Here is a 119,362-nt window from a genome sequence, read left to right on the forward strand (position 1 = left end):
TTTTATACACACTTCAGTTCGCGGATGATCAGGTGTAAATAGTCAATGATACGGACGATATGTCATATATGACTAGAAAACTGCGAGCCGAGTACCAAAAATGGTGACACGTTCTAAATGCAGATAAAACCGAATACCTACAGATAGGCGCAGAACCATCTGACATCGAACTAGAAGATAAAAGTGTCATAAGCTCTTGTCAAGAATATACTTATCTGCAAGACAGAATTGAACTTCAAAGAAATCAGAACACGAGTAAGCCAGGCAAGGAAGAAGAAAATACAATATCTAGAAGTCACTGGTGAAGAGGCCTCTTATATGAGTCAGAAGCATGGTGATTGACGAAAGATAAATGCACAGAGACAGACGAGTAAATGCAGTTGTACGTGTTTAGTAGATGGTTAAGAACATCTCGATTAGAAAGAAAAACAAACGAAGAAGTAAGAGAAAGAATGGAGATACACGAACCTCTGACAGATAAAATTAACATCAAACACCTGATTTGGTATGGACACGTCACGGATGGACCATACAAGACTTCCAAAGATGGCTATGAAATGGACGCCACCATACAGACGAAAGAAAGGAAGACTTTAAGGAAGCTAGTGCCACTTTAAGACTTTAGCTTCGTTTCGGGGGTTTAAAAGCGATGGGATATTTTCACACATTTCAAACAGTATTCATCATGATGAGATAGTCAAGAATCGTAATTGTAAAATATAAATTGTAAACCACAATAAATACAAAACGAGGGGGGCAAATAATGTATTCTAATAAAACTAACAAAACTTATCTCTCTTCTCTTACAAGAACTCCTCATTTAAGGATTTAATTAATAATATTTTTTTAGCAGTTCTTGAAATTGATAATAATAACCAAAATTATATTTTTGAAGGCCCTTTTGGTATTTTATTCGCATGCCCGAATTCTTGTATTCCATTGAAAAAACTTTATTACATTTAATGGAAGAAATTTGTGGTTAACCTGTGTGTCTTACAGATCTACAGATGTATGAGGTGGAGAGCGAGAAAGAGAAACTGCCTCTAGAATTTTGAGTTTTGTGAAAACTTTAAGTTAATATATAATGTTTTTTATTATTAAACCGAAATTTTCGTTCGTTTTATCTGCATGTGTCTATTCTTTGCATACTCGAAAATATGATCTGAGTCATTTAAAGCAGCAGGAGATAATGAAATTGTTTGCGCTTACAAATTATAGTTTTACAATTTTTAATCTTCGTGGAACTGCCAGAACTGTACCAAAGTCAAAATAATTATGGATCAAAAGCTTTGCTTAAATAAAAGAATAGTAAAAAAAACGCGGGCGCAAAATGCAATATTCTTTTGAAGAAAAGTTTCAACGGTAAGACATTACCATATGCGACTTATAAAAAAATCTAAATGACAACAAAGACCTATATAAAAGGACGTATTAACAGATCGTGCCACAAATTAACGCGCACCGCACAAATTTCTCATCGACAAACCTAAAAAAGATTATTTATTACCCTTTTCCCCTAGTCCTAATAAATTCGAAACCGCACGCACCGTGCCCCACCACGAGCCTTCCCTTTAACTAAAACTGCTGCACAAAAATATAACAGCTCCCTACTAGCAAACGATATCTTTTAACTGGAGCTGTCGCCAAGCCCGTGTCAGCTATTGTTTTCCGCGTTGTCTTTGCCGAGACCTACATTCCCGTACCACTCGAACCCTGAAACCTAAATGTGAAACGATGAAAAACATCTAAAAAGTGGAAAAAACACGGACCAGCCCTCCGCAATCATTTTTTGAGGGTTTTGGGTATAAAAAATAGCATGTGCCGAGTGCGAGCATTGTACCCCGCACAAAGCTGCGTGTCACCTGCCTTAAGGGTGCGCGTTCTGTGTTTCAGTTTTAACGAACGGTATTTTTCGAGATCGCGGCAAATATGTATGTTACTCCATTTGTAGAATCGCTTACTTACTGGATTGAAGTTTTTAAAACAGTTTGAAGAGTGAAGAACATTTATAAAGTGTGGAATACGATTCCAAATTAAGCTTTAAAAAATTCAATTTAAATTACTTTAATAGGGAGGTATCTTTAAAGTTTTTTATTATTTTTATGTATCGTATTTACTGATATGTTAAATTTAAGTTCTAGCGGCTTTTCCCTTTCAAACCAATAAGAAGACAATAAAATAAAATTAATTTGGAACATTGAAGAGTTTAAACACTTTGTTGTGTGATTTTTCGCAACTACAATTATTGATAGTTATAGTTTACAATTAACTTCCCTTTCCAAATTTTCTGATACGATTTTTTTATGGTCTACATCCACGCTAGTTACTTTTCGGTTAACGAAGAATTGTGGATTAGTTTTGATACACTTTGTAACAAGATTTTGCAAATTAACGCTCCGACTTGCCGCCTTCCTAGTACTCGCCGAAATTCTAAACAAAAAAGAAGGTTGTTGTGACCATCCTCTAAAAAATAACTTCTCAAGTTTATAAAATACGAAGAGATTAACTTACATTTATATAATTCAGAAAAATAGTATTTTTAAGTACAATTTCAAATACGTCCAAATACTGCCAACATAAATTTTCAGTTGGCAACAAAAAATCTATTACAAAAATTCGGTACAACTTCTCTCAAGTTCTCACTTTCCATTTCCAGTAATAGCAAATAAAATTAATTCACTGAGTGACGTGTGACGTAATCATTAAAATTGACAACTGTCAAAATACTATCTGGCTAAACCACTAACGCAGCAATGCAAGCTGACGTCGAAAGTGCTTTTGCGCAATGCACAATTGGTATGAGACACAGGTCTATAGTGATTTTGATGTTTGAAAGCAGGTTGCTTATTTGTATATTTTCCTGTTCCGTTTTCCAAAAAACGCCCTATCTTTGCTCTCTCTATGGCGTCATTGTGTGAACCATCCCAATAACTTTTGTTATATCTGTGGTAGTTATGCCGTAGTAAAGCAAAGGCGAACTATAATTTATTTGGAAAAAAATTTATACCACGCTTATTTTGGTGTAAAAATTGGCGACTGATACTGGGCTCCTCATTCTGTTTGTTCCGTTTGCGTTGAAACATTAAAAAACTGGCAAAAAGTAGGTGTTCCTGTAGTATAGCATAGCATGGTAACAAACTGGCTTAGGTTCCCGTTGCACATCCGGTACATTTAAAACAAACGTATGAAAATTTTGGAATTCTTTTGAAGAAAATAAACTCCCAAGAACATCAGCGGATGCTTTGTGGTGCATTAAAGTACTGTGCATGCACCTAGGACAACAGGGGTTATACAAAATTTCCATGTTTTATTTAAGTGGGATAGTCGGGCAAGAGATAGACATTGGACTCAAACAGGATTGCCCTCTAGAATAAGCCTGGTAGCAAAAATGTATTAAGAGATAGCTTGACCTCAAAAAAAGTTTTACTGCCTCCTCTTCATATCAAACTTGGCTCGTGGAAGCAGTTAAAGCCTTAGACAAAAATGGACAGTGTTTCAAATATTTGTGCCCCGAAAAAAGTATAAGTAAAGTTTTTTTAAACTGGGATTACACGTTTTTACTGAATAAAAAAAATAAATTATTTTAGAAATATCGTTTTTTTTTTTCCTTTAATATTTTGCATAAAACCTTAAGTAATACAAATAAATGGATATAATTTTTGAAATCAGCTTACCAAAATTATATAAAATCAGTTTTCGAAATAAAAAAATCTGCCAAAAAGATTAATTTTGTAAACCTGTGTAATTGTTCACTTTTTTATGTATTGTTTCAAAGTATGTATATTGTATATTTTATAATTATCTTATTTTTGACAGGATTCAAACTTTCAGCGATATGAGTAGAAGTATGTGTTTATTATTTCATTATAAAATATGTATCTTGTATATAACTAAATAAAATGGAAATATGTATACTCTGTCATGTCATGCATCAATAAAAGAAAATAGTATATTATGCAACAAGTGTGGTAAACGGCATTTGACTCACGAGTTTATTTGACACGAGCGGAGCAACTGTTTAATAAACGAGTGACTTAAAAAAATTAGCGGAACGTGTTGCATACTATACTTTTTCTACGACCGTTAGTTTTTGGGTACATTTTGGCAAAACAACACGATTACATTCACTGACATGACCGTCAGAATTGACAAACGTCAAAATTCCAACATCTGCCAAAAAAAAATTGCTTAATAATAATAACAACTTATTTTTTTGTGAAAAGATTCAGTCTGTCGCTAAAAGAAACATTTAATTAATTTTTATTTAAAAACTGAAAACTAGCAGCAAAAAATTTAATCGCGCCACTGGATTCTCCTTAAAATAAACTTTTTTAGATTTGCAATATGTTGAAAGTTAACTCAGTATATCTATGAACTATGTACGTCAAAATTGCAGTGGAGAATGCAATGTTTTTTGTTGTTTTTCTTGATTTTGTGTGACGACATTCAGCAATGATAAAACATCCGCGTTTGAAACTCGCACAATAAATTACTATTTTATTAAAAAATAAGCAACAAAAACAAAAAAAGGTTTAATGAAAGAAAGAAATGAATATTAAATTGGCCGTTAATGCCCTCCGTGCCCGGAGCAACGTAATTGCTTCCCGGACCCGCCGAAGTAAGCACCGCGACGCCGTGGGGGCGGGTAGAGAAGCGAAGAAAAGCGTTGCGCGGTAAAAAAAGGGCTGCGCCTATCCCGAGTAGCGTCTTACGCGCAATTTAGCATTTTTAATTAGTGCGGTTGCGAGGGCGAAGATTTATATTTGAAGTCGGCCGCCCCGACGATAGGGGGAAACAATGAAAACGTGTCACGGAGCGGCGCGGGACATAAATTATGTTTGCGATTCCGATTAACAATGGGGCGCCGTTTCTACCCCGCAAACGATTCCATTCCCCCACCCCGACTTAAAGTCATTGCATCCCAGGAAGTTGTTTCGTAATTTGTTGCTTTAATCTCTTCTTGCAGTAAGGAGTATTGGGGGCGATTAAATATTTGATCCACCGAAGTTTTGTTTTACAGTTTGTTGGGTTTGTCATTGATGCATTTTGCATTGCATTTCGAATTTTTTTTGTTGGATAGACCTCCCAAAAACGCACTAAAATCTTATGTTTCTCACTGCATCAACCTGAAGTCATTGCCAACTGGGACTCATTTTTGATGTGAAATATCGAGTAGGGTTATTAGGGATTTCTTTAAAAATAAAGTGTAAACGAATTCTTATTCAGTACTACATAAAACCTAACTATACTAATTTCCGTAAAGCTCGAATACAGGGTGCTCGAAATATCGCGATATCGCGGGTGCCTGGCTTAAGCATTACCCCCGTAGAATGTTTGTTTATGACTCAATTTTAATAATTATTTAATCAAAGATTGTACTACGATGTACAACTTTAAGCTGACCGCAAATTGATATAGTTGAGTTCTAAGTACTGATGAATCAGAATTCGTTGCCAATTTATTTTTTCATAAATCCTTAGTAGTACTTCCTTCTTCTCTCTCTTTTGTTAAATAGTCTCAGTGGGCCATGACTTTAAGTTGAAGCAATAAGCAAAACAATGTTTCAGTGTATTTTTCCATTTTAAAAAAATATCTTCTAGATTTTGCTTTCAAACTTAAAGCATCCATGAGAGTGTTTTAATTAATTTATAGAATATAAAAGTCGTAAGGCAACGGTTAAACGAGATTTTGGTAATAAATTAAGATAATCTGATTAATATTAGACGAAAATGGTATGTTTATTTTCTTTTGTTAAAAAGGACCCTTTTCGAAAAAAAAATAGTTGTTTGCATGTGCAACTAATTGACGTGCCACTTTTTTAATTTTTTAAATTAATTAAAGCGTACGCCACTGGTTAAACAAAAATAAGTTGATCTATATGCTATAAATTTCTTTTTCAATAATGCCTCCCAAGTTTGAATGAAAATCTAGAAGAGATTTTTTTTTAATTTTTTAGAAATGAAACATTTTAGGACATAAATGTATATGTATATGTACTTTTACTACTATAATATACTATATATAACTAAGTACTATAAAGTATCGCAGTACCTCAAAATTTCGACTTTTTAAAGATAATTTTAAATATAACTAAGGAAACTAACATAAGTTTCCTTAATTGGTCCTAATATGTATTTTTGAAAAGTTAGGACGATTTTTCCTAGTTATAGAACAAGTTTTATATTTATTTTGTCTTATTTTTATTAAAGGATAACTTAAAAGTTAAACCATTTTCCATTTTCAGTTGCACTTTCCAAGACGAATCACGAAAACCACTATTGTGTTGTCCGCATTGAAAATGACCCTGCTTCCCACGTCTAAGTTTTCTTATTCATGTATCCTAGCACAGTCTCTTGTTGTATACCCAACATGACAAAGCTTTCAGTTAGGTAATTTCGAAACTCATTGGCAACATCGCAACGGATTCCATACGTTACTAGTATATAAGCCAGTTGTGCGCGTGACACTGTAAGGAAGAGCTTTTATAGTTTCGGTTAGTTAGTGAAAGACAACAGCACACTTATTGTCTCCGTGGGAATGGTGAGCGCGACCGTTGTTTCATTAGTACTCATACACTGCGCAAAATCAAATTGGTGACTATACAATAAATCATTACTACGAAGTGAAGCAAAGAGACCGAGAGAAGAAAATGGTCTTCTGAGTTTCACGCCCTAACCTGCACTATGCGCCATTTTATTTTTAAACAGCAGCTAATTTGTTTCACTAAATAATTAAGAGATTTAGAAATATCTTGAGAAAATACTCCACTAAAAAGGCCACATATGAATTGAAAACTGTCAGCGGCCATATTGGTAGTTGAACGCCGCATGCGCGTATTGAATGGCCTTCCAAACATATTTTTCATTTTAGCGTAGTACCTCGACTATATATCTTGTAGTCATATGGTTTGGTGTAATGTTTTTCAATCTAATTTTAAAAAGAAGAAATAGTTTTGTTGGAAAAGAGACATGAAAGAGTTTTTGATGGATTATGTTTTTTTTTTAAACTAGCTACATGCTTACCAACATTTCTCTTTAAAATTATGTATAAATTCGCAATTGACAATTAAACCTTCGAAAAAAATGTTATACTTATCCGATCCGAACTTGATAGACAACGCAATCTTTGTTGTTATACTTCTGGGATGGTCATTATTTTTTCTATGACGCCATTATTTTTGAATTATTTCTTGGAATCTACATCTTCTTCTAAACACTTATCTGTTTTTCCTTCTGACCATTGAAAACGAAGACAATGCAATGTGTCAGAAATTACTTTCAAATTACGTATAAACGGATTGTTATGTTGCCCAGTGAACTGGGTTCCAACTGGAATGGGATCGGTAATGGATTTTGTCAGACAAATTCTATTTAAACGGAAGAGAGTCGTAACAAGCATTATTTTTTTTGTCGTACACGTTAATACTAATGGCAGATAAGTGTAATAAGAGATTATGATTTCTCTACGTGTTTTCAATAATAGTTGTATTATATTTTGACTAATTTTGACGGTGAAAATTTTCTGGATGTAGAATACCTAGTGTTGTGGAATTGACCGGTATTTTTTTTGTGTCAATTGACCAGTCGAAATAATTTAAAATATACAATGAAATTTATATTTACTTATTTATGTTGTGCTTTACGTCGCCATCGCGTCGTTCTAGGAACCTAATGGAGTTGATATTACTATTGGGATTCCCCGAATCGTATCGTATCGTGTCGTATTCGGGTATTCCTTGAAGAGGGCTATTGGTAAATTGGACATCACAAACGCATAATAATTTAATTTCAAATACATATTATTATTAAATAATGATATATAACACATTTTTTAACTACTCAATTAAGAAGTGGTCATTTGACTGGTCTCAACACTAAGAATACCAATTGATAATTTTATTGTGGTTTTAATTAAAAAATGTCTAAAAGGGGTATAAAACTCAGAGAGTTATTATATAAATAAAGTATGTAGTTATCACATAAATTTATAAAGACAATGTTTTTCATTTTCATTTTCATTTCATGTATATAAACGTTTATGCGCTTGTTTGATAACCAAATAATATTGTGTAAGTGACTTCGGTAAGAAATGTATCGATAACTAAGCTAATAATCAAACAACATTCTCCTATTTATATAAATGAGCAATAGAAATATAGACTTCTTTTTCTATAGCAAAACTTGCCTCAGTTTTCTATCAAGTTTATTGAGATCAAATCGTGATATTCCACTCACCTATTTAAAGCGTCATACGGTCATTTCTTAAACTCGGACACCCTGTATATAGGTTGATATATTTGCTCCGATATCGCTTTGCTATCAATTTTCAAGGTATTAATGAACTTCCTTATCACCAATTTAAATTCTTAATGCTGTTATTTTAGCTCCAATTTATCAGTATCCTGAGTACTAGCTTTGTGCAAGAACGGACTACTTCAAAAATCATGATTTTATGAAATAGAATTAGTATATTATGCAACAAGTGCGGTAAACGGCATTTGACTCGCTAGTTTATTTGGCACGAGCGGAGCGCAACGGAGCGAGTGCTTAATGAACGAGTGAGAAAAAGATTTTTCTACTACCGTCACGAAAAAATCACAATTTAACAAAATGAAAATAATAACAGATTGTCGGATTACTAAATTTCGTACCATTGAAACAAAATATTTGCTAGTTGCCATTAAACCTATTCGTTTATCGTTTCGATCGGTTCGGCTATTGTCTCTTTTTAACTGTGTACGTTAGACAGAGAAAAAGATATATTATTGGATATATCATATGAACAACGGAATAAACACAAGTTTAAAACGTTATGTTGTTTATTTAAATTTTAAAATTGATTATTAAGTAGTTTATTTAAAGAAAGAGACCGTAATTGGAAGAAAAATCATCCAAGGATAGAGCTTTTAAGATAGAATAAGCAAGAAAAAGCAGGTCCTAATCTTAAATTTTGTTTTGTTTGTACTGATGAGACATAGATATTTGAAAATGGTACAATTAGTCCTGGCATGTGAGCGGTATGCAAAATGTCTGTGGGAAACTTAAATTATAAATGTCACTTTACTTACCGTCTAGTCCGCTAGATTTTAATTGTAGCTCTAAAGCAGGTAGTATTTAAATTGTCTGATATATTGCATAACATTTTTCTGTGTTAGTTTTTGGGTACATTTTTACAAAACAACAACAATACATGCACTGACGTGAAAGTCAGAATTGATAAAGGTGAAAATTCAAATTGTGAGGTAATATCTCCGAAAACATCCGATGGCTCCCAAACCCGTGCTGTAAAATCCCGGAAATGTCCGAAGTGGCTCGGATCCGTGGGAAACGAAAGTGACGCGTCCCGCACGCTAGATCGGTGTGTAATTAAGCATTTTACAGAAGCAGCAACAAGTGCGGTAAACACAATTTTACCCACGAATGACTTATAGTATATTATGCAACAAGTCCAGTAAACGGCATTTGACTCATGAGTTTATTTGACACTAGCGGAGCGAATGTTTAATAAACGAGTGACTTAAAAAGTTTACCGAACGTGTTGCATACTATACTTTTTCTACGACCGTTAGTTTGTAGATACATTTTCGCAAGACAACACAAATACATTCACTGACATGGCCGTCAGAATTGACAAACTTCAAATTCAAGGCATGGGAAATATCTTCGAAATCATCCGATTGCTCCCAAAGCCGTGCGGTAAAATCCCGGAAATGTCCGAAGTGGCTCGGATCCGTGGGAAATAAAACTGAAGTGGTAAAGTGACGCTTCACGTACGCTAGATCGGTGTGTAATTAGGTATGTTACAGACGGGAGTAGAAAAATTTATATTTCAGATAAGATTCAACTGACAACAAACGTCATGCAAGACAATAATTAATAAACATTTATTTTTCTCACTTACTGATTTACGATTGGTTGTTTGTATCATTTGTGTTTAAAATAGAAAAAATATTGAAACGTTTTTCATCGTGAGCTAGCAAGGGTTGGAGGTCGCTTTACAAATTACGTAATGTATCCACTTTTCAATAAGTATTTTTTTTAGATTTTCGGCCTGACAGATCAATAGCTCCCGAAAAATCTGTTCCTGCGACGTTCATTTAAAACCTTTTTAAGCAATTTTAAGACTTTCAAAGAGCGTAGACGTGGAAAGCAATTAATTAGAGGGACATTAAGCAATCCATCAGGGTCTTTAATTCATTCGGTAGCCCTGAAAGCTTTCTGCTTTTAAAATTAATTCCGGGGCATTACAAAAATGGAGTAACGCCATGGCGCGGGGCTTGACGACGTAATCCCGTACATTTTTTCCCTCTTAAGTTTCGCGCTTATTTGGTTCTTTTATTTTTTTTAGTGCAAAAACGACCAAGAATTTGAAATATTAAATTTAAATATATTTTAATCTTCATTATCTTGTTTTTTCTTGATTATATATATATATATATATATATATATATATATATATATATATATATATATATATATATATATATATATATATACATATACTAACACTTGGAATTTCTTCTTATATCGACCGTACTAAACTTATTTGAATTCAAAGGATATCGGGTAGCGGTCCGTGGTTAAAATAGAAAGCTCCTTTTTTCTTTAACACTCAATATTTCGTCAATTTATTTGTTGACTTCTTCAGGAGTGAAAAAATTAGAGTCTACCACATAGTTCCTCAAAAACCATACTTTACAGTTAAGAAGCGACATAATGAAACAAACGGATAAACACTTAGTATACAATTCTTCTTAGAATCTTGACTAACAATACTAAAAAGTTTTCAAAAACTGTAACCTTATACATATTATATACTTGCGTTTTGTCAAGAGAAAGCTCTATGCTATAATCTGCTAAAAAGTGGCCCACGCTTATGATGATCAACCAAATAGTAGGGTATACTCAGAAACTTGTTGATTTCTGACAGAATGCTTTTTTTGGGAATCGATCTTTAACGAAGAATTTGCCTAAACAAAATTCAGTAAACAAACTCCAGTTAATGGACAAGCTACCAAATTTTTCGGCCAATTGAACGCCAGTTACACCAGTATATACCTTGTCCAGATTAAAATACCTCTATTTCTACTCCCGTCTGTAAAATGCCTAATTAGACACCGATCTAAAGTGCGGGAAGTGCCACTTTACTACTTCGGACTTTTACCGCACACGTTCGGGAGCAATCGGATATTTTCGGAGATATTTCCCACGCCTTGAATTGTGCCGTCTGTCAATTCTAGCGGTCATGTCAGTGAATGTATTCGTGCTGTTTTGCGAAAATGTACCGAGAATCTAACGGTCGTAGAAAAAGTATACCATGCAATACGTTTGGCAACTTTTAAGTCACTGCTTTATTAAATACTCGCTCCGCTCTTGTCAAATTTACTAGTGAGTCAAATGCCGTTTGCCGCATTTGTCGCATAATATACTATTTTCAGTCTTATATAGAATATACATACTTTACTCACATACTTACTAACTAATCAAATGATATGCTTCTAACAATAATTCCCACCAAATTAAATAATTACTTAGTGTTTCATTAAAAGCAAAAAACATTAAATCTGAAGGTTCAGTTTTATAACAACGCATCAATTTTGATGATTTCTAATCATTAGTAGATTAGAAGACCTTCTGTCTGAAATTAAAGACGATTAAAATGTGAACAATTTTACTTATTAATCGCAAGCAGTGTGATATGTTTTTTATTGTTTATGTTATGTTTTGTTCAAATAACATTAACAACAAAATAAAAAACTGGAAATACGGCAGATACGAATAAGCACATCAACACAATCACGAAATGTCTAATCGATCAATCGATGACTTAATGTAACTTGTTATTGACAAAATACCATCAACGAAATCTTGCGTAGTATCTTCGTCAGAACTTCCAAATTTTGGAGGTGTCTTAGTGTGTAGAGTGCAATAAGTAAATTTAGATACTGATAAATCTTAGACAATCTTTAAGCTAATTGATAAATTAAATAATATTGAACTGAGGTGGCTTTTACTTGATGAAAATCCATTTATCAAAATAAATAAGACCTAAAAGTTCAGATTTTCACGAAATTATATATTTTGATATGACAATTATTTCATTGATAAAAGGCACGGTGTTGTCGAAACAATTGTCATGTCAAAATATATAATTTCGTGAAAATCTGAACTTTTAGCTCTTCTTTATTTTAATCAAATAATAGGAAACTGATTTTCTTTTTATGGAATGCCTTCAGAATGCCTACTTTCGCCCAGATTATTAATAAAACAGTGATTTTGGTTTGCCTTTTCTCTATGCGCTAATGGTAAGTAAATGAGGATTACTGCTACTGCAAAAGTATCGTCGCAAATTAAAGAACACGTCAGCAAAATACAAGTCAGTGACAAAGAAACACAAAAGGCTCCAAACGTAATCCAGTGATATATTTTACCTTTTTTTTATACCGCAGGTAGAAATGTGAGCACGAGTACACATCCGCGAAATACCAGCGCAGCAACAGGTGGAGGTAATTGGTTTCCGCGCAATAAATTAGATGTACGTGCCCTAATCCCGTGCCGATGACACAGTTTCTCGGTTTTGATAATGCCTGCTCGGTTCTCTTATTGGCAGGTAGTTTTTTTTATACTTTTTTATTGTCGCCGGATTAGTAGACTGAATATCAAAATGTGCCCTGTGTGTCAATTTGTTTGCTGAAGGCATTTGTCAACGTAAATTAAAAAATAAAATAAAACTTTCAACCACTTTCAACAAAAATAATTTTCAATCATTTCTAGTTGCTGACAAAAATTTTATCACTCTTTTGACAAAAGCGATCAAAAAAATTAACATGTGACCCCAGTAAAGTAGCGTTTATTAACTGTTTCTGAACTGTCCGCGTTTCCATAACGTTGTATGTTGTCGGATGCAAATAAAATTATTCAAATTCGTCCTCTTTTTCTTCTTTGAGTACCTTGACTCAAAGAAGCTATCATATAAGCGACTACTACTTTATACAGAGCAAAACAAAAAAATAAATTGGCTGCTTCCAGATCCTCTCTTATTGTTTATCTTGGCCTGTATTATAACCTTATAATATTATAATAATTTTCTTATTCTCGTCCTAAGTGATCTTCCATAAACCTACATTTCAGACGCTTGTATGCATCTAAGAACCCATTGAGTTTTGAAGTAATGAGAAGCTATTTGCGCTAATTATTCGCATTGGTGAGCCCATTTTTTTAATAGTGGCCACACAAGGTCTTCTACCGTTGACATAAATTAATAAAATAAATTAAATCGTTACTGAGCATGATCACCATTTTATTTTGAATGTATTGGGTGCCAAACCGAATTCTTCACTAGTTTTAGCAATACCGTTATTATAACTAGTACCATCTTGACATCTGGGCAACCTACCTTTATTATTTACACTCCTTTCATTTATCACAACTCTATCGCATCAGTTATACAGAAGCGAGGTTAGGAAACATCCACTACATGTGTCAGTTTTGTCCTATTCCAACTAACTGTCTTTGTTTGATGGCAGTATAACTTAGTTACGATATTTTTATAGACTAATCCATTTTAGAAGTCAGGTAAGGACAATCAATGGCAAAGTTGATGAATTTGTGGATAACTTCAAGGTCCTTTTGCATTATTTTACAGGAGAGGATTGATCAGGCGAGCGTCTCACAAAGTGGTTCATAGTTCAGATATCTGCGAAATTTACCCTCTAGGTACTTTTTGCAGGCGACGAATACGACGGGCATAACGTGAAATGCATGTTGATACCTCATACTCAAAATGTGTGTGGACATTTGAAAAATACTAAGTTTTAATTCAGTTGAGGCTAGCAAATTGTGTTACTTTCTACAAATCCGCTTTTGCTAATTATAGAATCAGTATGGGGCAAAAATCACAGAAGCAACCTGTCAAAGTTCTCCGGCAGTCCGAGACAATCGACAGATGAAATATAAAATAGAATGAAGAAATAAAATGTAAGAAGCATACCTTTAACTGATATTTCTCCCACAGTGAATATAGTTCTTTAATGTGGCGACTTGTATTTGCACTGAAAATATATACTAAGTAAATAAGTTACTTACTCACTATATTTAAGGTTCGCTAAAAAATATTTAATCTCATCAGGTGGAGACTCCCTAATTAATTCATTAAAACCAATTTTAAAAAGGCCAAATTGTCACTGTCTACAGCGAATGTTAAGTTCGACTTTCTATGTAGGAATTTGTATCGTTTTGGTTAGTGCGTAGTCCAATGGAAATTTTGCGACAAAAGCTTCGTTTGCGACCCGCTGTTTTATTTGTTCTTTACGTTCCCAGCAAACGGATCAAAACGAGTTTGATAAAAAAAAATTGTTTTCGGAACCCATACACAAAACCATTAAAGGTAAAAAATGAAAATTCCGTTACACGCATGCTTTCAAAAGCAATCATTGTTAACCGCAATTAGCCGCGTGACGCGTTAAGAAGTTATGACAGCTTGACAGGTCCCGTGTAACCGATACTCCAATTAAGCATTTCGCGATTCTCTTCCCGTTTTCCCTAATTTTATATAAAATTGTGTGCCTTCATTGCTCGTTATTGTCAACGTTGTGTTCCTGTTCGCTTCCATTCTTCTTAATTTTATAGAATTCCCGTTGTTGAGTGTGTATCGCAGAACGAGGGCTTCTAGTTTCCAACTACAAAACAATGTTTTCGATTCGGAAATGGATTGACAAGTCTTTTGGGTATTCACAATTGTATAGGTTAACGAATTTGTGTCCCATTTTTTAAAACTAAATAGATGCGAATAAAGTCGAAAATAGGTACAATAGAGATTTTTTTGAGCCCTTTTATAGACAAATAATAATAAACGTATAGAAAACCTCTGTAGCTTCAAAATAAAGTTTTTAATTGAATTTCACTGATTTCGAATATACAACACATATTTTTTTAGAGTGTGTTTGTTTTGAGTCCAGAAAAATATTTTTATGTACACAGTATTTCTTTGTTATTTCTTGATATAGATATTATCAATTTATTACTTTCTTCGACGTCTTCTGATTTTTATTCTCCATGTGTCTCGGCCCTCCCATTCTCCCATAAATCTTCATGGAACCCTCTTTCTCTGATGTTTCTTCCTATAACTTCTCTCCAGCTCAGTCTGAGTCTTCCTCTTTTTAACCAGTTTTCCTTCATTCTCTGGCTTCATATCCTCCGTTAATTACTGGTCTGCTCTGATATTTCTTTCATTTCTCCAGTATTGATTCTATTCAAAAGCAGAGCAAGTTAAATTAAAGCGATATATATTTTAGAAGTCAAAATTTACTGCCCAGCAGATTTAAATTCCAGCAGTAAAAAAAAATGCCACTTTGGCACTTATATCATAAATAACTGTTATTAAATAAACGATAAATACAAACAGATACATGAAATATATTATCTTATTATCCCCTATCATCGTTATTTGATCCCAGAGTGTAAGAGATTTACAAGTTAGAAAGTTACAAGAAGAAAGGAAGATACCGAAGTACACAACCAAACAGTGCCTAGCATCAAGAATCGGGTAATCAGGTAAAAGATATTATCTTCTGTTGGTATTCCTCTACAATGCTCCAGAATAAAGATTTTATTTTGATTTAAAATTTTTAAATAGCAATTTTGTGACTTGATTTGGAATTAAGTTGTATAAACTTAGCTCAAGAGAATTTTTCATGGTTTTAGTGTATTTAAACTTCCTAGTTCGTAGCAAATTTGAGGAGGATCCATAATGGAACTCTTTGGAACTCCGTGTATTACATTTCGTAAACTTGACATTTTATTACTGCAAATAACTGCTTGCTTTCTATTAGGGAGATAAGAGGATAATACTTCCAGCGCAATGGGTTCCAAACCCTAAAATTCCAGTTTTTCCATTAAAATTGAATGACTGACTTGGAGAGGTCACACGGCGTAAAAGCTTCTATGCTCACCCCCCTCAAAACCCTCAACTATGCCAGTGCTTTGGTGATGCAACGCGCATTTCTAAATCTAAACCAGTTTGGAAGATAATTGAGAATTCATATTTTTATTCTATCCAATTATTCAGGGTTTAGATGCAGTGAAAATGATGATTATTAGTTATTGTTCTATCTATTTTTTTTATTAAATGAATGCAGTACATCGATTCTCTTCAGTATTCTATACATTAAAGAAGATCCACCAATAAAAGTGAATTGTTCGCTTTTGTTAGTTATTATTACTTTGTAGTAAATGCACGCAGCACGCTTTTTTTTCCAGCTTTTTATACATTACGGAAAATCTAACAATTAAACAAAATTTAGATAGAATTTGACAATCTCGTTTTCGAAAATTCTTCGATAAATCCTCTGTTGTCATCTCTTCCAATGACGGGAGGTATTGTACATTGTTGTGAAGACGTTTTTCAACATATTTTTAAATAATCATTTTTTTTATCAATTTTCATACAATCTATTCATAAAAATATCAAAAATATAATTCAATTATTTCAAATCATCGAAAAACTTTAGTATTCCGTGATACAAAAAAAGCGACCTCTCTTGGATTTTTTTAATCAGCAACGGACGTTGATACCCAACATCTAGAACTTCTCTTGTTCCGATTGAAAAAAAAAAACGTTTATGTAACGCCATTGTCGTATATTTTCGCCGTTGCATTTACAACTGTTTATACATTCAGGCGCCAAAAAAAAACTGACTGAATGAAATTTAGTTTAACGGTCGTCATTTTCCCCGATTATTCCGCAAAAAAAAATTACATATCTCGACTTGAAATCGTTTTAGACATGCAAATCCGGGTAAAAGCTCTCGATCGGCATAATGAGGCGAGAATGTCAATCTTTGTCAAATTTCCGCCAATTGACTTCCCGTTAAATTCCGAACATAATAGGAAACGGAATATTATAATGGGCACTTTCGAGTTTACCTATTTTTACTAAAACGTCACAATATGCCCATGTCAATGTGGCTGCATGCGTCCTCGAGAGCACCGCTAACAATCGCAGCTTCCCTTTGCATTCATGTGCCGGATATTTCCGTTTTATTTGATTTCTATCGCGCAAAAACCGCATCAAGCCGCTGCTCACATCCAATGCATATCAAGTGGTTCGGTGTATATTTTTTTATGACTTCGTGTAATTGTTACAGTTGTTCAGGGTTCCCAACGGCAATGCTTGGAGCCAGGACGATCTTGGCTAAGCGGTTTTGGACTTTTAATTTACATTTTGGGTACATATATATATATATATATATATATATATATATATATATATATATATATATATATATATATATATATATATATATATATATATATATATATATATATATATAGCTAGCGACAAAAAACGTCTATTCAGTTTTACGACACGCCAGCATGTCAATAGTTTCGGTTAATTTGGATTCGATTTGCAATTCGTTGGCAAAGAGTGTGCAGAAAAGTTTAAAAAAGCGCCGTATATGGGCGCATTTATTCACACAAAAAGCTACAGGGGTAGAAAATTTCACTAATAACGATTCTTTTTTATATATAATCCGATAACATAACCTATCCATTTTCTTGCTGGACATCCTCTTCTTCTACTTGTTGGCTCATATTCCATCACTATCTTTCGCCAACTTTCAGGGTAATCCTCCTTTCGTGGTCAAACCACAATAGTTGTTATGTATCTACTGTATCTATAAACATTTTTTTGGTTTAAAGGACTTCTTTTGACTGTTCAAAACGTTGATTCGATGCCAGATGTGCATACACACATGCGTTTTCTAGGCGTATCTCTATTTTTTAGGCCACTGAATTCAAACAAGACGACACCGGCTGCTATAGCGCCGCAAAAGCAGCTTGTGTATGAACTGCATTGGACTGAAAATCTATTTCAAAAATAGCCCGAAAATTTAAAAAATGCCTATGGAGTCTCATGTTTTCTTATTATTCAATTATTGCTCGATTGATTTTCACTATAAAAAGGCGTGACCATATTTATCATAAGATTTAACTCTCAGATATGTATATATACACATGAAACCCAGTCTAAACTTGTAGACTTGTCTGCGTTATTTCTAAATTCTAGAAAACTATTTGTAAACTTCATACTACTATTTCCATATAACTACTAGTTGGTAGCTGATTTCCAATGCGTCAAAATCTTGACGATTCTTTTTAATGAAAACGTGAAAATTTGATGATGAGGTTGATTCATTAATCTTTGACAGCTGCCATCGAAAAATTCAATTGAAACGTTTTTGAATTCGTGCGTTATATTACACCCTCTCTGTAGTGAACTCGTACCTATCCTGATAAGAGGTAGACAGGTTTGAAACGAAGAGCAAAACATACGCGTATGCGTATACAAACCTTTAAACCAATAAGATTTTGCGACGTTCAACATGGCCGCTGACAGTTACAAAACAGAAAAATGAACATCGCTTTCAGGCATATAAGAATACACAAGCCGATTCACCCACAAAGAAAGAGAGACACGATATCCACGTGTGAAAGAAACTCTGGGGTTAAGAGATTAAGAGATTGCACAAACAGACTTACCTATTTGAATCGAATTTATAGTCATACAAGAAGCAGTGTTTAATGGAAGGTATTTTCACAAATATCGCTCAAATTTAAAATAGCTAAAAGAAACCCAAACACAAAAGAAAACAAAACAAAAATGGCCATGGCGCATAACTTCCGGCTGACAGTAATGTTAACAACAGTTACAACATAAAAATATAAAAACTTCACGTCAAAACTGTTATCCCAAATAATAAACAATAAAACACATAAAACACAAAAAACATAAAACTGTGATTTCTGATGTGAACGGTTGCTCAAATAAGTCTGTTTTGCCTTGCTCTTATGTATTTAACATTTACATAAAATGGAATATTTTCCTTCATTTTTCACAGTGAACTATATAGCTATCTGAAAATATACAATTCCGCCCAGACCCATATCGACCAAACCCACATTGCTTTCTCCCTTTCTTCGTGATGCTATGCTTTCAGGTATGATTTTATAGTAAAAATTTTGTCTTAAGTACAATTTCAACCCAGTAGTTCATTTAGTTCCTACCATATAGCTATTAGAGATGTAGAGGCCCTGTCTATGCGGATAATATAGGAACTTAGGAAGGAATTATGCAAAAAAAAAGTCCATTCAACATGATTTAAAATCTCATTTTTAATCAATGATCTTGAGGCATTTAACAACCAACATGACCGCTGACAGATCGTCAATAAGTTTGGATGCGGCATTTTTCCGGAAGTATTTTCTCAAAATATGTCTAGATCTCATTAAATGTTTAAGGAAAACGCGAGAATTTTATAATGTTTTGCACAAATATTTACCATTTACAAATTTAAAATATAACTGAAAGTAAGATAGTAAAGTGTTCTAAATAAAAATCAACTTTTCTATGACACACCTCGCTTCGCCTTAATTAAAATATTGAATTTGAGACCATGTGAACATGGATGCTTTGAAATAACCATCAAGTGAGATATTATTCGGACTATGTTGTTAACGAATGACAAAGTGACCAGATGGAAATTTGTAAGACGTAAACTTAAAATGAGAATAAATTTTACGTGAATTAGGTCGGTGTGTGCTAAAATTAAATTTGAATTTTGTGCCATACTAAGCTAATGGTTATGAAATTCTATTAAAGCCTAAACATAATTATCTCCGAGCGGTGTACAAAGGTTATTATATCGACATCTAATATGCGCGCCACGAATATTAAACCAATAATTTTAATTAAATTCAACTGATACTTTGTCCACCCCAATTTTTTAAACAAAAATATCACCCCGGCCTACTCCGAACTCCCACGATGCCGCCTTTTAATATAAGGCATTGCCTCGGGGAAATTAAAGGAAGCGAAATTAGCATTTTTTTTTGCAAGAATACTCGTTACGAACTTTGGCTCATCTGATGGAAAATATAGCACTTTTGTAGCAGATTTCCGTTTATTAATTGCATGTTTTGCTTGGTATTAAGTCGGAAACGCTAAATAAAAAGGTAGCAAATTAAAATATATAATTAGCATACTTTCACTGAAAGTACTTGCGTCTTTAACTCATATTAGTTTTTCAAAGTTTAAATTTCAATTTCACTATTCACATTTGCAAAAAATTAAGTATCCGTACTTTTTAGGATCGTTTTCTTAAATTCTATATTTTTTACGCACTGAGCATTGGATTGTTAAATTTGCCTACCTACCCTTCACCAAAACCCTATAATACCGAACATGCTGTTGGCATTTGAAACAAAATAAGAAAAATAACTATTAAGATGGTGGATTTGTAATTTGGTTAAGTCTATGTCTAAAGTGGGTAATTAAAAAGTTATGGTGATGAATAAAAATGGCGGAGACCTATTAGAGATGCAGGAAGTTATGAAGCAACTATGAAATAAATTCAGGCAAAAAAGAGTTAAGTGTGCGGATATCGATGTATAGAAACAAAATGGCGAACAGTGCAGATTGGTTGGTGAAAATTAGAGGCCACTAGATTATCTAATTGCTATTCGGAAAAATATATATACCTCGATCCAGTTATTTCAAAACAAATATCATCATTTTGATGTTTTGATAATTTATTTAATTCAAAATATTTTTGTTTTTATTCAAACCATTATATGAACCTAATTACCTACAAGACATGATACACATTTAAAGCAGATTGAGAATAATGTGGGCTTCACAAAAATATATATGCTGCTTGGCAGGTAAAACAACAAAATTTAAAGATTATTTTCAAAATACCATATTATAGTAGAAAAACTTCAAAATTTAAGGATTACATTCAAAATTACTTTTAAATGCACATTGACATATTTTCGCGTGCAGATAAAGGAAACACTTTCAATATTTTCCACGTGGGCATTATTTAATAGATATTGTATTAACAAAGTATAAATAAATAACTTAATAAAGTACAAATTAATGCTCAATACAAAACATTGTTTATTTTAATTATTATTTCATTGGTAATAATTAATATGATTCAATTATATTATATATAATTGAAAATGGGATATCAAAAGCTTGTGATTCCCTTTGAAGCATAATAAAACCCAATACTTGAATTATATATGAAATTGCTTTACAGAAATGGATGGTGCTTAAGTTTAGAATCAACAAATATATTAATTAATTAATTAATTAATTAAACTAATTAATTTAGAGATGCTAAATATTCAGAATATTTCTTTTCCTGAGCCTGGTACAATTTTTGAAGCTTTTTCAACTGACCTTTGCTGATTTCCTTGCCTTCAATGTCATGCGTGGGAAAGCCCTGAAAAGTGTATTAAATGATTATAATAACTCATAAATCATACAAATTACGCCGTACTTTATCATCAAACTTAGAATATTTATCTATCTCAGACTTAAATATTTCACTGGGTGGAATTTTCTTTTGAGCCTCTTTAAGTGCTTGAGCAACAGCTAATTCTGCCTTTTTTCGCTCCCTCTCAAGCGCTTTGTTCAATTCCATTTGCTTCTTTGCCTCTTTTTCTTTTAACAATGATTCTTTATCAACCAATTTTACTGCACATCCTCCACCTAGTATTACTCAGCATTACAAAACTGTCTATTGCATTTGTTTTCACTTACCATCTTTATCTTCCAGCCTTACACCAATATTAGGCAAAATCTCATCACGAATTAGATCACATTCTTTAAGTATTTCTTCTGCTTTCAAACTTCTCGCCTGATTGCGCACATTGCCTCTAAAATCGGCTAAAATACTCAAATAGGGCATTATAATACTCTCAGTATCACTAAAAGATTCTGTTGCACTTGGAAAACCTAATTTGGGAGTCTCAAACATTGTACCAAATATGCGCAAAATTTTCATTACATATAAGGCAACATCTTGCAGCAAAACTTTATCTAATGATTTCTGATCTTTCTGGTATACATTGCAAGCAGTGATTAACTCTTTCAAAGCTTCCAATGCCGTTTTTGTATCTATATTGTCACAAAGTGCAGCATGAACATTCTCTTTAGCCTTTATATACTTTGTGTTTAAATTCAACTCTTGATTTGACCATTTAAAGAAGCTTTTAGAGGTTGTTTGCGATATATTTACATTTCTAGTAGCATCTTTTACATTTAGAAAGAATTCCTGAAAAGAAATATTTTGAAAAACTTAACCAATTCACTGTGGCACTTACATTAAACATTTTCTCATACTGAATTGCACATTCCATTGTATTTGGGCTATAGTCAAGTGTGTCACGCCAAGAATGTAGCAAAAAGGCAAATCTTAGCTGCCTTGCAGTGTACTTTGACAAGGCATCTTGAATACTGACAAAGTTCTTCAACGATTTTGACATTTTGCATCCTGCAATAGTCAAATGACCTGAATGCAGAAAGTATTTCACCCATTCTGGATTCCCAAAATGTGCCTGAAATAAATAATTTAGTATTAATTTCCGCACCTGGACAATTGGACATATAACAGATTTCAAATAAATTATACAAAAATATCAACTGACCTCACTTTGAGCAATTTCATTGTCATGGTGTGGGAATTTAAGGTCAACACCACCAGTGTGGATGTCCAAATAAGGACCACAAATAGCTGAAGCCATTGTAGAGCATTCAATATGCCACCCAGGCCTACCGAGGCTCCAAGGAGATTGCCAAGAAGGTTCACCGGGCTTGCTTTTTTTCCAAAGTGCAAAATCATTGGGGCATCGCTTTTCAATCCTTTGGTCAATGGTTGTAAGGTCACCTTCACCCTCTTGTAAGCTATTTGTGTCCCCATAGGCCTCAGGAACCAGTTTGGCATAATAATGCTTTTCATTTTTGTCAAATGCAGTTACATCAAAGTAAACAGAACCATTGGCTTCATATCCAAAGCCATTGTCTATAATTCCCTTAATATAGGTGATAATTTCTGGAATATATTCACTAACACGGGTAAGAACATTAGGTCGAAGAACCTGGAAGCATTCTGTGTAATATTTTCAGACTCTGTTACTATAAGTTAAATTTACATTCAAAGCATCCATATCCCTATGAAATTCTTCTTCCCAATGCCGTGGCAGTGAAGAAAATATAGCATTATCAGTAACAGTTGGACCATACTTTACATCTAACCATTCTGATAAAGGATCTTTATTAACGTTAATAAAATTTATGGAAGCCTCATCTACCTTTACACAATCATTGCTCCGTATTGCCTTTTCCAACTCCCCAACAGAATGTTTTAATCTAAAAGCAAGTAATATTAAAATAAAATTAAAATGCAATATTGAATTTTACCTGGAAAGTGATTTTTCATACATTTCACACTTATCTGAATCAATAGTCTCTTTAAGTTTAGTAGACAAATTTTTAACTACTTCTCCTGCTTCACTTACAAGTGTTTCCAGATTTCTCTTTTCTGATACATATTTTTCAAATAAATAATTTTGCCTAGCCCTTCTAATTATTTTGTCATCAATATCTGTAATATTCATGATATAAAATATATCATAGCCAAAATAATCAGACAAAACTCTTCTCAATATGTCAAATGTAATATAGGATCTGAAAAATATATAAACAATTTTTTGTAACTTAAAAAATAGTTTAAAAAAAATTTATAATATACCTTGCGTGCCCCATATGCGAGGCATCGTAAACGGTCGGCCCGCAGCTGTACCAATTTACAGTTTTTCCGCATATAGGGACAAAAACTTCTTTTTGCCTAGTTAAACTGTTATACAATTTTAAGACAGGCTGGTTTTTGATGGATGGTACAGTCCATGGTGGTTGTACACGTCTAGACATAATCGCGCTATATAAACTCTAAGTTAAATCTGTAAAGAAAAACGTTTGATTGCATCAGCAACTATCAACTAAAACCCATAAGTTCAAAATGTTTAGGTTATATTGTACCAGTGATAAAAAACTCCTGGTTTTTAGTTAATTGGTTGTATGACCTTGATGTAATTAAAATGATCTGCATGCTATATAACTCCAAAAACCCGTAATTTACCGTGCTTTTTAGCGTGGATCTTTTCACAATTTTAACACCAAATTTTTTTTGAAAAGTTGCTGGTGTCATTTTCATCAGTCGAAAATTACCAGTTAAAAATACATACATTTTTAACATCAATTTTTATCCGATAAAAAGAGGTGGCGAGTGCATTATTCTTTCTTTTTTATTTGAATCTTATAATTTTTTCTCCTTTCAAAACTTAATAGTGGCCTTTTGATTCTAGGTCAGTGGCAGTAATATGAAAAGAAGAAACGGATGGTTTCGGAAAATGTCAAACGAAACTGTCGAGTTACGACAGAAGCAGATAGAAGCAATAAAAAAAAGTCAACAATAATTTTATAAACAGCAAATTCTATTGAAAAATTTTGCTTTGATTTTTAATCTCATGAGATGCCTCTTAGATGCTAATCTCGAGAACTTTAGGTGTTATTAATGTTTTGTAAAAGTGAATTTGCATCATTGATTTTTTTAAATTTCTTGCTAAAGTTATTCTATGAACACTGCAAAAAATAATAGAGGTCCAGGAGAAGCTTCGAGGTATGTTTGTAGTGGATAACTAAATTATAACTGCGTTTTGTTAAGGGTTGTTATTGTGGCACGTTGAGGTTAGGTTTGAAAGTCATTTGTTGGTCACGATTTTTGCAATGCCATTTAGGTTTTCTTAATTCTTTAGTCGCTATGTTTTAATCCTTAGCGACTTAGTGGCCTCGACCAGTAACAACAACGAACATAAGATTGACAATATTGAAAACGATATGAAACGGGCAGCTGCTAGAAAACTGATTGAAAGGTATTTTTACCAGTTAACTGAAGGATGCGGTAATCCAACTTGCAGTAATAAAAACTGTGCATCAAGTGGAGAAGTACATCTGTTCTAAAATTTTGTCAATTTGGAATTAAAAGATAATATTGTAGCTTAAACCTATGACACCCAATGATGCTGCAGGCCATGCATTGCAATTGTTTAAAGAGGACGCCCGTTTGTGTGAGAGGCATCCCAGTAAAATTGCAAGGACTCAATCCAATAAATTGGATAATGATTTAATTAAGAATACAAATGGAACTATTAACACTGTGCCTTTGAGTAATTCTGTTTCAGAGGACAGTGAACAACTGAATAAAAGTGTTAAGCCTAACCATGGTATGTATGTTTTTAGACTTCTATTATTTGATTTGGTATAGCTTTAATTATTGTAAAAGATGATATACCACCCATCTCTTCCTCTAATAAATTTAAGATTTGATTAGCTTCAACTTCTTATTTCAAAAGTTCTTAGAGTTAATTAAGCTTTTAATTGTTTTGTTTTTGTTCTAGACATTTAGGGTGCTTTAGTTCTTTATTAACAAAAATCAGTTATTTACCTGAAGCTATATTCTAAGATCAATTACAGGGTTGATGTGTTTTTCTTGCAGTTTGTTAATAATTTCATAAAATATAACAATATCCAACAAAAACATACTTTTTAAACAATTTGCTACAGTAAGATGTAAGTCCTTTACATGAAATTCTCACATTCCTCGGTATAATATTAAAATTACTAATAGGCAAAGAGAATTAAACCACTAACTAATAGAAAGGCATAATTGATGCTTGGGAGAAAAAATTGGCAGTGTGCCATTCTGTAAATACAAATATAACCTTTAAGGTGTCGGCAATGACTGTTGTTATCCTTTGTAACAACAAAGTGATATTATGTCTAGGCCCAGATTTATTTATTTGGGAGGTATAATCATGTTATTTGTTGATTGTAGTGAGTGAAATTTGTCTTTTTAGCATCTGTCCCATCATTTTTAACAGAACAAACACTATATGAAATTATTGATGAGTGTGAAGCTAACGATAGTTATTCGCCACTTATTAGGACTTTAGGCGAAATTTTCAGCAGTATTGAGAACTTATCCAAAAGTTTTTTGGAAGAATCATCAACCGCCTCGAATACTCCAAATCTTGAAAGTACAGGTAAATTATTTGTGCATATTTGCTGTTACTTCAATTTCATTGTTATGTATGTAAATGAAATTTTAAACATTAAATAAGTATATGAGTATTTATTGATATTCTAGAGAGCTTTAAAGGATTAAAAAAAGAGGAAGTAAGATATTTAGAAGGTGAAAAAGATAAAGATGAAGATTCCTCCGCAGATTCAAGTAAAAACAAACTACTTCCTGTAGATTTATCTTCCCTTCGTCGGGCTTATGCAGCTCTTTTTAAATTAAAAGCGACGATTTTTGAAAATGCATTGGTTAACGCCCTCGTTACACTTGCTGGAAATTTGCAGATGGAATTGCCCATGAGAAGAGAAAAGGATAGTTACGATGATATATTAAATGTTTTGCTAATTGTCTTTGAAATACCATCATTGGGCTCAGGTGATTTTCTTGAGACAGCCTTGCCGGCAATATGTCGCGCTTCCCAATCTTTGCCCGTCGAAGTACAAGCAAGTTTAGCAACAGCATGGTCTGGGAGAGGCAGAGGTGCCATAAGAAACATTTTAGAAAATTTGCAACAATTAATTACATTAAGAGTTATAGTCACGCCTTTCCATAGGGATTTTTGTGTCCAAGATGAGAATGTGGTTACATCAGCAACTAAGTTAATGAAAGTGGGTGTTACCTTATTTTATTGTATGTTCAATTGTATTGGTTTTTAACTTATAGATTTTATATTATGCGAATATGTTAGCTGGCGTACTCGAGTCTCCTACTTTAAGGAACATTGATGATATGAATGACTCTATAGATGAGTCTTTTCTAATGGTTAAACTGAATAAAGCCATTACACCTCAAGATCCCCTGGCCACCCATTTAGGGGTTCATATACTAGACTGCAGAAAACCATTTTTGCCTTTTTCAGACTTTTATAATGAGTTACTTAGCGACACTGTGGAGATGGATAGGGATTTTGCGAATTTTAAAAGTGAATTAGGTAAGTACCGCAATTGCTGAATTTGACAACCGTTACCACAAAAATAAACAATTGTGGCTGTGCCACTCTGTTTAAGAAAGTCCTTAATATATATATTTTTAATTATTTTTCACATTCATTCATTAATATTATTTGCCTGATTTTAACCCAAAATTAATTCAATAAATTAGTCATAGTTTTGATTTAACTTTTAAGATCCATTACAAATATTAAAGTGGGGTTTTAAAGGACATTTTGGTTGTGTTTTAGTAACTACTACATTACATCAGGATTATTTCATTAGATTGGCACAGTTTCTTACTAGAATTTTTGTGTAAAAAATATCGTGGTTTATTTAGCTGGAATATGAAAAAATGGTGTGACTTAAATTAATTTTCAACAGGTATATTTTCGGGTAAATTTAGTTTCATGAATTACCCTTTTATTTTAACACCCGCCACAAAAACTATGGGCCTGTATTTCGACAACAGAATACGGATGTATTCAGAACGAAGGATTAGTATCCTGCAAGCAGTTACCGGTCAACCATCCAACCCATATTTGCGATTAAAAGTTCGCAGAGATAATATCATAGATGATGCACTGGTCGAGGTATGTCTAAATGAAGGAATTTTATATTTAATTACTTTCCATTCTTGGTAGCTGGAAATGATATCAATGGAAAATCCTAACGACCTAAAGAAACAGCTGGTAGTGGAATTTGAAGGGGAACAAGGTATCGACGAGGGTGGCGTGTCTAAAGAGTTTTTTCAGCTTGTAGTTGAAGAAATTTTTAACCCCGACTATGCAATGTTTACCCTGCAAAGTGAGACTCAAACCGTTTGGTTTAACCCCACAAGTTTCGAAAGTACCGCCCAGTTTACCTTGATTGGCATAGTTTTAGGACTAGCAATTTACAATAACATTATACTGGCTGTTAATTTTCCCATGGTATTGTACCGGAAATTAATGGGTAGAAGGGGATCCTTTGAAGATTTGCAGGACTGGAATCCGGTACATAATTTTTTTTATTATTTATAAATTAATTCTTGTAAGGTAGGAAACAATCCTTAAAATTTATGAACAGAAACTATACTGCTACATAATTTACAAAAAGGACATTTTCCCTGAAATATTTGGGTGCATTGGTACATTGGAACTACTATTAGAAATAAGCTTATAAAAGGATGACAACTTGGTTTTACAAGGGTTTGTCAATTTTAGGTACTTTATAATAGTTTAAAGCAAATGTTAGAGTACAATGACCCAGACATAGATGATGTATTTACGCAAACATTTAGAATAAGTTACCAAGATGTGTTCGGTAGCGTAATTCATTACGATCTCAAAGAAAGAGGTGATAAAATCATCGTTACTCAAGAGAATAAATACGTAAGTGGTTGCAGAAAATCGGAGTTGGTATTGCTCATGTACGAAATTATTTTAGGAATTTGTGGATTTGTACGCGGATTTTCTGCTAAACAAATCTGTTGAAAAGCAATTTAAAGCTTTTTACAAAGGTTTTCAGATGGTCGTGGACGAGTCGCCTCTAGAACAATTATTCCGTCCAGAAGAAATAGAGCTACTGATATGCGGAAGCAAAGTAAAACAATTTGAATCTCGTTTATTTTTAATTTAATTACAAAACGTCGTTTCTAGAACTTTGATTTCGACGAATTAGAAAATTCCACAGAGTATGATGGTGGTTATACGAGCGAAAGTCAAATAATTAAAGACTTTTGGTCGGTTGTTCATAGTTTTTCGATGGAGGACAAGCAGAAATTGCTCCAATTTACGACAGGGTCAGATAGGGTACCCATCGGTGGATTAAGTCGTCTAAAATTGGTAATAGCGAAAAACGGCCCAGATTCTGACAGATTACCCACAGCGCATACATGTTTTAATGTTCTGCTGTTACCGGAATATTCGTCCAAAGAGAAACTAAAAGATCGACTGATTAAAGCCATCAATTACTCCAAGGGGTTTGGCATGTTGTAATATAAACTGTGTTGCTTTGTGATTTCCTTTAGTTTAGTATTTAAACACAAAAGCTACTAACTGTAATATTGGTTGTTTATTGATTGAATACATTTTGTCAAATAAATGTAATTTTTATGTTTCTGGTTTTGATTTTATACTGCAAGAAAATAGGCCTGAGCAAAACTTTATTTTACATAAAAATTGACTACATGCTAAGGTTGTACATTTAGTTCATTTGTGAGAATATTTGTCTATATTAGCTGTTGGAAATAACAGATTATATCTGAAATTATGGCATCCCTTACCGAATAAACTTAATGTCTCTGACTGAGCCGTTTTAGCCTAACACATAAACATAATCTTGTATTATTTGTACCTGGAAGAAGGATAACATGGATTGTAATCACGTTGAAATAGAAAATTGCTAGTTAGTGCTAAAGTATAAATTTAAAAATCTTGCAGAAGTCCAACCCTCTCTTCCCACAAAAAAGATGTATTCTTTATGAGTTCGACAGCCCCAAAACTAAACTATGGCACATAGAACTAACTTATTTTTTTAAAACCAAATTGCAGTTTAATGTTCCTGAATTGCACCAACCTAAACCAGTTAGAAGTTTTATACAGAATGCTCAATAACAATTTTAATAAGCGATTGCAAAAATAATGGTTACAGGCTTCCAATTCAGTGTTATTTATAGTCATCAATCATGGTATTGGAAGCTTGTTTCTCCTTACAGTCAATATAATAAAATTAACGCAATTCATTTGATGCATTTATTTTTAATAAATTAGTCTCTACAAATCGAGCACCCTGTATCAATATAATTCCTGAGATTTCCAACTTTAATTTTGAAAAGACAAACCAAATTAAACAAATCAAAATTTTGTATATGAAAATATTACTCTGGAAACCACCAGATATCGTTTAAAACAACAAATCATTAATTTTCTGCAAAAAAAAAACTAGTAATATCCCCTTTGAAACATAACTTCTGCTTACACATAACAAAAAGACACTGTAGCTGCTGTGATCACCTCATGGCCTCAAAATTATCAGATCTGCGTACTGAATCTGGGTCTGGGTAGCTCTCCAAAAATACTGTCACCATGAACACTGTTTGCTAGAGCCTTGATGCTAGCTGCTATGTCAATTTGCTGTTCACCAGGGGACTAGACATAGTAAACTTTAATCCTCTACTCAACAAAACTTAGTTAACTTACAAAATCTGAATCTTCTGACGCCTCATATTGCGTTTTGATTCTAGTGTTTAGACCAAAATTTGGTATGTCCACAGGACATGACTTTGCAATTGTCTGCCCTGGCTGTTTCTGTTGGCGAATGCTAATACCTTGTAGGTCACTCCCTTCTACAGTGTTTATGTTACCATCTAAAGACATTATGAATTATAAATGATTTTTCACAAAATCAGCTCACCTTCATCCTCAGATTCATCACTATTTGCTCCATCAAACGACATTCCAGATTTTGAATAATTTGTAAATTCATCAGCTTCAAATTCAAAAATCAAATCATCTTCTGGTCCTTTGGGTTTAATAGCTGGATTGTTCTTTTGTCTCTTAGGCGACAAAGGAGCCACCTTTAACAAAACAATACTAGTAAAAGCCTTTCCAAAAATTGCCATACAATAATTATGGGAGCACCAACTGAAAAAATATAATGTTAAGGTTTGTCCTAAGGCAATTTAGTTGGTGTTATTTTGTGAAAGTTTCATAAGAAAAATAATCAACATCTGCTTTTATAGTTATCTTAAACAATGTAAAATAATGTAAAAAAATAACCTACCGCGGGGCTTGCTGGTCCAGAAAATTTATTACTGGTGGAAGTTTTACTGGAAGATCTCATAATACTTTTGGGAGACATGATTGGTTGCTCATTTTCATTGCCATTTGTGCCTCGAACCGCAGTGACTAAGATGCTGAAAAGAAAAATTGAGTTTCTTTCTGCATTGCAAAATGGTTCTTACTTTACTAAAGCTTCCCGTTCCTTCTCAACTCTCTCCTTAGCAATGTTTAGAGCTTGATACTGTTCACTAGCAAACTTCCTTATTCTCTCTTCCACTGCGCTTTCTTCATTTTTTACATAATTTGTTACCAACTCATTAAGGCTTTTTACAATGTTATCGAGATCTCTATTGCGATCTAAGAAATAGAATATAGGTGAATCAAAGCAAAAAATTCTGAACTAAATCTGTTGCATAGTAGTTTCGGAACAGCACAAAGAATTGTATTAAATACACTAATAACCTTTAATTAGAATCACTCACATGCTTCAAATGGTGGGTTATCTGGTCCTAGCTCTATGGGATTAACAACTATTTGAAAAACTGTTGAGAATGAATCTCCAAGTCTGATATTCTTGACAGCTTCAGCATCCTGGAAAGGACAAATTTATAAAGTAAATTTTGTTAAGTATCTCCAAGAAATTAATTACCTATGAATAATTAGTTTAATAGAATGACTTACCAAAAGTTTGGGATACATCAAAACAAGGCCTGCACCTTTTTCTAGGTGAACAGCGTGAGTGTGAATATCACAATTGAGACAATGGTTTATAATCCAGAATCCAATTTTTCTTGTGTTAACTAATCCTGAATATTTTTTATCCACACTTATTAATCTGCTTTTATAAAAAACATTCTGAAACATTGTTTATTATCCATATATTGATTCTTCAAATTACTCGGTAATAAAAGAAAATGATTAGAAAGCTTATAAACTAGTAATTATTAACTCACTTGCTTAAAAAAAATGTCACCTTTTTCCTCTTCTGAAAGAGCAAGCGATTCTTTTGTGACCTTTTCAATATCGCTACCTAGTTGGATAGATATATTTAAACAGTTACAGGCCAACATTTTTAAAAATTTTCTCCTACTTTATTAATGAACCAAATTATTCATGAATTTTTTGGATCTAAAGTTATTGGCAAACAATTCCAAATAATGCTATTAAAATGTCTAATTACTGTCTTTTCAATTTATCGACGACTAATAGCTCAAAAAGTTTAATTTTAGAGAAGCAATGGTATAATAATTAAGATTTTTTTATTATTGATAACAAAAACACAAAACGAGATAAAACACTGAACTAAACTTTTATGGAGGAGTGGGAGATTATAGCAAGACATAAACTTTAACAGCTGGGACCACAGAAATAAAAGATGATGCTCACCATGGAAAACTTTTTTTAATCTGTTATTTCCATGTTCATGCGCAAAACCAAGGTTAGGTTAGGTTTCACATATCAGACAAAAACTTTGATCTTACTCTAGCTGACGTCATAAATTGTAAACATTGAATACACAATAAAACCTGAAAATAATTCGCTGCTCAGTTAAAACTAATATATTATTAGATCGACAGAAAAAAAAAATGTGTTCATCCGTTCGTTGGTTGACCCTGGAATTAAACTTAATTGCGGACACGTATGAGTGATATGATGATGCCAAGTGATATTTTGGCGAAACGTCAGGCGCATGATCCTACTCCAGGGTCAAACAACGAACTGATGAACACCCGGATTACCACCACATATATATATATATATATATATATATATATATATATATATATATATATATATATATATATATATATATATACTAGCCACAATCACGTTGTAGTTTATAGTTTTGGTTAGCAGTTATTTTATAATTGTTAGCTAATTAGGAAGAAATATTGCAAAATAAGCTTAAATGACTTTATTTAAACAATATTAAGACATTTGACTTAAATATTCCATTTGCGCAGCAGTTACACTTTTCATTCCATCCTGTATGGAAGTTAGGTTGATTTTCCAGGAATGCAGCAAGTCACGAAGTTGCTGCCATTGGGCTCGACCAAAAGTTCGATGCATGGTACTTGAAACAAATACTTTGCGGGCCGATTGGTCCATACGTGCGCTTACCAATTTTGTTTTGAGAACTGAAAAAAATATATGACTGCAATATACAATAATTATGATTGCAAAATACCTTCAATAATAAAGGATTCCACTTCTTCAGGTTTTATTTGAAGTTCCTTTTCAATTATATCAAAAGAAATTTCGGGTGTACTTTCGGCCAACTGCATAAAACTTAGCAGCCTCATTTTTCTCATGTTTTGCTCATGATTCAAACCCTGAGATGTCACAAATTCCTTGTGTTCTTTGTAAAATTTCAAATAAGCAGCCAAATTTTCACTGACAAATATGTTTAGCAAATCGTGAATTAATTCACCCTTGAGAAAGCTCACAGGTTTTAAAGATAACAAAGGATCAAGAAGGAATGTGTTTGGATCAGCTATGGCTGAAGTAATACAACGTATTGCATCTTCTCTAGCGTGAGAAGCATTTTTATCAGTGTAGGTACCCAGCAGCTCTATCATGACTTTTGCAGCTTGCTCACTGTAAAAAAATTACACATATTTCCACAATGAGATAAAACTAGTCTTTGGTAGGCTCTACCTTTGATTGCTCTTCAATAACACTTCGTGCAAAAGTCTATATAACTTCTGAAGTTCTTCCCCTGATAAAGGGCACTGGTTAAACTGTTGCTTTAAATGTTCTATGTCTTGGAAAATAGATCTAACCTGGTCTGTTTGCTTTGCAATCAGAAGCAGGTGGTAATAAACAGGATATCTCATTGGAGATTTCTCATCTAGAGACTGGTATAGCAACCATAAGCTAAAGATACAAATGAAAAAATACAGTTACCAATATTTTAGCCTTACCGATAGACTTACGCTCTTAAACAAACCTCCCCCAATTTTTGACCTGGGGCTTTTGTTAGCTTTTCACAAAATGCAAGAATAATATTTTCTGCGCGGTCAGTTGGAATCTAAATAAAAATGAATTAGATCTTGGAGCACCCAAAACTTGGTTTACATTATACCAAAACCATGATAGAAACAATATCATTCAGAACAATTTCAACTTCTGATTCTTGACCCTCCTTGAAGCACGCCTCGCACACACCGATAATTTTATGTAAATCATCTTCTATTCCCTTGGGAGACTTTTCTTCCGAAATTTCAGCTCCCAAACCTTTTAAATAGGCCCGCAATTCTTGCGCCTGAAAATAGTTGCCATGTTTGGTCAAAATACCTCTTACAACAAATATAAGTATATAGAGTACCTGATCCTCCAAAGATATGTCGATGAAAACCGGCGGCACCTGCATGCTTCAAAAACTGAAAATACAATACAAAATAAATGTGACAAGCACACTCTTCCTAAATAAAAAGTGTGGTTCCTACGAGCGTCATCTTCTTTTATCCATAACTCGAAAGTGAACAAAGTATATGATCATGCTGCGAGTCTTCGTTAATGGATGTAAACAAGAAAAACAGTTTACGTATTGGGAACATTTACTGCCGTGGCTACGAGAAATTAAGGAAAACGAGAATATTTTGGACTGATAATGTTCGTTTAATCAAAAAAATAGACAACAAATATTTATTTTATTTTTCCTAAACTACAATCATTGGCTAATTTCCCAAATTAATGTACAACCACGCAAAACAATTGAAATAATTATATTAACACTCTTAAAATGGGACAATGGTACCCATATATTCCTGTTTTTCCTTATTTGGGTGTATAAACCTACCTAGTATCTACTTAATGTCGTTCAGTTATAACATTTATTAATCGCCAGGCGTTAAACTTGATTGAACTTAATAATTATTTATCAATTAAATCGCTTATATTGCCTATATGTATACTTACCATGTAGGTATATGAGCGAAGGTCAACCCTTCATATCCTGTTTTACATGCAATTTTGATAAGAAATGGGTGCAGGCGTAGATGTATACGCCATTGGTATAAATGGCGCGTTAAAACTTATCACATATTTGTTAACCGGAATATGAAGAATATACATAACGGAGTATGAGACTATTTCAAGATAGTCATCTCGAACAAGCATTGGTATTATATACAGGGTGTTACCATTGCACAAAAATTAAAACTGTTTAAAAGGTTTAAAGGTAGTTTGTTATATAAAAGTTAGGGAGATATCGTGCTACAAATATGGAGGAAAATATTGTTTTTATTTCCTATCGAAAATATTAAGGAAGAATTACTATTATAAAAAAATATATTTCAATTTTTTCAAAATGAGTGAAGGGGATGGAGTTAGGCTATCCATGTCATTCCTTTTAACGAAATTTACACAAAAACTTATGCAATGACAAGGAAAATTAGTAAGCATTTAGTAAAAACTTACAGTTTACAAATAGCTAACAATGCGTAAATCAAATAAAAACACAAGACATCTAAGACAAAACAAAAATACAATTTTTATAGTCAGTGTTGAAAATTTAATTTTTTTTATTTAATATTTTTTATCTTGTTATGCATTGCTATAGATTTATTATTTTTATTTGGAAAAGGTAAATATTATGAAAAAATTGCAAGCAACCCCTCAATCGAAATTTATTTCCCTTCCCCTTCATTCAAGTATAAAAAATAAAAAATATGCAGAAAGTGTATTTTTATAATAGTAATATTTTATCTATGTTCGTTTTCAGGATAAAAATAAAGTCCTTATTTTTCTGCATATCTGTAGGGCGATATCTCCCTCATGGTTGACCGTCGACCTCCCGTTTATATTTAACAAACCATCCTTTATTTTAAATGACGAATCATCCCCTTAAGTTTTCCGCATTTGTTTTGAAACACCCTGTATATAGTTATTATATTATACGTGAATATATATATTGGCCTCATCATACGCAATAATAAGAAGTGTAAGAGTTTCACATTTTTGAAACGCGCTGAATGAAATATTGTTAACAAGTTACATGAAGGTTTTATATGCGCGCATTTTAAACAAAGGTGTTTTTACGTTTTTCCGGCTCACTTACGGATGTAAATATAGAAGTTTAGTTAAGTTTTGCGATTTTCTAAAAGAAAACATTTTTTCCCATATTTTATATGTAAATCATTTCAGTACGAATTATCTCGATAAATGAAGTAATAAAATAACGAGAATAATTCATTTATTTAAATGAGCAAGAGAACAACCAATCTATAAAAATTATTTAATTTAAATTTCATCAAAAAATTTAACGTGGTATTAAACTTTCCAAATCCCTTGACATCACTGTCGCCCTTTGACGTATTAATAAAAGCAACCGTACTGATCAGTCTGTCTCACTGCACCATGGCCTGTTCACAGGCGCCCTCCAAATAATTAGTAGCGATAATAGTCATTTATACCAACGCCTGCCTACCAGTGCACGTTCTTCCATGATAATTGTTAGAGACAATCCGTCTCCCTTAACTACGAACGTTTATCTTTTCACAATAGACCAGACGACGGCCTCAATTATCCGTAAATTTAAAGGCAATCACGCTTTCTTGCCGAGACAAATTAACGGCGATCGGCGCTGTCCTATCAGAGCTTTCTCGGCGAACGTGTCCGCTTCGAATTTCACTGCGCATCTTTATCGCGACCAACGTGCAATAGCGGTTTAACTTGCCCCGTGTTGTTTCTTGTGGCTATGAGATTTACATTCACCATTCACGCTTTGGTTACGCCGCGTTTAGTCTGTGTGTTGTCGTTCGTATCGTATCGTGGCCGCTCACCTGTCTGGTAGCAGCAACAGGTTAACGCGAATACCGGCTCTATCAACGAAACCAGGACGGATGGACTCGCCTCTATAGTAGTTAAATTACGCGGCCCATGACGTGCGTTTAGAATGTTCCGCGCGTGTGGATTTTTTCCATATGGAAAGTCTTCCAGTAGTGTAAAACGCACTTGATAGGAAGACGGTGGTTGTTTTATTGTTTGGGTAGTGGAACAAAGTAAATTTTGATAAACTGAAACTGTACCGGAAGTTCTGTTATTAACTCCGCATCATGGAAACTTGTTTCGAAGTGGACAAGTCGTTATACGACATCGGATCCGCCGACGAACTTAAGGAACTGTGGGAGTCCGATTTGGATCCGGTAAGATCCTCGGAAATAAATCCGTTTTTTCGATTTTTCGGCGAAAATGGTAGCGAAAACTGGTTTCGGATAAAGGTTATTCGGTTAAACCTGTTCGGCATATATAAAGGGCAAAGAAAAATGGAATTATAAATTCATAGGATTAATAATGTCGAGATTATGCGTAAGCCTCGCGATTGATTTAAAAATGATTCGAGTATTTTATGGGCCAAGGCCTGTTATGGCCTTTACCGCTTTTTGCGGCGATTGCAAAAAAAAAATATAGTTTTAGGCCTTTAGAAAAATTTTCCACACAAAAATGGTTCAATACACTAAAACCAAGTTTGGAGAAGAAAATCATCAGGATCCTGCCAATGCAGAAACTTATCTGACTCCCGTAATACTCGTTTTAGAAACGGATTTGACCATACCAGAGTATGGTACCAGAGTATGGAAGATCAACAGAACCGCGAAAAAACAAATTCAACCTAAAATCCATCCCCATGTTTACTGAGGTATTTTAATGCATACAACTTCCTACTACATATTTAGTTGTATTTTTTCCTTAATATTTCCCAAATACTTCTCTGTTCTCTGTTGGTCTCTTTGAGCAGGACCGCTATTAAATTATTCGTTCTTGAAATGCGTTCAAGTGTTTTGTCGTTTTCCAAGCTCTCAGACAGTATGGCACAAGAAAGTGGATATACCCTATAACTATTAAACAGTTTCAAATCGCGACCTTCAATCAATGAACTTCCGGTTTGACCGGAAATGACAGTAACTTTTGAGTTCTAATCTGCACACTCGGTAAAGTAATTTAGGACATTATTTTACTATTTTTGGATTTTATTTGATTTTTAAAATTAAATATGTTGGGTGTTTTTCACTTAACTCCAATGATGACAATCTAGTAAAAAAAATGTACGGGAGTTTCATAAAAATGCTTTATTTTAAAGCTTATTTACACGTATTTTAAATCCAAAATTGAAAAAAAGTACTGGCTGTGTGACTAAATATTGAATCTTCCAAATTTCAAATCGCGAACTTGTACAGTTTTAAGGTTTTCCCATTTCTTATTACTTTGTTTTTTGAAATAGTAAATAAAATAACTGTACATTCAAAAAAGTGCATGGCAAACTTGGATAATAGTCCTACATTTAGTTCTAACTTAAGGTAAGTTGTGGCATAGAAATTGACAATTAAGCTAAACACGCGCTAACAGTAAGCAACATTTGGTTTTATCTCAAGGTAGTCCTGCAGCAGCATCAAATTTTGGAGTACAATTTAAGAAAAATTGATTGAAAATTGTCCGGCGACGCTACGTTTTATGAAGCACGAATTTCTTCAAAATTAAACGAATTAAAAGTAAGATTAGATAGACGAAGGACTTCTCGAGAAAACTTAAAATTTGTGATAATAAATACGAATCACAGGGATTATGTTTTATAGAATGTATCCGCAGGTTGTGCCGTTATCAGTACTTTTATCATATTTTGTAATAACGAAAGTAATCTCGAAGGTTACAATCTGCACCATTGAAATATATCTTTGATATAAGTACTTATTTTCATTATCGATATCTCAGTCATAAAAAGTTCTAGCTTCCTTGTTTTTAAGTCAATTTTCTTCAAGGTTTACACATTTTTATTTTAAAGTATTTGAAAGGTAAATGCAAAATACACAGCAAGCTCTAAAACCAAAGCAGTATATTAGCTTTACAAAATCGTAGTTTTTTTTACTTGCTTTTTACAAACTTGCACTTTCTCTGTTCTTGAAAACGTTCGTTGGATATTCGTCTGTTGGATTGGATTAATTTAAAAAATATTTTAATTTTAAAAGTTTCTAATTGTAATCTTCATATGAAATGAAAAACTCCTGCATTAAAAAACACTTTTTATTGCCCGGTTTTGTTATGTAGAATGATCAATTTTTATATTTTTTATGGCACAATCGACCCGCGAATGGTTTATAGATCCGGAAAATTACTTAAAGCAACTATGCTTAGTTGTAGTATTAATTAATTGAAATTGCATCTGACCGCATTCGAAAGAAACGTCTAAAGCATTTCTACAGAAATGAGGTCGTGCCATGAATAAAAGCGGTTGAACTTTAAAACAGCTCGCGCTATTTACTGTTAATTGTTACAATAGAAGCTATAGCGAATTTGCCGAATGTGGTTGTGCCGTATCGACAAAAAATAACGACCATATGCAATATCAGCTGCAACCAATAAATCAATTGCATGAATATTACCGGGTCAAGGACCCTCATACTGTATAGTATAAAGTATTCTTAGAAAAGAGTACAGTGACGTCATCTGTTGTTGTGTAAAATATTGTCCATCTATCTTAAACCCCGTTAGGGTGATTTGCATTAAACTTGTGAATTCGTTTGTGTTCCAGGATATTAATAAGATTTCAGTTTTGATCAATTTTTAGTTAATATATGAATATATACATTAAAAAATATATTTTTATTAGCTACCTGAATCAATATTATAACAATAAAAATTCAACTCAATTCGCAAGTCTAGTGAGAGGTCAAATCACGCACTCCTTTAATATGTTAATTTGTACTGTACGCTAGATCTACAAAGCAAAAATAGAGGGATGATTTTCGCGCAGGAAGCAATTACTTCCTTGCTTTTTGACTACAATAAAATTGCTCTGATAGATTGAGCCTCAAAACATTATAAGCTGTAAAATGTTTTTTCTTTTTAATGTGGGAAAATGTTTATTGCCATGTATGTACAGGATCTCGAACATATTGTATGTTTACATCACATTTACGTCTGTTTTGAAGAACTTTACCCCTCTAGCAAATTTCCCGTAATTTTGACTAAAAAAGCAACTAAATTTGGCATTTATTTCGAAAACGTTTTATTGGTTTTATGGTCAATTTACAAAAAATCATTTTCGGTATTCGAATCTTTATCATTACAAATAAAATTATTTTGCAAATAGCACCCAGCTTAGCCTTAAATTTAATGTCTTGCGACTTTGGAAATCTCATATAAGTAAAAAATCGAAATTTCACTTAAAATTTAAGGATGCCGTATTCAAACAAGCAACCATTGGCTCTCTACATTTCCTGGTTAACATTTTAGGATGGGGGTCTGGTCTGACCTGGCTGCGGGCTTGTCCTAGGATTCCTTTCTTTTAAAGCTGGCTTCGTGCTCTCAGTCGTTTGGTTTCCGGGTCGCCCTTGTCCTGTGGACCCTCGACTATCCCTTTTTTAAAATGTCAGTCATATCGGTCGAGTGTATAGTATGACCAGCGATGTATCGAACTGGGTTCTTTCGCCAAAAAGTATGAGTTTGATAGGTATCGTCTGTTCATAGATATAAGAAAGTGACCAATTGCTTTTGAATGAGATTAGGCAAGGGTGGTCAATAACATACAATGCAACAAGATTATTACCTAAAGTTTCGGAATTTAAATACAGGTAAAATTGTGGTCCGTAATAGAAAATAATTTTATACCTACCTGTGTTTGATATTCTTTGGTTTGGTATACTACTTAGTTTAAGTTTATTAGTAAGTTTTGAGTTTAAGTTTATTAGTAATCAGCGTGTGTTGAATCGTGTGCGAATTATGCAAAATATGTGCGAGTCTAGTGTATCTCAGGAGATGCTCCCGCCCAAATGTATTGAGACTAAGGAAGTGATAAACAATGTTTATTTGACTCTCATTGAACGTGGTGCCAGCAAGCAAGCATCTTTAGAAGAAACGGCCACATTGACGAAAATTCCAATATCAACTGTATGGAAAATTGTGAATAATCCTATTTCAGCGAAGAAGAAAAGAAGCGATGCTGACATTTTTTCGAGTGTAGATGAAAGTGATCAATATACGGCGTAAAATTTACCAGTTATACGAGGATCAAAGCGTGCCTACATTAGATATCTTAATTAGGAGGCTTAAAAAGATGAAACCTGTGTTAAATATGTCAATATGACCTTATGGGTTTTAGATTTTATAAAATTGACAAAAGGCAAGTTTTAATGGAATCTATTAGAATTCGGAAATGGCGACTGGAATATCTAGAAAAAATTAGGATTTACAGAGAACAACAAAGGCCAATTATTTACTTGGATGAAACCTGGTTCGACACTTATGTTACCCCGGAAAAGGATTGGGTTGACTCAACTGATAAGTGTAAAACAAATAAGTGTAAAAGAATAACTATTTTGCTTGCTGGCTCTAAAGGGTGGTTGGATTCCAAATGGACTTTCTCTGTCTGCGAAAAATATTAAAGATTCTTCTCTGGATTACCATGAAGACACCACCGCTGATTTATTTGAAAGTTGGTTTAAAAACAATCTAGTTCAAAACATTCCTCCTAATAGCGTAATTGTAATGGACAATGCCAGTTATCACAGTAGACAGTTGACTAAAACCCCTTCCTCATGTAACACAAACAATCCAAAACTACATGTATAATAACGACATTTATTTTCACGAAGATTATACCAAAAAGCAATTAATTGAGGTTCTACAAAGCCTGAACCTACAAAAGGAATACGTCTGTGATAATTAAGGCTTTAAGGCTTCCACCTTACCACTGTATATTTAATCCCATTGAACATGTTTGGCACCAACTGCAATCTGCCATTCGTCGTAATAATGTTTTTCGCCGTGTTAACTCCAATGTCCTCAAACTTATAGAAAGCGACGTTTTTAACATCCCTCCACAAAGTTGGGCAAATTCTGTTAAACATATAGAAAAAGCAGAACAATCGTATATCCATATTGCAAATAACATAGAACAAATAATAATTAGAACATGCGATGATAGCGATAGTGATAGTGATATTATGTGAATAATTTTAAGTAATTTAAGAGGTAATAAAAATAATTTGTAATTTTATTTTAGATTTAAACATAAATGCATACATATATAAATAAATATTGTTTAGTATCTTTCCTAACAAAACCCCAAATAATTAAATTATAAGCAAAGTACGGACCTGTTCGGCCATATTTCATTCTTACAGCTTGCCCGGGTCTTTCCTTAATTCGTATCAGTTAGTCACTTTCTTATATCTATGAACAGACTTTATATTATCTTACTTTATATCTACGAGTATGAGTAAGTCGAGTAACCAATAAAGTTCGTTTTTCGTAAAAGCAAATGTTTTTATTGAGAGCTCTAACTCTGAAAGCTACGCACCCCGTTGTTGCCAATAGGCCGTGAAAATCTTGTCAAATTGTCAAATGTAAGATCTCTACTTGTAGCATTTTAGGCTGGAACCTGAAGAACTTCATTCTTCTTCTTATGCCAACGTATCATTTAAATGTTATTGCATATACAAATTTTTGCAACGGGCTTTATTTAAAACATGCCGCGAATTGGAAAGATACGAACCCGGAAGTAAGCAGCGAGTTAAAAAGCGGCCGCAAAATAGGTTCTAATTTAAGTCATCCGACGAGAGAAAGTACGGCGGTAAACAAAAACAGCGTTAAATTTGAATTAAATGTAAAGCACGAAACTATATGGTTTAGACTCGGTTTGGATAATTATTTTTATCAATTCACTGGCCGTTTATTGCCAGTAAAAAACAACCGTAACGACTTTATGACTCGATAAAGTGCATGCGCAATTAAGTGGTGGTACAAAATTCGTCGGTCTCATGAATAAATTGCGATAGTGGAGCTATTTTGGGAACTCCGATAAAGGGCCCTTTGCACGGGCGTCGTAAATACCAAAAACCGCACTTTAATAATATTTAATTTTATAATTACTTTAATAATTCATTTCGAATGAACAGCTTTTACTGTCATGACTTGATAAATTATCATGTTTCACTGCGCTTTGCTGTAGAGCAGTGCAGAGGTCATATTATTTCCAAAAACGCAAACGAACTTGCATCAACTTTTTTCGGAACAAATGAAGGCGTTTGGAGTAATAGTATATGTTGTGTTTTTGTTACGCCCCTGAGTGGTGATAAGTTATATTGATTAACCCGTAATTGTGGGAGTTGTCGTCGCTCGTATATACATATTTATCTATACTTCCATCGTCGGTGACACGAAATCGTATCGTACTATTTGACGCAATGTAGTACATTCTAAACTGTTGCCACATTTATAATATTTTACTCGAAATTTTACACATATAAAAGCTTCAGATATCTTTTTACTTACTAAAAATGGTTTGAGAGTTTATCGTTAACGTAACTTTTCATTTATCTAACCCGTAAAGAATATAAAAAAACCTAACCTGTTTTTTGTCCAAGTAATAACTTTCTGACATATTTGGAATTTTATGACAAAGTATTAAGGGATGATTTCTTTATAGAAGGTCTGTAGTGATATTTAAGGTAAATAAATACAGGAACAAAACTAACGCTACAAATTTAAATGAAAATTTCACACCAGTACTATTTAACCAGTCAAAATTGATTTTTTTTGACAAATATCTCTGGCAACGCATATATTTTCTCCCTACCCTTCCTTCAAATTTGTTGTAATAAAAGTAGTCGTGTTTCTATTTGAAACCGCCGAATTTTCATTGTGCCTAAATTAATTTCCGAAAATTTTTCTTACTCCGCGATTTTTCGTAGAAAATTACGAGTACTCGAAAAAATTTTCAGAAATGATATAAGTGAAAAAATCCTTAAAAATCCCAAGTTTATCGAACGCGTTGCATACTATACCTTTTCTACGACCGTTAGCTTTTGGCTACATTTTTCAAAACAACACAAATACATTTATTGACATTCACATTTTTTCAATATAATGATGATTTTTATATACAAATTGAAGGCTGTGCTATGGGAATGCCAATTTCAAGTGTTGTTGCACCGCTAGTTATGGGGTTTTTGGAGGAAACCGTTATAAAAAGCTTAAGTTTTGACCTACCGTTTTATTACCGTTATGTTGACGACTGTATAACTGCAGTACCAAAAAAAAAATTAAATTACTACAAGAGGCCTTCAATAACTTTAATCAAAAATATATGTTGGTACACCAAAGAAAGTAAGTCTTCAAGATACCTACATTTCGAATCCAACCAACCCATTTCCCAAAAAAAAAATCAGTTATAATGGGACTGCCGGATAGGGCGATAATGCTTTCCGATCCAGAGTACAGAGCAGAAGCATTACAAAAAGTCAGGCTCACATTGCAACAAAACAATTACCCTAAAGGCCTAATAAACAAAATTGTTAAAAAACGTATCCATAAATACTACAATAACCACCAAAACAAAAATCAAAATCAGAACAATAAAACCAAATATATACCACTACCATACATTCCTTTCATATCTGAAAAAATTCGAAGCATTTTAAAAGAAGATGATATTAAAATAGGCCCCAAAGGTAACAATTTACAAAAACAATTTTTAAGTAAAATTAAACATTAACATTAATTCGCCGCTCTGCTTTGCTTGCCAATCTCAGCCCGTACGATAAATTCATGGATGTAGTACTGTAACGTCGAAGTATCTGTTTTAATTAACTAAATGTTTCTTATTTGTGACAACTTTTTCTAACTTAGGGTAAGTTTTAATATTTTTGTGCTTATGTATTCTACAGAAATCCGTTGCTTTTAGATTTTTTGAGAAAGACCGAGTTTACGTTCGAAACGTCAATATATTTCAATGAATGAATGAATTAATACCGGTGCATTTATTTCTTGCTGATATGGACCTAATACCCAAGAAAAAACTTTTCTTAAAATAAATAGATAAATAAATAAACGAATGAATGAATGAATAAATAAATATATAAATACATATATAAATAAATATATAAATATATAAATAAATAAATGTATAAATAATAGTTGTGTCTCAGTGGTATATGTACATAAGCCTCGCCTTAAGCTTCGTACATAGGAGATCAGCGAACTTAACGCGTAATATTCAAGTCTGTACGACGCTTTAGGCTTAAACATAAAAAAAAGGTGAGAATCCAATTTCTACAGTACCTCGTGTAATTTGTATACAATTGGTCCAATAATACGATATCTGTTTTTATTTTGCAATGGCGATATAATTAAAAAATAATCTCTTACGATAAGACACGTGTCGTAACATTGGGCTGACGAATCGAGTTTGCTTCGTTATTTTTTTCATCGGTTTAATCTCGACTTTGTGTAGCTAATAGCTGGTTAAACCAATGTACTTGATCCTGATGAAACCCCAGCTAAGCGAGTTATTAAAACCATGTGCACTTAGACTTTAACCGCGAGAATTTAGAATTTAGAAATAAAATTTCGGTCCCTTTTTGGTCACAAGGAAACCCACATAATAAAACGACTGGAGTGCATAATAACAGTAATTGATGTGTTTTATCCCGCATGTACAAGATCTCTGTTAATTTGTCAATTGAACACATTTCGCGTCCACTTAGTCTGTGGTCCTTCGTTTCATATTACATATATATTCAATTCTTGACTTTGATTGATTGGCTTTATTTTATGTAATTTAAATAATACAAAAGGATTTACGTTGAAAGCGAATGATTTTTATAGAAAATCAACACCGAAACCGGCTAAACAAAAATCACGGAATGTTTTAATAGATACAAAAGCAGGGCATTTCAGGGTGTTCCTTAAGGGTGAGAATCTCTAGGCGGCTTTATGAAGAATATATAAGATAATAACATTAGCTGCTGTTTTCTACTTCTTCTGAGTCTACTTCATGGTAATGTATGATAATCCAACAAGTTTTTGTTGGGTGCTACATCGGAAACAATCCTAATAAAAAAAAGTACTTATAGTATGGATCACACCAGCGGAAAATTAAAGTGGTTGTCAATTTCAACAAAGTTTTATTTGGACTAAACGTATTGAGAATAGCAAAATATACCTTACCTTTTTTGATGCATAGCTCTATAATCCAAACCATAATTTTTTTGTTGTTGTTTATAATTTAATTTTTTTACCAATTTCTAATTTTAAGTAGTCTTTTAATATTACGAAATATCTTTATTTAAATGTTATACTCACTTCTGGCTTATAGTTTACTAATTAATAATTAAAATGAATAAAAAAAAGTAATGCAATGATTAAAGGTACCGTAAGTAAAATTGGCGTGCCTAGAGTAACACTGTTTCCCCAGCTTTTGCTACTATTAATGGTTTATTTATTAATCAAAGTTGCAGGCGTAAACGAAACAGTAGCTTAAATTATGAAAAATTATACCGACTGTCAACGAGATTATTGGCCATTTTATTTTGTCAAAAGATACATTTCGAGTGATGAATTCAGGACGACCCCCCTCCCGTTACCTCTTATAAAAATAAGAACTTAATATCTTTGTGCATCAAAAACTTTTATCTTATAATTGAAAATATATACGAACTAAATTTTAATGCCTAATGATTTTTTAAAACCACCTGTTGTTTAAAAGAATACTTATTTTGACCACCTATTGCTCTTTTTTGAAAAGGAATTTGTAAAACTTCAAACAACAAACAATCATGGCTGATTTCAAAGTGCTCACATGTGAAGTTGACTTTTATCGCTACTTCAAAAGTTGTTTATGATTGAAAACTCTTTCTTTCTCTGCATTAGTACCGGGTAGGCATAGTGTAAACTCAACTATCAAAGATATGTTTTTAAACTCCAGTTGCTTTTCTGTACAATTATTTAAAACTTGAACCCATCGGACACGAACATTGATAGCAACTTTTCTTTGGTTACAAAGTCTTTTATTAAAAATATTTCATCAAATATTCACTTCCGATGAGACCGGAAGTGATATTCGATTTATTTTTCACGAAAATCAGTTTTGGCATATGTAGTCCAAATTACAAAAATATATATTGATGTAAAGAACTGAACTTGACCCATAATTCCATAAAGGTTTTAAAAAGTGTCGATACATTTTTTATTTCTTTGTTTCTACCGATATCAAATGTCATTCAATGTTGTCGCAAAATACCAAAATATAGTTTTGTTTGTTTTGGGCGAGACAAATGTCAAATTCCGTTGAAAATAAAACAATACCGGCCAAACTGATTATTGTTAATGACCAAATTTTCGATGCTTTATATTTCTAGCATTTAGTCGCAGTCCCTTCCCTATCTGTATACAGACTTGATCAGCTTTTTCGTGACAAAATTTAAGAGTTGTGGGAAAACCTTTTTTAAGTAATTTACTGGTGCGAAGTTAGATGTTTTAAAGAATCAGAAAAATCATCGGCATACAGTGAAAACAATATATTGCTCTGCGTAATGTTACAAACATAAAACTGAATCGTATAAAGACACTTTCTGATATCTTCAGTACCAAATAAATATTGTAACGACAATTAGGTAGACGTTGTGCTATAGCAGCATATATAATATGTTTTAAATGTAAGAGGTACTTGTTATGTCAAAAACGATGTAACTTTCACGACAATAACACCCTCATGTAGCGTAATATTATTATATTATCGAAGCGATCGATAGGAAAACTGTCCGCGGAATGTTTGAAGTAAAAAGAAGAGCAAAACTTTTTTACACAAATGGATATATAGAAAGCGATCAAACAAACCAAATTTAACTCAAGCTGGAATTATGCAAGCGAGCGCGATCAGATAATGATTTCTAATAATTTTATACTTATTCGGAACCACGGGTCTCCGGGAAATTCCCAATAGCGTTTTAAAGTAATGTTTATCTTCGTATTTATACTTCTCATTATTATTCTAACATACCAAGTCGCTCGAAAAAAAAAAATTATGCAGAAATGGAAAATTTACGTCGTTTGGAGTTATTTGTGAAACACGGGTATGCCTATTTGGAATAATTTAGGTAGCTACTTGTTTTCGTTTAAATTTACCATTTCACTAGCCGTTTCTAACAATTAAGAAAGTCTTGAAATTGGTCATATAGCACGAATACATGAACAGCAAATTATTTTCTCGAAATTTACGGCGTGTGTGAATTGTCGAAGATAAGATAAGACAGATTGTATCAAATTCAATCGTTGCAGGGCGTTCTATTTTCTTGCCTCCTATTAACATGCTGCTGTAGACACGAAGATGTTTCAAACACAGGGAAAGAATTCTTACACGAAGACTAAAAGGTCACTTTCTTAAGAAATTCCTATTCGAATTTTGCATAGTTTAAGCAGAGGTTATGTGTTTTCTTTATATTTTGATTGCCCATATAAAATTGTGTTATGATGCTACTGATCCAGATATTGCAACGAAAATTTATCCACGGACAAAGGAAATGATGTACTACTCAATCCGTTTGACAGATGCGCATCAGCTTATACAGGGTGTCCCAAATCTCAAGATGTTGTAATGGAGTTTGTAATTTATCTTATATTTAAATTTTACTTACTTTTTGAAATATTCGAGCTTTAAGATAACACCCCTATAAATTCTTGTTGAACTTAAAGCTGCCCACATTAGGGCAGTTGTTGGCAATATTAGATATTTTTTAAGTAGCAAAGAGATAACAATACTCCAGATATACTAATAAAACCTATTACTTACAATACAGGGTGTGTGGAAATTTTGAAAAAAATTCACTCTAGTCTTTTAAAAAATTTAAAAAATACCTAATATTGCCATCAAGTGACCTAATGTCGCCCACATTAGGTCGATAAATTCAACAAGAATTTATCGACGAAAATGTTATCTGAAACCTCGAATTTCTCAACAAATAAGTAAATTTTAAATATAACATCAAAGAAACAAACTTTCCTTATTTTTTGTCCTAGAATTGATATCTGAATAAAAATATAGTGTGTTCCATTTGAAAATCTTGAAATTTTGTTAATTGAATGTGCCAAAACGGCACCACCTTGCATAAGCTGATCTGTCAAACTGATTGAGAAGATGTTGCACTATCTTCTTAGTCTGTGGTTAAATTTTCGTTTGCAATACTTCGATCAGCAGCGGCACAGCATAATTTTATATGGGGCAATCAAAATATGAAAAAAAAACAGAAAGTTGATGTCGGGGGGACACTTTTGGGACACCCTATATCAACAAAATTATAATATTTTAAATCTTCAGGAGAGTGCAAGAACCTTTTGTAAGAAACTTTTTTTTGTATCTCCTATGGGTTTCCAGATCGTATAGTTAATTGTTTTATTTGGCACACAGTGCACTTTGCATTTTAAAAAATCCAAATATCAAAAACAGACAAAAGAAGAGAACACTAAAAACTACTGATTTTTTTAAAGTGACAAATTAGGATAGATATAGATATATCTTAATTTATCAATGTTTTGACTGCCATGTTGATCTCTCATCCGAGACTTCCTCAAGTCTGTTACTTTATCACTGTTAATGTTTCTTTTCCTAGAAAATGCAGAAAAAGCATCAGCGATATTATTAGACCCAAATATAGCAAATTTTTACAGGTTCTGAAAATACTGTTTGTCAATTAATACCAATATATAGTTCTAAATTTAATCGGTTTTAGTGAGGATTTGCGGAATATTCCGTACCCGTTTAATGCCGTTGATGGAGATTGTTCGAGAGTGTCCGCTCATAAAGTTCACAGCAGAATTGTATATATTTCATCTGCACATGCCTTATAGTAATAACAGAAGCCTATAGGTCAATTCAAACGTTAATATAAACGCATGTTCAAGGCTTTCGATGTCGCCAGTAGCAGTGAGTCTGGTCGCGTTACGTAATCTCGGCACGACAAGTTTTCAGGGTGTCTGTCATTTCCGCAGTTTTCTTTCCTTATCTCGACGAACTTTTACTAAATCGTTTTGGCACGAATGTTTTGATAATTATGATCGATACTGGTTTTTCGTTTTGATGTTCTACATTACAGCAGGATTAAATCTGACGCACTTGCAAATTTGTCAATTTTCAGAACCTGTGATATGCAATAATTTCTGAACAATTTCAAAAGTTTGTTTGGTTGCTTTTCCTTTGTATATATATATTGTAATTATCAAAACAAGTCGGCGAAGAAACAAGTTTTCTACATAATCTAGACCGGCCAACAAGGGCAGAAAGGCAACAGGCAATAAAAACATATTTGCTTAGTTCATGTCAAGTATCCTTATACGAACAACTGAAAAACTTATAAATTTCCCGCCTTTTTGGGAAACCGCGTATTCGCGAATACTGTGGACTAGAAAAAATGAAAAATCGCAATGTTGACAAAATGCATCGGAAATTAATCTTGTAATTTAGCTTTTGTGTTCCGAGTCGCCTTATATAATCGATGTAAGTGAGTACTAACTAAACGTATATGCTTTCCTTATGATGGTGAATCTAAGTAGATTATAAACTAATAATTAATTTTGATTCTAGTATAGGTTGGGTATACCAAATACGTTTTCAAAAAGAATACTCTATGAATGTTCTTGCTAAGGGACTTTTTTATCATGCAACCAAGCAAAAAAAAAACAATATTTTAAATATTAGCGACCAATATTCACTATATATGTTTATCGAAACTTGTCAGATTTGCTCCATCTAGATCGAAAGCTTAAAGTAGGGACAGAAATTTTCACACGCGACCTTATGGATGTATTTCCATTGTATCCCCCCCCCCATATCTAAGCATGTTTATTCTATTGACGAAAACATAAATTCCGATTCGCAAAAGCGACATACTCAAGAAAACTTAATATTAAGCATTATATTTTTATTTTTTACATACTAATTTATTAATAAAAAAAGACAGCGACAAAGAAATTAAAATATTGTGAGCATACTACTTACAGTCAAATATTATTTTGATAAAAAGTAAAAAAAAATTATCCAACATTGAACCAATAAATTTTGTCTATGTTTTGGGTCACACAAACGTTAACTAGCTATAGATATAATTATCCGTCAGCAGCAGTGGATAAACCGGTAAATTTTGGAAAACGCCAAACTGAGCTACCCAAGTCAAAGATCGAATTCGCAGCCCATCTTTTGGAAATTCCGATACCGTGCGAACAAAAAATCAGTACGCGACCAGCGTGTCAAGCATTGACGAAACGATGGTCCGACATTAAAAAGGCCATAACCATACGGTTAACAGTAACTTAGTGTAAACGACCTGAGTGTTATTTCAGTGCCTTTCACGAGACGCGGATGAGCTAACCACGCGGGCAAGCGGCCATTCTAATGCCGATTATTCTACGGACAAGCGTATGCGCGATTTTTTACTGTCATGACCATCCTTGTATATTTCCTTGCTGCTGTTTTCCGTTTCCGTTTTGAAAAATATTTGAACTGTAAAAGAAAATATGTACTTGTTCGTTCCCAACTCGGAACCTGACTCGGTAGAAAGAAAATTCGTGCCTACCTTTTCTTAAACTGTATACATTCATATGGGAAACTTTAAAGCGTTTGTCGAACAATATCATCTTTAGGCAATAGTATTTTTGAAAATATCGAGAAGTGTTTTCATAAACTTCTCTGTATAGTATTTATTGATAATTTACGTCTAGCGATAACCCTTTAAGATAGGGTGGCCAAAGAAATTCCCGTATAGTATCAATTTAGGGAATCGAACCATTTTTAATATAGAATGCACTGACGATAAATATCAAATATCAAAGTACATTTAACAAGGTGGCGCAAAAGATACGCAAGTTTTACAAATAACCATTACATATTTTTATATTCAAGATGTTGTTTCAATTATATTGTTACAATTACATCTAAATTAAGCAACAGAATGTGAAAAAGAGATCGGTTAGCAATGTGCGACCACGACGAAGAGCCACACTTGGCTGATATTAAAATCCAACATTGAAAAGTGCAAGGTTATTGCTTCATTTAGATGTAATTCAAACAAAATTATCTTGAAAATAAAAAATGTTATGCTTATTTGAAAAACATGCTCTTGTTCTGCGCGCCACCTTGTATAAGGCAGCCCTAGTACTTTTCATTAATAAAATTTCCATTTTTACACGTTTTCTAAATTACACCAATATCAATCTAGTAATCTGTTAAATATATATGTCTTATTCGTCATTTTCTTTCGATAAAACCCAGCCACTTCCTAGCCACTAATTTTAACGAAGAAGAAGAAGTTTCTTCTTTAAATTTCAAATTTGAAACGATTTTTTTGCGACTGTATTGAAAAGTGTGCGAAAACAGAATTGATTTGTAATTATTATGTATTGTTAAATTTTTACACACTTCAGAGATGACAGATTAAAAATATTCAAAATCGAATTTTTATTTTTATTTTTTGGAGTCATAGAAAAATTATCGTGTGCAACAAGGTTTCTTTGCACACGATTGTGCTTGTTTCAACCATATACTATTACAATCCGAGCTCATGCACTAAAGTTTTTGCACAACTTACTTATTCTTCTATTAACCAAAGTTAGAGTCATTATTCATTTTGTTTCTGTTGGCTTATTGCGGCATGAATACGAACCCTCGTGATGAACCGAGAACCATTATGACCAAGAAAAAAGCTACTTAAAGCTTGTTCCCGCCTTACAAGCACTTGTAATTTTACAATTGGTTTGGTTGGTATTTACATTTTACATATCATACGTACAGACAAGGAATTTAAGTCACAACGAAACGGAAAAGACCTCCACAACGTAATTTAAATAGTTGCAGACGCAAGTTTTTATTTGTTATTAATACATGAACGGAATTTCAATATATTCCCGACGCGGTAGCGTATTAGCGTCAGACGGTGGTGGTTTAGATCGTTGACCAACGGCTCGACATTTCTAAATATGGTTAGTTTCTTTCGATTCATTCATCCAACTAGAAAAACTTACATAATTAGTAGGCTTTAAATTGTTTTATATGGATTGCGACTATCGCGGCATAGTATCCGATAGAAATCGAAATTATGGAAAAAATTTTGGCCGAGTACATTAAATTGAAATAAAACACATTAAAATATTTTTAATCTTCATAATCTGGAACTCTTTCACAAAATTTCTTAAGTACAGCAAGTTCGGTGTCATCAATCACACGCAGATTATTGGCTTTCAATTGCTTAATTTTTTATCGGTGACACGCGCCTTTACTAAGCTTCAAAGAAAATAATTTAATTGCGTCAAAAAGAAATAACGAATTAACACGTTAATAAACCCATTTAGTGAAATTTGCGAAATTAAATAATTTTGAACGATTCTGACCTCAAAACGACGAAAAACTATCACATCGCAACATAAAGAAAATGCTGTAGCCGGGTTTAGTTCACCCCCTCTAAAAAACATCCCTTATATTGATGAATGGTAACTTTGCTATATCATAATGTATGATATGCTGATCGTCATATTATATATAGGGTATAATGTCCTGTGGAGGGTAACAAAGATAGTCATGGAACCACACTGTTTCCTAACCTTTTCTAACAATTTTTTTAAATTACGATATTAGATATTTCAACCTTGCGGTAATAAATAAACATGAAAACGTAAGTTTCATTTGAAACTGATAAAAATGTAATGCGAGAAACCAGAACGTTTCTGAAGTGTTAATTTTTTATTTTGTGATGGTTCAAAGTGTCTCTGTTACGCGACAATCGTTTGAACAATTTATAGAAAGCGTTTAAAAACACGATTCATTTGGAAGCATGTTCTTGTGGTTCATTAATTTTATGCTTCATTGAAATTTATAGTGGGACAAATAATGATTAATTTCTCCATATTTTAAGTATACAGGAAGCGCATAAAAATGTCCCCCACCTTTACCCCCAGCTAACTTCAGAACGAAACAAAATATGACGACGTTCTTTATACTCGAGTCAGATATTTGGGAACGGTATTTTGACGTTTGTCAGTTGTGATGGTCACGTGATACGTCATTCGGTGAATGTATCGTGCTGTTTCGAAAAAATGTACCCAAAAGCTAACGGTCGTAGAAAAAATTATAGTATGTCACACGTTGATAAATCTTTTCCATTTCTTCACATTCGTGCTGGAATAGCATTTATAAAACTATAAACATAAGTGGCGAAAAAGCAGCATCTATTCAATGCCATTTTAAATTTGAATCACTGTTACTTAATTGATGTGTTTTGTGGAAGATATTATGCAACAAGTTTTAAACGTGTTGTACACTACGGTTTTTACGATTACGAATTACGATTCAGTAAGTGATGAATGCAGAACCGTTAGAACAGCATTAAAATGTGTTTTAAAGTGTACGCACAATATCTAACCCGTGCCTAAAGTACGGGAAACGTCGTAGTGACTCGGAACAGTGTCTAACAAAGCTTTTTAAGTAGTAAAGTAGGGAGTAAAAAATATGCTATTATATTTTCATCAGAAATAAACATTAACAACATTAACTAATAATAACCAAAACCACAAATTAAAGATTTAAATAAAAACAATAATAAATTAAACTACATATATAGGGCAATGTTATCAATACCCGCACAATGAAGATATATTAGATAATTTTAGAGTTAGAGTTTTGGTTAGTTTGGCAGTGTGGTTAAATGCCAGTCACAGTGACGTTCTCCATGGGACATTATATCAAATATACTAAATAATTAGAAATGTAAACAAATCTGACATCCGGATGTGTATCAAAAAGACGATCTCTGATCCTGTCTCCTGTAAACATTTAGGTCTTTTGGCGTTTACCTTTTTTGCGTCAAGCTGCCATCGGAATAGCAAAAAATTCAAATAAATGCATGCTCGGTGTTCGTGCTGTTATCAATTCCCGGTAAAACACGTAGTGGGGGAATTGTTTTACGATAGGTATGCCGCCATAAGGTATTTTTATTTAAAATAACTTTGGCTATATAGCGACGATAAAACTGGTTAATTTTTCTCTTTAAATTTTCGAATCAAGATCTCTGTTTCTATTTAAAAATAAAAACCATTGATATCGCTGATAAAAAAAAGTACAGATAAAACCGTGTACCTATTATGAATCACTAGTCGATTAAAAGTAAAGATAAAATAGGAATGAAGTGACGTTATTTCTTGTTCTCTATCGAAACTAGTTCCTGTCTCCGATAAATAACGTATACGTTACGTTATCGATAGCCGACATACTTAATTACTTATGCATATACTGAATTTTGTTGCACTCTAAATGTTCACTATTTGTTTCTCTTTGTCCGAAGTGGGGCGTTAAAAGTGATCGATCACTATCGAAATTTTTGAATTGGATTTTCGGAAACTAACATTATTACGTAACTGTAATTTCTTATGTTATCCTGCGGGGTTACGATAACGATGTTTTGTGAGTGGTTTGTTTGCTCACGCATGTCGCAATTGGGTGGAACGGTAAAATGCCACTTGACACACTTGTTTTGCGGTATGCGGTCCATTTTGCAAATGTGGACGATTTAACTTTCGGCGACAAATTCACCTTAAAAACTCGTAACTTCGGTCAATATTTTTGTACAAGAAATCTTTATTGTGTCGATGGTCCATTGTCTCCCTTTAAAAATGTATAATTTAAGATTACCATGTAATACGTTTTTTCCAGGTAAAGGTTTTTAATTGTCGTTTATTCAAGTGTCTTATTGTTTTTTATGTTGGCAAATAACAGCAGCAGTTTTTTTATTATGCGGTTGATATAAATAACTGATACAAATAATTAAATTTAGAAAAATATCTAACTTGTGTTAGTGTTTTTTTTGAAGTGTAATTGAAATTTTATGATTTGCCAATTAGCAACTAATTAAAATTTACCTCGAAATTTTATAATGACCTTTTCTTCGAGTTATCAATATGTTGCTTTATAATTATATAAGACGTATGAAATAGAAAAAAGTATAAATATCAAAATTTCGCGTTTTTTTAAAGAAATATTACATTTTTTGCCGAGCGGATTAGTTAGTTTAGTATAATCAAAATTTTACATTTACTTTTTTAATATTAAACTTTCGGAATATAAAATTGTAATAATCCAGGCTTTTAGACATATTTAATATCGAGCAAATTATGACATCTGCTATATAGAAAAATAAAAAGTAACACAAAGTAATTTTCACGAAACGAATAAACTCAGTTAATTGTTCCAAAATATGATACTGTCTAACAAATATTGACACTATTTAGTCGGTGTCTAAAATGGAGGATTTTTGGATTTTGTATATGCACCTACTTTATTTATTCGTTATCACATAAGTCAAACAAACAATTTTTTTAAAACTTTATTAGGCGAGGTGCAAAGCAACGTGTGTAAAGCCTGTATTAAGCAAAAATATCAATTTTGGGTTTAGATGGCTCGAACACAGCACATTTAGTTTTAATTTTTTAAATCCTAGAAAAGTTCCGGCCTATTGTGTCAACTTTTTGTTCTCTGTATCCGAAACACAACCATCAAGAGAAATAAACATTTTTTGGCGAAACGTCATCCCTTATGTAAGGCGATGGTGGAAAAAGTAGGTAAGGAATTATCTACTTGATCATTATTATCGTTGCTAGCTCGGTAAATTTAAGAAATTCAGCAATTGGAACATTTAATCTAGCCCTTAATTGCTAAATCTTTTCTTGAAATTTTTTAAAGAGAATGGAAATGAAATGATGGTTTTAAAGGATATGTCAGTTACGACTTTTCCAAGCCTTCAAATTAAAATTTTTTGTACAAATATGAATAGCACAGGACCTTTTTTAAGATATGCCAAAGTATGTTACACCTAGAGTTGTGGAATTGACCGGTCAATTTTTTTTGTGTCAATTGACCGAAATAATTTTAAAGATACCATTAAATTTATATTTATTTATTGATATTTATTTATATTGTGCATCGGATCACTGTCACGTCGTTCTGGAAACCAAATAGAGTTGATATTCTAATTGGGGTTCTGACTAGTCATTTAAGAAGTGGTCAATTGACCGGTGCATTGACCACGGCCAATTGACCAGTCCCAGCGCTAGTTGCAGTTGTCGTCCATTTTCATCTCTATTTGTGTATTCACTTACCATAGACGATTGATATTAATTACCACGTAATTTAAAAAAAAACTATAAAATCACGCTCCAGCTTTGTAACAGAAAATATTTACGAATGTCTCCAATGTTTATTTCAATGGTGATGTGCAATTTTGTCTTCAGCCTGCCTACATATGCATAATTTTAAACTATTTCGATACTTGGTCGTATTTATAGGTATAGTGGCCTCGAAGAGGTCTTCGAGGCCATTATACTTCAGGCAGCTTCACGACACGTACACAATATTTATCCTTTTATTCGTTTGTTATGGAACCTTAAGCAAAATTTTCTAACCTTAGCAAACAATCCTAACCTTTCTGCCGGTTAAAGGCTAAATTTTAAATAGGCATGTTGAAGGAGGGCTGAGGGTTTCTGGGTCTTTAGGTACTTCTCATCGGGCAATATGTGGGGCAACAGAAGGGCCGGCGGGCAGGATAGCAATAACAGCCAGACTATACAATATATGGTAGGTATATCGATAATGCTCTGCTTTGTTTTGACTTTTGTCGTTAGTTTGAATACTTCGGAGGTTATATTAATAATAACCAATACTTGGTCAAATGAGCAGGTTATTGATGTAATTAATCTCCAGAATATGAAAGCTAAAATTAATGTAGAAATGTTAGACAAGTTTTTTTCATCAAGACTTATTCCTAAAAATATTCTAGCTAAAGTTACATGCTTCTTAAAGTAAGGTCGAATTCACAACCTTGTTTTATTTTTTTTATTTTCTTTTCAAAACTGTATTTAGCCCCTGCAACCCGTACGTATGTAGCATCTAGAAATGGTACTGGTCAATTAACCCTCAATTGACCATGTCTTAATTGTATTCTCTACCATTATTTAATAATAATATATATTTTATAATAAATTATTATGGATTCGTAATGTCGAAATACCCATAACCCTCTTCGAGGAATACCCGAATACGATACTTACCCATTCGGGGAATCCCCAATTTAACGTGTCAGTTGCATAACCATAGTAGCATGTCCACGAAACAATATTATTGGCATTGGTAGGAAACATATTGCTAAAATGTATAGCGTCGAGCTATATGTTGTATTAAATGATTCATTAAAAATATGACCCGTTTGGAAACACCTTAAGAAACGACTATAAAATGGACCCTTTGTGACGTGCTAATAAGATACTTTAGTTTGCTTTTGTACTACGTCCAAAAGCGAAATAAAAAAAAAACTTTTTACGATTAAGATATCGCGGAGAGAATTTATTCCGATGAATGTGTTTAAAACCAGGGTTTAAACCTCTTTTGATAGTTCCGTATGTTCATATATACTTAATTACGTTTTAAGGAATATTTCCCGCTTATGACTATAAATAAGACGTCAAACGTCTTTGTTGGTACCGGTCAATTGTAAAATGTCAGCCATAAAACCGACTGTTTTAATCATTTCCTCATTGCTAAAAGTTTAATAGGCACGCGGTCTCAGTTATAGCAAAGTTTACGGGTTACGGTTACTCATCTCTGATGCGAAATGGCCTTACCGGGAGGCAAACTGCCGATGCCGTTCCTTCCCGCCCCACATCCTATGAAAGTCGTCGCGAATCGAGCAGCCTTGTAAAGGTAGGAAAGGAAATTGTGTATGAAACTGCATACCGCAATAGGTTGTATATAGTGTTTTCGCGCCGCTTTTGTTCTACGAGAACAATAGGCTAACCAATCTGCTATTGTGAATTGCAAAAAGTGAAATTTCGATACGGCGTTCTACAAGTAAGTGTTATATATTCTATGTCAGGGTACGATATGTCGTTAGCACAATCGGCAAACTTGCAAAACACTTTTTCACCGCACTACTAGAGTTATTGTCTGGAAATTCCGCCTATTAGATCTAATACGTTTGATTGTCTATTCCATTAAAACATCAGCCTATGATGTCCTTCTCGATGTATACGAAAGCTCATTTGGTCAATTAATTTTCTCTTGTCAATGGGAATTAACCGAATCAATAATTCATATTAATCAATAATCAAGTATTAATTTCTAACCAAAATTATATCTGGTTTTTCTTCGTCTGATAACGCCATCTGCTTTAAGACGTGCGTGGACTGATTAGTCGAGATGCCTGATTAGTAGAGATTTCATTGTCACTTAATGTTTAAAAAATAGAAATTTTTAATAAATTCAAGGCGAACCAACCGATTATTGTTTAGAAAATAGTAACGGTGTCAAGAATAATACCAAAATCCCCTATGTTTAGATTTAAAAATTCAAAATGTGTCATTAGAAGAAATTGATGATGGTTTCCGAATCACAAACCGCCGCCGCATAGCAAATTTGAAAGCGTCATCATGCAGCTGTTAGCCTACAATTAAAAAAATGGTTTGCTTAAAAGATGGTTGCATCAACGGTGGTCAAACAGAATTTGTTCATTCTGTATCCTTTACTAATAGTGACAGGTGATACTATAAATCAGAATATGATTTGTACAATGGTATGAATTGTTTTACTAGACTTAGCCTGTCAATAAAGTGCTGTTGTTAAAAAGAAAAAAAAAACTATTGGAATTTTTGGTGAAGATAATATTAGAATGGATAAAAGTAACAAATTTAAAATTTTCTACGCAGAAAGAATCACTCTTCAAATATGATGTGAATACTGTCTCCGCTTTTCTCACCCTCTAAAACGCTAGCACCTTGATTTTGAATTGCAAGTCTATCTGTTATAAAATAATTGAAAATTAAAGTTTATTTTCAGTCCCGATACTTTCTAAAAATCAAAATGTCATTTGCATGTGGCCTACTATATTGCTACTAGTACCAATAGTGCCGATAAGAAAAATTAAAGGTGATGATGGTCGAATAAAAGCAATACGCTGTAAGGAATTCTTGACTTCAACAAAAGATGAAGCTTAAAAAGTTCCACGAGAATGTATTTGTAGATGTTTTTGCAATTTTAAAATACACAAAATCGTAAAAGATAACTGCAATTTTTTAAACGGAATATTATCAGTGATGCGGAACTTTACACTAATTTGAGCTACCCTGTCCAAGATCCCGATGGTGATAATGGAATTTGAACCATATGTTTTTTATAAATAAAATAATATTTTTACCACAATACTATTAGGTAAGTTATGTTACGCATTAGTCACGCAGAAAAAGTTTAGCACCGAGCCCACAAGGCGAGTGAGGTAATTTTCCTAGTTACTTCTATGTAATAACTCACGTGCCCCATACAACGTTTTATCCAATTACGTTTATATAATACGGTATTAATAATAAATAATAATATCCAAAAAGTTTCATAAACGCCATTTTAGCCACGACTTTAAATTGGCACGAGCGGAGCGAGTGTTTGAATAAACGAATTTCTGAAGAAGTTTATTAACGTGTTCAGGACTTGGATTGAAAATATTCATTATCATCGCTGTGACAATAATTTGTAGATTTTATATTTTGTAGAGTTGGCACCGCGGCTTACGCTATAAAATAACTAGCAAGCCACAACCCTTTAATGCTGTTTTGGTACACAACAATGATTGTATCGCCCATGCCAAAGTCCAAATAAAGCCGCGAGTTTGCAATATAAAAAGTTTTTGTGGTCCAGAGAAAAAAATTACCGTCCACTTACATTATAATAACGTGTTTAGGATAAGGAATAGAAAAAATAATTAAAATTTGAAATTTGTAATGACCTAACTAACCATAACGTTCAATAACTCACCAAATGGAGATTTTGCGATATTCATTTCAAACATGTTTTTGTATTGGTATTTATACATGATGTTAAATTCTAAACTATATGCTTAATGTCTAGAAAAAAGGAACTTAGGAGGCAAATTTAAAAAAAATATGTGAGAAGGTCCATTCAACGCGAGATTTAAAAACTCGTTTTTAACCAATGACCTTTCTGCATTCAACAATCAACAGATGGCCAATAGGTTTGGATGCGGCATTTTTATGGCATTGTTAAGTGTATGGAAATAGCTGTTTATAATGAAAATGGCACAAAGTGCAGGTTAGCATATAGAGGCAAACGGCATGGAAAATTACTACCTTCTCTGCCAAAATATCAATGCCGCGGAGCATCAATTTTTACCGTAGTAAATTGTATAAACTATATTATCTAATAGCTATATGGAACTATCCAAAGCGGTCCCTGTTTCAGAGCAAGTGCTGTTCTGGGATTATTTTTGACGCCCATTTTTAATTATCCTGTTTATGCCTTGAAATTTTTGGACTACATCTTTTGTGCTGTTGTTTCTTGGATTCTGTTGTTTGTTTAATTGCGTCATCAAGGTTCTTCGTCATCATCAGAAAAGAAAGATTTCGTAGAGGCGGTTTTAGTTGTTATTTGAACAGATTTGAACAGTATACTATGCAAAAAGTGCGGTAAACGGAATTTGAGTCACGAGTTGATTTGGCACGATCGTAGCTAGTGTTTAATGGACGAGTGACTTAAAGAGTTTACCAAAACGTGTTGCTTGCTATACTTTTTCTACTGCCATTAGTTTTTGGGTAAATTTTTGCAAAACAATACTAATACAGGCACTGGTAATGTGACTTTTTCCGCACGCTAGATCGGTGGGTATTTGGGTATTATATAGAGGGGAGTAGAAAATAGTATATTATGCAACAAGTGCGGTAAACGGCATTTGAGTCACCAGTTTATTTGGCACAAGCGGAGCGCAGCGGAGCGAGCGTTTAACAAACGAGTGACTAAAAAAGTTTACCAAACCTGTTGCATACTATACTTTTTCTACGAGCTTTAGTTTTTAGATACATTTTGGCAAAACAACCGAATACATTCACTAACATAACCGTTAGAATGGACAAACGTCAAAATTCAAGCCGTACGGTAAAATCTCCGAAAACATCCGACTGCTCCCAAACACGTGCTCAGCTGGTAAAGTGATACTTTCATTTATAATTAGGTATTTTACAGAAGGAAGTAGAAAGAACAGATTTATGAACAACATTTTTTGTCATTATCACTGTCACACAAACTAACTGAAATTCGAAACAAACAGTTATTTTACAAGTTCACGAAATGATTCGTGGGGTTTGGGTTTTTACCCTGACGGTTCGCTGACAGTTCGAAAACAATTCTAGGATCAAACCAAGGTGGGTCTAGTTCTGCACAGTCAGAGGGCGATCCGAGAACTGTTCAAAGATAGTTCAATTTTATACACCCTAATACGCTTGGTAGTATTGTCAGGAGGTGACTTGATTCCAGTCGGTAACGAAAATGAAAATGAGTAAGCTCAAAATATTTGTTTGACTATGGCGTTTTCGGATACATTCACTGTCTCTTTTCATAACGTGGCCGCTATCTACCTGACTTGAATTTTAATTTGCGCTGCGTCCACGCGGTCCACACCTTTATTTGGAATGACCGTGGGGACATCGACTCTCGTATCTTTACAATGCTAATGAGAATATATTTATTTTTTAAGAAATACCGTTACCGCGGTTACTAATCGGTCGGAAATCCACGTGGTCGAGGAAATGTAAGTAATGGTTCGTTAATTCGCCACCTATCGCACGACTTTCGCTGGGTTTAAGCCTTATAATGAAGCTATAATAACGATGACCAATTGAATGTTTACCCAACAAAAACCGCATCCCTTAGCTTCAACAAAAAATCAACCGTCCAATGCAACCTCGTTTGTTTTCCCGCGCCATTAATTATCCAGTGTGAGTCATACGTCTTCGCGTTTTCTTGCCTTACGTCATCCGTGATTGAAATGCGGTAATTGGTTTCAGATAGGGAATCCGTAGAAGTGAGGATTTTTTAGGTTCATCCCGCAAGCAAATAAATTCGCAATTGCATTTGATAGAGAAAGAAAAGAAAAAATAAAGAAAGATAATAGTTGATAACCCAAGCTTTTTCACTAAGTATATTATGCAACAAGTTTGATAAACAACATTTTAGACATAAATTTGTTCAGGCACGAGAGAGTGTTTAATAAACGAGTGTTCGAAAAAGTTTATCATCAACCTGTTTACATACTATACTATTTCTACGACTACTTTGCAAAGCAGCACGGAATACATTCACTGAGTGACGTGGGTCGTAACTAACAGAATTGGCAAACGTCAAATTAACATCAGTGTTTAAAATCTACCCGCTCCCGAGATTCCGCCTAATCATGCCAATTGGGTATTTTAGACTAAGAGATAGAAAAAGTTTCTTTTGGGATACTTTAGATGATTTGACAGGTTTTGAAAAATAACCTCCGATCCTTATAAACATCCAAAATTCGAACAAATTGCTGGTAGAAATCTTGATAATATAATGAATAATTCATGTCCTTTCTTCCGTGAAGACTACATTTTTTTCAATTTTATTCAAAATTCAGAATTTTATTAACGGAATTTACATCTTAACGCATGTACAATAGTAATAAGTTACTAATATAAAAGGACAAAACAATATTTAAAAGGGCCATTGTATTTAAAATGCAAACACAAAATAAAATATAAATTAGAAGAAGCTGTGCAAAAATAATGAAATTATAGTTATTAACTTGTTAATTGTACTAATTTGTTTATTTTACAGAAATGGGAATTCTTACGAAATGATTTAGAAATGACTAGAGAAGACAAGGCAAATTTATATTTCCATTGACTTTTAACAAAGTGTGCTATAATGTCATATACAATGTTAAAATTAAATAGATAATTTATAGCATAAACAGAATTTTTTGTTAAATTATTTTAAGTACACTTAAAGGCACTATTTCACTACTAAAATCATATTGAGCATTTCAGTACTCGCAGTAATCTGATATATTATTTTTTATATGCATAATCGAAGCTAAAACATATAGAGACGGGAACGTTAATACATTTGGTTTAGGAAATAATGTTTTGCAAGAGTATGAATATAGCTTAAATAAAATAGTTCTCAGTATTCCCTGTTGTGCTCTGAATACATCACCGCCCTTGACACAGTTACACCAACACACGATGGCATATGACAAGCAGGATTGTACGTAGCCATAATAGTAAAGTAAGAAAAGCTGAACATCAACCCTATATATCAATTGCCAAAGTACATACGCAGAAACTGACAGTTTCTTCTTAAGTACTGCATCAACCTGATTAGTCCACATAAAGTAAATTCCTAGTTATTTCGCAACTCTGGTTTGCTGAACCGTTTTATTATTTAATTTAATAAGAATACTCTTATTTAAATATGTCAAGCTAAAAACCATCATTTCTGTTTTCGATTCATTTAAAACTAGTCCATTTTCATTGCAAAAAGTTATCATTTTATTTTGGATAAATTATCTAAAGTAGCATTTGAGGTTGTGACGACTGCATCATCCGCATTTGCAGTCATTAGACTAGGAAATTCCTGCATAATGTTATCAAAGAAAATTATGAATAAAAGCGGTCCCAGTATGCTTCCTTGACATACTCCACTGATAACTGGAGCATAAGATGAACTAAACGAGATATCATTTTTTAAATTGGTTTTTGTTCTCTACCAGTGACTATATCCAACAATAACTAATTCTACGCATCCCGCACTTATAGAATTTATCGAGCATTAATTCTATACCTATCACATCAAAAGCTCCCCTTCGAAACGAGATAAAACAAATTTATATAAAGACATTATAGTTTCCTCTGTCGAATGGCCTTTGCGAAAATTAAATTGGTAATCACTTAAAAAAAATTCTTCATTCAAAAATGATTCTAATCTTTTATAAAAGCATTTTTTCAAGATTTTTGAGAAAATCGACAAGATACCCCCGTAATTAGACATCAAATACCCTCTTATGAATTGGGACTATAACTGTCTTTTTTGATGTATTGGGGAATCTGGACTCTCTAAAAGATAAAGTAACTAGATACGTCATGGGTGCTACCCGACTGTTAGTAACAAACTTGCCAGCTGAATGCTTTTTACTAATAAACAAAATAACCTCGAATTGTTAATGCGTTTTTCAATAACCCATTTGCGTTCTCTCATTCGGAAATAGAAGTAAACCCAGGTAGTGATTTGATAGGAGAGTATTTTATTCGATTAAATAAAGCGACACAAAGGGTCAACAATATAAGAACAAGTAAGTAGATACATGTAACTGGCAACAGGAAAGTAGAATGGGAGACATTGTACGTAATCATTATTCATAAAAACGAAAATTGACCGACTTCGCAGAGAAAGACAACTTAAAAATGCTCGCTCTAACAAAAATATATTCTCTGAGAAAATACTTTTCTTTGTATGGAGATGCTTGCGAAACTAATTTGTTTGATGTGTACAAAGTATTAATTAAAATCCAAAACTTGCAATTAGGCTATTTCAGAGATACTGCTATTGCCAGCGGTTGTTCGTTCGTACTCCCTACTTTAAATTACCCAGTAGCGTTTGGGTATGGTTTGTTCATAGATATAAGAAAGTGACCAATTGCTTTTGAATGGGATTATCCAAGGGTGGTCATTAACATACAATGCAACAAGATTATTACCTAAAGTTTCGGAATTTAAATTCAGGTAAAATTGTGGTCCGTAATAGAAAATAATTTTATACCTACCTGTGTTTAATATTCTTTGGTTTAGTATACTACTTAGTTTAGGTTTATTACTAATCATTATAATTTCGTGTGTAATACAGCGTGTGTTAAGTAGTGTGCGAATTATGCAAAATATGTGCGAGTCTAGTGTATCTCAAGAGATGCTCCAGCCCAAATGTAGAAAACACTATTCTATTGAGACTCAGGAAGTTATAAACAATGTTTATTTGACTCTCATGGGGCGTGGTCCCAGCAACCAAGCATCTTTAGATGAAACGGCCACATTGACGAAAATTCCAACATCAACTGTATGGAAAATTGTGAATAATCCCATTTCAGCAAGGAAAAAAAGAAGCGATGCTGACATTTTCTCGAGTGTGATGAAAGTGATCAAGATATAATACGACGTAAAATTTACCAGTTATACGAGGAGCAAAACGTGCCTTAATTAGGAGGCTTGAAAAAGATGAAACCGATGTTAAATGTGGCAGAACTACCTTATGGAAGAGTATTCAACACATGGGTTTTAGATTTAAAAAAATTGATAAAAATTAAGTTTTAATGGAATCTTTTAGAATTCGGAAATGGCGACTGGAATATCTAGAAAAAATTAAGATTTACAGAGAACAACAAAGGCCAATTATTTACTTGGATGAAACCTGGATGGACACTTATGATACCCCGGAAAAGGTTTGGGTTGACTCAACTGATAAGTGTAAAACAAACGCGGCATCAAAAAGAGGTAAAAGAATAACTATTTTGCATGCTGGCTCTAAAGATGGTCGGATTCCAAATGGAGTTTCTCTGTCTGCGAAAAATATTAAAGATTCTTCTCTGGATTACCATGAAGATACCACCGCTGATTTATTTGAAAGTTGGTTTAAAAACAAACTAGTTTCAAACATTCCTCCTAATAGCGTCATTGTAATCGACAATGGAAGTTATCACAGTAGACAGTTGACTAAAACTCCTTCCTCATGTGACACAAAAGCAAAAATCCAAAACGACATTTATTTTCACCAAGATTATACCAAAAAACAATTAATTGAGGTTATACAAAGCTTGAACCTACAAAAGGAATACGTCTGGAATAATTATGCAAAAAATCTAGGGCATACAGTTTAAGGCTTCCACCTTACCACTGTATATTTAATCCCATTGAACATGTTTGCCACCAACTGAAATCTGCCATTCGTCGTAACAATGTTTTCCCCTTGTTAACTCCAATATCCTCAAACTTATAGAAACCGAAGTTATTAACATCCCTCCACAAAGTTGAGCAAATTCTGTTAAACATATAGAAAAAATAGAACAATCGTATATCCATATTGCAAATAATATAGAACAAATAATAACTAAAACAGGCGATGATAGCGATAGTGATACTGATATATTATGTGAATAATTTTAAGTAATTTAAGTAGGTAATAAAAATAATTTGTAATTTTATTTTAGATTTAAACATAAATACATACATAAATAAATAGTGTTTAGTATCTTTCCTAACAAAACCCCAAATAATTAAATTCTAAGCAAAGTACGGACCTGTTCGGCCATATTTCATTCTTACAGCTTGCCCGGGTCTTTCCTTAATTCGTATCAGTTAGTCACTTTCTTATATCTATGAACATACTTTACCTTTTTGCTAAACACCACAGTTGACGTATGGCGCGACCGTTCGAATTACAGACTAAAGTGATAAGTGAGAAAAAAAAAGAATCACTTTGATAAACTTATTCTTCAGTCACAAACTTATTGGACATTATTATTATTATTATTATTATTATTATTATTATTATTATTATTATTCCAATACTGTGCAAATGGTAAATCTATTATGCACATTGATAGCGTGAGAATATATTAATTTTGTAGAAAATATTTTTTTCGGACTCATATTTATGAGTTAAGATAAACAGAATACAATTCTTTTGGCTTTTAAACACGGTCCCTGCGCAACCTTCAAAGCATATATTTTCCAAAAGCAAATAATTGATTTATTCATAATTCGTGTTTAATTAATTAACCTACTTGGGATTGAATCAACAATCAACAAGTAATTTCATCACCATTTTATAATGTGGCGACCTTGGAAAGTGACGATTTGACGTTCTTCACCCGTTGAATTAGGAGATTTTTTTCTTTAATAACCAAGTCGCAAAGTGTCGATAAGGCTAATAATAAAACAAATAGTTTTGTTGATAGTAGCTTTAAGATTAATGATATTACTCATATTTCATGTGACGATGTTTTTATACATTTAAATCCAAACCATTTAACACACTATACCACAAAACATATTAAGCTTTTTCTGCTAACTAATTACATAATAGATGTATGTGTCTTTAATAAATAGTCTTTTGGGTTTTCGTTAGATTTCGAAATTCATAGAACATTGAAAGTGAAATATGGAGAGTGCAACGTAATATATAATATATATATATATATATATATATATATATATATATATATATATATATATATATATATATATATATATATATATATATATATATATATATATATATATATATATATATATATATATATATATATATATATATATATATATATATATATATATATATATATAATATATATAATATATATACTACTACTATTGTCAAACATCTTCTTATATTCTGTATTTATATGAAATTATTGTAATTAAAATAATTAAGGAAAAAGCAAAAAGTTTGTGGAAAACCATACTTATATCAGAACTAATGATACCTGGAATTATGTTTTAATATGAAAATGGATCATAAATTAGCAATCTAATTCAATATTGCCATTCGATTGAACATCCTACGAGTATATAACCAAAACAAAGCTTTTTGGGGGAAAAACAATTTATACCTGTGTAAGTCCGCTGAGTTTCACGGTTATGATTTTATCCAATTAATATTCTAGTGCGGATTCCTTTCGCAAATAAAATGCAGAGATAGTTCACTGACATTCGTAATCTTGAAAGTGCTGAAAGTTTATTGACCCTCAAGATCGGAGTTTTAGGCAAATTGCTTAAAATAAATTAAACAGGTATGTTTCCTGTCAATTTAAAGATTCTTTAATCTAAAAGCAAATGTTTATCAATATCATTCTCCATTTCAATCAAATTTAATTAAACAAATAATTAAACTGAAATTATAAACCACAAAAACACATTATAAAGTGCTCAGACCCAAAAATAAATCAAGAACACTTTGGTTTTGGCGAGTTGCTTGGTGAGGTGTGGAATAATAGGTTAACATTGTTATATTGCTGTATTTCATTTTTAAATTGTCGAAAAATCGTGAGCTCTATTAAGGCATCATTTGTAAAATGCTCATAGTTTTAGGAGACTGTAAAAGTTAAGTAAGTAATTTAAAAGAATAAGTAACCTGTCTAATGTTGCTTCGAAATGTCAAAAATACCAAGAACATAAACATGTGCGTCTAAAACGTGATCCATAAATACAACCAACACGTTATATTAATTAGATGATCCTCTAAGAACTGTTAAGGTTATGATACCTCGGACACCTCGCTAACTAGGCGTCTAACCCTTTCAAACTGTGTTGATTTAATACAGGTGGGATAAAGAAGTTCATTTTTTAGAAGTTAGAGGAAAAACCTGCCCAAATTTAAATATGAGTAGAGTTCTATCTACATGTAAATTTTACAATGAAAATAATGTTACGAAATATCTCATCGCAGTAATAATATTGGGGCCGGAAATGATTACAAGCTTCCGCGTATGTACATCCATTCGGCTTATAATAATATAAAAATCAGTAGTATAATTCATTCTCTAATAAAAGTCGGTGTATTAAAAAACGACCGGTTTGTACAGAATACATTAATTTTCTGAGTAAGAAAATGCCCGCATTATTTTACAAATATATTTATTTGAAACAAAAACATTTGTTGTTAAAATTTTTATTATAATTCGGGATACCAAAATCATAGATGTTTTAATATCACTACTAAATGATTTAAAATTTAAGATCTCCATTGTGAAAGAATTTGGAAGAATAAAATAACAATGTCCGATTTTGAATTCTGAACTGTTATCTTAAGGGAGTAAAAAAAACCAAAAGGTGATTCACATCAAATCAAATATGTAATCAATATTTATTTTTGCTTTGGTTTTCTCTTACGTTTGGAGATTGCAGGATTGGAAACATTTTGACACAAAGACTTTTTTATCACAACTATAAGAAGTGGGAAAGACGTTCTTAACTAGAAATTATGATTTTTTATATAATTTATTTTTTGTTCTTTTATTTTAAAACTTTACATTATTCACACCAATTTAATAACACCCTGTATAAACGATGTTTTTAATTTAATATAGTTTTCTCTAAAGCTGCTTCACTGAGGTGTCATTTTGGAGCGTGTTAGCCAGAATTCAACACCTATTAATATGTTTTTGGTGAACACGATAAACTCTAAATTCTTGTTCCAAAGTATAATATGTATACAGGGTGTTCGGAAATTTAGTTCGGACATTTGAAGGAAAGATTCAACGTGGTAAAATGATGGCAGTAAGTCATGTAACAAAAATTTTCCGAGTCATAGCTTTTCAAAATTCATTTTTTTTTGTATTTTATTTTTATTTAACGGAATAGGCTGATCTTTTCCCCACAGCCCTGATTTAGTAAAAGTCATCGTTAGAAAATAAAAGTGTTTCAGAAATCTGTCACTAGAGGGCACTTTACCTACAACATTTTTTTTTATTCTCCCTGTATTTTATTTATTTAGGCTGATAGGCAGAATCACAAATCATCAAAAATTGTTACTCTTGTTTTAAGTCGATAACAACCACAAATCGATTTTTTTATTCGCTGCCAGAATACGCCCCATTTCTAATTTATAGAGAGGTGATATTGGATATCGCGATATGCATTTCGGTTACGGAAAGGCAAGTGGAAATGCAGGCCAGCATTATTAATCTGCAGGCGACGTGTACTAAAATTTTCAACTACAAGTTAGAAAACTGAAAAAATGCATGTTTAATTTAAGTAACATAAATACATTGAACATTAAATAAAACATTATTAATAATAATCGAGAATGATTTACTACCATTATTTTACCACGTTGAATCTTTCCTCCAAGTTCCCGAACTCAATTTCCGAACACCCTGTATATATATTTGGTATCGCTTTTATACTATTATTCGTTACCATGAGTTTTAAACCACCAGTGTTGTTCAGGAAGCGTGCAAAAATAATTACGTTTGTATGTAATAAGCCGTCGGAGAAATTCGTTGAAGCTTTATGTTTTCGTTGCAGCAAAGTTCCGCTAATAACGATATTAAGGATGTTTCCATGTTCGAAAATTTCATCCTGAGTGTTGCGCTCCGGTTTTACATTTTAAAATAGATTTTATAACAACCTAAACATTTTAAAATAGATTTTATTAGAGGGTATAGTATATACAATTTGCTTGTGGACTCGCATTTCAATGGTTTCTCATATGACTTTAAGGGTACAAATGAATAGCTTCGTAAGGTAAGTGACGTTTAAGTTAATGCGTATTTAATTGGTAGATGAGAGGCGGAAAAAATTTACAGGATTCCTAATGAAAATGAATTAATACAAATCGACAAGTATAAGTAGGTCGATGGATCTGGTATATGCTTGTACCCAGTTTCCATTAGAAAGTAGAAGCACAAGTCGACTGGCCCATTTTTATCTCCAATCATTGTAACTTACGAAATGATGTATTTTCATCAATCAAGATTGGGTTTTAAGATTAAACCGTAACATTTCATTGTAACCGGCTAAGGTGTGTGCCCGTCTGTATTTCAAGCTAATTACGTAGGCTTCAAAAATACACCCATGTACGAATCCAAGCCATTTGCTAATGCGACGTAAAATACCGATATATTCTGATGACTACACAAATTAGACAGACAGGTCGTTAGATTTCGCATTTTTTTTACGCAACGATATTGAGGAGGCATCGACCTTACGCGCTACTTTTTTTTGAAGACATTTGCCTTTAAACTGCTGGACACTCCAATCCTCCATATATTTTTTAGTTAGGACACATTATTTTTTGTTTACATGTTTCGAGTGTCCAGAGTTTAGTTCTAGTATGAGCCGATATGTATATAAAGTGAAATCCTGATATTGCATATTGCAAAACCTAGTGTGTCTCTATTTGACAGATTAAATGGAATTTTGGAAAACACGAGTTACTAAATCATCCTCAGAAACTACCACCGACTTTCCATAAAAAACTCTACCATTTGAAATTGTAATTATAATTTCATTTCATGTAAATGTTATAAATTTGTGTTAAGATATTTTAGTACACCCTCCGCCAAAAACCAATTACAAGAAAAAGTTGTAATTTTTGAATTAAAATAGTTTTTCGCAGCTTAATTCACCTCAATAGCTTTTTAAAAACTAAAGGGGATTTCACGAATTTTCTTGAAAAGCTCTGACAAACGGAGCTACCAGGATTTTGTAGTGATGAAACATATATGCACCGTAGACGATCATCTATCTGTAGATTTCCACAAAATATTATTCTATAATTTTAGATTGAGCATGAAGTTTTCGAAGAAAAAATTATACCCAAATTTACTCATACATGTGAGCGTTATTATTTTTGAAAAAAAAAATTTTATTTTGTATAACGAGAAGTTTTGTTCCTAAGATAGAGATACTTTACTTAAAAAATACATATTTCAAAAATTATGTAAAACTCAACTCTCAATCTCACAGATTATTGTGTGCTGCAGTGAAGATAATTTTTTTTAATGACCAATAATTTTTGCTGGCTTTGCAAGGACTTTGAACTCATCGGTAAATCAGTATAAAGGCTGCACTTTATTAAATCCGTTTTTGCCCGGGTAGCTAGCAAGGTTATTAAACCTGAAGTTTGGCAAAACTATTTTGCGCTTCGTCTACCAATAGATCGAAGTAGCGGTTGGCTTGGTTCAAGGTTAAAGCAAGTAAATGAAAGAAGAAATATTTGCCTTTCACATCAAGCAAAATGTCATGCAGTTATAAGCTTCGTGGCAAGTCTCTTCATATTGGCTTAAACAGGATAAATGGAAATGTTGTCGTTTTAATTCGTTTTTTGTTACGTTTTTAATATGTTTTGAATCGTATGTCCTGCGGGTGATAGCAATAATGAGAAAATGGTTGGGGTTTTGAAAAAATAATACTTTTGAGGTTGTCGAATATGTTCGAAAGATATTTTTTTGTTTCAATGTAATTATGTAAATTTAGTGGTTTACCGAATATAATAAACAAATCGAAATAAACAATGGAGTAGCAAATCATCAATAGTTCTAAAGAAATACTAATACTGCAAACGGATATATTAGATTCTGCCAAGGTTTACTTGTTATTATCAAAATGCTAATCGCATTTGCATGCGTGAAACGTACTTAATCCGCCTCAAAAAAGGCTTTTTGTTTAAAAGCAATCATAGAAATTCTTATCTGACTTAATACATATATTTAATTTTAACCAAGAGTTCGCGCCGTTTCGAATGTTTTATATTTAATATATATTTACAAAAACAAAATAGCCAGATTTAAGAAACTGACCACAAACAAGCACGTAGGTATAGCTGAAGTTGAAACCACGAACAAATTGGTAACAAACTTTATTCTAGCAGAATTCTAACTAATTCCAGAGGAACTCTGAATTCCATAATAATCCCATCGAATTTCGCGGAACAATTCGAAGGAACTATAATGCGATAGAGCGGCGCAAGACCAGATTTTGACCCCAAATTAATTTAAGTTTGTCAAGCGCAAGTTTGTGAAGAAAATCATGAATGAGCAATGTTTAGTTAATCTCATATAGCTATTAGATAAAATAGTGGCCCTACTACCGCAAAAATTGATGCACTAACCTACCATTTGCCCCATTTTCTTTCTGAACAGCGATTTCCACACACTTAACTGGTTTTCCTAGAGCATCTAATGAAATCTAAGCATATTTTGACAAAATACTGCCGCAAAAATGCCACGTCCAAACTTATTGGCGATCTGTCAGTGGCCATGTTTGTTGACAAATACCGCAAGGTCATTGGTTGAAAACGAAATTTTAAATCTTGCGCATGGGTATGTGTTGTCAATTTTTTTTTACATAGTTTCTTCATGAGCTCCTATACTATCAGCACAGGCATGGCTTCTATATATCTAATAATAATATGGTAAAACTCAAATAGAATATTTTATTGTACCACTGTATTAGTAAAAAGTGCATTAAAGTCAAGAACTATATCAACTAGATTTTTTTCTCGTTCCACATATAGCTACTTACCCCCGTTTAATGACTAACATGGCCGTTCGTTAATTAGACAGGCTTTACTTTAAATGTATCATGTATAAATGTATCATCAGTATGCCCAGATCTCGTTAAACGTTAATTAACTAAATTCGAATTATATAATAGATGCATTATTCAGCAAAAAAATTAGCACTGAATAGAATCAAAGTCATACTGAAAGTGATAATAAAAGTTTTTTGACAATTAACGCCGCGTAATTATTGGGAATTTCAACGCCTCACGTTATTGGGTATTTGAAATGTGACTTGGAAATGTCCTTTTTCGACTACAACACATATCACGTTTTATATGATTTTTGCCACCTATTCGATACGTTCACCTAGTTTGAAAGTTATTTAACGAATCCCTCACTTAATTAATTTATAGCAGTTTCTTGCCCTCAGTGAACGCGACCAATTAACATTAAAAACAGAGCGTTTACCGCAATTCTCACGGTACCTGCAAGTTTAAATCGGAATACTTGTTCAGTATGCTTCAATGCTACCAATGTACTTTTTGCACAGTGTGGTAAATTTTCATTGGAGCGATGTACTGATTGCTTATTACAATTTGAGTAGAAAACGACTCGTCTAGACGTCCATCGTAGTGGTAGCGCTTGACCATGTTCTGTTTCCTCTTGTCGCTAAAGCAACATTGGAATATATACATAGAACCATTTACAAGGTGAAGGATTCCGAAATCATAAGACCGTAACGAATGCACAGGGTCATTAACTTTTCAGTACCACAGCGTTTCGCTGTGAATTTTTTACTTATTTTGAACTTTGTGCCATTTACAAGTCGTTTATATCTGCAGTTATTAAATTATTGTGTCACTAAAAACCAGCACGTTGATTTCACCAAGGTAGATATAGATAAGAGTATTGTCGTAAGTAAACAGTAATTTTCCGCCATTTCGTCAGAAATAAAAAACTCAAGTAAAAACAGCCGTAAGTAAATAGTTGTTTGACGCGTTTCTATAAAAATACTTCCTTTACATTTTTTTTTCGGAAGCTTTGTGTCAAATTTTACAGGTCAACCCAAAAGTTTTCAAACGGCCATTGAACAGAACCGAAAACCTAAGATATTTTAAATGTACCTATGACAAGAAATGTTTTAATCTGCAACTCGTCCAAACAATGGGTGATATCATTAATTGAATATGCAATATGTATAGCACCTAGTGTTGGGACTGGTTAATTGACTAGTCAAAAAATCTTGCAATTGTAGCATGTTATCTATTATCATAATATGTATTTTATATTAAATTATTATAGGATTTACCTATCAAGGAATATCCGGGTACGATACTTAGCGATTCGATGAATCCCAAAAATAATATCTACTCCATTTGGTTCCCAGAACGACGCGACGGCGACGTAACGCACAATATAAATAAATAAATATAAATGTCTTGGTGTATTTATTATATAAATTATGTTGGTCAATTGACAGAAAAAAATTTGGCCGGTCAATTCCACAACCCCAATAGTACCGTTGACAATCGAAGACAATAATAGACATAAAACAAGAAGTTTCTGCGCTGCCGGTGAACCTGGCTCCCGTAGACATGTAAATGTAGGTTATTTAAAATTTTTATTCACAAACTTTTTTGGTTAGTGTTGGTAACTTTTGGTTTTGATGTGCCCACTAAAGACAGATGTCGGTAGTTAAAGTTCTCCAAAATATATACCGTTTTTACAACCTTTTATGGTTTTGACTTCGGAATGAGTTTAAGACCTGCGTGTTGTAAAGCGGAAGGGACCATTCTTTGCAGCAAGTGTACCACAGGCCAGGGCCGTATTAAAGATGTTAGCCGACAAGAACTGTGCTGTGGGGACTGTGGTATTTTAGGAATAGGATTGAAAATTAAGAATTGATTTTTAACTTCATGGACTAATAATAATCGAGGAATCCCACCGATGAAACTCCAAACGTCAGCTTTCAGCATTTGTATGCACGAAGTACCGAAGTACGGTTCTGGAACATTGTGAAATTGCGAATCTATTTATTGAGGGTTACAAGTAGACGTAAGTTAATCTTACAGCAGCACCAGTTGTGGTCTGTCCCTGTGTTTAATATTCTTAGTTTAGTTTAAGTTTATTAGTAGTCATTCTTATTTCGTGTGTAATACAGCGTGTGTTGAATCGTGTGCGAATTATGCAAAATATCTGAGGAGATGCTCCCTCCCAAATGTAGAAAACACTATTCTATTGAGACTAAGGAAGTTATAAACAATGTTTATTTGTCTCTCATTGAACGTGGTGCCAGCAAGCAAGCTTCTTTAGTAGAAACGGCCACATTGACGAAAATTGTAACATCAACTGCATGGAAAATTGTGATTAATCCCATTTATTTTTTAAAATATTGGCGCCTCTCAGAAAACGCGGAAATGTCAGTAATGACGATTATCGCATTCATTTAAATTAAATAATTTGGTATGAAATATGACTTGAATCAATGCTTCCCTGTGTTTGAAATGCGTTGGTATATTGCGTCAACTTTAAGTATCTGTGCCATACGTGAAACCAGTGAAATACAATTCAATTTCTATCCAAACTTTTGTAAACATTGTACATACCAAAACTGTTTTCCACCGAAACGCTATAATGTTAACAATTTACAATAAAGTCGTTTTTTAAACTTAACTAACAAAAATTATTCTTGACTAGCGCCTAAATTTGTTTTTTGACTTATTTATGGCATTAAAATTGACTCGCCACGTGGCCTATAAAACTTTTGATAATTAAAAAGAAAGTTTTCGGTCAAAAATGACATGATATTTTTTTAATTATATTAAAAATCTTGTGTGAAATTTGCGAAAAAAAAATCAGTGTCTGGTTTACAACCCTCTATAAAGAAACTTATACCATTTGGAAACCCTCTGCAAAAACGTAGCCGTAGCGAATAGAATATCTTAAGCTTTACAGATATGTATACTTTTGGGAAAAGTTTTGTTCACTTGTTTCGATTTCCCCGCTGTTATTTTGTTTTATTAATTTTTTCAGAATATGAACGACGTTTTGCGACTTCATTCGGGGGATGGCACCATCGAATGGGCCTATAATTTGGACACGAAAGACATACCCGCCGTAATACTTCACGACAGGTTAATGACAGACGCTGCTCTGGGATCTAGACCGATAAAGACGGAACACAGTTACAGCCTCACTTCGGACGGAGATTCTACACCCGATTCGCCCCATTCCCGCCAGCATGTTGACGGTAACAATACTAAACAGAATTAGCCAACAACCACGCTACACATGATTATACCGCCCCATGCGCAAGAAGTGACACCTTGTTTTAGCACGTGTAAAAATATAAAAAACAACTTAAAGATAATAAGTGCAGAATGTTTTTATTCACATTTACCTTAAATAGAACACCCTGTATATGTACAACGTAAATAGGTATGTCTATAATTTTCCGAGGACTTTAACATCTTTTTGAAACAGATAACTTTATACTTTTATTGTAATGCTAAATGCGATGAAATCGTCTATATCTAACAACGTAATATTTTAAAGATATAAGTGAATCCAAGCAACTTATGTTTTTAAGTTTTGTTGACATTTTGACTGCCTGAAACCCGCGGATGGTGTTCTTTATATTAAAAAATATAAAATACTGTCCTGTCTCCATAAATTGGCTGACTGAAGGCGTATAATTTGTTAAATAATTATTAATTTCTCCAAAAATTAATCGGACACAGGTAAAATACACTTTCCAATTAAAATATCAAAGATGTTGCTTCTTTTTGGAAGGAAACGCAACGGCAACGTTCTTGCCTCGTTTTAGATCCTTATTGAACTCTTAACAGATATTTTCGTACAATTTTAATATTTATTAATGTTTCTAAAAAAATATAATTAAATAAAATATCCTCGCGCCCAAAGTTACTATTTTTACACTAAAAGTTTTACGTTTCACTATGGTTGCTTTCACATAATCAATGATTACCAGTTTGATCTAAGTAAGAATTGCAAATAATACTTTGACATTTCATAGCTAACCACTAGCTTTTGTTTAGAATTGTGTTTAATTTATCTTATTGAAAATTATAGTAACTTTAATGAAGTGACAATTTACGTATTTTATAGTTTTTGACATATTACCATTAAAACATCTTGCAAATAATGCTGTACCCAAGTAAAAAATTAAAAAATGTTTTTATTTGAAAATTATAATGACAATTATATCATGTCGATTAATTGATGTCAAAGCTGATGGTGTTCCTATTGGCAATCGTAACGTGCTTAATTGGCAATATTTCGAAAGCATACGCAACGAAAACATTCCGAATAAATAACCTTTACACAAACACGTATTTTAAATGTTACGTAGGATTCTCAAAATTCTAAAAATCATCTAATAAAAACCAAACCTTTTTGAGTAACATTTTTCTTTACAATTCTACAATATTAACCCAAAAAGAAACGTCAGTTCTTATATATCATATTGTTAGAAAAAGTTTGCGAGGTACAGTAATTATATCAATATTTTAGTAAAAAAAATTTACATAGAAAACCCAATAAGGAAGTCATTTTTTTTCTACCTAAGTACCTAAATACAGTAAAAATTTATAGATATTCTTCAGCACTAGCACTAGCATTAAGGGATTGTGCCAGCCAGTTAAATGTAGTGGTAATGTAATCGTAAAGAAAGTTAAGTGTTAACTATTCATCTGTTTCTCTTAAGACATGGAAGAAGAGTATTATCCAGCGATTAAAATGAACACGGCTTGCACGCGACTAACAGATACGCACGATACACTGGATATAAAAGAAGAAGCAGACTTTAAAGAAGAAATGAGTGAAACTGAAAGTGTGGAGTCCTCTTGCCCGTCTTCGCCACAAGGACATTTTATCGGAACTAACGATGTCATAGATGTTAATATGGTAATTTCTCTACCTAACGGACAACGTGCACAACAACAGCATTTGTTTTTTCCAGGCAACCTTACCTCAGGCTTTATTAAATGCGGCAACGTCTAACTTATTGCTCACATCCCCTCACAGCGTCATTCCCCAAAGGATACACATTCCAAAGTATAGCATAAAAATAGGTAGGTCATTATGTAATGCACACTTTTTTTTTTAATGACCAATAACAAAAGCACTTACCCTGTTTTTCAATATACTCTTGTTCTCATTATTAAATAAGAAACACAACTTTCTACCCCAAAACTTATATTCCATCTGAATTGGATCAATTTTGTTTTTAAAATTCTAGAAAATGGAAATGCATTTCATTTACCTCCAACGCCGCCATCGTGCAGCAGTAGCGATGATTCCGAAGATAACGCAACTATTTCGCAACCACCATCGCCGGCATCAAAAAAATCTTCAAACAGACTCATCTTAAACCACGCCACCTCTACACGACAACCTATTCACACGCCTTTGATTAGTAGTCAGCCGGTAAGCTTGAAGTTTATACTATAAACAAACAAAATTTTAATACTCCAATTTTTTTTGTAGAAAGGGTCCATTGGAACTCTAAATCTTACCGAAGAGGAGAAGAGGACACTTATCGCAGAGGGTTACCCAGTTCCTACCCGCTTACCTTTGACGAAAGCCGAGGAGAAGTCTCTGAAGAAAGTCAGACGGAAAATAAAAAATAAGGTAAGAATGTTAACAACATCATTATATAAAATTATATGTATGTTTTAAATATTATAGATATCGGCCCAGGAGAGCCGTAGAAAAAAGAAAGAATACATGGATCAGCTTGAAAGAAAAGTTGAAACCATGGCGAATCAAAATAGTGAATATAGGTTGAAAATTGAGGCACTTGAAGACTCAAACAACAACCTGATGGGTCAGCTGCAAAAATTGCAGGCGATAGTTGCCAGGACGCATCCTGAAATACTTAGGCAATTAACCAAATAGTATACATTTAAGTATTTTCAGTTCCAACAGATGTCTTCCACATAAAGCGTTAAGAGTATGAATTTTGATGGATGCACATTCCACTAAAATAAAGCAAGTGTGTGATGTGTTTCATTAGGAATTTGTGAAGGCATATTATTGTTATATTAACTAATAAGTGTTTTTCAACTTGGAATGAGTTATACCGAAATTGGGGTTCCCAAATGCTTAACTCAATATGTTTCTGAATGTTAAACCATCTGAAAATGTGATATCCTAATCTTATTCCTTCTGTAAATTCTATAATTATTTAAAAAAAAATCAAATTCTCACCTTCAAAGTATATATGGCGTGACTGTTTAATAATTTGTAACATCCTGGAGATTACTTCACAAACGCCACAACATTAAAGGCAAGCATTAAAAATACTTCATCTGATGTTGAGTTTTCATAATAAATTAAGTAGTAACTTTAAAGTCTCAAACATAAGTTCATGCAGAAAATGAAGTTTCACGCAGGGCAAGAATACTTCTTGTTGTTATATTTTAACACTAAAAAGGGACCAATTGCTAAAGACAAGATTGAAAGAATTCAGAAAAAGTGAAGGTTTGGCAACAGACATAACTTGGAACTCTGGAAGTTTTCTCATTTGAGGGACCCGTCAAGAAAACACATTTTCAACAATGGTATTAATATTTGAAAATTAATTTATAAATTAAGGTGTAAAAATATTTGCGTTCAATACAGTAAGAATCATGTACATAGTAATATGAATTTTGAAATAAAGTTATTGTACTTAATCATTAAATATTTTATAAAAAATTTATTAAAGTGATAAAAAATATAGTTTTTATACAAATATTTTACTAAAGACAAAAATTTATTGTCCAATAACACTAAGGGCTCCCAGACTGATATTTACATATTTGAATAAATTTAAATATTGTTGCTAGTAACAAGATTTTATTGAAAATTATGTTATATTATTACGTTATAGGATTATAACATATTAACGTTGCAATGTATTCAAAGTTTAAATTTACAAAGAGGTCGCTTTAGAGTGATTTAGTATTTACGATACTATTGCGCCAATCAAATTATTGAGGAGTCAATAAGTCAATAGTGATGGTGAAGGTTACGTTGTTTGACAAATGACACGTCATAAACGGACCAATTACCTAGACTACTTTATTTTTATGATTTTGTCGCCATTTTGATTTAAATTAAATTGCGAAGGTGTTATAAATTTGTTAAAGTGTATTAAAATTAAACAAATAATATAGATAACTAAGACCATAATGTGCCTAAAAGTGGTTTTAATATTTAAATAAAGTTGGACTTGGTCTTACTCTTTGGGAATACAATTATTTTAAGTAACTACCAATAATCCTTAAAACTTTCCAAAGCGAAACTTAGAATTGTCCAAAATGTTATTATATAATTTGTTATTTGTTTTCATACAATTGTGTGGATTTTATTTATTACCTGTATAGTGTGGAAATAACTCCATTTATGAAGGGGTTTTATAAGGAAATATCGATGGTGAACAAAGCTTTTGACTTCCAAGTTCCCGAAATTTTTCCATTTAAGTTTTTAGTTTAAGTAACGAGATATCTCTTGCTTATCGCACTCTGGGTACTATATGTGTTTAATCTTGTGCAACACGATAAACGTATAATTAAAGATTATTAAATCACAGACCCTTGTTTTATTTATTTTGTAAACAAATTATTAAATCTTGCCGGGTTTACTGCTCTATAAAATTCCGATTTTGGGTCAGTAGTGCTACTCAGATATTATGAACAATCAGTTCATCTCTTTGCTAATGAAAAATCAACCTTTGCAAACCTTCAAATTCTGCATTAAGATGAAGATGGTAAAAATACAACCGATTTGCAGACATGATCGCAAAATCTTACCCTTACGTTTGAACACCTTTCAATACTGCACTGTTTATTCTGAATAAAATATGTTCTACTCATCCTACGGCAAATTTTCGGAATCTTCCTTTGCAAAAACACCTTCAAATACTGCCATTTTAAAACTAATTTGTTACATTCTAAGTCTGCTTTATATATAGTTTTACAAGGGGAGCTAAATTTGTAACTAGTATATCTCTGGTAATTAGTATATTCTAAATCTAATGTTTTCAGACTACCTTTAATTTGATAGGGTTGTGAGTCAGAGGGTTTCAAACTTCAACTTCAATTTTGTACTAATAATTCGTTTAATTACACCTTCAGCTTTACGATAATTTACTAACATATATTAAAAAAGATCAGTGAATACACTGAAAAACCATTCTAAAAATACAACAACCAGATATAAATGCATCAAAGTTATCTACGTTATTCCGGCTTGGTAAAACGCTACAGCACCACTCATTCCATTCAGTCGGGTATCTTAGCTTAATCTGTTCACTGGCCACATTAAGATTACCCCAGAAATCAATTTAACAAAACAATAGGTTTATTTGGGAATTGAGTTTATATACTGTTAGCACGTAACCTCACAACTTGCGACATCAAAATTCAACTTCCACAAACCCAAAAAGTAAACAAAAATATCGACCACACATAAAAAAAACAAACAAGTAAATTACCATAATTCCTTAACCTGCTGCAGAATTAACATGGTAGGATACTCTAGCAGTTGTTTATGTGCTTTTGTTGTCATATGTCAAAATTACGTTTTTTTTTTTTTTGGAGAATTGCGAATTCAAACATAATTTATTAAATTTCATACTCAGTGAAAGAAAAATTAGTTTCGATTTTCTGGGGTGAATTTTTTTTTTTGGTGACAATGCAATTTTATGAATTGTTCTGCTAGTGACAGGGGAATGTAAAAATTTAGCTTTGGCTAACGGTTGCCACGAAAATCTATACTTATGCAGAAAATATATGCATATCTTTGTGCAATTGACGTCTACGTCGATTAACGAATAATACGCGTACTATCGACTCAAATTGACTAACGGATACCATTCCGTAATCTCTGTGGTTAAGTCCAAAGATGCCAGTTCAAGCTCTACTCCTCCCATAAACTCATTTTCTTGAAGCGGATCATAGTTCCACACCGTCGCCTTTATCGTCCTAGATTTAACGATATCCAACGCCATTCGATACTCCAGCTAGAAATACAAATTCCCTCGAGAATAATGATAATAATAAATAATAATAAAACCATTTACTTACCATTTCCATAAAGCAAGGATGGCAGTTCTTTTTGACAACTTTTGTCTTTCTCTTGGTAGATTTTTGAATGTCTGGTTGTAAATAGACCTTAACATAGGTTGACGGTTCCTGCCCGTTCAATCTGGGCAAACCGCGAGCGTGGTGTACCATAACAGAAAACACACCCTTGCTATACTGTAACGACAATTTTAATTGACCTTTAAGCCTTCCGGACTCGGACCCGCTAGCTTTTTTATCTGCAACACAATTCAAAAAAGTTTAAAAAGTTAATCTAAAGTGGACGAAAGTTACCTTCGAGTTGTTGGGTATACTCGTCCTCTTGCTGGTCCCTTAATAAGGGGTGGAAAAAAGTGTAGACAAGGTCCGAATGGGCAATCTCTGTTGCACAAAGAAACAGGGATTTTATAAATAAACTAATCTCGTGGAAGCGCTTTTGTGCCACCTGTTTTATATTTTGCCTGCCCATGTGGAGACCCGTCGACAAGCTGAAAACACATTGCGTTACCTTTACACACATTTTGAAGAAAGAACGCTTTACGGCTATTCGAGAACGATCAAATTGTTTGCTTTAATTTTTAAGAGTAAGTATATTTTTCAAGATAACCGATTTTTAAAAAGTTCGGCTTAATTCTTTAAAAAAGAAACTTATTAGGCGTCTTCCACCAACCATGCATTTTAAAAAACATAGAACAGAAGTGTTCTTAATCTGTGCGCAAAGTTATATTTTCCCGATTTTTGATAGTTCGGTCACTCCTATCTATTCTTGAATTTTAGGAAATAGAAATTTTGTGGGCAAATGGGCAAAAGTGTTAAAATGCAGTATTCTTGAAAAAAACTGTATCAAAAACCGTGAAATTTTTACTCCGAAAATCTATTCTATTGGTCATAAATGGAATAAGGAAACTGAGAATGGGTTTATTCGCGATATTTTTACTACTAGCCAAAAATCGTTATAATAACAGAAGTCCTTAACCAACTCACATACTAACATGTTATTATCATTGCCGATGTTGAGGAGGCTCTGGAGGAGATTAACTTTGAAAGAGATGTGTTAATTCAGCTATTTAGACTAACAAAACCCCTTGTTCAACAACTTGTAGGTGCCGCCAAGTTTTTAAGCAGTTTGGTGATTTGTGGTTTTTCGCAATAATCATATAAAATAAAAGTAACAAATAAAATTACTAGAATTTTTCTTCTCACTGTCTTTTAAGTGATATTTTTTAAAGAAAATAATCCCTCCATTAGACATATTGATCAATCTGTGGTAATCCATTTAAGGATTACTAATAAAATTGTAAGAATACTGTCTGCATAATCCACACTTACTGATAAAAACATTGCGCGAGATTTTTAATGCTGTTTGGTATATATCTTCTTTTGCTCTCCTACAAAGAAGAAATTCGCGCTTCTTATATAGAAGTCGGTAATTAAAATGTGCAAAACAATTAACAATCAATACAAATTAAATAATAGATTATCATAGGCCACCGACAAAGCAAATATGCTAATGAGTAATGGAAAATGCGAGATAACAAAGATAAGGCCGTCAAGTGATTACCGGCACTATCAGGGGCAGATTACAATGTAGAATAACAAATATTCGCAGTTCACGTTTGCGAGCTTTAGACATGGGCCTGTTTGGAGGTTTCAGGGCCAAATTTAGTAAGGATAGCAACGCCAAGAAAATAGATAAAAACGAAGTTGTATGCCTTGGATACCGCGTTTACTCGGAATTTGATAACGTGCAGTGTAAGTAATTATTGGATTTATGGATCCGTCCATCAAAATGAATTACTAGTAGGTCACTGATATATTTCAATGTTCTAAATTTGTATAGTTCCCGTTGCTATAATTGCCAAAATCCAATTTTCTGATATAACAATATTCAAACACTGCGTTAAAAATACCATACTATACAACTCCACATACGGGACATATGTCTCAGCACTTATTTGCTGTTAAATTGAAAAATATGATATTTACAGAACTGCAAATAACTACCTGCTTGTTGGGCCTTTGAAAATTAAGTGATTCAAACCAAACTTTTGATTTTTATACAATATCCCTTTAAAAATAAACGCTAGTAAAGCAACCGTCATAACTTTTTTCGTAAAGGGTCTTCTTAAACTTTGAAATCACAAATAGCTCATTGAAAATATATAGGCGAACAGACTGTTTATGTAGGGGGTCCAGTTTCCAACACTTATAGTTTTAAAATAAAAATAACGCGCGTTCAGAACATTGTATAAGTTGTGGCGTACTGGTGGCTATAAATTCATTCTATTATTTTTAGATGTTCCGCCCACCGCGCCAGTGAAAAAATCTCAACCTCAACTTCATTCAGCACAACTCGACAATAGGAGAGCCTTGCCTGATTCATCCAAACAGAGTCAAAACTCGCAAACGAGAGAAAACCTCAACCGGCCTCCCACGTCAAACGTCCAGCCCCAACCAAAGAAGCCCTTGGTTGCAAAAAATAATATCAAAAAAACAACCGCGATTGTGACTACAAACAACAATGACGAGTATTCCAATACCAATGGAAGCAATGAAAAACACACAAAATCTATTCTAAAAGCCAGCAAATACACTGACGACGCCACCCAGTCGGTAACAGTAGCTAACGAACAATTTAACAATTCCGACACTAGAATAGAAAACAATTACTTATCTGTATCAAATGTAGATGGCAATAACTCTACCTATATTCAGATAACAAACAAAAGCACAAGCACCGAAACCAAAATCAAGGAAGAGGGGTCGCATTCAGATATATACTACAACCAACAATTGACCACCTTCGGATACACAACTAGTCAAGCAGCTAATATTTTCTTTGGCGAAGACGAGCCCGAAGTTGTAAGGCCGCGAAGAGTTGAACTTCACGAAGTGACAGACGATGAAGATGAGAGGGCTAACGCAGCGGATTGCTAAAGTTTTACTCAAAAATGTCAATTTCAATTTATAATTATCATTTTGCCCGGTTTATAAACATTAGTGTATGGAATTGACACAGTTGAGGGAGTGCTGATGCTGTCAGATCATGTTTCATCATGTCGATAAATTTAAGTCTTATTTATATTACGAATTATATTATATTTCATTAATTCTGTTTTGTTTCTCTTAATTTTTTTACCTTAATAATAACAATACTTTCAAATAATTAATGCAAAATATCTCCCCATTTTTTCTTACGTTGCAACTACCTATACAATATACAGCGAGCATTTTTATTTGTTGTTTAATTTAGAATGTGTGAAGAATTTGTAACATTAATTCAATTATTTTTGAAAATTTGGATATTTGCTGTGGTAAAGTATTTATAGTCAAAACTTTCTATTGAAACGGAAAAAATAATTTGAAATTCTACCTGTGAAGTTTAGCTAGAGGAAAATAAATGCACAGTTTTTGATGCAACTCGCAAAATTCCTTGTAAGTTCGCTGTATTTCCATCGGTTCCAATTGATTTTCTCTGTAAATGCGCAATGTATACACATAATACTTGTCTGGATCGTATCTCTTTCGGTAGCCGACCACTTCAACCTGGGTCAACCTACCATCCATAGCCATACTAAAATAGAGTTACCCGCAAATTTTCTAGAATAGATAAAATATTTTTATATTGTTACCTGTAAGTCTTAGGCACAAAAGACAACAATGACCCGCAACTGTTTTCTGCGCTGAACTTGAGCTGCGACAAGTTCTGTGCCAAATTGTGCAAAAAGAAGTTAAATTGTGTGAATTTTGTTTTTAAAGATTCTTCGATAAGTCTGGTAAAATGAGCAGCCGCTTCCGGATTAGACAATTCTGGCAACAACGCTTTGTGCATGTAACCAATCGACTCGGGAGTCACACTGCAAATCCCGGAACACGTCATTAGGAACAAGAATATGTTTCGATTATTTCTTATAATGTTAAATGCCTGGCAACAGAGATCGACAAACTGGTGGAATTTTTCGGTGGGTCTGTCGCCTCCGTTAATGACGTAAGCCATGTCAGAAGTTAAAACAAAAGGCGCCCGATCCCTGAAAATCAAAAAAACGTAACGTTTATAAAATAAATAAGTCGGTTGAATAGTATCAAAACCTTTTAAAGTTCCCAAACATTTGAGCGTCGCCGAGGAATTTACCAAAATCGATATGGAAAAGGTGGCCCGAAGTTTTCAGCATAATGTTGTCATTGTGCCTGTCGCATATTCCCATGACATAGGTAACTACGCAATATCCAGCACAAGACGCTTACATGTAAAAAAAAATACTTTTAAGCGTTAACAAAGGAGGATCTAAACACACTGACAGTATAAAAGCGATCCTACTATTTAAGAAAACATTGAAAAAAAAAAATGGACCCCTGCTGATGCGCCAAATAAACATTAAGCAATACCAAATCCGAGCACTATAAGTCAGATACTCAGTTGCATAACGCTCTGCAATCAAGCGAAACAACTTCCACAGTTATAGCAACTTGTATGGAATTACAAAAGAGAAAAAGGTTCAATTCAAGCTCCGCCCTTAATATTGTTACTTCTGCATTTTATAAGTTAATATGCAAATTTACTAAAATAACTTTACAAGTTTAAGATAAAATTCTCTAAACGAAAAAAAAATTTCAAAGAGAAGTTTCTCACATTTAAGAGATACATACTTAAAAATTTTGACATTGTGAGACGGTTATACTATCTTAGAAAGTTCATATTCTTTGGTCCTTTGGTCACCTGCAAGATTGTGGTGTCCTTCAACACTTACTTTTCATAATAGCGGTATTGTATAATTATGAAGAAAAAACATTATCTATTTTGCGAAAACAGAAAGCAGGAGCAACATGAAATAAAGAGTAATGCAATTGGTAGGTACCAGTAAAATTTTGTACTGCTCTCCCGTACTCCAATTCTGATGGATTGTGTTTGGCGAGCCATTCGGCTATAGGTTTGTCTTTAAAAGAGCCGGTCAGCCCATGCTCAGTTTGGATTTTCCTTAGTGTTTCAGCTTTGGTTACCATCTCAATCATACCTAAAAACGGTTACACAACCCAAAAAATCGTATATAACGAAAATCATATTGTGTTAAATACCTTTCCTTTTAGAAGTCGGAATGCAATTAAACGCGACCATTTTTAAATCTAATCCCTCTTGCAGCCACAATTTATCCATGAGCTCAATCATTTGCAGAGTAAGGACATCTTGCTGAAGATCATCTCCCACTTTATAAATGGCGGGATAAACAGAACTGTCTTCCATTATGAAATTAATTTTCAACGGTAATGTGTTGGAAGCAAAATAGGCACAACTTTTTACGTCGATGCCGTTTACTTTTAAAGTGAGGGAAAGGGGTAGACTAGTCGGAGTTTCATTTAGGTAAACATTAAGTTGATCTAAATCGCGGTGCAGTTGTGTAAGCTTTTGCGAGTCTTTTGCTTTCTTTACGTTATCTGCGGAGTCATCTAATTGCTGAAACAAGCAATTCAGACAGTGTATGCTTCTCTATAGTTATTCAAAATACATGTTCGGTAAACAGTAATGCATGTTACCTTCACAAGTAGCTGTTGCGAGATGAAACATTTCCTTAAAGACTCTCCACACACAGCCAACAATGCTCTTAACAGTAATTTCATTCTTCTATGATGCCTTACTTCACATATGCTTTCGATATTGTCTTTATTTTCGGCATAACCGTTCTAAAAGGTGTAAAACAAAAAACAATCTTTGTAAAAAAAAAACAAAAAAACAGCATTTGGTTTCACATAAATTTGCTTTACAACTCGACGATTGGCGTTTACCTGCGGAAGTGATCCAGGCAGACTGTGACTGAGTAACCAGAATAAATAATGCGAAAATCGCGGCGACCTAAGAGCCCTATGCAAAAGAAACTGCGCAAGCGCAGAGTTCTCATATGTCTCATACCTTAGCGCAACTGTTAACTGAGGTAGGTAATCAATCAAATCATCATTTGTGATTATCCAATTGACAGCCATCTTCCTCACTTCAATATCTGGATACCTTAAATGTAAAAATTGAAGTTTTCTTAGGTTTCAAGTCAAATAAGGGAGTAGATAAATTGAATAGGTTGGAAGGACGGTTTAATTGTCTCATTTCATTGGCTTGAGATTTCGTTTTTTTTTTTTTTTGCTAACATGAAACTGGTTGAACCCATGAACTGATAGTGAATGCTGTCAGCGGCTATGTTGAATGAGACGATTGATCCGCACACTTGCCCACAATGAATATTGATCCTGTGCCTGTATTCAATTCATCTGCTTCAATTAGAAATACTTACACTGGTAATAGTAACTCTAGCGCCTCTGTAGGATCTAACCTCTTCCATGCATGCAACATACCGTGCAGGTCCACTAAATTAACATAAGCCCAACTGTGAGCCGCCAATAAAACTTTAGGTAGCGCTTTTGGCATATGGTACATGTGATGACGTTTCTCCCATAAAATTTCTCTAATTTCGGAAGGAAATTTGTAAAGCATATCTTGATCACATGCGTCACTAAGCAGTTGCTGCGTTTCATTATCCAAACCATAAAAATCGCCTTTGATGACGTTTTTTAATAAGTGAGAATCGACTTTGGGGAAGTGTACTTTAGGCGGTGCAACTAACTCTATACCCAACATAGGGTGGTCAGGCATCGGGTGACACCCTATTGCGGGCGCTGGGCCATAGATATGTTCATTAATGTGATCAGACTCCACGGGCCATATGGACAACAAGAGGTTTCCCTGAATCATTACTCTAAAACAACAGCTTGAGTAATAGCGTTTTAATGACCAAGATGGTACTTTACCCCCCATAATTAAAGAATTGTATGGCTGTCCAACCAATTTCTTCTTCTTTGTATATGGGCATACTGGAATTTTTGGAATCTTCGTTTTCGGAAGTATCTAAAGTTTTACCAAATAGCTGTAAGACCAGTCGAGATTCTCTGGCTAGATTACTTATGGGAACATCTTCAAATTCTAACCTAAATCAAGTGCAATTTAAACATGTCAGAAAACGTGTCTAGGAAAATGTAGGTAGTTTCTTGGATTTTTGCTATATGGTTTTTCTACGAAAATGCCATTGCAAATCACTACTTTAAATAATTTTTAAAGTACCGGTTAAATTAAATTCTATAAAGTACTTCCCGGACCCACAGTGTAAGTAAAGTGAAGTCAAACTTAGTTTCGGGCTTTTGTCTAAACCCGAGAGATTTCCCACATTTCCCTGGACATGAACACTAGTATTTAAAAATAGAATAACCAGCCAGATGAAAAGTTTTGTTACCAATTATCAAAAACTATTCTGGAAGGCCACAAATTGTCTCGTTCAATTTTTGGACAAGCTTGAGTCAATAAAGGACGACCAATTTTACGGGTACCATGATACACTTGACCCGATACATAATACAATTCGTGCTCCCATTTGCCACTTGGCCGGTTGATCGCACATATCCTGACAATTACCGAATCCATAACGTCATTTACATATCTTATGGCTGAAATTTTACTTGCGTTCACTAAAAAGGCCGTGCTAAGTAACTTTAAAGCGTACGTTCTCCGTGGGTTGAAGCTTTAACTTCAAAATTGACCATAAATGCTTGGCAATACATTTCAATGAGGCTCTGGACAGCAAGTCTTATCTTGTTGCAGTTATTAGTAACAATTTCCGCAAATCTGGAGTTCTAGAAGTTGACAACACATTGGTTATTATTACATATATATTATTTACTGGAAAAACTTACACTAGAAGGGACGAAATTTTTGCAGGTTTCCATCAGTACCTCAACTGACTGCATAATGTCCAAAGTACTCAAATCCCCCATAAGATTTATAATACATTTAATTGATTGAATTACTTTCAATGGTTGCAATGGTGGAGGCAGAGAAATATTGCTGCTCCTTTCTAATATTGCGGCAGCTTCTTCAAGTTTGACTATTTCACTTTCCACAGTTTCTGGGAATATCCTTTTTTATTTATATGAAAAAACTAAATAATATTTAAAAGCACCTACCAATCAGAATTTTGAGACTGTCATATGTAATATTTGAAGACAATTCGGTGGACACGATTTTTTCGAAAGTAACTTCTTTGTCATTGTAATCATCTTGCAACTGAAATTGAAGCCATATTGAAAGCGGAAAGTTGAGGTTCAGTTTTTAAATGCGTTCTCAAAAAATACTAATTTATATTTATATGTCACGATTATGTGTTGTAAACAAGTTTCAAAAACAGCTTTTGGTGCAAACTTTCAAAAACACATTCTTCTTAGAGAATTATAGAATGAAAAAAAAAATTGTTTATTTATAGTATTTAAAAATCTTCTTTATATGATTCAAAAACAATTTTAGATAAATTTAACTTGTGTGTTGTTGAATTGTTATAATCTATTAAGATTTATTTCTGATGTCAATAGTTTTTTATATAAGTTGAGAGAGAGGTAAGGAAATCTGAACAAAATGGATTTTATTTTTTTTATAACTCAAGCTAACCACTTTCCTAATTCCTAATTATGTACTCACAGTCCTAGCAAAGGACTTGTCTTTCATGGAGTCCGGTATTAGTATCAATACGACATCCTCGTCCAACTTGATGCAATTATGAACATACTCATAATCAGACAAAAGTGTAGTTGGCACAAGATATTCATTAAAACCCCAAACTTTGAGCGTGTAATTCTGATGTGCGGGTGCTTCTAGATCATACACTAATTGCATTGTTATATGTTCTACGCTCGAGGTCACTACAACAGGTCAAGTAGACAAAAAGCCATTCAACTTAGGTACGCCAGCTACCGTCACAAGTGAAGCTTATCGGCTTGTTGAATTCAGCCCCTTCGAAATCTGGATGAACGCGCAGCTTTATACTGAGCCCATCATTATATTTAAAATTTACCATTGGACTTATGACTAGACCCATGTTTGTATCAGGATCATTATACTTGTAGTTGTCTATAAACATGCACGACGAATAAAGAAACGCAATTTCGACATTAAGGCAAGATAAGATTCTTTAATTATAATTGATTTTTTAATTAACAGGCGTCTTTTCAACATCATGGCTCATTTTTAACAAATATTCAAGGCCACATCATTCGCACAAAGGTGTCAAAGGCTGATACAATTAATTAAATTTGTAGTGTTCGTAGCTCAAGCTAGAAGTTTAGAAAATCTCACTTTATTCTGATGATAATTAAAATTTTTATGTCCCACAAGGGGAGGACATAACTACTATTCTTGCTTATTATGTGAATTAATAATGCATCAGAGAAACATTAAAATAATGAATAGCAAACTTACTCCTAACTTTATATACCATATCGTGGAATGCTTTTAAATCTGGATCTGATGTGAAGGCTTTGTTATCGTTTTTAACAATTCCATCGAGCAAATTTTTCTAGAAAAGCACAAAATACTTTAATAACTAATATTTACATTTAAAAACAAACATACCCGCAAACTCTTCGAAAATCTCCTGTCGAGAGTTGACATACGGGACCTAGGTGGAAGAGGAGGAACTGGAGAAGAACTATTTTCAACCTTGCTGACAGTAGCGTATATCGGTTCTGATATACTGGTATTACCATAAATACTGTTATAAATACTATTACTACCGGATCCTGAGTATATAAAATCGAAGTCGTAATACTCATCATATACGCTACCACACATAGAATGACTGTCATCACCTATGAACATAATTAAAAAATAGCCTTTTTTTATTCAATTATACTTACATCGACTATTGATAAGAGAGAAAAATTGACCGGTCAATTGACCACTACTTAATTCACTAGTCAAAAAAATTTTTTCAATAACATCTTGCAATTGTAGAGTGTTATCTATCATTATTTAATAATATGTATTTTATTATAAATTATTATGCATTTGTGATGTCCAATTTACCTATAACCCTCTTCAAGGAATATCCGAATACGATACTTAACGAGTCGGGGAATCCCAATAGAAATATTGACCCCATTTGGTTCCCGGAACGACGGGACTGCGAATTAACGCACAATATAAATAAATATGAACTTGATGGCATTTTAGAAATTATTTCAGTCAATTGACACAATCCTAGTTGCTAACAAATGTTTCCTTCTGAAGAGACCATCCTTGTTGCTTTGCCTTGCTTTTTCTTATAGTATACTTTCCATTGTAAATTCAAGGATGTACCCTATTTTATAATACATTTATATATAGTGTACCTGATAGTACTTTAAATATTTTATGTATTTTACATCGTAATTATGATAATTAAATAGAAAGGAACAAAAGAACCTCTTCAGATAACTTACATTAAAAAATAAAAAGAAAGCAGAAAGTTTTTTTTTATTTTGTTTATTATTTAACCATCAATTTATATAATTGTATCCTTAATGTATTTAAGTACTTTCTCGGATTTCAGCGAAAAAGAAAAATGTTCTGAAAAATACAAATTTATTTGTGACGTACAGTTCAGTATGACACCTTTTTCCGCGAAAGTGAAACATTAGGCATTACATAGTTTATCGAAAACTTAGATGGTGATGGTGTCTCATATATTAATGAAAACAATGTTGGTAATATACTAATTAGTGTCATTTTTATATTTATTTACTACTCCATTTTTAAGATTTTGTGGTTCAATTTATAAATCAAATTTAGACAAACAAGTTCATATTTTAAATTTTAATTTATTTAACAATTTCACAAATCTTAACTAAAAATTTTTCCGCTATTTTGTAGATGAATTATTACTTAAAATGAATGAAAATCTCCAAACCATAATTAAAAGGTGCCACAAATGAGATTGTATTGCGTTTTTGAGTTATCACAAAGTAGTAGTATCAAAAAATTATATTACAACACAAAACACACAAAACAAGCAGCCCTCAAACCTGACATAGTTCACCAAAAAACTTACCAGTGCATACTGGGCTCATTGTTCGACCATAACTCTGTGAATCAGACAAAATTGGATCAAATTCCTGCAATATGCTCACTCTTACACTATTCCTATCATCTACTTGTGCTAAGTCAATTAAATTATGTGATTTAGAATCGGTCTTTAGAAAATTCTTCGACGTGTCTGAACTAATAGACACTTTAGAATATGTCGCGGACAATTTCGGAGGTAAGGAGGTAGCGGGCGGAGGCAGTCTTTGCTGATTTTTTGGTGGCAAAGCGGGAGGTGGTGGCTAAAATAGAAGAAAGAACGCAAACTTGAACATCGCAGATACCATCCCATTAAAACACAGAATCAGAATTGAGATTCAGAATACCAAATGTTTTTTTGCTCAGAATGTTAGTTACAAAAATCTTTTAAATGGTAAAATGAATAGATTTGAGTCACAGTCATGGTCAACTACTTCAATAATTAGAATAATAAATCACAGTACTTTTTTTTTCCAAAAATAACAATATTTACACCCCAATGCAACCATATTTATATTTTTCATACATTTAGACTCCCAATATGGTAACACTTTAAGCGTAACATAATAGCAAAGGTAAGCGCAAAGACTGGACAATTACAATTAATCTGGGAGTAGCATTTGCTTTATTTCATCGGCCAAATATTATAAATTTATATATCTTTATGAAAACTCAATCCCAAAAAACAATAATAATCATACCTCTGATGGGAAAATATGGTTTCCAGGTATATGAGCAAGACCAGATTGGTACAAGCTAGGTCTAAACCCAATTTGTGAGACATTGATCATCTGTGATTGACGTTTTTCTGGAAAATTTATCACCCCTGGCATATTAACTTGAGTTTGGTACATTGTTGGAGTGTGCTGATACCCTGAACGCATTTGGGGTACAATTTGTGGAATCTGTGGCCAATACTGCTGCATATTAAGTTGTGGATAAACTGAGGATGGATTCGCAATTACTCTCACTTGAGTATTACTTGCAAAACTGGAATAAACATCATGAGGTATACATTTTTATCTCAGGGTTATAACAAACAAAATAGGATAAATCACTCTTATCACTTATGGTTCTATTTTGATGCAATTATATCACTGATATTGCTTGAGATAATTTTATTTTATACATTATTAAAAATATTATGAAGAAACTAACCTCTCTTGACTACAAACATCTGTCGTACTAGAATTATTTGTTGGAGGTGGACTAGCAAAGGAAATTAAGTCTTCTGTATCACTCATTGAGCTATTTTTACGAAGCGAAGATGGTGGAGGGGCTATGAGAGCGTTAGATGTGTTACTCAGAGTCGAACCAGGTCTAGGGCGTGATTTACTAACTTGCCAATCGTTTTTCGCATATGTGGAATCAGATTCATTCATAGACGCAGCTCGTGTAACTAAAATTTTAAAATTGTATAGGGGCAACTTACTCATAACACTTTAGAAGATTCTGAGCTGAGCTGTTAAAGTTAATGTTTTTAAGTAAAGTTAACCGATATTTTTCATACCTGATGGGACCTTCTTACTTTGTTCGTGATTTACGTGCTTATTTAGTTCTTGCAGTCTTTTATTTTTGAATTGCTCCAAAGCTAAAGATTCTAAACTTAATGCTTGGGCCCTTTCCAAATCTTGCTCGAATTTCTTATCGTAATCAGTCATTTCTGAATTAGATTTCAAATACAGTTAATTAGTACAACCATCTGCTTAAAAATTGTGAAAATAAGTGAAAAATTGTAAACGTCAGCTTGATTATGGTCACTTATACCTGTTAATGCGACAGTCCTAAATATAATATTCAATTATATATCTCCAATAATTATATGATATTACGGAAAGCTACAAATAAAAATATACTTCCGAAAAAGATAAAAAATTAATGAAGCCTAAATTAAATAGCTTAACCTAAATCCCCACCTGTCATCTGTCAGAACCACCAACGACAATCGACTTTTGCTGTGCAGACCGTAGAACACCTATTTCTTTCCATGGTTATTCAACACTTTTTCCACGAGCGTGATTGGAGAATAACGTACACATAAATGATTTGCAGCGCACCATTAACCCGCGGTTTTACGCGGACCAGAATTTCGCGTCTTCAATTTATATTATTATTTATCTTGTCGAGAGGATAATCAGAAAAAGAAAAATAAAAGAAGCATTGTTCTGTTGGCTGAATATTTCTTCCTTCAGAGTATAATAACTGTGAGAATTTTTTTGATTGTCAAAAAATCGAACCATAAAATTGAAGAAAAAGATAAAAATACCAATATATCATTTTATTTTTTGCACAATGGCTTATGACTTTCTTCGATTTCTCGTCGAAGTTGTTGCACTACTTTGCTCTCGAATATTCGTATGCGATTCTTTTCGCTCACGCTTTTTCCATAGTTCTGTCTCTTGCGTAACAGCTCCAACTGTAGTGAAAGGTATACGATAAATAATGTTAAAAGATAGCGAGCGTATTGACAACATCGGAATGTTGATGGTGAAGCTTGAATTACCTTATCTTGTACGTTATGTATGTTAGGTCCCAAACCTCCCATTTCGCAAATTTTAACAGGTTTTGACACAAAATTTAATTTATTGCGAACATTTCCGCTGATTTGTGTAAGTGTACTAGGTTCTTCATCCTTGTGACTCGATCCAACAGATTCTTGGTCCAGTTTTCTTAATCTTTCGCCATGCTGTTCGCCATCGAAGTAACAAGACTTCTCAAAATCGTTAACGCATAAACTGTTAGTTGGTGATCTCTCTTCTCTTGCAGAAAATTCTTTGCCTCGATTTCTGGAGTAAAAAATGTTTAAATATGAATTGTTTTTCCTTCTAACCGGTGGCAAAATGGGTTTTTGGGCATTGCTGTGTTTTTTAATTTCCGTACAACTACCATTCTTGGAAAGCGCTTTAAGAGAATTTACTTCGTTTTTTTCTACGGCACCAGCGAAAAACGGCACCAGGTTTGACTCGCAAGCTTCAGCTGTGACTTCTAAAAAATCCGCTTCTTCATCCAACGAGTCGTAAAAAGTGTCATCATCCATGATTTATTAAGAATATACAATAAAAATATTCAACTGACATGACTGACAACTATCTAATATGTTAATGACACGTTAAGTACCGAAATCTATTTATAAAAGCCATTAGGACAATAACTTCAAAATAAATGAGAAAGAAAAGCACTTAGACTAACTGCAATAAAATTGTCGTATTAAACGATAAGATTATTGAGAGAAGCAATACACTTCGTAGCTTAGATAGGTACTATATATGCGTGTAGAATTTCCAATGAATCAAGTGTGGGAAGATTTAATTCCTGTAAAAATATTGCATACATTGACTCTCATATGCGGATGTGCCGTTCCAAAGAGCAACGCAATTTCCAGAATCTATGTCTGTTTCATTTTACTCTGGTGCGTGGTGTTAACAATTAGTGGATCGGTAATAGCATACGTAACCACCATCCAAGATAAAGATAAAGGGAAAATCACCATGGTGGTGTCCGTTGTGTATAATATATTACTAGCAATCGTCAGTGTTTTTATTATCATGGAGGCGATATTTTGGAAGCGTACAAATACCCGGAATTTTTCGCAGGTGGTACGAGATCTAACCGATGGTTTGCAGAACTTCTGCGAGGAACCGATCAATTTTAATGGTAGAAAATTACTGCGTTTTGCCATTTTATTCGAACTCGCTGTCGTGTTGTGCTTAATAAGGATTCTTCCGTTTTATAACAAGCTAAAATTTGACACTGCTTACAACATTGCGATTACTATATTAGAAAACATCAAAGTGCTTCGAATATCCATCACCCTGGGGCAATATTATTTCGATTTATGGCTAATTCAAAAAATTTTTGAGTATATCAATGAGAGAATCGCGAAAAGCAAAGTTATCGCTAGAGACCGCCGCGGCATTTGCGAAGAACTGCGATATCTGGGGGAGAGACACCGGGAATGCTGCCGTCTCATACATGCGGTGAATGAAATCTACAGCTGCAGAATATTAATGTTTGTAGCTTTGTCGATACTGCACTCCATTAAAGCGTTCAATGACGTCAATAGAAGATGGTTCGATCCAAATCTTAGGTTAACGATGTTAGACCACATACATATGTGGTTTCCGATAGTAAGTTATAACCACAAACCCAAAAATTATAGGAAAAATTTTAAGTGACGCGTAAAAAAAATCCGAAAATTTACAGAAATTACATAGTCATAGACATAACAAATTTAAGTGCTTTAAGTAACTTAAATCTTAAGGAAAAAAAAAGGCTAAAAATATTTTTTTAAGGTATATGTCCTGCTATTGGCGTGTAAATGTGACAAAGTCATTGAACAAGGCCGAAAGCTGTGTACTAATAGCTACGCGCTGTACATGAACTGTCCCCTGCATCCAAGATCGGTTGACGAACAGTTGGTCAAAGCAGAGCTTTTATGGCTCTCTAAGGGGACTATTGCCAATGATATTTCGTTTAACGTTATGCACTTCTTCACAATAAACTCAAGCATGTTGTTCCCGCTTTTAGGATTAATCCTCAGTTACGTTATTATTCTTCTACAGTTCGATTAGGAATACCTAATTTTCTATAATTCAAAACATATATATGTAGAAAAAATGTAATCCCTAGTTGAATTATTTATTTAAGCGGCATATCTATATCCAATGACAGTGCTTTTTGGTCAAACATTTTTCTTTCTGTAATATTGTGAAAACGTTCCCAAAACGCTAGATATGCGTGTACCACAAATGTGAAGGGGTAATAAAAACTATATAATTTATAACTAAAAACTAGTTGATCTTTAAAAAGCTTGCGATCCAAACTTTTTGATTTTAATATGTTTGTGTATGGCTAGTTTACCACAAATTTGTTGACTGCTACCATAATATTTATATAAGTTTCGAAAACCGGAGCGCTTTCAGTATGAAATATATATAAAGCGTTCCACTTAATTAAGTGCCGAATTTAGCTATCATTATTATTATTATTATAAAAATTCCACTTTTATTATCCCGACTTACTATTTATTTACTTCATGCTTGGTCAACCCGGTAGATTGGATGGATTATCTTTTCTCCATTAGTAATGTACTGGATCTACCACAGCATCTCAAAAAGCTTCGTGGATAATACACGATGTTAAAGTTAGGCAACGGAAAAGATTATTTTATTGACGAAGAATTTACAAAATATGAGGAATCTTTTTCTTTAAAACATATTAATTTATTAACAAGGCTTATTTGATTGTCCTTTAGAACTGAATAACTGCCTAATTTCATAAACTCTCGTTTGCACGCCTCTGGATTTTGTCACCTTCTTTATCAGTTATTATTCGATATAGTTTAGACGACATTTGTTATTATTAAAGGACTTTAAACTTTAAACTTCCCATCTTTTCCAAATTCTTCTACAAAAAGCGGAAATTTTTTTGTTGCTTTCCATTCATTAAGAAAAATTTTCAACATCACTGACGCGTAGAGAAAATATGACTCGGTGCACCACTGGCTGAACATCCAATATCGGCAAAGAAATGTAAAAGTTAAAACAAGTCAAAATTATACAACTTCTTATTCTCATTATCTGCCATTCGGTTTAGACCAAAATTAACTCCAACTTCTGAACCAGTATTTGTGCTTTAAATTTAAATCAGCGGAATTTTTAAAAATCTTTTAAGTTAACTTTGGTTTAGCAAAAACCGCAAAATTTCAATGTGGATGCCGTGTACTCCAAGTCGTTCTCTGCATCAAACCCAGAATATTCGAAATTCTCCTATTCCCCATTCTGGATAGGATTCGATGTTTCAGGACGAGGCGTGCGGCAGTGAAGGGGAGTGGTTGCGCAGGGAAGGACGCAGGGTAGAATGGACTCTTTGTTTAGTTAGGTTAGACATAATTAAAACGAATACAATACCCGATCCAAGGCCTATTTTGATTTTAAATTGTACAAAACTGTCGTTTTTCGTCTGTTCGCTATTCGTTATAGCAAAAACTGTAGTAGAGAGCTGCCCGACCTTTGACCTTTCGAAGCTATGTTGCTTTTTGCGTTCCGCAGTGACTAGATATATCGATTTGAAATTAATGCGAAGGTAAGCCAAGTTATGCTATCTTGAAAACTTGCATGCGCTATAACCATCAACAACAAACCCTTAGATAAAAGGACCGGAAGCGTTTTAATTTTGTAATTATATTGAGGCGGGTTCTGATCACACCCTTGATTAATAAATTTATTAATAACCTCGTTTTTAGTGTGCGTCCTTTCTGATATTTTTTTCAATAATGTATATTTATTTAAAAAATGTAAATTAAGGTTGGAAAATGCATAGTCATACGGCGAAGAAAAATCACAGTAAAAACGGAACGGAAAAGCATTTTTAAATAGCTATAGAATATTTTATCGAAGTACACCCTAGTTACAGTTCACATTAATAAAATAATATGTAAATTTTATCTGTGTTGTAGATAAGTTTCTTAATACGAAAAAAAAAACAAAACCTAAAGAAAGTCGCAATTCTCATCTCATTCTCATAATTCAAGTTTAAATTAAACTTAACTTATTAAACAATCGTGGCAAATTTGGGTGAAAAATGGGTGAAAGGATCTTTGAGAAATATATAAAAAATATATTTTTTCTTTAACTTTGACTCTGCAAAAGCTGGACTATCTTGGGCCACACATATTTATGTAAACTTTTATGCTTGAATTTGGAATTTATAGTTTTATTTCGTTAGAGGCATATATAGTTAGATTATTAATTAGTGCCTTAAATTTTCACACACAACATACTGTGCATCCTTATATTTCTTTGTTAGTGTCTTGCTAAATTTACGTTTTATACCGAGAGAATTCTTTCTACTTTATGATTCATTCACTTTTTGTCATCATACCTAGCACTGAAAAGAAATAGGAATTTCAAAGCTACCAGGAATGGAGTTTTTCGTTTTAAAAAAACTCTCTTCAAACATTTTATCCATATTACGAAAACCATTAAATTATTATTAAAATTCCACTTTCCCTGCGACGCGACGGAGGAGGCCCTATCCCCCTCATGGCAAAGCATTAAAATGTAATTTTCGAAAGCCTAACGCTACTCAAAATGTTATTGCACGGAACTCATTTACGAGCCGCCAATTTTTGATTAACAATTTCGTTCGAAGTTCTGGTTTTGGTTTCGCTTGAAGTTCTGGTATTAGAAATTCGTTATCACTCCGTGGGGTAAGTTTTTAAATTTGTACCGATTTTTTTATCGAAACTTTACAAAATTCTTGCTTCTCGGACATTGCAAATCATGTAATACTAACGTTAAAATAATTGCGTTGTTCGTGTTTCCAAATTAGCTTTCTTCGCGATTGACATTTTTATTTGGTTATCATTTTTACTGAATTTGAGCGTGTAAAATGAGGCTTGGAAATAGTAAACAGGGGATTATTTGGCGTTTGTTGAAAAATTATGTTATTAGGAGCGATTTCAATATTTTGCGGTTTTAAAAATTTGCGCTGATGTTCGTTTGACCTTAAACGTATATCGACTTTCTCTCTGCGGTCAGGAGCAACGGCGACATCGTTTTCACTGTCAGGGCCAAAATATCAATACAATACCGTTGCGGTATTTTATTATTTATAGAGAGCTTTTATATGTCTCATTAATTGAAATTAAAATGTTTCTTATCTTATAATGTATTATGCTAATCCCTATATAACAATGTTCTAAAGCTTTTTCAATTTTAGTTACTTTAATTAGAGTTTTAAAATTTTGTTTAGCAAATTTTGGATTTTTTTTGTGTTACATGACATGGCCGACTTATAATAATTAATAAGTCGCTGATTAAACGAGCCTAGAAGGTTATGCCATGCAGGATGTGTTACCCTATTTAACGAACGCAAAATATTGTGGTGATTTTAATGATTTTTTTTAAGAACTAAAATCAAATCGAGCTGCTAACCTCTGTATCTTTTGGATAGAGGTATGTCAAACTTTGTAGTTTTTGTGGAATCAGTTTTTCTTGTGGATTTTTTATATTCTCATTTCCATTCTTCATCATTCAAACTACTACAAACGGTCTATATTTTCGACATGCAGTTTTATTTGGAGTGACGCTCTGTAAAAGTTAAATATACAAACAGCTCTGCGCAGATACATATATATTGACATCAAAATTTAGGTACACATCAAACTGTTAATAGGAGTTGCTAACTAATTACACACCGAAATAAAAAAATTATTGACGTTGTATAAATTATAATAAATTATTATAAATTGAAAAACAGTGTGTTCTTAAGAAATATTTTATTCCTTTAAGGGTGATTCTCTTATATTAAAGTATTGGTAATGCAACGAAGACTTATTATTTCGTTACTTCTAGTTTTGAGAAAAATAAGTTTAACGATTTTGATTTATTATTATTATTATTATTACCTATTACATTTGCGTTAATATTTTTTCTATTAGACAACATATCGTTTTTCTGATTCTTCTAGGCGTATTATATTTTTCGTCGTAAAAGTTTGTTTTATAAAAATTTTCTAGCATATTTACTACATTATACTGTCGCACCAATAATTTTGTATTATTTTTTAGAAGTCATTTTAATTAAAACATTCTAAAATATGGTAAACTCCACTTTAGTAACTAGTGGGTTTTGGCACGAACGGAGCGAGTGTTTAGTAAACAAGTGTCTGACCAAGACCATCATAACTGACAAATATCAGTGGCTAAAGTTTACTGAAAACATCCGATTGCTCCCAAGCCAGTTGCCAAAATAATTTGAAATTTATTAAAAAATGTTATAAAACACACATGATATTTTTTTAGTGTTTTAATTATTTTTTTAACGCGCTTCTGAGTCTGAGCAATGAGCTCTTAATGCAAAGACCTGAATATGTATGAATGTTAAAGTTGAACAAATCTAGGAAATTTGGAGTAATTGACTGAGAAATAAACATAGTACAACAAAATTGGGGAAATTCATAACGTTTTGTATTTCTTTCGGCAAAGGTAGCAATTTGCAGCAGTTCATTTCTCTTATTGGGGTAATTAAATTTTGTTTTTGCAACCGGGGCACAACCATTAAGGAAATGACTAATTTGCGGTTTGCAGTTCCATATTATTTTACCGACGAGGCTCAAGTTCATTAATTCAACCTAGAAAAAGACAGTGAAATTGAAAATGACTTTCATATCGAGTACTGGCGGTTCGCTGGGTGGTACTTTCGCTCGTATTGTCTGCCTCGATTCGCTGCATAATTGCGGCATTCGTACGCTAAAAGTTAGATACGTGCTATTTTTTGATAAAGTCTCAATTAAGTTTCTATTTCGTTTGCTAAAAGCTGCTGTATGAAAATTTATGTCTTCGATTTTCTACATGGGCGTTCCATGAGATCCGATCACATCACACACAAAAGTGAAATTAAAATCATTGATAATATTTCAGTACATTTCTTTAATTTCTGTAATACCGGAGTAGAAAAATTCTGTTGTTTTTCTGCTCAGTACTCTACATTAAAATCTAATTGGTCACACGCAGGCATATAATATATAAAAAAAAATTATAAAAACACATACCTAATCGAAAATACTAGTGTATTCAAATCTTTATTCCTATATTACGAAAAACTTTTAAGGTATACTTACTTTATCATACTGCGAAAATTAAGTGAAGTGAATTAAAGTTAGATTGGTACAATGTAACCCTCATGAGTTGTGTTACTGGTCGTAAACTCTACTGGATACGTATTTACGAGCTTTACAGAATATTATTCAACAGATTCGTGGTCTACGCCAAATTCTGATGTCCTAAGACATTGTGCTTTGGGGTATTCAGGGGTATTCTGAGAAAGCTTTTCGATTTGAAAAGAAGGCGATTCGGAGTGCTGAGTAATGCAGGAGTCTATCGACTGTCCTTTGTTAACCTAGACATAATGATACTCCCTTCTACTCGCTTCCTGAGAACATTTTACACATCCATAAAAATTTACATGAATATGTCAAGAATGCTTATCTGCACGACTACAATACCAGGCCAGGCAGGAGCTATCGCCCTTTTCCAAGGTGAATGTTAACTATATCATAACATAATAGCATAATATTTAGAGCTGTTTGGGCAAACCACCACCTGCAATATAAAATATAACTTACAAAAATTTATTTGCGTTAGAATCATAATTTGCGTATTTCATTATTGTCAAAACTTACTTCTTCTTTCCTTTTCCTTCTTTCTTTCCTATAAAATAGCGACCGTTTATTTTTAAAATAATTATCGGAAATCTCTCACGTATCACTCAAAAAAATATAATAGAATAAAGAACAGACAGAAAGACAAATTTTATATCCGATAATTTAGTAAGCTACGAGGGGTTAGTTAGCCGGCCATTTTTTTTAATTGCTTTTATTTCCGTATCACTCTGTATATAGGGGAAGGGCATCAAATTATAGTTGCTTCATATACGTTTTGTGTTATTTCTCTCGCAAGAGATTCAAAGCAAATATCCATAACCAACAAACTTTATTTATGAGAAATAAAGTTACTCAATTTTTCATCTTCACAAAATGGTTCACCATTGATAATATATTTTTGTTAGAAACAAGTTCCAATGCTAACCTTAATACTCATAGGCAGAAAATCATTAATACACACAGTCACGATAAAATGCATAAGAGAAGAAAAAATGGGAATTGTGGACTTGATATTTGGCAGGGAATAATATTGGCAATTTTAATAAACTGGCTTCATAACAAATGCTTCAATACAAGCAATCAACATACATAAACCAAGGGTTAACTGCTTCCATCTCCATAAAAACTTTAAACTCAACGCCGCTCTCATTCTTGGTGTTAGCGATAGCGATAGCGATTTGGCTGCGTTTTTAAATTATGTAACTTATAACGGGTGATTCATTAAGAGTTTCCACATTACAATCTGAAATATTTTTGAAACGCCACTGTATTTGTTTATTATCATATGAGATTTCTAACCTCAAAACATGGAGCAATATACGAATGAACAACGTGTTAAAATTGTGCAAGCCTATTATGAAAATGATCGATCAAGAAAAAATGCATTTCGGGCTCTACGTGAATTTTTCAGCGCGCAAAATCGACCTTCTGAGAGGACAATTTGGAATGTGGTTAAAAAATTTCAGCAAACTGGATCTATAACTAACCTCAAAGTCCCGCAACGTGCTCGTGCAGGTCGGTCAGATCAAAATATTGCCATTCTTCGCGGAAGTGTAGCCGATCACCGATTCGTCATCGATCGCGGCAAGTGGGCCTTACGTATTCAACCACACAGCGAATTTTAACAAAAGACTTGCACCTACACCCATATAAAGTCCAAATAACACAGAAGTTGAAACCTCGAGATCATCAACAGCGCCGCGTGTTTGCAGAATGGATACGAGAACAAGGGGTTTATTTTTCATCGAAAATCATCTTTAGCGATGAGGCACAGTTTCACGTTGGTGGCTTTGTAAACAAACACAATGCTCGTATTTGGGGTTTAGAAAATATAAGAGAGATTGTTCAAAAAGCAATGCATCCTCAAAAAGTGACTGTTTGGTGCGGAGGAATAATTGGGCCTTTTTTTTCGAGGATAATGCGGAGAACGCTGTTACGGTTAATGGTGTTCGCTATCGAAACATGATATCTGATTTTTTCTGGGAGCAATTGGAAGGTATGGACATTGAAGATTTGTGGTTCCAACAGGAAGGACCAACTTGTCACACATCTAGAGAAACGATACAATTGCTGCGGGGCAAGTTTGCTGATCGGATTATCTCACGTAACGGCGATATCAATTGGCCGCCGTGATCATGTGATCTTATTCCCCTAGATTTTTATTTTTGGGGGTATCTAAAAAGCAGAGTGTATAGAAATAAACCAAACATTATTCCAGAGCTGAAACAGGAGATTAGACGCGAAATAGCCGGCATAGAACCTGAATTGTGTCAAAAAGTGATAGGAAATTTCAATAAACGAATTACGTCATGCCACATGAGTCGAGGGGGTCATTTGAATATCATCTTTCATACCTAATTGTAATACACTAATCTAAAGCGGCAAATACAAATGTTTGTATATTTTTATATTCTTCTGAGTTTTTTTTTATTATTTTAATGTGGAAACCCTTATTGAATCACCCTTTATATTCGGTTGATCGCGAATTATGACAACGACACTATTTCCAACAAATAAGATGAAAATTAATAGTAAATTTCATTTCAGATATATAGTAACAGATTTTTTAATTTTTTGATTTCTGATGGGTATTAAAGCCATTCCGCAAGCGACTAACACAAAAAAAATGCTTTTGTTTCCTGGTCACTTCGTATTAGTTCACTTAAACAATAGAATTACTACAAATTTGCCAATTAAAATTTAGCTTTATGAAGTACTTTGACAACCATTCGAATACACAGAAGCAATTTTTATAACGCTTCGTTTGCAGATTTCGCCAATTATTCTTTAATGGTGTTAAAAGTAAGCAAAATCGACACTGTCGCATTGTTAACATTAGTGCAAAACAGCAAGCAGCACCAGCGAACGACACATTTTTTTTTCAAGTAACGCGAAGTAATCGCGAAGTAATTTTGTAAGTACATAGCACGCAATTACCTTATTTAATTAATAGATAGTTAGTTCTCCCGATTCTAAGTAGTTTTATAGACCTGTAATAGCAAAAATCGTTTAGCTCGATTTAAAGAAACGTTAAAGTAGTTCTTGTTCTTTTTTCGCGTGAATGGACGTTACTTTATTTGCGAGAAATTATTTCCCAGTGCGGAACTTTCCTTCCGATCGTTTTATTTATACGCGTCAACTTTCGATCGGAAAATATTTTCACATAGTGTTTGCAAACATGGTACAGAAAGCGAGAATGTTATCTCAGTTTCTAGTTTTATTGCTACTTCGCGGAATGAATACTTCTGCAGATGACACAACCTGATTGCACGCGAGAGATTTAAATAATATAATATTTATATAGAGTGTCCGCTAAGAATTTCCTAACCTGTCGGGAACAAACAATTCAAGTAATATGGAATTTTTTCAGTAAATTAAATTTAATGAAAAGGCAAAGGGTACCACCACTACACATTTATTTGAATGATAAAAATTTCCTATAAGGGTCAAAAATTGCGCATTAAACGCCAGACCAAATGCATTTCGTAGACAGGACACAAAAAAATCTGCAAAGCGTTGTATATTTATATATAGAACCATGCAAAGGAGGAATTTAAGTGCTCATAATTTAAACTGTGAACATCTATTTCAAAAACTATTTTTTTCTAAAGATATGTAAGATAAGGTAATAAGACTGTAAAATATACATCTGATATAAATTTTGCCTCGTTTAGCTTATTAGTAGTTGCTCCATCAATCCATTTACAGAGCAATATATAGTAACAAAAAAAAGAAACAATATGTAATATAATGTAACCTAACCTATTCTAGTGAGTGGTTCGAGCAGGTTGACAAAGTGAGCTTCAAAGAAATTAGAATAACCATAGATCTTGATTCTAGCTAGCGACGACTAGACATCAAACATATATTTCTCCATTCCCTCAGTCCACAGTTAAATATGTAAATATGTCACACACGTCCGAAACACAATTACATTTTTAACATGCTATATTTATAGGCGATTTTTTTAATAGGTTATTCTTGCCCGAACACAGTGAAAGGTGTCTTTGGTGCGCGAATTGAGCCGTGGTACTCGAATATCTAAATACTCTAGTAGATTCGGACTATCTATAATGTTGTGTAGCAATTTATAAACAAAGATAACTGACACACACTTCCGCCTACATTCCAGGCTATTCATATTAAATTTGTCCAAGTAAAATTCGTAGTTTATGCCTCTCGGTGGATACGCGCCTTCTATCTTGAACAGATACTTCAAAAAAAAATTCTGTAGCCAACTATGAGAAGAGTAAATCGGGTTCCACACAGCCGAGGCGTATTCAAGCTTAGATCGAACATAGCTAAAATGTGTTCTGGATTAAAGATAATATAGTAACCATAAGGACGTTAAAATTGATGCGCCTTAGGCAGCTAAATTTTTGTACGTGACCATAAATTTCACATACCAACCTTCAATTCGCGCCATTTTCTTTCCAAACAACGATCTTCACACACTCAACACGTTGCCCCCGGAACATTTAACAGCATACGGACATATTTTAAGCAAATACTGTCGTTAAAATGGCACATCAAAACTAAAAACTATCTAATTGCCTAATAACTGTCAGCAGCCATGCTGTTGAACGCCGCTAAATCTTACTGGTCAAAAGCAAAATTCGAGATGATAGGTCTTATTGGTTGGCAAACCATATCTGGATTGACTGCGCATGTGCATGCGCAACAAGTGCGGTAAACGGCATTTGACTTACGAGATTATTTGGTACGAGTGCTTGTTAAACGAGTGACTTAAAAAGTTTACCAAACGTGTTGGATACTACACTTTTTTTACGACCGTCAGTTTTTGGGTACATTTTGGAAAACAACGCGAATATATTCACTCCGTCAGAACTGACAAACGGCAAAGACCAAACCGTGCGGTAAAATCTCCGAAAACATCCGATTACTCTTAAACCCGTGCAATAATATCCCGGAAATGTCCGAAGCGGCTCGGATCCGTGGCACAAGAAACTCACGCGGTAAAGTGACACTTCGGACACGCTACATCGGTGTATAATTGGGCACTTTACAAAAGGAAGTAGAAAATAGTGTATTATGCAACAAGTGCGGTAAATGGCATTTGAGTTACGAGTTTATTCGGCACGAGTGTTTGTTTAATCGAGTTACTTAAAAAGTTTACCAAACGTGTTGCATTCTATACTTTTTTTACGACCGTTTTAGGTATTTTACAGACGGGAATAGAAAAAATTATTTTTTTACGGTTATTTCAAAAGTTGTCTTTTATGTCTAGCAGCTATATGTCCTTTTCATATCAATATTAATCAATAAAGAAATTGGTTTAAATTAACACCTAAGGCCGGTACGGAAATCTCTATTTATTCTGGTAGATTAATCTGTTTTTCTTGATTTTCTGTAATTAAAATTAACTTACTTTAATCGTATTCAAAATGTACTATCAAAAAATTATATTAACTTGAAGTAAATGTACTCACATTTGAATACCATTAGCTACTAGAAACTACTAGAAACTTCAATAGCAGGCCTAAAAATATTTTAGGTAAAGTTGAGTTGCTTAAAAATTAAACATGTGATTAAATTTATCTATTGAATTAAGGAAGTTTCTACTAATCAGTGTATTTAGTGATAGCTGAATTATTTTCTTCGGTACTGTACGGTATGTACGCAGTGTGTGAATTAATGAATTTAATTCAAACAATTTATTTTCTATCTAATCTAACTATAATATAATATATAATAACTAAATAAGTAATGAAAACAAATTCTGTCATAAATTATAAAAGCTAAATATTTTCTGAAAATAATAATTGTATTTTTATTTAAAATTATTTTCTAAAGTTTCTGGCGAAGCTTTAAATATGTGCATCAATTTCCTCCTCTTCTAACCGGACCATCACATTTTTTTTTACGAGCGGTGATCAATTAACTTTGTGGGAGAAACAAGAAATCAGTGTCACGGAATTTTTGGAGCTGGTACCGTTTACATCCTTCCGCCGAAGTGGTACATCACTTTCTTCCTTTATTTCTCGTTTCGGTCGTACAACGAAACTTGTTATTCGAACCCAAGTTCGACGGTTTAATTCGAAAGTTCGTCGTCACCCATCAACGGACCATGCACCACCACACTCCTTCCAACCAACCTTACGGCCTACATTTTGCATTTTCACTGATAAACGACGTCTTCTTGCAACGTGACTTGCTTCTCGTCTAATCATTTAGTTCTTGAATACCGGCAAGCTTCATTCGCGTGCATTTTTTTTTCAAATTCCTATTGTATCGGCGAGATCGGAATTTTCGCGTCAAATCGGGTCTATTTTCATTTCTTTGGTATAAACGCTTATCGCGATGGAGCAAAGGGAGATAGTCGAGTTCGTTTTGAAATTTTTGCTCTGCTGCTGAAAATTTTTTTTTATTTTACGCGAAATGGTTTTGCGGAAGGCGTTTTAAAACTCTGGTATCTAACTCGGTGGAAAAAGAATATTTAAAGTAAGTTTTCGGTTTGTTTTGTATACATTTGCATTGCACATAAATTTGCCGACAATATCAACAATTAATACGATTTTGACCAATATGCGTGAATAAACTGTCCATTGGAATTAAACGATTTCAAAAATATGTCCAATAAGTATGTTTTCTTCATTTTAAAATAGTTGCTTATTTTCGTCTTAATCTATTGCCATGTTTTAACCGCTTTACCAAATATCGGATAATATAAATTTAAGCTCCATTTTATCTTTAAGACTTTTTTTTTCATTTAAATTACGCTTTGCTTAACTGAAACGAAAACAAATATTGTAAATCATTGCTCGATTGCCATATTTCATAATAAGCAAACTTTTGGAACTACCAAATCAGCAAAAAGTGGCGCTTAATTAAAATTGGGGATGGGTGGGTAAGTGTCTATTTAGTAAATTATTTTTTTCTTTTATTCCGTCACAGAGCAGACCTAAGATGGAGAAGTGTCTCAAAGAATAATTTTTGTTAGTTGTAGAAGGTTGGAGATTCCTTCTTTACATAGTACAAAATGTCTTTATAAAATAATGTGAAAGTTCTTTACGCCACCAAACTGTAACTACTAAAAACAACGGATTTTTTTTTATCATGTCTAAATAGATCTATGAAAACACTATGTATTTCTAAAACCAACGGATGAAATATTACAACAGAAACAACAAAATAATATACAAGGTCTTCAAAAAAATATATCAACCAACATTTCATATTTTTATTATTAAACTTTAGTGACCTTCGACTATTGTTAACCCTGTAGTTGTAGGGTTTAAAAATATGCGGAAAATCCCTGTATATGTTGTAAATTTTTATATGCCCTTAAAAATTCATACTTCCCGTCTGATATGAAGGTCCGGCTCCTTTTTGTTCCGTCTTTGGATGTTTTGCTGGCGGCCATTAATATAATTGCCATTTAAATACAGTTTTATAGCAAATGAGCACGTTGTTAATTACATTAAAGTAAACACAGCTTTAATAATTTGCATTTCATTTTCGTGAGTGCACTTATTTCTTTAACTAGTTGAAAGTTTTGTAGATAATGTATATCTAAAATATTATTGCTATTTTAAGAATCAACAGAATATTTGGAAAAGAAATAGAGGTAAAAATAGTGACAAAAATAGTATAAAATCCTAAAATGTAAAAATGTACGTCCTGCAAAGCACATAGATGCGCTCGTTGAATTAACATTCTTCCTGATCAAGACATTTTCACGATATTCATCATATTCACTTTGAATAGTTAGAGTAAATGTATAAAGCTATTTCGAGCATATAATCATTTGCCTAGGCAATTAATTGAACAAGCAGCAAGCAGGTGGAAACTAACCTAACCAAACTAACCAAAACTTCCCAAAATTACTTTATGCCTACTGCATATATATTACATATAAACCAGATACTGTTGACGTTATTATTGTTATTCTTAATATCATTATTAGTGTGAGAATAGTATATCATGCAACAAGGGCGGTAAACGGCATTTGACTCACGAGTTTATTTGACACGAGCGGAGGGAGTGTTTTATAAACGAGTGACTTAAAAAGTTTACCGAACTTGTTGCATACTAAACTTTTTCTACGGCCGTTAGTTTTGGGTACATTTTCGCAAAACTACACAAATACATTCACTGACATGACCGCGAGAATTGACAACGTCAAAATTCAAGGCGTCGGAAATATCTCCGAAAACATCCGATTGCTCCCAAATCCGTGCGGTAAAATCCCGGAAATGTCCGAAGTGGCTCGAATTCGTGGGAAACGAAACTGACGTGGTAAAGTCACGTTTCCCGCACACTAGATCAGTGTGTAATTAGGCATTTTACACACGGGAATAGAAAAATGAAATTACAAGCAAGAAACGTTAACTTTGAACACCTAACATTGGGAGAGGAAAATCCGCTCAGAAGTGGGAAGGATCCCTTGTTGTAAATATAAGTAGAGCAAAACTTTCCAAAAGTGGTATTCTTTTTAATCGTCTTTTTTCAACTTCCGAATTATATAATTACATCTTTCTGTTTTGGAGCGTTTACTTAGAGAAATTCCAAAGTGCAGTGAAAGTGAAAATCTTAAAAGCTGAACATTATCTCTTGTTGTTAAGCTGAGTCAGTAACGAATTTAATTTTGATATTTTAGGAAACTTGGCATTATATAGCATTCCCATGTTGCTAGTATATGGTAGCAAAAAAACACATCCTTGTAAAATTTATCGTGATATCTATGGGTATTGGGTATTAGAATTTAATAGAGTGAAGTTAATTATTATATTCGAAACATTAGAGATAGCCAACAAAAGTGCAAATCAAATTTTTAAATTTTTTTTTTTTAATTTTTTAAAATTAGTAATCTGTATTTCTGAAATGATTTAGCATACTAAATTACACTTCACCATCAAATCTGTTATAAAAGGACGTCTTTTTCATTAAAGTATTTGTTTTATTTGAATATTTACTTGCTTTTGCTAGTTTAAATGGATTATATTTTCAATCAAATTGGTTAAAGCTTTCATATGAATATCACAGTCAAATCAAATGTCCGGTCAGTAATTCGCAAGTTGCGGAAACGCTTTCTCCCCGCAATTTCTCTGAACTTCATTTTTCCTCGCAACAAACCGGTACCTGCAGATTTTCCTTACACTAAAGCGAGGACATAATAACGCTTACGGTATCAATCAGGCTTTTACTTTCAAACTATTTATTATGCGTTACCTTGGTTGCGTCCGTATCGCCGCAATGGCAGCTAATTACCAATTTTCGTTTTGTTTTAGGTAATCTTGCAATTACCTCAAGATCATAGATCCATTATGGCTCAGTTCGTCAACTCGACACAATCCGTCGTACATCAAGTTTACGACTACTACTTATGGACCCTGTCTTTGTCAGGTAAATATGGTTGCTTTCGCAAACTATGTTAAGCTACCCACAAATGGGAAATATTTTCATGCTTTATTTCAGACGAAAGGACAAAAGGATGGGCCCTCGTAGACTCGCCGACACCCACCATAATCTTCACACTAATTTACTTGTTCATAGTATGGGCCGGACCAAAACTGATGGCCAACAGAAAGCCCTTCAAGCTCACTTGGCTGCTTTTACCTTATAACCTATCCATGGCCGTATTGAATGGATATATTGCGATACAAGTAAGTATGATTTAAAACCATAACATTCACATTCTATGCAACGGACGTTATTATTTAGGACACTTTTAATACGAGAATGTTGGGAAACGAATTTATCAATAAATCTTCCTTTCACGAAATTATCTAATCAGTTCCAGTTTATAATTACCAAATGATTGTTGAAAATTTATTAGGGCTTGTACCACGCCCATCGTTGAGACGTACCTGATATATTGGTAAATTGCTGTTGGACAAGTAAATAATATGAAATGGCGACTCCGTAATTTTTATTAGTAATAAATACATGTTCGGAACTACATTTATTTACATAAATAAATATTAATAAAATTAAAAAAAAATAATTAAAATTTATGTCCTCTCACCCTCTTTTCGGTTAAAATATTCGATGCCTTTCAGATCTGCCTAGGTCATTTCGTGTCATTTTTTATCCTTTCTCTGGTTGTTTCTATGTTTTAATTTTAATTTAAATACCTGATCATTTTTTACTTTTAGTTTTATTTACTTTTATGTTATCGAATTAAATAATAAATAGACAATACCAATTTGAAACTGTTTATATTTGAGTGGAATATAATTTATCAAAATCATTTATACAAAATCAAATCCGAGAATTTTTTTTATAGGCACCCAAGTTTTCTGGTCTAAATTTTTAGATAATTTTGGAGAAACTGAACATCTTTCTGTTAGTTATTAGTCAAATGGATGGGAACCAACCAATAAGTGAAATAATTCAAACAAATCCTACTAAACGACAACAGGAACTTTTCGTGCCTTGACCGCCACGAAAAATGCACACTGCCCAAAAGAAAAAGCAAACGTTATTGCCAAATTTAGTTTGTTCTTCGCCCTGCCTTGAAAAAAATATTATATAGAGATTTTTAATATTACCCTATAATTTCAGCTTCTCACAGCCTCCACAAGATTAAGATACAGCTATATTTGCGAGCCTTGCAGGCCAAGATTCCACCCAGATGAATTGCAGGTAACAAATTCTTTATACTTTATTGCAATTGGCATGGATCATATTTCCTTTCCTGTCGTTTCAGATTGCAAACGCTGTATGGTGGTACTACTTCTCGAAGCTGCTAGAGTTTTGCGATACGTTTTTCTTCATTTTACGCAAGAAGACCACCCAACTATCCTTCCTTCATGTGTATCATCACTCTACCATGTTCTCGCTATGGTGGATCGGAATCAAATGGGTTCCCAGCGGCTCAAGTAAGTTTTTCTTCTGAAACACCCAAAAACCAATTCTCTTTTGACCCATAAGAACCCAAAAATACGATGAAAATATTTTTACAGCGTTCTTACCCGCGATGGTGAATTCATTCATCCACGTTTTGATGTACACGTACTACGGCCTTTCCGTGCTAGGGCCGAGAGTAACGCAGTACTTGTGGTGGAAAAAATACCTGACACTACTTCAAATGGCAAGTATCAACTACGGCATTCTCTTAGTTAACAATTTTTTTAAATCATTGCTTTTTTGCAGATCCAGTTTACCACTGCTCTGATTTTGGGTGCTAACGGTATCCGAACTGGCTGTGAATTTCCTCTATGGATGCATTATACTCTCATTTTGTACATGATGTCTTTTATTGTCTTGTTTGGAAATTTTTATGTCAAAGCATACATGGAAAAGGTAGGTGCAATATTAATTAATTAATATGCAAGTCATTGTCCTTATAATGGGAGAAGATACTCTAAACAGCCAAAGTCAAAATTTATTCCTGTATGTTTGCAAAAATAATTGTTTTATACTACAAGAACTCACTTTTGAATACTCAATTTTTGGAAAAAAAAATTCACGTAATTCATGTAATAAATAATAGATTTTAATTGTAATACCGTCAAAATATTAATTATATTTTTTGTCAGAATAATACATATTAATTTCAAATTTAAAATCGACTAAAATCTTTTTCTCCCAATTAAATCTATAAAATCAGAGAAACTAGTTTAGAGTATTGACTCTTTTAGGGTAACCAAGTATTCTTTGGAATGGACGTGGGGTGCGGCCAAGGCAATACGTATTTGGCAGCAAAGAACCATCCATTCTTGCAACCCCATCAAAACGGCCAGCAAAAGAAAATGGATTAAATCGGGTGGAGTATTGATTTTTTGTAGGTTTTTTAACCCGCGGCTAGGTAAAATAAATAATTTTTTAGTCAGGCGTTGTAATAAAATGTATTATAGTTACCTTTAAGTTTTTACCTTAAAATGTTTATTTATTTTACAAACATTTGTTTTAAATACACTCACATGTACGCTGGATAGCTGACCTGTTCACCGACTCCTTTCCTTCTATCTACATCAAATTACCCGTGCTTTTGAAAAATCGTTTGTTCTGATTTCTCACTAATCACGTAATGTCTGTCTAAAATAAACGGATGAAAACCAACTTAACGTAAAAATCTATTATTCCAAAATTTGAATCATATTAAACCCTTCAAGGTTTACTATGTACACGTAAAGTTTAATCAAAAATTAACTTACAATTATGGAATTTGTTTAGCGCAGCGTTATAATTTTATTATTTGTTGTTGTTGTTGCACTTTGATATACAGTTGCCAAAATGGCGAGTCAAAGTACTTCGATCTATTAAGGAAACTATAATTTGACCTTTTTTTAGTTATTTACATTTTTACGATGAAACTGTCATTCTGCTGGTCCTAGACATGTAAAGATTTTTTTTATACATTTTTTTTTTATAATTTAAATGAGTAAGTTCTTTTAGTAGTAGTAGAATTTTTTGTTTTTAAAATATTTCAACATTTTCGTGTCTAATTTAATGGTTCCGGCATAGTTTTCTCAAATAGATCGAAATACTTGACTGCACACCCATATAATTATTTATGCTTCCCAGAATTTATATGGCTAAGAAATTTGTATTTTATAAAACGCATTTCGCAAGGTGCAATCGTTGAAACCTACTAAAATATGTCTTCCTCGACTCAACTGTGCGGTAATACAATAATAACCAACATCCTTCGCAAACAAAAATACTTGGAGCCCGACTGGCTGGTCCGTATATAAACATTTTAGATAAATTACAAGATGGTGCTGTTACAGGCGGGCTTGTCGGCATTCAAATTTCATGTCAAACGTCACAAGTTTACTGCAGCAAAAAAACGATAAACCTACGCAAGACGTCAACTAAGCCCGTATGACACCCTAACAAGTCTGATATAATTTTGCTTTAAAAAAATGTGATCAAATCAAGTTTGCTTTTGGGACAGTTTTTTTTTTGAATTGGCTCTATCATGACTTTTAAGCTCATTTTTATCAGAACTTATAATACCAAAACACATACATGCAATCGACGGCACAAAGATTAAAAATCTAAAAATGTATCGGACTGCCAAACTTTCTCATACAAAGTCATACGTCAAAACTGTGTAAAAATATATTTGGCCATGTAAAAACCAAATGGCGTCATACAGGCTTAATGTTCAATCAAAAATTAAGTCAATTATAATTAGTTAGATGGCGAAATAGGCAACGCGGAATAGGTTTTAAAAATCACTGCCACTACGTGCACCTATACACGATATTAGACTTTAAGAATATGTCATGTGACTCTTGGTTTAGCGCATTCGTATCTATTTAACGTTTAAAGCTATATAGCGAATAGTAATTTACTAGGGTATTGAAATATTGTAAATGATTTCGCTCAACAATGAATCGTTTTAATTGACAATACGTTATGTGAATGTTCCAATGTCCATAATAAAGTTTTTCTACCTATTAACTACCCCACGTTGATTATATTCCCGTCTTTTAGTATTGCGCGAAATGCTGGCTCGAATTTTGGATACGGCTTAACCTCTTTGTCCGGCGCAGTCATTTATTGCCCATATTTCACACTCGAAATCCAGACAATAGGGTTTTAAGCCCACCCCAAAGATTTAATTTCAACGCGCCGCAGTGAGCCTGCAACTGACGTAATTTCCATTAAAACATTTTTCGTCATAAAGACTGATTTTTCCAAGTTTCATTTATAGTTGTTTTTACTAGGGCTTTAGTGAATGCCGTTTCTTTTATTGTTCAACTAAAAATCCTATAGTCTGGCCAGCCATTTATTGACAGAGATTAATTCGCTCGATACATTTGTTCGGATTTAATTGAAATGAAGTCATGTGCAAAAAACTCGGCCAGTTTTATACAATATGTTTGCTACTTAAAAAAAAATTCACCCGTGTGCGTTGTATATCGTCATGTGTATATCGGTAACTCGCAAATCGCCCTTAATTATTTAATAATTCACTAATGACAGTAAAACTAAACTAAACCCAAAGACCACAGTTTTGGGTGTTTAAGTATAAGGACAACTTCTACTACTTCTTAAAAGACGGTCGGGTTTTTCCAGTGTATAGATTTTCCCTTTTATCTCTTTAATACGAGCCCTAACAACTAATTGTTCGGACGATGTACGAAATAATAAGAAAACATATTTATACTTATTTTAAATTGATTTTTTTTGCGTTTTCGATTGAAAAATGAAATCACGCACTTATTTTTATACCAAAAAGTGCTATCGTAATAAATTATTTTTTTATTTCACATAAATTACATGACAAAATATCAAAAATATACCGAATTTGCTGACAAATAAATATTCGGACGCATTTAAATCTTTTACTTTAAATCGAACATTAAGAAGAAGTAACATCACCCTTCGCGGCAATAACAGCTTTTATGCGTTTTGGCATGGAATCTACCAAAGTCTTGCAATATTCGGTGGTGAAAGTGTTCCAAATTTCGGTGATTTTTGCTTTTAATGCTGGAACTGTACGCTGAGGATTGTTACGCAGTCTTTTTCATCCGATGCGCTAAAGTTTCAATAATATTCAAGTCGGGGCTGCTTGATGGCTACGATAAAACTTTCATATTATCGTCCCCAAACCACTTTTTTGTTGATTTCGCAGTATGGCAGGACGCACCGTCTTGTTGAAATATAAAATTTTCATTTTCAAAAGTTCGTTCTATTGATGGAATCAAACTTCTTGATAAAATTTGTTGGTATTTTTCTGCATTTCGGTACCATCAATGAACTCGTAGTTGCCAACCCCTTTACCACTCATACACCCCCATATTATAACACCCTGGAGAAATTTTACCGTGCGCTGTAGACAATCTTTGTGAAAGGCTTCTGATTTTGGACGAATCAGCCTTTTTCGAAAATCGCCTACACACACATCAAATTTGGATTCGTCGCTGAAGATAACGTTACTCCACATTTCCGTTGCTCAGGATATTTTAGATTTTGCCCAATCCAAACGTTTTTTCTTCTGAATAGACGTTTTTCCTTTGCCTTTAACAAAAGTAGGGCTTGAATTTGTCGTAAGACGCTTCTAGTTTTACAAATCTTGACCTGAATACAACGATCTCTTTCACTGATTTTACGGGCCGGTCTGAACTTTTACCACGAACGCTATGAAGAGACAGCTAGCTTTATACTTTTTTATAATATCCCCGACTGTTGATTTTGCAATACTCAAGTCATTTGAAATTTTTTGCATTGATTTACCTCTGTAGTACTGAAATATGATAATTTCTCGCACTTTTTTGTTTGTTGCAACACCACGCGTCATTTTCGTATCAACTATTATACAAACTTGAAAGATACAACCCGAACTGACATCTCATTTATCTAAACACACTACATTTTACCATCAATGCATGGATAGCATTGATTTCTTGGTCAATAAACATTCGCGTTCGAATATTTATTTGTCAGCAAATTTGGTATGTTTCCGTTATTTTGCTATGTAATTCATGCGAAATAAAAAATAATTCATTACGATAGCACTTTCTGTGCTATCGCAATGTGCGTAAATTGATTATTCAATCGACAAAGCAAAAAAAATATTGAAATAGATATAAAAATGTCTTATTTATCATTTTTTGCATCGTCTAAACATTTAGTTGTCAGGGCTCATATATGCAATAATCTTTTGATTCGAAATTTCTTGTTTCGTTGTTCTTAAATTTCCTCGAGACTCATCTCAATGTCATTCACACAGATTTCTCCATTAACTGTTATTTGAGATTGCGTTCTTGATAATTGAACTGGATTGGATTGGGTTCGGGTGTAAACTATTGAGCAGAACAAAATATTTTCATTAATTTATGTCGTGTCTATATATTCCCTGGATGTTCTAGACTCTAGACAACTAGACATTGTGTATTTCATTAATAAAAGTTGATTATTTTTATCTTTTATTTCCAGGAGACCCATAACAAATAATAAGATAGGCATGGACTTTGAAAGAGATATTTTTCTCTAGATACAAGTCCGCTTTTGCTCGAGTGGTGCAATATTTAATAAACGCATGTCTAAGGAAGTTTATCAACGAGATGCATTTTCTAAGAGCATTAGTTTTTGGTTTCATTTTTGCAAAACACCACGAATACATTTACTGAATGGTTTGTGAAGTGACCGTAGCAGCTGACCAATGTCAAAAGTGTCTAAAATTTGCAGAAAACTGATCAATGCAAAATTAAAAATGTTATAGATTACAGTTTGCTTGGATGCTGTATACCTACTTCATTTCTTCAAGTTTTAAAAACGACACAGGAGTTGTTATAAATCGAGTATCAGAAGAAGTTTATATACTATATATAACTTTTAGTTTTTGGGTACATTTTTGCAAAACAGCACGCAGCAACAGAAACGCTTGGAATGCTTTGGGAGTTTGTTGAATGAAGTTGACGTTTCAAAGTGTCACTTTACT

General features: G+C 33.2%; 9 protein-coding genes across 23 annotated transcripts; 4 read left to right on the forward strand and 5 right to left on the reverse strand.

The window, feature by feature from the left end:
- Positions 1-20,846: 20,846 nt before the first annotated feature.
- LOC132700583 (cysteine--tRNA ligase, cytoplasmic) lies at positions 20,847-23,869 on the reverse strand. The gene is made up of 8 exons (XM_060667995.1): positions 23,600-23,869; positions 23,269-23,535; positions 23,001-23,217; positions 22,497-22,946; positions 22,173-22,406; positions 21,610-22,123; positions 21,347-21,558; positions 20,847-21,289 (listed from the first exon to the last, which is right to left on the reverse strand). Exons 1-8 carry the CDS (start codon positions 23,776-23,778, stop codon positions 21,170-21,172), a joined length of 2,193 nt encoding a protein of 730 aa, XP_060523978.1. The 5' UTR covers positions 23,779-23,869; the 3' UTR covers positions 20,847-21,169.
- A 389-nt stretch (positions 23,870-24,258) lies between these two features.
- Positions 24,259-29,823, forward strand: LOC132700910 (ubiquitin-protein ligase E3A). 2 transcript variants are annotated; one of them, XM_060668494.1, is made up of 11 exons: positions 24,259-24,526; positions 24,684-24,852; positions 24,905-25,130; positions 25,764-25,949; positions 26,054-26,592; positions 26,648-26,915; positions 27,298-27,506; positions 27,558-27,908; positions 28,119-28,286; positions 28,342-28,497; positions 28,554-29,823. In XM_060668494.1, the coding sequence occupies exons 1-11, from the start codon at positions 24,483-24,485 to the stop codon at positions 28,890-28,892; spliced, it is 2,655 nt and encodes an 884-aa protein (XP_060524477.1). In that variant the 5' UTR covers positions 24,259-24,482; the 3' UTR covers positions 28,893-29,823. The 2 variants fall into 2 exon arrangements, with proteins under 2 accessions (XP_060524477.1, XP_060524478.1); XM_060668495.1 differs by lacking the exons at positions 24,259-24,526; positions 24,684-24,852; positions 24,905-25,130 and adding an exon at positions 25,235-25,713.
- Positions 29,111-32,021, reverse strand: LOC132700911 (uncharacterized). 3 transcript variants are annotated; one of them, XM_060668496.1, is made up of 9 exons: positions 31,631-32,021; positions 31,359-31,532; positions 31,160-31,268; positions 30,860-31,034; positions 30,679-30,811; positions 30,310-30,472; positions 30,096-30,262; positions 29,910-30,044; positions 29,111-29,250 (listed from the first exon to the last, which is right to left on the reverse strand). In XM_060668496.1, the coding sequence occupies exons 1-8, from the start codon at positions 31,745-31,747 to the stop codon at positions 29,928-29,930; spliced, it is 1,155 nt and encodes a 384-aa protein (XP_060524479.1). In that variant the 5' UTR covers positions 31,748-32,021; the 3' UTR covers positions 29,111-29,250; positions 29,910-29,927. The 3 variants fall into 3 exon arrangements, 1 of the variants encoding a protein (XP_060524479.1); XR_009618698.1 differs by having other exon boundaries at positions 29,112-29,250; positions 29,875-30,044; XR_009618699.1 differs by lacking the exon at positions 29,111-29,250 and adding an exon at positions 29,711-29,823 and having other exon boundaries at positions 29,875-30,044.
- Positions 32,022-32,586: 565 nt separating this feature from the next.
- LOC132700642 (eukaryotic translation initiation factor 3 subunit M) lies at positions 32,587-34,165 on the reverse strand. Its single transcript, XM_060668106.1, has 6 exons — positions 34,006-34,165; positions 33,763-33,942; positions 33,614-33,708; positions 33,336-33,554; positions 32,866-33,275; positions 32,587-32,815 (listed from the first exon to the last, which is right to left on the reverse strand). The coding sequence occupies exons 1-6, from the start codon at positions 34,048-34,050 to the stop codon at positions 32,607-32,609; spliced, it is 1,158 nt and encodes a 385-aa protein (XP_060524089.1). The 5' UTR covers positions 34,051-34,165; the 3' UTR covers positions 32,587-32,606.
- A 2,088-nt stretch (positions 34,166-36,253) lies between these two features.
- LOC132700345 (cyclic AMP response element-binding protein A) lies at positions 36,254-80,959 on the forward strand. Of its 5 annotated transcripts, none has more exons than XM_060667585.1 (7): positions 36,254-36,826; positions 76,378-76,594; positions 78,071-78,270; positions 78,326-78,437; positions 78,605-78,792; positions 78,853-78,996; positions 79,054-80,948. In XM_060667585.1, exons 1-7 carry the CDS (start codon positions 36,737-36,739, stop codon positions 79,261-79,263), a joined length of 1,161 nt encoding a protein of 386 aa, XP_060523568.1. In that variant the 5' UTR covers positions 36,254-36,736; the 3' UTR covers positions 79,264-80,948. The 5 variants fall into 5 exon arrangements, with proteins under 5 accessions (XP_060523568.1, XP_060523567.1, XP_060523570.1 ...); XM_060667584.1 differs by lacking the exon at positions 36,254-36,826 and adding an exon at positions 58,075-58,185 and having other exon boundaries at positions 79,054-80,959; XM_060667587.1 differs by lacking the exon at positions 36,254-36,826 and adding an exon at positions 58,215-58,332.
- Positions 80,960-81,312: 353 nt separating this feature from the next.
- On the reverse strand, positions 81,313-95,299 carry LOC132700342 (phosphatidylinositol 4-phosphate 3-kinase C2 domain-containing subunit alpha). Of its 5 annotated transcripts, XM_060667581.1 has the most exons (26): positions 95,250-95,273; positions 95,101-95,171; positions 94,844-95,035; positions 94,492-94,732; positions 94,035-94,323; positions 93,323-93,596; positions 91,867-92,102; positions 91,714-91,810; positions 91,210-91,365; positions 90,937-91,157; positions 90,429-90,528; positions 90,159-90,370; positions 89,969-90,098; positions 89,702-89,912; positions 89,223-89,399; positions 88,709-89,170; positions 88,212-88,431; positions 87,963-88,109; positions 87,507-87,882; positions 87,290-87,445; positions 86,523-86,673; positions 86,066-86,461; positions 85,807-86,007; positions 82,728-82,921; positions 82,437-82,672; positions 81,315-82,372 (listed from the first exon to the last, which is right to left on the reverse strand). In XM_060667581.1, the coding sequence occupies exons 3-26, from the start codon at positions 94,992-94,994 to the stop codon at positions 82,196-82,198; spliced, it is 5,211 nt and encodes a 1,736-aa protein (XP_060523564.1). In that variant the 5' UTR covers positions 94,995-95,035; positions 95,101-95,171; positions 95,250-95,273; the 3' UTR covers positions 81,315-82,195. The 5 variants fall into 5 exon arrangements, with proteins under 5 accessions (XP_060523561.1, XP_060523565.1, XP_060523564.1 ...); XM_060667578.1 differs by lacking the exon at positions 95,101-95,171 and having other exon boundaries at positions 81,313-82,372; positions 94,844-94,996; positions 95,250-95,299; XM_060667582.1 differs by lacking the exon at positions 95,250-95,273 and having other exon boundaries at positions 81,314-82,372; positions 94,844-94,996; positions 95,101-95,243.
- Positions 83,810-85,630, forward strand: LOC132700346 (putative uncharacterized protein DDB_G0274535). The gene is made up of 2 exons (XM_060667590.1): positions 83,810-84,185; positions 84,730-85,630. The coding sequence occupies exons 1-2, from the start codon at positions 84,065-84,067 to the stop codon at positions 85,368-85,370; spliced, it is 762 nt and encodes a 253-aa protein (XP_060523573.1). The 5' UTR covers positions 83,810-84,064; the 3' UTR covers positions 85,371-85,630.
- A 312-nt stretch (positions 95,300-95,611) lies between the features above and the next one.
- On the reverse strand, positions 95,612-96,407 carry LOC132700906 (uncharacterized). Its single transcript, XM_060668487.1, has 2 exons — positions 95,837-96,407; positions 95,612-95,749 (listed from the first exon to the last, which is right to left on the reverse strand). Exons 1-2 carry the CDS (start codon positions 96,368-96,370, stop codon positions 95,612-95,614), a joined length of 672 nt encoding a protein of 223 aa, XP_060524470.1. The 5' UTR covers positions 96,371-96,407.
- Positions 96,408-99,169: 2,762 nt separating this feature from the next.
- On the forward strand, positions 99,170-117,231 carry LOC132701120 (elongation of very long chain fatty acids protein 4-like). Of its 4 annotated transcripts, none has more exons than XM_060668815.1 (8): positions 99,170-99,417; positions 112,251-112,365; positions 112,438-112,625; positions 113,527-113,607; positions 113,672-113,843; positions 113,928-114,055; positions 114,118-114,267; positions 114,606-117,231. In XM_060668815.1, the coding sequence occupies exons 2-8, from the start codon at positions 112,287-112,289 to the stop codon at positions 114,723-114,725; spliced, it is 918 nt and encodes a 305-aa protein (XP_060524798.1). In that variant the 5' UTR covers positions 99,170-99,417; positions 112,251-112,286; the 3' UTR covers positions 114,726-117,231. The 4 variants fall into 4 exon arrangements, with proteins under 4 accessions (XP_060524798.1, XP_060524802.1, XP_060524801.1 ...); XM_060668819.1 differs by lacking the exon at positions 99,170-99,417 and adding an exon at positions 100,342-100,543; XM_060668818.1 differs by lacking the exon at positions 99,170-99,417 and adding an exon at positions 105,804-105,913.
- The last annotated feature ends 2,131 nt before the right edge of the window (positions 117,232-119,362 follow it).

The sequence above is a fragment of the Cylas formicarius genome, unplaced genomic scaffold (assembly GCF_029955315.1).
Source record: "Cylas formicarius isolate icCylForm1 unplaced genomic scaffold, icCylForm1.1 PGA_scaffold_4__25_contigs__length_36172078, whole genome shotgun sequence".
Classification (NCBI taxonomy): domain Eukaryota; kingdom Metazoa; phylum Arthropoda; class Insecta; order Coleoptera; family Brentidae; genus Cylas; species Cylas formicarius.

Coding starts and splice junctions, on each gene's coding strand:
- LOC132700583 (XM_060667995.1), bottom strand. CDS start 23,778: ATGTCTAGACGTGTACAACCACCATGGACTGTACCATCCATCAAAAAC. Junction 23,218..23,268: donor TATGAAAAATCACTTTCCAG/GTAAAATTCAAT, acceptor ACTTGCTTTTAG/ATTAAAACATTCTGTTGGGG. Junction 21,559..21,609: donor AAGGCTGGAAGATAAAGATG/GTAAGTGAAAAC, acceptor GAGTAATACTAG/GTGGAGGATGTGCAGTAAAA.
- LOC132700910 (XM_060668494.1), top strand. CDS start 24,483: ATGAACACTGCAAAAAATAATAGAGGTCCAGGAGAAGCTTCGAG. Junction 25,950..26,053: donor TCCAAATCTTGAAAGTACAG/GTAAATTATTTG, acceptor TTGATATTCTAG/AGAGCTTTAAAGGATTAAAA. Junction 26,593..26,647: donor CAGCAACTAAGTTAATGAAA/GTGGGTGTTACC, acceptor TTTAACTTATAG/ATTTTATATTATGCGAATAT.
- LOC132700911 (XM_060668496.1), bottom strand. CDS start 31,747: ATGTTGGCCTGTAACTGTTTAAATATATCTATCCAACTAGGTAGCGAT. Junction 31,533..31,630: donor GTGACATTTTTTTTAAGCAA/GTGAGTTAATAA, acceptor ACAATGTTTCAG/AATGTTTTTTATAAAAGCAG. Junction 30,263..30,309: donor TGATGAATCTGAGGATGAAG/GTGAGCTGATTT, acceptor TAATGTCTTTAG/ATGGTAACATAAACACTGTA.
- LOC132700642 (XM_060668106.1), bottom strand. CDS start 34,050: ATGCAGGTGCCGCCGGTTTTCATCGACATATCTTTGGAGGATCAG. Junction 33,709..33,762: donor TTGTTTCTATCATGGTTTTG/GTATAATGTAAA, acceptor ATTTTTATTTAG/ATTCCAACTGACCGCGCAGA. Junction 33,555..33,613: donor GGGGAGGTTTGTTTAAGAGC/GTAAGTCTATCG, acceptor TTGTATCTTTAG/CTTATGGTTGCTATACCAGT.
- LOC132700345 (XM_060667584.1), top strand. CDS start 58,090: ATGCGAAATGGCCTTACCGGGAGGCAAACTGCCGATGCCGTTCCTTCC. Junction 58,186..76,377: donor AATCGAGCAGCCTTGTAAAG/GTAGGAAAGGAA, acceptor TAATTTTTTCAG/AATATGAACGACGTTTTGCG. Junction 76,595..78,070: donor TTCCCGCCAGCATGTTGACG/GTAACAATACTA, acceptor GTTTCTCTTAAG/ACATGGAAGAAGAGTATTAT.
- LOC132700346 (XM_060667590.1), top strand. CDS start 84,065: ATGGGCCTGTTTGGAGGTTTCAGGGCCAAATTTAGTAAGGATAGCAAC. Junction 84,186..84,729: donor GGAATTTGATAACGTGCAGT/GTAAGTAATTAT, acceptor TATTATTTTTAG/ATGTTCCGCCCACCGCGCCA.
- LOC132700342 (XM_060667578.1), bottom strand. Junction 91,811..91,866: donor GATTTTCGAAGAGTTTGCGG/GTATGTTTGTTT, acceptor GTGCTTTTCTAG/AAAAATTTGCTCGATGGAAT. Junction 89,400..89,701: donor AGAATAGTTTTTGATAATTG/GTAACAAAACTT, acceptor CACTTGATTTAG/GTTAGAATTTGAAGATGTTC.
- LOC132700906 (XM_060668487.1), bottom strand. CDS start 96,370: ATGGATGATGACACTTTTTACGACTCGTTGGATGAAGAAGCGGATTTT. Junction 95,750..95,836: donor TACATAACGTACAAGATAAG/GTAATTCAAGCT, acceptor CTTTCACTACAG/TTGGAGCTGTTACGCAAGAG.
- LOC132701120 (XM_060668815.1), top strand. CDS start 112,287: ATGGCTCAGTTCGTCAACTCGACACAATCCGTCGTACATCAAGTTTAC. Junction 112,626..113,526: donor ATGGATATATTGCGATACAA/GTAAGTATGATT, acceptor CTATAATTTCAG/CTTCTCACAGCCTCCACAAG. Junction 113,844..113,927: donor ATGGGTTCCCAGCGGCTCAA/GTAAGTTTTTCT, acceptor ATATTTTTACAG/CGTTCTTACCCGCGATGGTG.